Source organism: Peromyscus eremicus, chromosome 8a (genome assembly GCF_949786415.1).
Source record: "Peromyscus eremicus chromosome 8a, PerEre_H2_v1, whole genome shotgun sequence".
Lineage (NCBI taxonomy): Eukaryota > Metazoa > Chordata > Mammalia > Rodentia > Cricetidae > Peromyscus > Peromyscus eremicus.
In genome coordinates, this window is record NC_081423.1 from 87792679 (window position 1) to 87921194 (window position 128516).

At 48.6% G+C, this 128516-nt stretch overlaps 5 protein-coding genes, 3 long non-coding RNA genes and 1 pseudogene across 14 annotated transcripts; 6 read left to right on the forward strand and 3 right to left on the reverse strand.

The window, feature by feature from the left end:
• Positions 1 to 332: 332 nt before the first annotated feature.
• Positions 333 to 6780, reverse strand: LOC131917842 (uncharacterized). The gene is made up of 3 exons (XR_009380750.1): positions 6632 to 6780; positions 3471 to 3510; positions 333 to 657 (listed from the first exon to the last, which is right to left on the reverse strand). It is a non-coding gene; the product is annotated as an uncharacterized LOC131917842 (long non-coding RNA).
• Positions 6781 to 7090: 310 nt separating this feature from the next.
• LOC131917844 (uncharacterized) lies at positions 7091 to 12260 on the forward strand. 2 transcript variants are annotated; one of them, XR_009380756.1, is made up of 4 exons: positions 7091 to 7312; positions 8060 to 8169; positions 9074 to 9117; positions 12000 to 12260. It is a non-coding gene; the product is annotated as an uncharacterized LOC131917844 (long non-coding RNA). The 2 variants fall into 2 exon arrangements; XR_009380755.1 differs by lacking the exon at positions 7091 to 7312 and adding an exon at positions 7336 to 7427.
• Positions 11541 to 20633, reverse strand: LOC131917843 (uncharacterized). 4 transcript variants are annotated; one of them, XR_009380754.1, is made up of 6 exons: positions 19266 to 20633; positions 18255 to 18291; positions 17933 to 18095; positions 16049 to 16187; positions 12386 to 12942; positions 11541 to 12207 (listed from the first exon to the last, which is right to left on the reverse strand). It is a non-coding gene; the product is annotated as an uncharacterized LOC131917843 (long non-coding RNA). The 4 variants fall into 4 exon arrangements; XR_009380752.1 differs by having other exon boundaries at positions 17933 to 18291; XR_009380753.1 differs by lacking the exon at positions 19266 to 20633 and having other exon boundaries at positions 18255 to 19222.
• On the forward strand, positions 13567 to 33716 carry Ace (angiotensin I converting enzyme). Its single transcript, XM_059271956.1, has 25 exons — positions 13567 to 13854; positions 14516 to 14683; positions 15398 to 15491; positions 16058 to 16201; positions 16813 to 17004; positions 17533 to 17630; positions 17944 to 18116; positions 18477 to 18700; positions 18994 to 19138; positions 19410 to 19508; positions 19728 to 19850; positions 20203 to 20414; positions 21052 to 21188; positions 22036 to 22194; positions 22411 to 22498; positions 24502 to 24645; positions 24816 to 25007; positions 26983 to 27080; positions 27247 to 27419; positions 29582 to 29805; positions 30095 to 30239; positions 30520 to 30618; positions 32524 to 32646; positions 32971 to 33158; positions 33344 to 33716. The coding sequence occupies exons 1-25, from the start codon at positions 13582 to 13584 to the stop codon at positions 33574 to 33576; spliced, it is 3948 nt and encodes a 1315-aa protein (XP_059127939.1). The 5' UTR covers positions 13567 to 13581; the 3' UTR covers positions 33577 to 33716.
• Positions 33717 to 38872: 5156 nt separating this feature from the next.
• Positions 38873 to 52368, forward strand: LOC131917846 (angiotensin-converting enzyme-like protein Ace3). Its single transcript, XM_059271959.1, has 15 exons — positions 38873 to 39018; positions 39112 to 39248; positions 39617 to 39775; positions 40022 to 40109; positions 40231 to 40374; positions 41168 to 41359; positions 41441 to 41538; positions 41626 to 41798; positions 42127 to 42350; positions 42494 to 42638; positions 44554 to 44652; positions 44830 to 44952; positions 49425 to 49609; positions 50059 to 50441; positions 52027 to 52368. The coding sequence occupies exons 1-14, from the start codon at positions 38919 to 38921 to the stop codon at positions 50433 to 50435; spliced, it is 2244 nt and encodes a 747-aa protein (XP_059127942.1). The 5' UTR covers positions 38873 to 38918; the 3' UTR covers positions 50436 to 50441; positions 52027 to 52368.
• A 1071-nt stretch (positions 52369 to 53439) lies between these two features.
• On the forward strand, positions 53440 to 75095 carry Kcnh6 (potassium voltage-gated channel subfamily H member 6). Of its 3 annotated transcripts, XM_059269766.1 has the most exons (14): positions 53440 to 53515; positions 54199 to 54429; positions 59583 to 59744; positions 59831 to 60036; positions 62133 to 62558; positions 63997 to 64151; positions 64311 to 64396; positions 65256 to 65455; positions 65614 to 65866; positions 69368 to 69561; positions 71699 to 71783; positions 72362 to 72518; positions 73193 to 73373; positions 74340 to 75095. In XM_059269766.1, the coding sequence occupies exons 1-14, from the start codon at positions 53440 to 53442 to the stop codon at positions 74622 to 74624; spliced, it is 2697 nt and encodes an 898-aa protein (XP_059125749.1). In that variant the 3' UTR covers positions 74625 to 75095. The 3 variants fall into 3 exon arrangements, with proteins under 3 accessions (XP_059125749.1, XP_059125747.1, XP_059125748.1); XM_059269764.1 differs by having other exon boundaries at positions 63997 to 64396; positions 71699 to 71792; XM_059269765.1 differs by having other exon boundaries at positions 63997 to 64396.
• A 3051-nt stretch (positions 75096 to 78146) lies between these two features.
• Positions 78147 to 101492, forward strand: Dcaf7 (DDB1 and CUL4 associated factor 7). Its single transcript, XM_059271960.1, has 7 exons — positions 78147 to 78291; positions 87203 to 87361; positions 87976 to 88087; positions 88545 to 88663; positions 96851 to 97060; positions 99288 to 99405; positions 101047 to 101492. The coding sequence occupies exons 1-7, from the start codon at positions 78154 to 78156 to the stop codon at positions 101217 to 101219; spliced, it is 1029 nt and encodes a 342-aa protein (XP_059127943.1). The 5' UTR covers positions 78147 to 78153; the 3' UTR covers positions 101220 to 101492.
• LOC131916111 (protein archease-like) lies at positions 95778 to 96235 on the reverse strand (annotated as a pseudogene).
• Positions 101493 to 114345: 12853 nt separating the features above from the next.
• Positions 114346 to 120888, forward strand: LOC131916429 (translational activator of cytochrome c oxidase 1). Its single transcript, XM_059269767.1, has 5 exons — positions 114346 to 114907; positions 117141 to 117247; positions 118807 to 118934; positions 119443 to 119620; positions 119992 to 120888. The coding sequence occupies exons 1-5, from the start codon at positions 114643 to 114645 to the stop codon at positions 120190 to 120192; spliced, it is 879 nt and encodes a 292-aa protein (XP_059125750.1). The 5' UTR covers positions 114346 to 114642; the 3' UTR covers positions 120193 to 120888.
• Positions 120889 to 128516: the final 7628 nt, after the last annotated feature.

The following is a 128516-nucleotide window of genomic DNA, read 5'->3' on the forward strand; positions in this document are numbered from 1 at the left end:
AGCCTTGTCTATATATCAAGCTCCAGGACTACATAGAGAGACCCTGTTTCAAAAACCAAAAACGAAAAGGAAAGAATAAAAAACAAAGAAGGGAGGGAGGGAGGGAGGGAGGGAAGGAGGGAGAGAAACAGGCAGGCAAACGAAACCCAGCCAGCCAGGCACAGCTGTGGCTCACTTGTAATTCCATCACCAGAGGCAAAAACAGGAGGGCTCAGCTTCCAGTTAAGCACCATTGAGAAAAGACACCTGGTGTTGACCTCTGGCTTCCACATGCACACACCACACCACACCACGCCAACACACACACACAGTGGAAGGGTGGTGAACGATGAAGATTAGAAAAAAGATTTATTCAGTGTGGCCCCTCCAGTCTCTCCTGCAAGGTCTTCAGACAGAACGGTGCAGTGTGGAATCTTGTGAAGAGGTAAGCTCTGTCCTCTGGCTGGCACTAGGCTTCGGCCGATATGGGGCTCCCAGAGGACTCCAGTTCCTCAGGGACCACTGTTCAGTATCTGGCAGCCAAGGGAAGAGCAGAGGGGTGTCTTCTTAGGAAACCTTCATTCCTGCCAGTTTGTTATACTGGGTGCTGGGGTGAGGGTGGGCAGGGGGGAGGGTCCCACAGGACCAATAGGGAGCTGTCATCCTGTCCCTGTTCACCTAAGGACAACAGCAGAAGGAACTTTGACTTGCTAGAGGCAAAGCGGGAAGAAATAGGTTTAAGATTTACGATTAAACAGTAACAATACCCAATGCAATTTGCGAATAAACAGTAACAGAAAGAGTAGGAAACTTGGCTGGGCATGGGCACACACGTGCAACCCCAGGCAGGAAGACGGCCAACTTGAGGCCAGCCTATGCTGCCAACCAAACTCAACAAAGCAACAGTGTGATCCTCGGCACCATCTACGTGTAGACGGTGGACGTCCTCAAAGTTTGTGGGAAAGAGAAAGATCAGGGGGTGCCGCTGCTCTTGGAGACCCTGTCCCGCCATGCTGGGCTCCACCCCTGTACAGTCTCGTTCAACTAACACTCCAGTGCCTTAGTGGAAATACGTGAAGTGCTCAAACGCCAAGGGAGACAGGCTCGTCAAATTGTACTCCACATCCCTGCAGCACACAGCACCCTGGGTGGAGGAAGTCAATATTGGTAAACAGAGGAAGGAGGCTAGGCCAGCACAGGTCTAGCTTTATAGAAGGCCCTGGTAGCTGCTTCCTGGGCTCTTGGAGATGGCTGAATGCCTCCTAGCAAGTTCTCTGGAATGGATGTCTGACTATCAGCATGCAGAGAACAGGAAAAGGTCAAAGGCCCTTGTGGTTGTGGGAGACCAGAGCACAGGAGTCCGTGGCAGCTGCAGGGTGAGATACCTTAGTGCGGTCATTTCTCTTCCCAGCAAAGGCCCAGAGACCTGCCTCCCAAACCAGACCTCCCACTGCCTGTTTCCAAGCCCTCACCTAACCTGGTTTGAGCATGTTCCCTCTGTGAAGGGCACTCCTCTTCCTCTTCCTCCCTTCAACCTGGACTGTCTAGACAGACCCCCACTGACCAGCCTTAAGCGCACAGTTCTACTGGGCCACAGCCTCTGATCTCTGGTCCCCTGCTCTCCCTGCTCTGGAGATAAGGTGGGAAAATGATGTGTCCAGAGGGAGGACATCCAACACCCTCCTGAGCCTAGAAGCTCAGCCTGCCTTTCTTTCCAGCTAGTCTATCTATCACTCCCTGGTCCTTTCATGCAGAGTACTCCGTGACTCTTCTGTCATCCTCCTCCCCTCCCCCCTGCTCCCGCCCTCCCACCCCTACCCCCACCCCCACCACTCTGCCCCTGTCCACAACACTCTGTTGAAATGTGAGTCTCCCCTAGGTCACAACACTGATGGATTTCAAGCTCTCTAGGAACCACCTCAGGTCAACCCCAGCGGGGCTGTGCAGGTGAGGCCAGGCTGCTCTTGCTCAGGGCTGTCCCCCACTGTGTCGCCTGAACACAAGCACAGGGCCTGTGTTTCCTGGATCCCGCTGGAAACGTGCCAAGGAAGGAGTGAATGAAAGTGGGAGGTGGTTCCAAAGAAGACCAGGCCAGATTAGGCAAGAGAGGAAGGACAGACGTGAGTCACAGATTACTCATATGTTCCTGGCCCGAGAGGCCGAGATGCACCGGCACTGTTCGAAGCTATGGCAGAGCCAGGCTGCCTCCTGGGCTGGCAGGAAGATGCCCAGCTCCCTTCTGCTGCCTGGAAGTCTACAGACAGGCTGTGCTAGAGACGGGGCTGGACACACTGAACTGCTCCAGGGCTGTTCGGCAGCATGTCAACTTTCGAATTGTTTATTTTCCCGAGGCTTCTGGTTTGTTTTGATTTCTTTTAAGGAGCTGTCTATGTGATCCAGGACAGCCTTGAACCTATGGCAGTCCTCCTGCCTCAGCCTCCTGAACGCTGCTGGTATTATAGACGTGAGTCTGCACTCAACCTCTTTACTGTTTTTAATTTCTTTTACAAATTAGTATTACTATTGTGTGTATACACAGGTCAGAGGACATCTGTGGGAATTGGTTCTCTCCTTCCACCATGTGGTGCCCAAAGAGCTGCCAGGCTGTCAGGCTGGGCAGCAAGTGTTGCTGTTACCCACTGCACCCCCCTCTTTAGCATTTAAGTGTGCAGGGCACCATAAGAAATACATTCCTCTTTTTTTTTTTTTTTTTTCTTTTTTTGGTGTTTCAAGACAAGAGTTTCTCTGTGTAGTCCTGGCTGTTCTGGAACTCGATCTATAGCCCAGGCTGGCCTTAAACGTGAAGAGATCCATCTGCCTCTGCCTCCTGAGTGCTGGGATTGAAGGTATGCACCACCACTGTTCAGTTTGAGAAATACATTCTTGCCTGATGTGGTGTACCCCTTTAATCCCAGCATTCGGGAGGTAGGGGGATCTCTGTAAATTCGAGGCCAGCCTGGTCTATGTAGTGAGTTCTACATAGCCAGAGAGAAAGAAGAAACACATTCCTAGTGTAGTACAACCATCACCACCATCCGATCACAGGATTCTTCTCCAAGACTAAAACTCTACCTATTAAACACTAACTCAACCATTTTTAAAAGCAATGTCTTACTCATTAAGTTTATGTCTGACCTAAAACTGGAGGGAATACTCAAATAAGAGAGGAAAGGGATGTCTCAGAAGACAGGGCAGATACTCACACCACGGTGCTAGGACTGGGAGGAAGCAGGAACATTCTGAGTTCCACACACATGCCAAGGCTAGCCTGGGCTACCTGAGTCTCCATCTCAAAACAAGAGACAGAATTAGAGTCAAGCATGGTGGTATACTGCACTTAGTACTGTAATCCCAGCACTCTGGAGGCTGAAGCAGGAGAATCTGGAGCTGTAGGCCAGCCTGGGCCTCTAATGCAACCTCCCAGAAAGCATCATAAAGAAAAAGAAAGAAAAGAATTGCTTTGGAATGTAACTTGGTGGTAGAGTACCTACCTGCTTAGCATATACAAGGCCCTGGGCTCCATCCCCAGCACTGAAAAAAAAAAAATCAATCAATAATAATAATAATAATAATAATAATAATAATAATAATGAGTGAAGCAATAAGACTGAACCTGGCAGTCTTTGTGTGGTGAGGGAACTAGAAATGTTTATTTATTTGTGGTGTTGAGAATTAAATCCGGGCAAGAGATCTACCACTGAGTAATAGCTGCACACCAAACTAGTGATTCTTCACGTGAAAAAGACTTGAAGCTTTTCACCACCTGCAGGTTGTCACAGTGAGGCCAGGCTGCCCAGACACGGCTAACTTCCGACAGCACCAACACCATCCCAGAAGGGCTCTCTCCACGCTCGCTAGCCAGCACAGTGTAAGGGAGCAGGCCTGTGGCAGGGTGGGAATCACAGAGACAATAGACCCAGCCGGAGTTTCTCTTGAGGAAGAATGTAGAACAACTTTATGCAGATAAAGTACACAGCACATGGAGGGTGGGACTCCAGAGCTGCAGAGCCTGCCAGCCTGGGTGCTCGGGTCCCTGGCCATGTTCAGGTAGGGACAGGGCAGTTGGGTCCTGAGATATCTCTGGGAAAAAGCAAGGAGTGCTTCCTAGGGTTTTTCTTCTCCAAGCATCCCAACATTAAGAAATCTAATTACCACCCCCCACTGTAGATTTTTATTAAAGAACATTTTTTTCATACAATATATTTTGATTGTGTTTTCCCCTCCCCTAATTCCTCCCAGATCCTCCCCACACACCCAACTTTATGATCTTCCTCTCTCGGTTTAAAAAAACAAAACAAAACAAGAAATGCACATACACATACAAAAAGAAAGAGAAACACGAAAACGAAAATCAAAACAAGGAAAAGACCAATAAGACAAGAAAATGCAACACAAAGCAAAATGGAAACACAAAGTCAACAAAGACACCTCTGAGTTCCCTTTGTGTTGGCCGGCCACTCCCAGGCATGGGGCCTGCCCTGGTGTGTGGTAGAGCATTTGCCCAGTGGGCAGGAGGCCCTGGGGTGTTTGACCCCCAGTAAAACAAAAACAAACGAAAGAGAAAGAATTCACATAGCATGTGGAGGTAGGGGTGAGGTGTGTGTGGGTAGGGGTGGGGTGTGTGTGGGTAGGGGTGGAGGTATGGGTAGGGGTAGAGGTATGGGTAGGGGTGGAGGTATGGGTAGGGGTGGGGATGTGGATAGGGGTGGGGATGTGGGTAGGGGTGGGGATGTGGATAGGGGTGGGGATGTGGATAGGGGTGGGGATGTGGGTAGGGGTAGGGTGTGTGTGTGTGGGTAGGGGTGGGATGATGAAACTAGAAGGGAAGCATGAGAGTGGAAAAAATTATCTTAAGGCAGCGGTGGTGGTGGTGGTGGTGGTGGCGGTGGTGATGGTGGCGATGATGGTGGCAGCCGGTGGTAGCGGCATCAGCGGCAGCGGCGAGGGTACTGGGGTACTTGTGAGAGTGGAAGGGGCTGTGGAAGGTAGAGCAGACAGGCAGGGCAATGGGAAGGGGAAGTGTTAGGCTAGCACTCTAGTAAAACCCATTATGTTGAACGGTCTCTTTAAAAATCAATAGACTGGCTGGGCATGGTGGTGCACACCTCTAACCCCAGCACTTGGAACACAGAGGTAGGCAGATCTCTGTGAGTTCAAGACCAGCCTCGTCTACTTATTGAGCTCCAGGCCAGCTGGGGCTACATGCAATTAATTTAATCTAGTTAAACAGGCAAAAGAAACAAGCAGGAATACGTAAGAATAAGAAACACTAAGTTTGTGCTTCATAAACTTGACAGGATGTTTAGCCTCAGTAGCAACAAGAGAATAAATATCCCCTAAACGACAAGGAAAACCGGACAATGGCATCGGAGAGTGGTGTGGGACCCCCACCCTCCCTCCGCCTGCTGGATCGGGAATCCGTGGAATTAAGGCCCTGACGCAGGCCAGTCAGTTTGAGAGACAGGATGTGAAGCAGTGAAAACAAAGGGTTTTTTCAAAGGCCTGAGCAATGAGAGGAAAGGCAGCCCTCCCGGAGCCACTCAACAGAGCCCAGGGGCGCAAAGGGCTTTGGTGAAGAGAGGAGGCTTGTGGAGGGGCTGTGCATGGAGCTGGGTCCTGGTCGCCTGCGTCCTGTGTCTCCTAGGCCAGAGCTAGCAGTGGCTCGGAGTTTCAGATCACTTTACTGCCCGTCATGAGACTTAGTTAATGACACATAACATGCTGCTTATTGTGGAACTAAAAACTTGGGAGGGTATTACAAAAGTGATAGGTCCTGAGATGCTCTGAACTGTAGGAATCTAAACAAAGACTTAGGTAGGCTGGGTACACTGCTGTAATCCCAGCTCTGGAGAGGTCGAGGAAGGAAGATCACAAGTTCACGGTCAATTTGAGCCACACACACATCTATACCCTGTCTACTTGATAAATAGTGAGATTTTAGATTTCCTTTCGTACTTTTCTTTTAGACAGGGTTTCATACATCCCAGCATCCTAGATTGGCTTCCAACAGATTATACAGACAAAGACAACCTTGAACTCATGTTGTTGTATATTTCTTGTTTTGTATTTTTTTTTTTTTTTTTTTTTTTTGAGACAGGGTTTCTCTGTGTAGTCCTGGCTGTCCTGTCCTGAGCTCACACCATGCCAGCTATGAATACATAAAATTTAGCAATCCCTCCCCGCTGCCCCCCACCTCCCCCTCCTGCTAGGTAAGCGCTTTACCACTGGGCTTCATCCCCAGCATCAGTACCCCAAAGTGTGTTATGGTCTTATGTTTTTTTGAGACAGCGTCTCTCTAAATAGCCCTAGCTGTCCTGGAACTCACTGTGTAGACCAGGTTGGCTTTGAAATCACAGAGATCCACCTGCCTCTGCCTCCAGAGTGCTGGGACTAAAGATGTGTGCCACCGCGCCCAGCTTGTGTTTTGTTTTGGAGACGTGTCTCACTCTTGAGTCCAGGGAGACCTCAAACTGTGGCAATTCTGGCTTTGGCTCCCCAAGTGTTGGGATTACAGACATGAGTCACCATGTCCAGCCAGCAGTCTTTTGTTTTCTGAGCCCTGATATGTATCAGGTCCTTTTTTTTATATTATCAGATAATATCTCATGTGCGGATACAGCACATTGTGTTCTTTTATCCCCTGCCATTGTACCTTTGGCGCTACTCTGGCACCGGGAAGAGAAGCGTTCAGCGGCAGGTGAAATAGTTCAGCTTGGAAAAAAAGCTTCCCATACAAACGCAAGGACCGGAGTTTCATCCCGGGACCCCACATAAAGATGGCAGGAAAGAACCGACTCCACTACATACACACATGCGCACACGCATGCGCGCGCACGCGCACACATGGCACGATAGTGGGGGGGCACTCGAAATGAAGGTTGGGAAAGATGGTAGTGTGGTGTGTGTTAAATTTCTATCACGTTTCTTAGCTTTCATATGCATTACATGTCATGTACACACACCCCATTAGTTAGGCATCTGAAGCGTGAAAGCCTGTCCCCGCTCCTGACACATGCTATAGAGGTTTCAACCCGACGTCCCCAAAGGAGGCTCTTCTGCGCAGCCGCACTTGCCCCACCCCCTACTCCAGGCGGGCACAGGCGCGTGACCACCCGTCAGTGTCTGCCTCGGCGACTTTTGGCGCAGCATCCTCATCCCCACGCTGCTCCCGGCTCGGCGCTGCCAGACCATGTTCAGAAATGCCGGAGGAATCGGGGCATCCGGACGCGGGATCCAATGGCCCGCTGGCGCTGTCAGGACAAGCTGCTCTGTCTTTAGGCTAGAAGAGCACAATCGGACGCTTGTGACCTCAGTAACTGTATATGGTTTTGAGGTATTGGGAATATTGAGTAGGGGGCTCAACGCTAGAGTGCTCGCCTACTGTGCACGAGGTCCTAGGTTCGCTCCCCAACACTGCTTTCACCTAAACAACAACAAAACCCAAAATAGTGAGTTTTGTGACCTTAAGAGACTCCCAGATATAGGCCGGGCGGTGGTGGCACACGCCTTTAATCCCAGCACTCGGGAGGCAGAGCCAGGTGGATCTCTGTGAGTTCGAGGCCAGCCCTGGGCTACCAAGTGAGTCCCAGGAGAGGCACAAAGCTACACAGAGAAACCCTGTCTCGAAAAACCAAAAAAAAAAAAAAAAAAAAAAAAAAAAAAAGAGACTCCCAGATATCTGATCCCAGGGGAGGCAATTGGGCTAGATGAGGCCTTAAAATAAGACTCCTGGAGTGCTGGGATTAAAGGCACGTTCTACCATACCCAATTGGCTCAAATTTTCTAATCTGGGGACCCTAACCTCTGATCCACTGAGGCTAAACCCTGCCTTCCTTGGGATGAAGCCACTTTGCCTGTCCCTTCTAGCTGGCAATAGCCACCTTCCTCCCTACCACCTACTACAGAAACCAACCTTCAACCCAGTGCCCTGGAGGACCAGTTTCTTCTTCACTCCAATTTTTATGTTAAAGACACTAGTCTTCTCCCAGCTCACTATCATGCAGGGGAGGGCCATCCATGGATGCTTTTGACAACATTAATAATATTTTGGTGGTGTTTTGTTTTTCAATCCTGTGTCTAGGATTGCTGGCACATGCCAGAACACCCTCTCAACAGGATGGTTCTGTGAGGTGCTGTACAACTGATGAAGGACCTGCATCCATCTTCCCACAAGCCTGAAAGAAAGGACAGGTAAACGCTATCACCATCACTGCACACATGGGAAGCAGTGGTTGCTGGGCTAAGGTCCTAAGGTGTGTGTGTGAGCACGCGGTCCTGGCTTTTCCTACTCTGTCTGAGGCTGCTGCCTTACCCTTCTTTTAGGTGAGTGTTAGACTGTTTCCTCAAGGTTGGAGGTAGTCATTGCTATCCTGAATCACAGAGGCTGTGATCAGCCTCATCAGATGTTCACACAATTGTGCCCATTAGAGGTTAGCCTCATGGAAGGGGTTGGAACACTAAGAAGGCTCAGGAGGGCCCTCCCCTCCCAGGCATAGAAGTAGTTAATAACTGTTGACAGGAGACTGGTGCCGTAGCTACCCACAAGTTCTCCAAGGTCCTTTAAGTGCTCCCAAAACATCCACTGGCTCGTGAAACTGGACTCAGGTAGAATTGTTTCTTTGGTCTGTCTTTGTCCTTTCTCTCTGATGTGAAGAGGAATAAACTCCCCAAACAGTCACACAATAGTGCCCGTGTAAGGTGCAGCCACTGGCAGGGCATGGTGTTACACACCTATAGTACCAGCTGCTGTAGAGGTTAAGGAAGAATTGCAATTTGGAGGCCAGCATGGGCAATGTGGCAAGTTAGTCTGTCAGTCTACCTGCCTGCCTGCCAGATTATCTCTCTCTCAAAAAAACAAAACAAAACAAAACAAAAACAGCTGATATGGAATAAATTAGAAGGAGGGATCCATATGGGACAGGAAATCAAGGGCTACTCCCTGGTAGAGGCAGTACCTGAGCTGGGTCTTGAGGGGTGGCAGGTTTAAACAAAGAAAGAGGGAGTATGTATGCACTCTGTGAGTCAAAACCAATCACTAGTCAGATTTCTTGATGAGCACGTGATGCTATAATTAAACCTTTGGGCTTTGGTGTAGGAGGAGAATCCTGGAGATGGAACCCAGGGCCTTGCACATGGTAGGTAAGTGTTCCTTACCTACCCCACTCTGGGCATTTTTTCTTTAATTAACAGCTTACCAAGATAGAATTCACATATCATAAGATTTCCCCTCTTAAAGTATATAGAGTGGCTTTTCCATTTACAGAGTTGTGCGACCATTATTACCAATTTCAGCATGCTTTCATCATCCTAAAAGAAAATCTGCACCTTTTGGCAGCCATTCTGCCGTCCCCTGTCCCAGGCATGGAAACCATGAACCGGCTTTCTGCTCAGTGATTGCTTATTCTGGACGGCTCACGTACAGATTCCCATACAGTCTTGTGACTGGTTTTGTTTTGTTTTGTTTCGCTTAGCATAGTGTTTCAGGGTTTATTCATGTTGTAGCATGAATCAGCACTTCATTCCTTTCTTGGAGGAATGAATACTGCATCGTGTGAATACATTTTGATTATCCTTTCATTAATTGGCTGACATTGGGATTGTTTCCAATGTTTTGGTGTTATGAATAAAATATACTGCTGGTAACATTTCTGCACAACTTTTGTATGGGCAGTTTCCAATCCTTCCTGCTATCTATCTGTATCTGTGTGTGTGTGTGTGTGTGTGTGTGTGTGTGTGTTTCTCCACCCCATTTTACTATCTTTCCAACAGTATATAAGGATTGTAATTTTCTAATTTCTCTATATTCTTGCTAACATTTATATGTCTACTTTTACTGTTCTCTGTGTAGTCTAGCTTGAGGCTGGCCTCAATATCTCAATCTATCTGTCTTAGAAAAAAATAGGTTTTTTTCCCCCCTTGCATTTAGTTATCCTGGCATCCTCCTCAAAAACTCAATGGAGGGGCCTGGGAGATGGCTCAGTCAGAAAAGTGCTTGCCATGTAGGCAAGAGGAGCTGAATTTGGACCCTAGCACCTGTGTGGAAAGCTGGACATAGCAGCAGGAGCCCAGAGCTGGGAAGGCAGAGACAGGAAGATTCCTGGGCTTGCTGGCCAGCCGGTCTAGCCAAATGGAGCACTAGGTTCAGTGAGAGACCCTGTCTCAAAAGATAAGGTAGAGCTCAATTGAGAAACAGCAGACACTGACCACAGGCCTGCACGGCACACACCCTAACAGCTACATCTACATACACCACACACGCAAATCATTTGAACAGGGCTTGTTGCTCCTAAACTGTTTATATAAACAGTATGATTTATGCTGAAAACAGGCTTTCCTTCTCAGCTCCTGAGATCCAGTATTCACACACACACGCACACACATACACACATATGGCTTTGTTTTCAAACAGGGTCTATTTAGTCCTGGCTATCCTGGATCTCTCATCTCTCTATGATGATCAGACTAGTCTCAAACTCACAGGGATACTGCCTCTGCCTTCTCAGTGCTGGGATTAAAGGTGTGTACCATCATGCTCAAAAACAAAAAACAAAAAAATCAGTTGAACAGCTGAATAGTAGTTTGTACACACCTATTCTCCCAGCAGTTAGGGGATAGAGGGAGCAGAATTGCTCTTAGTTTGAAGCTGTACCTTACTGAAAAATCAAAGGCTAACCCCTGTTGTAAAAGAATATAGTCTTTTTTATAAGGAGCAAACATAACCAGGGTTGGTTGGCAAAATCACCCTGCATCTCCCTCAAATGACATTAAAATGGCTTATTGGGTTATGTTGCAAGACAGTGACAACAAAAGCAGTAGAAATAAGTGTAAGGTTTTATTTTTGAGTTCCCAATTCTATTCTTTTTTAATGTATAGGAGCTTATGTGTGTGCACCACATGCATGCAGTACCTACAGAGGCCAGAAGAGGGCATCAGACCCCCCCCCCCCCACAGAAGCTGGAGTTCCAGGCATTGGGAGCCACCCAGTGTGTGTGTGATGGGAACTTAGGTCCTCTGCATGGGCAGCAAGTGCTCCCAATCACGGAGCCATCTCTCTAGCCCCTCTACTATTGATTTTGTCACATTATTATTTTTTTTAAGAAGGGTCTCCCTATATAGTTCAAGATGGACTTGGAACTCATGTAGCCCAGGCTGACTTCCAACTTTTGGTTCTCCTACCTCCATTTCCCAAGTGCAGGGATTATAGGAGCATGAAACCAACACTTAGGTTTGTTGATGACATCTTTAGGGGCTAATTTTCATCTATCTGTGGTTACTAGTAACTGGGAAGAATCTAAAAGATGAGCGCTTGCCTGAACAAGCAGGCTGTACTTCCACAGGTGGGTCTTCGGGGCTCCTCACTGGCCCCACCCGGATCAAATCTTCCTGCTGGATTGGGAGCCTCCTCCGCAGTTTCAGTGGCAGCTGGGGAGGGAGCTGACAGTGGAGAACCTTCCCTCTTCCCTACCTCAAGGTTATCATAAATGGCAAATCACCCTACCTCAAGGTTATCATAAATGTCAAATTATACCATTCACACATTAAGAGTATAGAAACATCCAATATGCCAGACAAATGTAAGGTACATTTTTATTTCTCCTCTCCCTCATGAGTAAGACCCTAAAAATAGAGAAAGCTATTTTTAACTTTTACTTTTCAGGATATCAAGGTTGCAATGTCTGTATTACTGTAAGTTCCAAATTGGTGAGGTTTGGCTCTTCATAGATTACTCTTGTGGGTAGTGGAGCTTCCATCCGGAGGTGTGAACATGAACGCTGGTCACTCCTTCCCCACATCTCCATGCCTCCCTCTTTTGTAACAGGTATGTGCTAAGTTCTGGGAAAGCCACAGGGAATAAGGCAGACTGACCTCGTCTCAACCCTCCTGGAAAGTATGGTGTAGTGGTGGAAGCTGTGTTTCAACCAGCTCTTAATAAAATGTCACCCAGGGGGAGAAGGGGGTGATGACTCCAACCTATCCCTGATAACAGTAATTAACCTTTGCTTTTGTCATTTTTCTGTAAGGCAGAGCTACTCACTCCTGAACTCAGTCCCTAACTCAAGACTATAGACGATGTCACGCTGCCACCCAGCTGGGCCTGAGAATGAGCCAGCAGAGCGGACTGCCTGTTCTTCCACTCTCCTGGCCCGGGTACTCAGGAACTCTTCCGAGACAAGTTGGGTCCCAGCCCCACCCTGTCTTCCTCTCTCCTTCTTGCTTTCAGTTCCGTTTCTAACAGAAAAGAAAGAAGAGCTTCTGAGTACAGGCTCAGCCCCAGACTCTTACCTGTGTCTACCCAGCCTCCACTTCTGACTCCCATAGGCACCACCCTCAGAATCCCCTCCCAAGCCTCCTCCGGTTCAGGCTGCTTCCCCCAGAAGACAGCAGCTCACCGGTGGGATATACACACCTAGTTCTCACCAGGTGGCCCCTTGCTCGCCACTTTCTGTCTCCATCACTATCAGTCCTCTGGGGCCTCTCCTCTAGCATGTCACCTGACAGGCTGGCACAATCTCACCGAGTCTCCAGGTCACATCATCTCCTGTATGAATGCCATCACCCCATCTACCAGGGACAAAGGTCTTCCCACCTCTTTGGGGGCACAGCCCTGGTGCTGAGGGGTTAGCCTTCACAGCCTCCTAGTGCCTCGAGAGGATGTGATCCTCCTTCCCCCATGCTTGTCACTTTGAGGGACAGGTAGAGGAGACAAACGACTGGGAGTGTGGAGACCTGAGGTGACTTGAAGCCAATCTGTCTCTGGTAGTTTCTCCGTTTTTAAAAAGCAGGGGGGTTGTTATAATCTGTAAGGCATTTTGTAGCTCTCACATCGTGCAGCTGTGAAGTCTAGGGCTCTGTTGGGACAATGCATGATGGTTCTTGTGAGCTGAAATGCTGCCGACTGTCAGCTGTGTAGCCAAAGGGTAGGGGCAGGAGTGCCCGCGCTTGTGGCCCACTCTATGGCTCCCCCTGGTAGAACAGAACAGACCCTCAGATCTTCTGCTATTTCGAGACGTCCCTCACCCCAAGCCCAAGGTGAACTGGCTGCTGACATCTGCAGCACCGACCCAAGGCGCCTGTCTGGCACCCAGGCAAGCGACCCCTTTCTTCCAGGACCTGGCAACCTCAAGTCCATCATCCCCATGGCACCAGCCAGCCAGCCAGCCAGCTCTGCCTCTTTGTCACTCAAGAACCCGGAAAGGCTTGGAGGGTTAAGCCGGGAAGCCTTGAGAAGTCAGAGACGGCTGGGCCCTATAGCCTGAGAATACGCGGTGGCAGCCAGAGGGCACGGCTGGGTGGCAGCAGTGTGTTTGCAGGGACAGGGACCTCTTTCTAGCTTCCCCTGCAAGAGCCCGACCTAGCACCATCTCTCCACCCAGGCTGCTCCTGGACCCCTCCGGGTCTGGGCGCCCCTGCCCGGGGCCGGCTGGGGACTCCTGGGCCCCGCGTCGCTGGGCCCGCGTCGCTGGGGACTTTGGAGCCGAGGAGGAAGCGCGGAGGGGCGGGGAGGTGGGGGTGTGTCGGGAGGCGGCGGTGGCTGGGTTTTATAATCCGCAGGGCGGTCGCGGCGCGGGAGAAGGGGCAGCGCCGCACCGCGCGCACCGCGCTATGGGGGCCGCGTCCGGCCAGCGGGGACAGGGGCCGCCGTCGCCTCTCTTGCTGCTGTGGTGGCCGCGGCTGCTGCTGCTGCTGCTGCTTCTGCTGTCGCCCACGGCTGCGCTCGACCCTGAATTGCAGCCGGGCAACTTTCCCGCGGATGAGGCAGGGGCGCAGCTCTTCCTGGAGAGCTACAATTCGAGTGCCGAGCAGGTGATGTTCCAGAGCATGGCAGCCAGCTGGGCATACTACACCAACATCACCGAGGAGAATGAACGGCTCCAGGTGGGCGCCCGGGGCCCGGGCGGGGGCGGGGCACGGCAGGGCGCCCCGGCCAATCACAGGCCTGCGGTCAGCCGCCCGGGGCGGGCAGCAGGCACCAGGGGCCCCCCAGCCTCAGCCCTGAGCAGTGAGGTCCCTAGTAGTGGGTCCCCTGCCACCGGCCAGACACTCCCACCCTCCCTGTGCATCAGACAGGCGGTGATGCTCCTGTACGGGTTGGGCACGTGATCCATGCCAACACAGGAATGGAATGGAATGAAGCTGGCTCCTCCAAGGCCAAATCCTCCCAGCGCGCAGGCGTCCAGGGCTGGGGCAGCAGTGGTCGGCATATAGGGTGCCCTGCTCGGCTCCAGAGTCCTTGCCTTCTGGCAGCTGCCCAACCTCCTGTTGAGGTTCCTTTCCTGGCCTTCCACTCACTGTCTCCTTATTCTGGCCCCAATTTTCTCCTTCATTGTTCCCTTGAGTCAGATTCCCAGAGTTCCCAACCAGAGGGCTCAGGAGGAGGGGTGTGCGTCTGCAAGCTCATCTCCAGGACAGAATCTCTGCAGGACCAAGGGGTCGGGAAGCCCTTCACTTTCCTAGCTCTCTCAGTACCGTAGCCTCTCCTACATGGCCTCTGCCTGAGCAGGACCACTCTTTCCACCCACCCTCCTGGTGACCACAGGAGGAAGCAGAACTCATCAAGCAGGAGTTTGCAGAGGTCTGGGGCAAGAAGGCCAAGGAGCTGTATGACCCCATCTGGCAGAACTTCACTGACTCAAAGCTGCGAAGGGCCATTGAAACTATACGCACCCTAGGACCTGCCAACCTGCCCTTGGCCGGGCGGCAGCAGGTAGGCCTGAGGGTGGAAACTTGAGTGCCCCAAGTGCCCTATTGTGGGGGTTGGGAAAGCAGCCTGGCAGACAGGAAGGGCTGTAAGGAATCTGGAGGGAAACAAACGGCTGCTAGGAACACAGGTTTTCCCTCTAGATGTGTGATGTGACAGTTACTTTATATTATGACGTAGAAAGTCAAATTCACGAGCTGGAATGTAGTTGAATTACCAGACTGCTCGTCTAGCATGTGTGAGGCTTTATACCCAGAATTACATTACACATGCAAAGAGAGATGTTTCTCTTCTCTCTCTCTCTCTCTCTCTCTCACACACACACACACACACACACACACACACACACACACACACACACACACACAAAGTCACCAGTAAATTTCTCTCTAGACAGACTTGGTATATAGGCTTCATTAGAAAGGTTGGGAAGACAGACCGCACCAAGGCCAGAGAGTAGCAGGGATTCACCCTCACTGTGGGCAGGTACCAAGCTGGTGTTTGTCTCAGATCCCTGGATCTCTGGTCAGTTCCACTTGCAAAGGCTGCCTCCACAATTGCAGTGGCAATTGGAAGAGCCAAGAGTTGCTGAGTGACCTTGTCTGAGTCACATCCCCTCTCCAGGCCACTTTTTCCTCCCAGCCAAGGGAGGTGGGTGGGCAGATTAACTCCAGGGGCCAATGTTTGCTTACTAATAGTTCCTCAACTCCAAATTGGCAGTATAACTCCCTGCTAAACAACATGAGCAGAATCTACTCTACCAGCAAGGTCTGCTTCCCCAACAAGACTGCCACCTGCTGGTCCCTGGACCCAGGTACGGGGCCATCCCATCTCTGCAGGGGTTTCCTAGTCCTTCTGGGTCATCTACAGGATGCTGTTTGTCAGTAAATCAAAGGCGCTGGTCCCCCATTGGGGCTGGAATGTGCAGATGCACCCATGCTCCTGACCTACACTGCTTCTCTCTCTTGGCAGACTTACTTCACGAACCTTCTAGCTCCATCCCTCCACCACTAAGCTACCTCTCCTTTTAATGGGTCCCCTCACTTTCTCCAAAAGCCTCTCACAAAGTGTTGGGTCCCTGGGGGCTTCACCACAAGGTCAGCCATTCTATGCAATGAGCCATGGAGGGTCCACCTGTTCCAACTTCTAAATGTCCTTTCTGTGTCCACTACCTTAGACATTTTCCTGGGTGCAGGGTCCTGCCGGGTGCTTTCTTTGTATAGCCTCACCCCAGCAAGCCCAAAGGCTGTCCTTGGTCTGGGGATACTGTGGTATAGAAGAAGCTGGTGGGACTGGTGAAGACCAGTGTGCACCTCTGGTGAAGGCTGTTAGGGACTGGAATACAGACGTTTCCTAACTCACCCCGCTCACCTGTCTCAGAGCTCACCAACATTCTGGCTTCCTCACGAAGTTATGCCAAGCTGCTGTTTGCCTGGGAGAGCTGGCATGATGTTGTGGGCATCCCACTGAAACCCCTCTATGAAGACTTCACCGCCCTCAGCAACAAAGCCTACAAAGAAGACGGTGAGCTTATGTCTTCCACTCCGTGGTCAGCAAGCCTTTCTTTCCTCGATTATAAGACACTCTTGTCTGTTGTCCCAAGAGCCTCAAGTCCCTGAGCTAGATAAAGCAGCCAGTATGGTGGCTCCAGGGCTGACCCAAGGGGTCTCAGAGCTAGTGGGAATGGCATGAAATCTATAGCCAAAGTACCTTGCTGTCCTGTCCTTCTGCTGTTCCTGGTACCATTTGTGGCACTGCTCCCGGCCCTAAGACTCTCTGCACCTTTGTGCTCAGAGACCTATTTTGCTAGAGGTTAGAGTAGCCCCTGCTTAGAAATTATAGACCTTGATATGGTGACACAGGCCTGTAATCCCAGTACTTGAAAGGCTGAAGTAGGAGGGTGAGGAGTTTGAAGCCAGCCTGGGCTATAGAGGCCTAAAAGATGGAAGGGTGTCACACACAACTGTAATCCCAGAACTCAAGAGACTGGGGCAGGAGGATCTTGAGTTCAATCAAGGCCAATTTGAGCATCAATCTCAAGCCAATGCTTGGAGTCAGGAAGACAGCAGAGTTAAAACTAGGATGTGGAGGACCAAAGCCTTGGGCCTGACCTGCTCTCTCTCCCACTCTGTTAGGCTTCTCGGACACGGGAGCTTACTGGCGCTCCTTGTATGACTCCCCCTCCTTTGTGGAGACTCTGGAGCACATCTACCATCAACTAGAGCCCCTCTACCTGAACCTCCATGCCTACGTCCGCCGAGCACTGCATCGACGCTATGGGGACAAATATATCAACCTCAGGGGGCCTATTCCTGCTCATCTGCTGGGTAAGGCCCTGGACCTTGCTGCCTAGGGGAACTTGGGGTGCAGGAGGATGCCCAGCAGAGGGAAGATGGTTCGTCCTCATGATACCTCCAATGTGTGGAATGCCATGACCTCTGTTTCTTATGCAGAAGCCCCTGTGACTCAATGTCCCCAGCAGCCTTTGTGGGGACACCAAAGCTTAGGGTAGCCAGGAACTTAGAGCCAACAGAGAACTAGAATGGGGCGGAGCTAGGGGTCAAGCCAATGGCGTTGGCTGCGGGTTCAGGGAAGAGGCAGCCTACTTGCGGATCACACCCAAGGACACAACCTGGAAGCCTGGAAGCTTTGTGGCCCCTTGGCAAAGGATCCTAGCACATTCAGATATGACACCACTAACCAGTAACCAGTCCTGTGGAGCCTGGAGAAAGTCAGGCAAGCTGTCCTATGGTCCTAGGGGGTATAGGTGCTGGCACCCACCCAGGGTAACATATATGGGAAACTGGCATGGCTGGGCAGGAGCCCAAGTTGTCCCATTCGCTTCTTCCATTTAGGGGACATGTGGGCCCAGAGCTGGGACAACATGTATGACATGGTAGTGCCTTTCCCAGACAAACCCAACCTCGATGTCACCAGTACAATGGTGGAGAAGGTAAGCTCTGGAGTCAGGCTTCAGGTAAGGCAACGAGCCGGGGAGAAGGGTAGGAAGGGTCATGTGATAGGCGTGACCTCTCCCCTTTTCTACAACAGTCAACAGCGAGCGACCTTGGGTCTCGTCCTGTGGCAGAGTGATCTGCTGTGGTCAGTAGTGCCCTACCTCTGGGAAGTGAGGCCACTGAGCCTCAGGTATCTCTCCTGGGCCAGAAGCTACCCTGGGTGGAGATCACTGAGCCCTGCGCTCAAGGCAGTCCCAGGAGCTCCCACGTGGCTGGCCCCCCCAACCTGTTTCCCTACCTCCTGCCCAGGGCTGGAATGCTACACACATGTTCCGGGTAGCAGAGGAATTCTTCACCTCGCTGGGGCTCTCACCAATGCCTCCTGAGTTCTGGGCAGAGTCGATGCTGGAGAAGCCAAGTGATGGGCGGGAGGTGGTGTGCCATGCCTCAGCCTGGGACTTCTACAACAGGAAGGACTTCAGGTCTAGACCTGGGAAGAGGAGTGTGTGTGTGTGGGGGGGGGGGGGTCCAAGGAGGAGGCCGCTGTGACTCAGACCTGCCTCTGTGCTGGAGGACTGTTCTACTCCAGGGAGGTAGGGCACGTCATCCCATTAGCTCACCATCCCTGAAGCTTTGAGAAGCAATCAGCTGGGTACCCTGGAATGGAGGAGGGCCTGAGTGGTGGTAGGCCAGGCTAGGGTCAAAGTGTTGCTAGTGTCTAAAGTACTCCTCACCCCAGGACAGAGTCCTCCTTAACCCTATGTTCCTCCAGTCCCAGCCTCCCCAGTGCTCTGGCCCCTGCCCTCTCCTTCACCTTCGTCCTCATCCTACCCATGCTCCAGGATCAAGCAGTGCACACGGGTCACGATGGAGCAGCTGTCCACGGTGCACCATGAGATGGGCCACGTGCAGTACTACCTACAGTACAAGGACCTGACTCTCCCCCTGCGTAGAGGTGCCAACCCCGGCTTCCATGAGGCCATCGGGGACGTGCTGGCACTCTCCGTCTCCACTCCTGCACATCTGCACAAAATCGGCCTGCTGGACCACGGCGCCAATGACGTGGGTATGAGCTGGGGACAGGAGAGGATCCAGCCCGAGCCTTTCAAATTTTCTACCACAGCAGATCTCTACTGTCCCCCCATGCCACCTCGTCATTTTTAACTTGAGGCCCCAAATACACCCTGAGCTTAGCACTCACCCGGAGTCCTTGTCCACGCAGAGCTAAGGACTGGGGGCTCACCTCTGTCTGTCCAGCCTCACCTCCTTGCTGGATGGCCCTCCCCTCCCTCAGGTCCATTCTACCCTAGCTGGTCTCTTTCCTTCCCCTTCCTTCTCTGTCTTCCTGTTTCTGGACAGAAAGTGACATCAATTACTTGCTCAAGATGGCCCTAGAGAAAATTGCTTTCTTGCCCTTCGGCTACTTGGTGGACCAGTGGCGCTGGGGGGTCTTCAGTGGACATATCTCACCCTCCCGCTACAATTTCGACTGGTGGTATCTTAGGTGAGGAGAGAGATAGGAAAAGCCTAATCCAGGGCACCCCCACCTCCACCAGTCTTGTCTCCTCCTTTTTAACAATGTCTGCCCCCCCCCTTACCCACTGCCTCCTCCCTTCCTGCTGAGACCTTACCTCCAGGAAGTTTCCCCCATCTTCCAGGATGTAGAAGGGATGCTGTGGGAGGGGTGGGCTACGGGTGGAACCCGTACCTTTTCTGCAAATCTCAAGCAGCCTGTGCATCCCTAGAGCCTTAAGATTTTACACATCCCCTTCTAGAACCAAGTATCAGGGGATCTGCCCTCCAGTTGTCCGGAATGAAACCCATTTTGATGCTGGAGCCAAGTTTCATATCCCAAATGTGGCACCGTATATCAGGTACCAGGGCTGTGTGTTCCTCCCGCTCCATCATCCTTCAGGCCCAAGGGCTGAGAATTAGAATGACCCTTTCTCCTGGGCTGCGCTCAATTGTTTTTCCTTCTTCCTACTGCTAGCCCTTAGTCCAGCTGTCACCCTGCCGAACACAGGATAGAGCCTGAACAAGGGGCTTTTGTCTCGCTCTCCACAGTCCTCCTAGCACCTGCTCTGTCCCTACAGGTATTTTGTGAGCTTCATTCTACAGTTCCAGTTCCATCAAGCACTGTGCAAGGAGGCAGGCCACCAGGGCCCACTACACCAGTGTGACATCTACCAGTCTACCCAGGCTGGGGCCAAGCTCCGGTATGTGGCAGAAAGGGAAAAACAGCTCGAGGCTGAGGGGAGGCTGGCGAACAGTATTTCTGCAGGTAGCTGACTGTTCTGGTTGGAACAGCACAAAGCTATACTGCTCTGGAGTAACTCTTTCCTCTCCTCCCCCAGCTCTCTCCCTCCCTCTTCCCCCCTTCTCCTCTTTATATCAAATATTTATTGAGCTGGCCTTCAACTGCCATGGGGCCAGGCGAATGTCCCCTACCACTCTCACAGAGACCCTAGGCCTGGAGTTCTTTTACTGCTGGAGGACAGCCGGTCAGCAGCACTGTTGTGGACCCCAGCCTGTGTCCCCCACACCTATAGTGCTCACTCTCCTTGGCAGGCAGGTGCTGCAGGCTGGCGGCTCCAGGCCCTGGCAGGAGGTGCTGAAGGATATGGTGGGCTCAGATGCCCTGGATGCCCAGGCCCTGCTGGAGTACTTCCAACCAGTCAGTCAGTGGCTGCAGGAGCAGAATCAGCGGAATGGCGAAGTCCTAGGCTGGCCGGAGTATCAGTGGCGCCCACCGTTACCTGACCACTATCCAGAGAACATTGGTAAAGCCCTAAGTGAGGGTGGGCTGGGACCAAGAGGAGTCCTGGCCTCTGGGCCCAAACCTCAGGTTCCTGGTCAGTTCCTTCCAGCTGAGCCCTGGTATCCTTGGCCACAATGCCAGCCCACCCCTGGGCTCATCATCAGGGCCCTACAGCAAAGATGGGCATGTCTTTCTCCCAGCATCCTAGGGATGCTGTGCCCAAGCCTGAGGGCCCCTGGGGTCAGTCTTGCTGGCACATTGCTCTATGAGGTCACACTGCAGACTCAGCTCTTATTGGCCAGTGGTGGGGACTGCAGGGCTCTGCTCTCCTGCGGCCATGGGCCAAGGTTGGGCTACTCCAGGACTGCCCAGCTTCCTCTTTCTGCTGCTCTGCTACGGGAACCCCCTGCTGGTCCTCAGTCAGGTGGCCACTGAGCACGCGACAACCAGCCAGGGGATAACAAACCAGCCAACAACCCGAAGCCAGACAAGTCTCCAGACAACCATCCAGACAACCCAGAACCCAAGCGGGACTCTTGGAAAAGGGCAGGGCCACGAGGGGTCAAGCAGCCCGGGGACAACAGGAGGGACCTCCAGTGAAACCACACTTTGTGGCAAGGAAGGCAAGGCCTGTCTATTTTCCTCCTCACTTCCTACAGACCTAGTGACTGACGAAGAGGAAGCTAACAGGTTCGTGGAGGAGTATGACCGGACAGCCCAGGTGTTGTGGAACGAGTACGCAGAGGCCAACTGGCACTATAACACCAACATTACCCTAGAGGCCAGCAAGATCCTGGTAGGAACCACTTCCACCACCTCCAACATGTAGCATGTGCACAAACACAGCCACACTCACAGAACACACACACACACACACACACACAGCACCAAGCTGCCAAAATTGGTGAAAAGTCTGAACAGAATATTTAAAACACTCTATTTTGGATTTGGTGTCTTTGGATCCACATCTGAGAAAATTTCTCTAGTCTGATGCCATTCTTAGTCACCGTTCCCAGAGACTGAAATCCGTTGTCTGTAAATAAGTGATGACAGCAGCATCCCTCTTTAAAAGATTGACAGCCTGTTTGTCAGCACTGTGAGGGATCATTCCCCTGCACCCTGTTCCTTCCTCTGTGATCGAGTGTACATTATAGCACAGGAAGCCAGTTCTGGCCATGTGCTCTAACCCTAGCTCATAGGGTGCTAATGTTACTTGAAGATCCACTGTGTGCTGCCCATGGATCCTTAGTACCTCAACTTCTCTTCCTGCATACATCCTTAGGCAGTTATACACAGTGATATTCTTCCTACTTCAAAGATGCAACCCCTGAATGCTTGCGGGGGGGGGGGGGGTCTCCTATCTAATAGCACCCTGCCTTCATCCTAATGACATTTATGGAATGGCTGGTCCCCCTTTCCCTCCTCTATCAGGATATATATTGCTAGACTGCAGCTATCTGTTGAGAACATATACGTTACCCAGTACATTAGCAGATGACCCAGGCTAAAGAGGAGGGTATTCGGATAGGCAAAGGTATCGGCCTGATCAAACCACACTCCTCGACACTACCTTTATGGAACCTCCTACACAGAGGCCATGCCAAATCTCCTGAGCCTGTGACACCACCCCCTTGTGCCCTCAGCTTCAGAAAAACAAGAAAGTGGCCAACTATACCCTGAAATATGGTACCTTGGCCAAGAAGTTTGATGTGAACAACTTCCAGAACTCTACCACCAAGCGAATCATAAGGAAGGTTCAGAACATGGACCGGGCAGTGTTGCCTTCCAAGGAGCTAGAAGAGGTGTGTGTCCATGGGGAGCAGGGAGTGGAGACTGCTGGGAAGATCATGGGTCTGCCTCCATTGCTACTTTCTTGACATGGGCCATGTCCACACATCTCCAGAATTCCCATGACTGCAGCATTTTGGGGCACATGCTCCCTTGAGTCCCATCCATGGTGCCTGAGGCCAGAGCAAAATGGGGGGGGTACTTCACTACTCTTTTCTCCCCCCTTGCAGTACAACCAGATCCTGCTGGACATGGAGAAGACTTACAGCATAGCCGATGTTTGCTACTCAAATGGAACTTGTCTGACATTGGAGCCTGGTAAGAGTACCCCTGAAAGAGAGAGAGGTGGGGAGCTGGCTGGTAGGGAGGAGGATGCTGTCAAGGGAAGGAGGAGATGGGCTTCCCTAACTCACTTCCTCCAATGGGAGCCTGCACCTCATCAACATTTCCCTAATTCTCTGCCCCTCTAGGGTATCCCCCCTGCCCAGAACTCCCCAACGCTCCTTCCTTTCTGTGTGCCCCTCAGAACAGGAGAATCTCAAACATGTGTTTCAAAGGCTCGGGCCCCAAAAAGGAGAGCTACAGACCTTTGAGTCTGTGTCTCCACCTTCTGTGGCTTCCTTGGAAACCCCCCCCCCCCCACACACACACACACTGGGACATTGCTGAAAAAGAATCTGGGACCAGAGAGGATAAACCAACTCGAGAGTCCCACCGCCCTAGAAGCACTAAATGAGAACTCGGCCTCCTGTTCCCCGCTGATAGCATTCCCACACCATCCCTTCCTCCATGGCACCTTTCCGCCAGGCAGCCATGACCGGCTCATAATCACCTCTCACTGCTTATTTCTCTTCAGGCTGTCTCCTTAGAAAAGGCTCACTCTGACCCCTCCCCCAGGACCCACACACGTATCTCTTTCCAGGGTTGGTGAGCTAGAGTCATAAGCATTCTTTGTGAGCAATCGTTACCAGAAGTTGTTTCTTCCTGGCTCCAGCCTAGCTCCCATGTCAGAACAATGACAAATACAAGGGGAAATGGAAAATAAACAGGAGCAAGAAACAGTTCCAGGGCAGGGTCTGGCCCATAGGTAGTGGGTGTGGGTGCACGCAAAGAGGGAACATGTACGTGCTTCTGTGCATGTGTATGCACGTGCAAGCACAATTGGGACACGTGTGCATGTCTGGGTGTATATTTCTAAATATGGATATCAAAAAAAAAGTGTAGCATTTGGCATCCCTACCATCCAGGCCTTTGATCCAGGACTAGGCCATCTGGTCATAGACATGGTAATTAAAATAAAAAGCCCATGAAGACCAATGACTTTCATCATCAGAAAACAGACATAGAATTCTCAAAACAAATCTTTTTCAAAGAAAGCTAAATTAAATTTACCTTTTCTGTGACAAGCGTATATGACACAGAATGTTCCAGAATAGAGCCCAAGTTCAACAGTAAGAGTTTCAGATGCTCCAAGGCTCCTTTATCTAGGCCAAGGGCAGAGCAGGAGGAGAAGCCTCTGTTCCAAGACTGATGCCTGCAGTCTTGTGTGACCCTCACCCTGGCCTGAGAGGTGGATATCAGCTTTGTATTCTTACTGGGGTGTCTCACACAGAGTAGCCTCACAAGACCTAAAGCCAGGGTCCACCTTGCTAGGGGCAGCTCACATAGTTCTTGTACTCACACAATCCTTACAGCTATTGTTTATTCCTTTGAGTCCAGTGACGATTTGCAGAGGATGTTGTGGGTTGCCAGGGCCACAGCAATGAGAAGGCATAGCCCCTGCTTGGGGACAGACATTTCCAAGTCCCTGGGAAGGCCAGGGTTACTCCCTTGTTTGTAGATATGGAAAGAGACCTGCCCAAGGTAACTCTCATGAGAGGGACAGAACTTGAATTCAGGCCTGTGAAACTTCCCAAATCCTTTCTCCCAGAGAAGGGGAATTCATGGGAGAGCGTTTTGTTTTTGCTCCAGCCTGGCCACCTCCTGTGTGGGTACACAAGCATGTCATTAGGCTGCTTATAAGAAAGGAACAAGTAAATCCCTTTCAAAGTTATCAAACCCCTGCAAGTGTCTGAGGTTGTGTGTGTGTGTGTGTGTGTGTGTGTGTGTGTGTGTGTGCAGCACCTTATGAGCTCCTAGTGGCCACTGGCTCCCTCGCTCTCTCCTCTCTCACTAGACTTACTGCCTATACTGTCATTTCCAAGTGATCTTACTTACCAGCTTTATTCCAACTCTGAAATTCCGTGAGCAAGTTCCACCTATCAACAGATGAGAGGTGAGCCACAGACCGAGGCTCAAGCCATCCACCCCCTCCCTTCCAGATCTGACAAATGTGATGGCCACATCCCGGAAATATGAAGAACTGTTATGGGTGTGGAAGAGCTGGCGAGACAAAGTGGGGAGAGCCATCCTTCCCTTTTTCCCAAAGTATGTAGAACTCTCCAACAAGATCGCCCACCTCAATGGTGAGTTCCCAGTGCTGGTACCACTGGCTGTCTGTTCCCCAGTTCCCTCAAGCTCCTCAAAGAGACCCTCTGAGACCCTTAGGCTAGGGACAGGAAGGGCGCTAGAGGTGTCAGGGGTGTATTGAGTGAATGATTGCTGTTGGGAAAGCTTGGCTGTGTCTCCTGTGCAGGCCACGCTGATGGAGGGGCCTCATGGAGATCATTATATGAGTCTAAAAACTTGGAGCAAGACCTGGAACAACTCTACCAGGAGCTGCAGCCACTCTACCTGAACCTACATGCCTATGTGCGCCGTTCCCTGCACCGCCACTATGGGTCCCAGCACATCAACCTGAATGGCCCCATTCCCGCCCACCTGCTGGGTAAGGACACTGCTCCAACTTCAAGGAGGTGGACAGTGGACAATAGTAAGGGACAGGATAGTGCTGGCCACAGGGCAGAGAGCAGGCCAGAAGAGTGACGGGACTTGAAGCCTTGAGGGAGCATGGCCAAGGTTGGAGTGGAATGGGGTTGGAGGAACTTCCATGTTTAGTTACTACATGTTTTTATATTTTTCTTTTGTGGTACTAAGGATTGAACTCAGGGCCTTGTATGTGGCAGGCAAGTGCTCTACCCCTGAGCCACACTCCTCAGCTCTTCTGGTGCCATGTTTGCCACAGAGTCATGTTATGCAAGCATTTCACCATCTTTTTTTTTTTTTTTTTTTTGGTTTTTTTGAGACAGGGTTTCTCTGTGTAGTTTTGCGCCTTTCCTGGAACTCACTTGGCAGTCCAGGCTGGCCTCGAACTCACAGAGATCCACCTGGCTCTGCCTCCCAAGTGCTGGGATTAAAGGCGTGTGCCACCACCGCCCGGCTGCATTTCACCATCTTTTAAGGGTTAGACCACATTACCCATCATGCCTTGAGACAGCCAGATCCAGGAGTCTGGATGTGGGGTCTGAGGAAATTCCCTATGAGCCTTGAAAGATGTGAGATTTTGACAGATGCCAAGTCAGGGATGGGGTTGCAAGGAGAGAGGAGACAGGGTCTAGGTCAGGGTGTGACAGGAAGGTTCTAGGTCAGGGTGTGACAGGAAAGAGGGGCCCTGAGAGCTCAGATCCACTTCAACTTTGGGGCCCTTATTCTTCCAAGGCTTTAAATATTCAAATAGTCTTCGGTGCATGAAGGAGGGAGAGGAAGACAGAAGAGATGGAAAGGACGGGGTGGGGGGGGAAGTAGAGGCCACCAGTTTTCCGTCCCCATTGGGCCATCACTTTCCTGGTGGTGGTGTGATTAGCGAAGCCAGACAGAGCACATTTAGAGGTCATTTGGGAGACCCCCCAGAAGGTGGTCCTGCTGTGGGTCTGATTCTCATGCAGCTGGAGCATTGCTGCAGCCCAAGATCTAGTCCTCCTCCATTTCTCATTGGGATAGTCCAAAGAATAACTAAGTAGACATGAGCTCAGTGACCAAGAACAGGGAGTCCAGGAGGAAGCAGCGTGCTCCAGATGGCCAGGGATCCAGACTGGGGCTTAGAATTTCATCTCCAGTGATCAAAGAAGAGGGAATTCTTTAGGTATCCCCCCGCCCCAACACTCCTGTTCCTTTCTCGTCCCTCTGCCACTCTGACTCCCTCTGGAACATTCGGCCTCAGCTACGAAAGACTCCTGACGTTACATGGAGTTTTGAACCTTCTAGTCATTCTGAATGCCCCTCCTCTCTCCAGTCCTGGAGAACTGGGCTCTTAAGTGACCCTCAACTCTGGGACATTAGCCTCTCCCAAAGGAGGTGGTTGGTTCCTGTCAGAGTAACTAGTGACTTGCATAATGTCAACTGCAGAGAACACAGAAGAAACACTGTAAAGGTGGCTGGTCAAGAGTGTGACCTGATGGCATTTAAATCCAACCAAGTCTCTTAGGAGTTTGAGCCCTGTTTGGATTACTTAACTCTTAAGTTCCTCTGCTACGCAGTGCCAGGGAGCAGGCAGGATTACAAGTTGCTCCGTGTGCTTGGGGTGGCACTTAGGAAGTGGTGGTCATGTGGGTGTCGATGCTCCAGGGACTGTGGGTCTCCTGTGGATTCCATCACTGCTCATGGGCAGTGAAGACTCTGTTGATTCCTAATGACCAGCAAGGTTTGTGCCTGTAACCCATGTTGGAAATGACCTTGTGGGCTGGGTACGTAGGTAGGAGACAACGCACATCAAATGCCCAGCGCAGTTTGCAAACAGTTGATGCTCCAGAGATGCCACCTTGATTGACAGGACTGGGGTCGGCCCACCTCTCCCTATAGGATTTCTCTGAGCCTAAAAAGTCATGTGTTTCCTCTCTGCTGCCTTTTCCCCCACTTGCCTCCAGGGAACATGTGGGCGCAGACCTGGTCCAACATCTATGACTTGGTGGCACCCTTCCCTTCGGCCCCCAACTTGGATGCCACAGAGGCCATGATAAAGCAGGTCAGTGAAGCCAAGGCCATCCTCCATGGGCCTTCTGAGGGCACAAGGAAGGGCAGGCCCCAGATGGGAGGGCAGAAACCCTCTCCCTCCAGTGTGGCTCTCCCCTGCCATGGTTGTGTCTGTCAATCAGAGACCTCAGTTTGCAAAGAACTCTCTCTGCTTCCAGGGATGGACGCCCAGAAGGATATTTAAGGAAGCCGATGATTTTTTTACCTCTCTGGGGCTGCTACCTGTGTCCGCCGAGTTCTGGAACAAGTCAATGTTGGAGAAGCCAACCGATGGAAGGGAGGTAGTGTGCCATGCCTCAGCCTGGGACTTCTACAATGGCAAAGACTTCAGGTGTGTCTGGTTAGAACTGGGATGATCCATATCCTGAGCTACAGGGACAAGGGTATGAGCCAAGTCAAGGCTCTGTGGCTGTCCCCTCAACTGGAGCAAGACAGATGGAGACAGTTGGGATGAAGTGGAGGACTGAGAGTCCAGGAGGTGGGTTTGGTCCTAGTCATGAGAACCAGGTGGGGAAATTCTGCCTAAGAAACGAAAGCCAGAAGTGCTGGCCAGCTCTGTCAGTGGTCAGTGGGATGCTGAAGGTTGCAGACCTGACATAAGCTGTGTCCAACACACAACTTCTTTCGCATATTGCTGGCCCTTCCCATGGGTGCACCACTGTGACATAGGAAGACCCACTCTCACCGCTAACAGACAAGGCACTGTCCTTATCAAGTTGGGGCTACTTACCTACAGCTGTCTAACAGACTACTCCAAAAATCTAGTGACACAAAATGACCAGTTGATCCTCAAAGTTCCAGTTTAGACAGTGCATAGTGCAAGTGTCCTTACACCACAGTGACAGACATCTCAGTCAGAGTATTTCAGAACTTTAATTGGTCCAGCAAGATGTCTCAGCAAGTCTGGTGACATGAGTCTGGTCCTCCAAATTCACATGGTAGAGAGAGAGAGAATGGACTTTCAAAAAACATTGTCCTCCAATGGCCACAGGCACACCATGTCAGGTGCACATCACATGAATATGTAAACCCTTAAAATTTTAGTTAATTAATTGGCATAGGAGAGTGACTCCCAGGGCTTTGTACTTTCTAGGAATGCACTATGTCACTGAGTTACCCGCCTAGGCACAGCTGGGGTAATTTTAATGGCTCATCTGGAGCCCTTTATCCAGAACCTCATTTGGCTGTTGGCTGGAGTTCCTCAGTTTTTTCCCACGTGTAGTGTCAAGGGTGGGATGTTCAAGGTGGCCTTTCACACTGAGTAGCTGGTTAGGATGATTAGAGCAGCTTGGGGTTGATCAAGCATCTTTTTGTTACAAGCTGGCTTGGGTTCCTTCCTATTGTGACAGTCTCTGGCTGGCAGATATATTAAGCCAGGTTTCTCAATGGCTGAATTTAAAACTGGCACTGAGTCCTGTCTGCTGTGGATTCCTTCTACCTCAGCCATCCTCTTTTAGACAGGGTCTCACTATATAACTTAGGCTGACCTTGAGCTTGTGATCCTCCTGCCTCGGGCTACCAAGTGCAAGGATCACAGGCATTTTCAATCCTACATATCTGCCATATTCTATTGAAAAATCCCAAGGACAACCCAGATTAGAAGGAAGATAGAAATGACTATGTCTGGGAAGGGATGGAGATGCTGTTCCCAGCTGATGAAGCACCCATACAAGAGGCATAGACACAAACCCAGGAAACAAACGAGTTGGGGTTCATGGTGGGGCTTTGGGGGAACACTGCCTGGCCTTGGCCCTTCAAAGGCATGAGGGCTTGGAGCCGTAAGGCCCAGGTAGATTGACAAGTGGATCAGGGATCATAGATGTGAGAATTCCTGTGGGAATCCTTTTTTATGATGAGTCAGAGAAGGTAAGCAGAGCCCATCCTCAGTGGGTCAAGGATGTTTGGCAGCTCCTCCCCCTCCCCCCATGCATGAGAAAGAAATAGGAGGTCAACCTGCACTGAAAGACTGTTTAGATCCCAGGAGAAAGTTCCTGTCATTGGAACTGGCTTGTGGAAAAGGGTAAAGGCCACACAAAGAGGCAGAGCCTTCTGGCTTAGACGGCTCTGCAGCTGTGATTCAGTCCAGGCCATTCTTCAAGTGAATCTTCTTACTGGTTTTGGATTAAATGAGATGCAGCGTGGCCCAGCCCAGGTGTTCCCCAGGAAGCCCGAGTCCTGGAAGAAAGAGACAAGGACGTAGAAAGCACTGGGCACACATTCTACCAAGTACAGATGGAGCGTCTCTGCCTTTAGACCAAGTCAGAAAGCCATAGTCAGTGTGGATTGGAGTTACTCAGGAAAGTTAGGGGCAGAGGGATGGCTGCAATGACCTTTAGAGACTTCTGTCCCCCAGGCTACCTCTTGATTTCTCCTTCCCATCATGCCATGTTCCTTGCATCCCTGGGGAGAAGGTCTGCTTCATATGACGCATGCCCCATGGTCCCTTTGCTCCTTTGTCATTCTGACGCGAGTTCTCCCCACCCCTGTTCCTAGGATCAAGCAGTGTACCTCTGTGAACATGGAGGAGTTGGTGATTGCCCACCATGAAATGGGCCACATCCAATATTTCATGCAGTACAAAGACTTGCCTGTGGCCTTTCGGGAGGGTGCCAACCCTGGCTTCCATGAGGCTATTGGAGATGTGCTGGCTCTGTCAGTGTCTACCCCGAAACATCTCTACAGTCTCAACCTGCTCAGTAGTGAGGGCAGTGGCTACGGTAAGAGGGTAGAGGTGCTGGTGGGTGGGCTGGGGACCCAGAAGGGGTAACATACTTGGGAGGTGGGGGAAGAGGTGTCCCCGGGCAAAGATCTGAGATAGACCGGTAGAAAGGCAAGAGGCCCCAGCGGGATGAACCTGACAAGGTAACACACAGGTCATCCCAAGAGGCAAGTTTTAGGGATGGAGAAATTGAACACCTTGCTCCCCTCCCCTCCTCGGGCCTGAGCTGCTAGGCCCCCGACAAGAGGCCAGCATGGACCTGAGCCTGCATGCCCTTCCTTTGGCAGAGCATGACATCAACTTCCTAATGAAGATGGCCCTCGACAAGATCGCCTTCATCCCCTTCAGCTACCTCATCGACCAGTGGCGCTGGAGGGTCTTTGATGGAAGCATCACCAAGGAGAACTACAACCAAGAGTGGTGGAGCCTCAGGTTCTAGAACACTCTGGCGGGGGTGTGGATGGGAGTGGGTTTCTGAGAGTGTCTGCATGTGCTTGTGTGTCTGCAGATGAGCCAGTGAAGTGTATGTGTGTGTGCGTGCATGCACAAGCCATATTGCCCCCCCCCCCGGGTGGTTGTACACAGGAACACAGCATGCAGGAGGAGAGGGCATTCTGGTGCAGGGACGATTCTTCACTTAAAAAAAATGCCAACCCCCTCTCAAAGTGGTTCTCTTCAAACTCACCCTCTAACATATCTTCCCGTTTGACAGACTGAAGTATCAGGGTCTCTGCCCTCCAGTGCCCAGATCTCAAGGTGACTTTGACCCAGGGTCCAAGTTCCACGTTCCTGCAAATGTGCCGTACATCAGGTAAGAGCAAACGGAGCAGGGTGCACTGTCCATTCTATGCTCGAGCTCCCCATCAGACCAGCAGGGGCTGGCTCAGGACACACGGTGCCTGGGTCCACTCACCCGCTAGCAAAGCCATTTCTTTAAGTATTCCTTGGACAGCAACCAAGAGCTTATGCCAACCAAACGGTTAAAAACCAGAAACTTCACCAGAAGATTGGCTAATGGTTACAAGGCCTAGTCTGGGTAGGATCCTTGTTTGAAAACAGGTTTTACCCTGTAGCCCAAGCTGGCCTGGAGCCAACTGTGTAGTTCAGGCTGGCCTTAAACTCACAGCCATCCTCCTGTCTTGCCACCACGCCTACCACTGACAGGGCAGTTGACATCAACAGTGTTACTCGGCTGTATACCGACTTGGGTTCTGTGGATTGATTAGTTTTAAAACGTGATCCCTTTGCTGCAGCTGAACAAACTGCCTGGAACATCTGCTGAGTTATACCTGAAATAAGTCTGAAGCCCAGGGCAGGAGGCCAGCTTATGGAGGAGGCAAGGTGGTTAGAGACAAGTTAGTTGCCAGGTTTGGGGTCAGAGCTCATGTCCTTGAACAACATCCTCTGTCTCTATGGGTATCAGTTTTCTCACCTTGATCTCGACACGGATGGTCACAAGGGCTAACAGCTTAGCCACTGTCTACACAGAGCACGCTGGGGACCTGGTAGCTGTGGTCCTCCATTGTGAATTACTCTCTTAAGGGGATTGCATCAGCACTGGCCTGTGTGTCATGTGGCCATAGCATAAGGTAGGCAAGACAGCTCCTTTTCTTATGTTCTTATGGGGAGCCGGGATCCACAGAGCTCCTAAGAAGTTGTGATGGGTAGACCTCAGGACAGAGTTCCTGGTGCCCAGGCTACCTGGGAGCCAAGGCACAGAGGACAAAGAAGGCCTCTCAGGAAGGCTAAGCTTCTTATAGTTCTTGCCTCTAGGAATCTCTGGAAGCCAAGGGGAGGCAGGCCCTGATACTAGGACTAAAGTCAGTACCTAGTAGAATGGACAGAGTCTGGGACAAAAGACATCATCACTCTACTCAGACACACTCTGAGGCTGCTGAGGGCCAAGGAGCAAGAAGAGTTGTTGCTAGGTCCCATCAGGCTTGACCTAGAGAGTGCCCTAGTGAGAACCTTTAGGGGAGGTTCCCAATGGGGCCACCACCACCTGCCGGATCTCCTTCTGAGGTCCCAGCACTCACTCTTACCTTGAGATGGACCCTGTGACAGTGTCCCCGCTTAGCACAATTATCCAGGCAGGGATAATTGAACAAGGGGGACTTGGCTCTCCAGAAAAACCCATCTCACATTCTGGCCAGCAGCCTGGGCCTGAGCACTCTGAGGAAGTGCCAGGGGAACAAGTGGCATATGGCTTATGCCCAGGATCCAAAGGCAGAGCCTGTACCACAATGTTTAAAAACTAGAATTGGTGTGGTTGCCCAGACCTTAACTGGGATATTCCTACCAGGAAATCCCTGTGGCTTCAGATAAGACTGTGCCCAATGCCTTCCCTACCCAGAAGGCCCTGCCAGACCCACAGGTTCCACCCAGCAACCCCTGGCCTCTGCTCCAGGCACGGAAACTCCACAGCCTGCAACAGCTTCATAGGCTCTCTCATTAACCTCCGCCTGTACCTGTCCTTTGGATCCCCTTGGAGCAGGAATATAGGCAGCCTGAGGGTGGGAAGCGTCCATACAGGCACATCTGGGAAGAGCTCAGATGACCCTAAAGGCCAGAGTGACATCCTGACTGCATCCTGCCCTGCTCGGTCCCCCGTGACTGTCAGAAGGCTGGGTCTCACCGGCACCCACGCTCCGCTGTGTCTCTCCTCTACTCTGGGCATTTCACCTACACCGTGAGCCGTTTCCTCTCTCCACTCCAGGTACTTCATCAGCTTCATCATCCAGTTCCAGTTCCACGAGGCACTGTGCCGTGCAGCTGGGCACACAGGTCCCCTGCACAAGTGTGACATCTACCAATCCAAAGAAGCAGGAAAGCTCCTGGCGTGAGTGTCCTTGAACCCTCCTTCGACTCTTGGGCCCTGAGAAACCACTGAGCTATTCTGGGAGCATTTTCTGTTTGGTTTCTTGGGCAGAGAACAGCCAAGAAGAACCTGTTCCACCCTTGACATGTCACCTTCAGGAGGAAACTGGAGTCCCTGGGCCCTGAGACCTCCCCTCTCCATCCCTGCCTCAGCCCTACTCAGGCTCTCCCAATCCTAGAGGATCCTTTATGCTGGGAAAAGGGGGTATGGGGAAAGAATGCCAGACTGGGCAAGAGGATCCATGTGGTTTCTACTCAGGTTTCCTTTCTCTGCTTCTTCCCCCAGGGATACCATGAAGCTGGGCTACAGTAAGCCGTGGCCAGAAGCCATGAAGCTGATCACTGGCCAGCCTAACATGTCAGCCTCCGCCATGATGAACTACTTCAAGCCACTGACAGACTGGCTCATCACTGAGAACAGGAGACATGAAGAGACACTGGGCTGGCCTCAATACAACTGGACACCAGAAACGGGTACTACCACCCACCCCACCTCCAGCCCCAAGCCCAGCTCCCAGAGCTCACACAGGGCTGAACCCCATTCCTAGTTCAGACAGCCTCCAGTCTGACCTCAGAGCAAGGACAGGGACACCAGAACACAAGGTCCCGGCCTTCCTGTCGCCCTGCCCACCGCCCTGTCTCCTTGCTTCCTCGCTCAGCTCGTTCAGAAGGCCCCTTTCCAGAGTCTGGCCGCGTCAACTTCCTGGGCATGTACCTGGAGCCACAGCAGGCCCGTGTGGGCCAGTGGGTGCTGCTCTTCCTAGGCGTCACCCTGCTTGTGGCCACCTTGGGTCTCACCCACCGGCTCTTCAGCATCCGCCAACACCACGGCCTCCGCCGACCCCACCGTGGGCCCCAGTTTGGGTCTGAGGTGGAGCTCAGACACTCCTGAGGTGACCCTGCTGGCAAAGCCGGCAGCGGAGTGTCCCACGAGAAACTGGATGGGGGACATGGTGTGTGGGTGGAACACTCTCTAGCTGGGCCTTCCTCCTCCTGCCCTGTCCCCACCCACTCTCTGCCCCCAGTCCTAGCCCCCCCCCCCCCCCCCCGTTCTCTAGATCCCCAGCTTCTAACATGGAATTCCCCATCCAGTCTCTGTGACTACAATTAAAGGTCTTCCCCAACACCTGAGTCTATGTCCCTTGTGGGGAAAGTCAGGGGCAAGATGGGCTGCTTGCCTGTCTCCTGGCTGTCCAGCAGGCCCCTTTACCAATCGCCTCTTCTCAGTCTCTCTCAAAGCAGGAACCCAAATAACCCTAAGTGCTGTAGCCCCTATCCCCTACGACCTTTCCCACCAGCCCCTTCCTAACAGCCTAGGTGAGGTGGCCTAGGTCCTGCCACAGCAAGCAGTTACCATTGGGGTGGGGCGTCCCAAGAAGAAGCAGAGAAGACGCAGATGCCATGGGCTACCTCCTGCTTCGCATGTGGATGGGTATGGAGGGATTACCCTGTTCCCACACATCCTGTTCCATGGTGACCCCTGTGTGGATGTCTCAGGAGGAAGGTCTTGGATGCCTGGCTCACTGAACATGCAGAAACCTCACAGTCACTAAGACTCCTGCCACACCAGCTCTGCTGTCCACTTTGTGAGTGGACAGCCTGGGTTCCCCGATGGAGCCACACCACACAGGCACTGCCCAGGAGGAGGAGCAATAACCAGAGCAATAACCAGTGACCACACAAGTGTGTTCACTGCTGTAGGCCACCTGCTCGTCCCAGAATGCATGCCCTCACCCTAAGCCATCTTTTGGAAGGCCTACTTAGATTTTTGAGGGGTGTCATTTTGAGGAACTTTTTAAAAATAGTTTTTCTCTACATGTTTACGTAGGAAATTTGGAAAACTCTGAATAAAAGCCCATGATAGAAACATCAAGAAATTTAAACACTGTTGACACTTTGGGGTGCATGGTCCCAGCCTTTTCCCCCACTCAACACAACAACGTAAATAGGATACCAGTGTATTCTTGTATATTCCCCTCCTTTAACATAAATGCAACTACTTTTCAAGTTTTTAATTACCAAGTCTAGCTCTTGAACAAATGGAAATTGGTCAGATTTCTGGGACAGAATCTTGCCTTCCAGCCTGGTCCCACCTCTGTTAGGACCCTCAGCCCAAACTGTCTCTAGGCTTTGCTGATATTTTCACCCCCACAGGGTTCACGTTCACAACTCCAATTTCTGGCCCCCAATATCCTTAGCCTGGTTTTTACTGCTCAGTCTCTAGCGTGTGTGTGTGTGTGTGTGTGTGTGTGTGTGTGTGTGTGTGTGTGTGTGTGTAGGCCTCTCCTGTGCAGGATATGGAGTTGAGGAATTTTGGATTTGCAAGGAGGGTGGACGTTTACAATTCAGCAAGACAATGAAACTCATAAACACAGCCTCTAGATTGTTCCGGTCCCTATACCACAGACTTTAATTCCCCTCCCCACCCTCTTCCCGACCTGTGTTTTGTAATTTGTTTGCCAGACGAAGGTCATTGTCATGTAACCTCCTTTCCTATTTTTATAAACTACAGAGGTTCGTGCTGCCTTTCAGGGCTGTGGGCAACGTGAGGTCACCACACTGAGGGCAAAGAATTTCACCATGTGGTTACCCTGGCAAAGTCTTATCTCCTGGACACGTGTGTGCACGCAAGTGTGCGCACTCACACGCTCAAGCACCCAGTGTAGAGCTCAGAAGACAACTTACAGGAGTCTGTTCTCTCCTTCGGAAGGAACCTGTGGGCGGAACTCGAGGTTGTCAGGCTCGCGCAGCAAGAGCTTTACCCACCATGCCCCCTTGCCAGCTTTACCCACCATGCCCTCTTGCCAGCTTTACCCACCATGCCCTCTTGCCAGCTTTACCCACCATGCCCCCTTGCCAGCTTTACCCACCATGCCCCCTTGCCAGCTTTACCCACCATGCCCCCTTGCCAGCTTTACCCACCATGCCCCCTTGCCAGCTTTACCCACCATGCCCTCTTGCCAGAGCCCATCTTGTTTTTATTGTATGGAGGGCAGGGCATGTGCACATGCAGATACTATGGAGGGCAGGGCATGTGCACATGCAGATACTATGGAGGGCAGGGCATGTGCACATGCAGATACTATGGAGGGCAGGGCATGTGCACATGCAGATACCATGGAGCGCTCATGGAGGTCAGAGAACACCTAGCAGAAGCTGGTTCTTTCCTTCTACTGTGTGGGACCTGGAGAGCAGCTTGTCAGGCTTGGCACCTTTCCATCAGCCCTCCACTTTAGTTTTTGAGACAAAGTTTCTCACTGAACCAGGAGCTTGCCAGTTCCACTAACCTACTGGCCAGGAAGCCCGAGAACGCCTACTGTCGCTGCTCTTGCCAGACTGGACGTGTGATGCCACGCCCAGCTTTTATAGGGGACCTGGGGATTTGAACTCAGGTCCTTAGGCTCACACAGCAAGCACTTTCCCAACTGAGTCATCATCCTAGTCCCTCCCTCACACTTTTTGAAACATTATAGTTGTTTTGGACTTTTTGTGTCTTGAGACAGGAGTCTTGCTATGTAATCCAGACTGACCTCAGATTCTCAGCTCTCCTGCCTCAGCCTCCTGAGTACTGGGGTTATATGCATCTGCCAACATTCTCAAACATTACACGTGTTCAGACTCCTGTTTATGCTTCCTTGGGTGAGTGAGGAGGGGTGGAGTCCACCTGAAAGTTGGCAGAGAAAGAGGAGGTAGTGATCCTCCTGCCTCAGCATCCCGAGTACCGAATTATAGGTGTGAACCACCACACCAGGCCACCTGGCCAGCACATATTTTTCATGACTCATCCATGGGTTTTATTTTATTTTAAATTGCATTTATTTATTGGGGTTGCTTACCACAGCACACCTGGGGAGATCTGAGGACGACTTCAAGGTCTTTCCTTGGTGGGATCTGCTCCATTTCACTGTCTCTGTCATTGAGCATAAGCTCTGGAACCAGAGCATTTAGATTTGAGTCCGACTTCCATTATTTGCTGCTGTGTGTCTGTGAGCAAGGTCATAGCCCCTCTGCTTGTCTCCATCTGAAAATGGGGTGTTGATCAAAGTGCCTACCTCATGGGTTTGTTACAAGGACTGTGATGGTGAAAGTCCCCTCACGGTGTCCAGTACCTGGAAAGTTCTCTGTGGGGCTGGCCACAATTGACCTTAGATTTTCTCTTCTGAGAAGATTCTCTTCTGAGTCATCTATGTGAGCTGTAGAGGTAGCTCAGTCCATAGAGTGCCTGCCTAGCATTCACAAAGCTCTGAATGTAATCCCCAGCACCACATAAACCAGGATTGGCAGCATAGGAGAGAGGAGGAGGTTCAAGAGTTCAAGGCCATCCTCAGCTAGGAAAGTCCAAGGCCAGACTGGGCTCCAAGAGACCCTTCCTATAAAGGGGTTGTGGCTGGGAGGAAAGAAGGAAGGAAAAAGAAATCAAGCCTTCTGACTTTATAAAAGATGTCACATCTATACTGTAGGAGGTGACTGGCTGCTGGACCCAGGTACCAGTGTTGCAGCTTTGTGGCAGAGGCACTGTGACCTCCCCGACATGGCCAGGAGCTCCAGCACCTACTCACTTCTCCATTGTGTTCTTGGACTACTGTCTGAAGAGTCCCTTTTCTCCTTTTCTAGCTCAGCTCTGCATTTTGCATTTGCTGGGCATGGTGATAACACGCCTTGGCTTCCTGAATTCCCTCAGTTAAGGCAGAAACATTTTTAGTTCAAGACCAGCTTTAGGCTACAGAGCAAGACCCCGTCTCAACAATGCAAAAATGTATGCTTCTTTTAGACAGGGGTGTTGCCATTCACCATCATGCCTGGTGCCCCAAATCCTGTTTTAATGTCTCTATGCCTGAAGCAAGAAGGGCTTAACCAGTCCAGCCCTCTTTCCTCAGATTTTAAATGTTTTGACAACAATGGCGAATATTTGGGGGTGGAGTTATGTGGTCAGTTTCAGTGATCATGGTGTCAGCACATGTAAAAGGGGTGGGGGGTCCTGGGCTGAGGGTAAAGGAGACATATGGTGTAAGGAGTCTACAGGTACAGGGATGTGAATCCAAGAAAGAAACCCTAAAGTGCAATGGATTGGGCTGCCCTCCCCAATTCTATGCATCAGTGTACTTGGGAGTCACCAAGAGCTAGCAGGGAACAGAGTCTCATGGTTGGTTTGGAAACCAATCTCAGGTATTCATGGACATGGACCCTGAATGGAGGGGACCAGCCACACTTCTCCATACCCCACAGATGTAGCTAGAGTTTTTCTACCTGGCCCACAGTCAGGACAAATCTCTCTCACCTGCCAGTCCCACAGCCGCTCAGACCTGACCAAGTAAACACAGAGACTTATATTGGTTACAAACTGTATGGCCGTGGCAGGCTTCTTGCTAACTGTTCTTACAGCTTAAATTAATCCATTTCTATAAATCTATACCTTGCCACGTGACTCGTGGCTTATCGGCATCTTCACATGCTGTTTCTCATCATGGCGGCTGGCAGTGTCTCTCTGACTCAGCCTTCCACTTCCCAGCTTTATTCTCCTCCTTGTCCCGCCTATACTTCCTGCCTAGCCAACGGCCAATCAGTGTTTTATTGACCAATCAGCAGCACATTTGCCGTACAGAACATCCCACAGCACACAGAGTCCTGATGGCTTCTACTAAAGCGGGTACTGGGGGAAGAGAAAGGAGCCCTGGGGTTGATCACTTGTCTTCTGAGAGAAAAAGGCCAAAAATATAGGTCTAAGAGGCCAAATTAGAAGAACCTGGGAAGACAACTAGGTTTTCAGTCTAAAGACCCAAAAATGTAACTTCTGCCCATGTATTCACTCATTCATTCATCCATCCATCCATCCACCGTGTATCCATCTATCCATCCAACAACCCTCCCCATCCAACATCCCACTTACACAAGTGACCCCAGCCTATGAAGAGGGATGTCTCTTCAATCCCTAGCCAAAGCCCAGGGCTCCTCCAACCCAGGGAAAAGTGACCAAATAGAATAAGTTCTGGCTTAAAAGTCAAATTCTCCTTTAGATCTGCCACTAGTGAGCCACGTACACCAAGTCACATGACTTGACTCTTCTGGACCTCAAATGTTCCTCATCTGCATAATGGAGGCAGTTGCACAAGAAGCTGGGTGGGCAGTCTTTCTATTCTAACATTCCATGGTAGACCCTTTGGCCCCTGATGTCACAAATATGGAGCTGACTCGTGATTGGCCATTGCCTCTCCCAGCTCTGCTGTTCTCTTGGTCATGGGAACAAGATGGACTTGCCCTGGACCTCCCCTACTTGTGCTCCTCTATTGTGGACAGCTCTTGTCATGGCTCAGGACTGTGGGAGAGCCAAGCTTAGGTATGGCTGGGACCTGAAGGAGCATAGGACCAAATAAGAGGACTGGGAAGGGGCAGCCTCTTCCCCAGGCCCACATGACCCCCTTCCCTGCAGATGAGTTCTACAATGAAACTCAAGCAAAGATGTTCCTGCAGTTTTATGAACAAACAGCCCAAGTTGTGTTGAGCGAGTTCATGGAGGCCACTTGGAACTATGTCACCAATATCACCAGGCAAAATCGAGAGAACATGGTGTGGTACCATTTCCCCCTAGATCCTCCCTCCCCTTGATCTTCTTAGGGATTCTGGAGGTTGGGGATCATAGTTCCTGCCCTGTGTCCATCGTATGTGGAAAGAGGGACACTCCAAACCATACATCAAAGTGGGCTACTACCTTTCAGTGGCCTTGAATTTTCTTTACGTAAGAATTTCTGGATTCTCTGCCCTTGCAAGTTTTACCTCCTTGCTTTTAAGGACTTTGAGCATCCTCTCCCTTTTAGCAAATCTTCAATGATTCTGGACCCTTAAAGCGGGCTTTGAGGCTGTGGCCTCAGAATTCAGTGTGGGACCCGTACTGCATCCCCCAACCTGCACAATAAATATGATGACCTTCTTTCCAGCTGCAGAAGGAGGTGGAAAGGTCTCAGTTCATGTTGTACTTTGGTACCCGAGCCCGCTTGTTTAAGACAGACCAATTCCAGGACCCGGAAGTGAAGCGCATGCTGAGTAAGCTGCAGAACGTAGACAAGTCGGCCTTGCCCACGGAGGAGCTTCGGGAGGTGATAGACAGAGCCCCAGGCCTCCAAGCACACGCTTTCTGCACCCCAGGGGAGGGTGGGTCAGGTCTGCCTGGGAACCAAGAGTATCTGGGGCAGGAGGGGGTGTTGGTGGGTGGAACTAGAGCTTCTTCTAGAGGAGGAGGGGGGTACTTTAACCAGGTCTACCTCTCCTGGCTGGTGGGACTAGTGTTGGGAGTGGGCCCACAGGCATGGGCCTGCCCTGGGTGACACCTTCCCCCCCCCCAGTACAACAGACTTCTGACCTACATGGAGACAACATATAGTACAGCTGAAGTGTGCCTGAATGAGGGTCCCTGCTTGTCTCTGGAGCCTGGTGAGCAACCAAGCCCTGACCCTGACCTCAAAGGTGTTCTTTTGCTGAAGAAGCACCTAGGGTGGGTGAGAGTAAAGATCGGTGGGCATGGTGTCCTATGTGGCTCCTATTCTGGGCACAGACCTTGAAGAAATCATGGCTACCTCCAGGGACCAGAAGGAGCTCCTATGGGCCTGGCAGGGCTGGCGGGATGCCGTGGGTCGCCAGATTCGTCCTATCTTTGAGTACTATGTACAGCTCAGCAACGAGGCTGCACAATATAATGGTAAGCAGGCTGGGCATGATGTCTTAGGTCAATGCCCAGAAAAAGAAAGAAGCCAAATCTTCAGAGGGTACAGGCAACAGCAGAATGGGTGTGAATTGTGTGGGGGGAACATGAGCCTTGTAACTGGGTCCTGAAAATAAGATAGAGTCTACACTGTGGGCTGGGTGCTGGGGAGACACTGAGACTTTGTAAGTGAAAAGACAGATGTCTACCTTATGGACTTCCTCCTGGCAGTCTGATTGGGAGGTGAGCCTCATCCAGTACACACACATCTCTAATACCGCTTAATATGATGCCGTGAAGGAAGGGGCTGCTGAGTTAGAGGGGGAAGAGGAGAGCTTCAGATATATGGTCGGGTCTCTCTGACATTTACTCATGCTGGAAAGATGAATAGCGGACTGGCAGGAAGAAAGAAAGTATCCACACAGAGACCCTGCACCACAGAGGGAGGAAACCAGGGTTTTAGGAGATCAGAAAGAAACCCACATGACCACAGGGCTTTGGGTGACTTGGGGTTTGGGACATGGCCATAGGAAAGGATAAGACCTTACAAGGCATGACCAGGAGCTCCCACTGTGGGAGTCACTCAATGCTTTCTACCTCTGAATGAGTCTAGGGTGGGCAATGCCTTGGGAGGTTGTGTTCGCACCTAAGACCCCCGAGGAGCAAGAAGGTAGAAATGATTCCTTGGACCGTGTCTGGGTCTCCTCCTTGCCAGCTCATTGGATGCATGATGGTACAGTGAGCACTGGTGAGTCCAGTGGGCACTGCTGAGTTTCTTCTCCTATCTTAGGGTACGAAAACATGGGGGCTTTGTGGAGGTCCAAGTACGAGTCTGAGACCTTTGAGCAGGACCTGGAGCAGCTCTATGAGGAGCTGCAACCGCTCTACCTGAACCTGCATGCCTATGTGCGCCGCTCACTGTACCAATACTATGGGCCTGAGCTCATCAACCTGCGGGGGCCCATCCCTGCCCACCTCCTGGGTAAGGGCCAGACTGGTGGCCAAGGGAGACAGGCAGGAAGGCCACTCTTGCCTCTCCTTAGCCCCTTCACCCCCTTTCCAGGGAACATGTGGGCTCAGTCGTGGGAAAACATCCTAGACCTGGTCCTGCCCTACCCAAAAAAGCCACCGGAGGATATCACAAAGATCATGAAGAGTCAGGTCAGTGCTGAGCCTTTGGATGTCCCCATCCCACAATCCCTTTGGGCAAACAGGCTGACAGAACCATGGGACCTCTTTTCCCCACAGCACTGGAAGCCTGAAAAAATGTTTCATGAGGCTGACATCTTCTTTACCTCTATGGGACTACTCCCTGTCCCACCTGACTTCTGGATAAAATCAATGCTGGAGAGGCCAGTTGACGGGCGGGATGTGGAGTGCCATGCCTCATCCTGGAAATTCTACAGACCTGACGACGTCAGGTGTCTACAGCCAGCATAGTCTTCAGCCAGCACCCTGCTCTCATCCGTCTTCTGTTTCTCCAGTGGCCATGTAGCAAGGAGTGGGCAGGGGAGAGCAGGGCTAGGGAGAGGGGAATGAGATTCAGAAGCATGGTGAAGAAAAGCGGATGCAGGAAGGAGCAGACGTGATCACTGGGTGGATATAGGGTCTAGAGTGGGAAAACATGGCAGCCAAGGCCCTCTGGTCTCCAGCTTGATGGCCTCAGTGCCTTCATGAAGTTTGAATGAAGAAGCTTTGAGTGTCCCCAGGACATCCCCATGCTCCTTGACCCCTCCCCTTTAACCCTAGGGTAAAGAAGTGCACCGAGGTGACCATAGAAGACCTGCTCTCCATCTTCCACCAGATGGGCCATATCCAGTACTACTTGCAGTTCCAGAACCTCTCTATAATCTACCAAGAAGGGGCCAGCCCAGCCTTTGAAGAGGCTGTGGGCTCAGTGATCACCCTCTCGGCCTCTTCCCACAAGCACCTGATCACCAGAGGTCTGCTCGGACAACAGTACCTGGATGCAGGTGATGGGGATCAAAGGGATAACGGAAGGGCAGCCTGAGCCTGGGGCTTCGGCTAGGGAGAGGGGGACTAAAGCCCTCAGGGCAAGGCTGAAGAAAGGGAGGACCAAGAAGCTGTCTCCTGATTGCCCCAACCCCATCCCCAGAGGAGGAGGTCAACTACCTGTTGAGCATGGCCTTGGAGAAGATTGCCTTCATCCCGTTCAGCTACATGGTAGATGCGTTTCGTTGGAAGGTCTTTGATGGCACGATTACGAAGACCGTCTACAACCAGGAGTGGTGGAACTTCAGGTGGGGAAGGCAGATGCCTGGCGAGAGTGTGGGTGTTGATGTCCTGGGAAGCTGGAGAAGCCATGCCATGTGTGCTGTTTGCTGTCACCAGGCAAAAGCATACAGACTGAAATGCATAGAGCCAGCACCGTGCCCATGAGACCTCGTTCTGAATCTGGTGCCAACAGTGAGCAGGTCTTTTAACTTTCCTAGGCCTTTGTCTCATCTGTGAAATGGGGACCCTGGCAGTGGCTCTATCTGCTCTGTGTGTGACCAGGAGTCTCACACCATGAAATCATCTAGGCCTCTTTGAGAACAGAGCAGTAACTGGTGTGGTGGCACATACCTGTAATCCTAGCACCTGGGAGGTGGAGACAAGAGGGTCAGGAGGCAGGAGGAGAGGACAGGGTCTTGCAGGCATGGCCAGCAGCTCGTTGGCTACACAGCTGGTTGGAGGTCAGCCTGGACCACATGAGATTCTGTCTTCAAAAGACAAATGCAAAAAAAACAAAAAGCCCAGAATATAAAACAATGACCAACAAGCAGGCCTATGCTGCCTGCTCCCTCCACAGAAGGCCAGAAGGGATGGTAGAGGCCTGAGCACTTTGCTTGTTGGAAAGAGTTCCCATGAGAGAAAAGCAGTCTGTCACCTCACCATACATGCACGCTGGAGCCTGAGCATCTCCAGACTACAGAAAGCTCAGCAGCTGTCAAGCAGGTCAGTTGATTGGACAGAAAATGCCCATAACCAAGGCTTCTCCATGTCTATCAGGCATCAGATTACCAAGTCCAAGACTTCTGGACACACACGTGGCCTATACACAGCTCTGCACCAGGCCTTTGTGACCATTTAGATCTTTGCAACTGCCCTATTGGGTGCCCTGGCTCAATGTGCTTTCAGCAGCCAACACTCAGGGGCCATATCATGAGCCCAGGGTCACACCGTATTCTAGCACGTGACAGAGCTGACTGCCTGTGCCCTCCAAGTGTGGCCACGCCAACCATCAGGGCACCCAACAGGGGCCCCTTTTCCTCCTCTATCATGCATGCCCACCATCAACCAGCCAATGAAACCCAGGGGCAGAGTGAGGGCCGCCATTCCTTGGGTTGTAAAAAGAACCTTCAGGAAAGATGCCCCCAGTACTCTGTTGACTCCAGGGACTTAGAGGTACCAGTGAGCCAACAATACAGCAACGAACCTTCTCATAGGTATCTCCTCCCAGAGCTTGGCATTTCATCTGTTTCACAACAAAACTCAGATTCCCTCAGCTGTGTGGTCTCCCACAGTCACACAGCTCAGAGGCCCTGCATCAGAGCTCCAGGTGACTGGAGTCTGCCAGTGACTTACATCCTGTGTCCTGCAACCAGTTCCCTGGCCTTAAAACTTTGACTGATCTGTAAAATGGGAACAGTACTAATACTACAATAGCACAGGGACACTTCTGGGGACAGAGTTTCTTTGTATAGCCTTGGCTGTCCTGGAACTCGCTCTGTAGACCAGGCTGGCCTTGAACTCACAGAGTCCTGGAATTAAAGGCATGTGCCACCACACCTAGCTTTCTATTTTCTTCTTAGCACTGTTTAGATTAAATGACCTGTTACCGGTCTATAGTCTGACTCTCCATCATTAGGATGGATGTAAGCAAGGACCTGACCTCACTCAGTCCCTTGATGGCATCTCCAGAGACCAGGCCAGAGTTGAGTGAGAGGGAGTCCATATGAAGAGCAGCTGGCATGCTCAATCACTGCTAACCACTGTTACTGCAATTTCCAAATCTTGATTCCATGTGTTCACACTTGTCTAGTCAAGGAAAATGCACTGAATGGCCTCTGCTAGCCAGGCCCAGATTGACTGAACACACACGTGTTTCAAACAAGAAAAGGCCCTGAGAACCTTCCAGGATCCATGGCCACGCCCCTGTCTCTCTCCCACCAGGTTGAAGTACCAGGGCCTGTGCCCACCTATTCCTCGGTCAGAAGATGATTTTGACCCAGGGGCCAAGTTCCACATTCCTGCCAGCGTGCCCTATGTCCGGTAAAGGTCTGGGCCCTGTTGGCAGAGCTGGCTGGGATCTGGGAGACACGGGGGCTGGGTGGAGAAGTTCCAGAAAGTACAAAGATGGGCTCCTGTGACCACTCCATGCCCCAGCATGTCTGGGCTTCCCACACCCGGCCTCCCCTCCGCAATCTGCCCTCTCCTTCCTCTACCCAGGTACTTCCTTAGCCTAGTACTCCAGTTTCAACTTCATGAAGCACTGTGCAGGGCCGCAGGCCACGTGGGCCCTCTGCACCGGTGTGATATTTTTAACTCCAAGGTGGCCGGGAAGATGCTAGGGTGAGTGTACACCCCTCATTTTCCCTCAGTTCCCACTCTCTCCCTCCAAGCGAGCCTGGCTTCAGACTCTCCCTCCTCATGGTGCCACCTGGGCCCCCTAAGCAACTGCACTGAGCTGACATTCTGGTGGAAGTGCTTTCTCACACCCGACTGCAGTTCCCTACATTACTAACACAAGCTCGTTTTTTTAAAAAATTTATTTTATATCCCAACTGCAGCCTCCTCTCCCCTACTTTCCCTCCATCCCCCCAATCCACCCCTCCTCCGTATTCCCTCCGAAAGGGGCAGGCCTCCCAAGGGCATTAGCAAAGCCTGGCATATCGAGCTGCCATAAGACCAAGCACCTCCCCCTATATTCAGACTGGGAGCGGGTGGGCATGGGAACTGGAGGGATGGGGTGGGGCGTGGACAGAGGGGAGAGTGCTGAGAGAGATGACTGGAAAGGGGGCCTTTACAGAGTAGGGTTGAAGCCTGATGCAAGGGAAACTTTCATGAGTCTACAAAGATGGCCCCAGCTAAGACTCCTGGCAGCAGTGGATGTATAACCTGAACTGGCCGTCCCCTGTGGTCGGATTGGTGGCTCCGGTAGTCATCTGAGCCTTCATCTAGTGACTGATGGAGGCAGATACAAGCCTGGTTTTTGTACCCTGCTGTGATCAGAGACATGTTGAGCATGCACACACATTCACATGTGCAGTCAATCAACTTGTTTCCTATGGAAAGCTAGGGCCAGTGTCCTGCCTCAGCCTTTAGCCACCAGAATCCCCTTCCTCTACCCTTGTGAACATCTGGCCGTCCTCTCCTTTGGTCATTTGCCTTTCCTGACTCTTCCCCAAGATGCTCAGCTTGACCCCCAGGCCAACTGAAGTTATTTTTGCTCCAGCCTGGTGACACACTTCTGGCCAGCCTGTGGTCCACTCTAACCCTCCACTCCAGTCTTTTCTCCTGCATTTGGTGTCTAGCCCATTCCTTTCCAGATCTGTTGTTGTGGCCCTGGATTTTAGCCTTGACGCCAACTTGAAGGGTAGGTAGAGGACCTAAACTGAACACGCAAAGTGTTCTCTGTGATAGGTGGACATGGACTCTGGGTTCTTTTTTCATGTTTCACACGGGCAGCTCTTGACTTTGGAAGGTAGAAAATTGTCATTGACTGTTTACAGAGAAGTGACTTCATGGTGTGTTCATTCATTTAGCAAGAAGGAGGTTCATGCTTTGAATCCAGAACTGCTTGCAAAACACTTGCAATCAATGGATGGTTCATCTGTCCCCTGCTTCACCATGGACACTCCTGGTCTGAGAAGGGCCTGAATTCCAGGCTTGGACACCATTCTCTGGGCAGTGGCAGAGGAGAGGCTTCCAAGAAAGGAGGTGTCATCTCCATCAGTCTAGAGATACAGGCCCTGTTGACATCACATCAGGTCTTCCAGTTCCAAGATCAGCTCTCCATTCACTGAGTTGGGGCATCCACCCACTGGCCAGGTCCTTGCCCTCTTGACTGCTGCTGAATTTGGTCTGTTTATTTAACTGTTTAAGGTCACTTTGAGCTTTGTTTCTGCCTTCCAGAGGATTAGTGATGCATGACCTAATATCCCCAGCTTGGGTTTTAGATTTTTAGTTATGCTGGTTTTTTGAGACATGGTCTTGTAGTATAGACCAGGCTAGCCTCAAACTTGAGATCCTCCTGTACCTGCCTCCCTGGAGTGCTGGGATTATGGGTATGTACCACTATGTCTGACTTCCTTTATATTCATAATGAGTTTGTCTATGGCTTCTCCCTCCACTTTAGCAATCACTGGGCCACCTGGAGTAGAAGGACGGGTCCTCTGGGCTTTGTTTCTAGAGAAAGCCGGTGGCGGGACAGTCACCTTCTCTGTCAATCCTCCCCTCCTTTATACATAGGGAGAGGTACATATGTGTATGTATACAAGTGATAGCCTGAGTGGCTATCACTCCGTCTCTGATTTCTCTCTGGGCTCTTCACTCAACCTCTAGCTGCTTGTCCTGTTCATTCAGTATTTACTTACAACATGGCTGATTAGCCACCCTGTGTCCAGCAGGGGGCAATAGACCATGAAATAAATGAATCCTCTAGTATTAATGAGGAGGCTGAAGAGTAGAAAAGACTTTAGTGAATATGTCTAGGGTTAGGAAGTTCAGCCGTAAACAGAGAGATGCCTGTCCCCAGATGCAGACATGGAAGAAAAAGATGTGTTTTCTTCACATCAGCTCACTTCTAACTCTCCTTCATCCCACTTGCTTGGTGAGACATTTGACCTCAGTCATTCCCCCACTTCTCTCCTCCACCCCACCCAGTGTAAACAGGACTCTGTATTTGACTTAAGCCCAAAGCACGTGATACTGTTCATCAGTCCCCTGCTTCGCTGTCTGTAGCTAGAGTTTTCCAAGAAGACCCTGAATTCTAGGCTGAACGCCTTGTACACCATTCTCTGGGCAGTGGACAGATGAGAGCCTTCTAAGAAAGGGGGTGTCGCAAGCTTTGGGGGATGATTAACTAACAACAGAGTGGAATGCAGGAGAAGGAGGGGAGGGGAGGGGAGGAACTTTGGGAGTGAAGGGGGCAGGAAGCTGGAGTTATCAGGCCTGCATTGACAGCCACATAATATCCTCATGGGAGAAAGGACTCGTTTTGTAAAAGAAAAAGTTTATTCACAAAACAGCCAAGTGCGAAGAGTCTGAGACCCAAGTCCCAGCACACTGAGGATAGGGCATGGAGATAGTTATGGGTTCTGGTGAGGGGAAAGGTGACTGGAGGTTAAGAGAACATGAAACAGCTGAAGTCTGGAAGGTTTACTCAGGTTTCCCCAGGTTCACGAGGATGGGGTGGAACAGAAAAGAGGGAGATTCTTTCCCAGTCTTCTGCCTAGTAGCTTCCATGTGCTTCTGCTGTTCTGAACCCATCCTCCATGCAAGTACTGGGCGAGTTCTGGTGGGAATAGAGAGTGAAAGTGGACCTCGGATAGTTTCTTAAAGTCCCCCAGCTTTGATGGGCCTGGTATCATCTGTGGACTTACCGTTTTGGAGACTGAGGCAGTCCCAGAGCCAGTGCTCAGCCTTTTATTGACAGCTTGGAGCTGGACTCTGGTCACACCTCCCACAGCCTGTAGAGCTGTTGCTACACAGGCCGATTCTCAGGAGTCAACGCCGTTCTCTCAATTGTATGTGCTGACACAAGTTTGTACTCCTAGCATCCAAGAGGCTGTGGCAGGAGCATTTTGAGTGCAAAGCCACCCTGGGCTACATAGTGAGACCCCAGCCCACACCAGCTTTTTCCTTTACCCAGGATCTGAAAAACTTGAATCAGTTGGGAGTCATGATTTTTTTTTCCCCTTCTATTCTACTCTTAACAGCTCTGTACCTTTGTTCTCTAGTATTCGATCTTAACAGATTTTCCCTCGGTGATTTCCTTTCTTTTTCCTTTCTTCCTGTTTCTTTTCTTGAAATGCTGGGGAAATCAAACCCAGGGCCTCATACACGCTAGGCAAATGTGTCCCATAGTTTCTGCCAAATCTCTGCTGGCCTTCAGTTCCTACATCTGGCTCCAACTGTTTATGAAGTAATATGCACAAATCCGGCAAGTTACAAATTCCTCCATCAGCATGTGACGTGATACTAACTACAGTGAAGGGCATCGTGGGAGGTCATGTTACTGATGAGGAAATGAAGGCGGAGAGAGGTTAAATGCCTAGGGTTATAATGGTCTGTAAGTAGCATTGCTGGGTTTTGAACCTGGGTGCCCCATACAGTGACCTCTAACCTCCCATGTCGCACCTCTTTCCTCATCAGACTCTGGAACAACAGGTTGAGAAATAACTTCTGCCCAGTACTGTTGTTTGGCAAGGCCAGCGTAAAGAGACTGGAGCTCTGGCTTTGGCACCCTCTGCACCCTCCCATGGTGAATGCAGTGAGCCTGCCATCTGCCACCAAACCCTGGGTGTGCCTCAAGATAGCTGATATTTGTGCAGCCCTGCAGGTGTTACACAGAGAACCTCCCATGCTCCCAGCACTTGAATTCTCTCAGTCCTTCCCTGTGTGGCCAAGAAGGACCAACCGAAGGGCTGTTGCTACCTCAAATACATCAGGGTAAACAGAGGCTCAGACTGGCTGCCTGTTTGAGCTGAGAATAACATGCCCACAGTGACACTCACGCCCCAATCAGCAGCAACAGTTGGTGTTTTTGGCTTCCCAGAATGCTAGCAACCCTGTCCTGTTACTTCCACTTATGGAGATGAGAATGGAGCCTCAGATGAGTTATTTGTCCAAGGTCTCTCAGGAACAGAACTGAGAGATACACCCAGGTGAATCTTGCTTCCAAAAGGGTGATCGCATCTACTATGCTGAGCTTTGGGGTCCTGGCTGGCAAAGTTCAGGAATTAGAGTTGTGTATACCGAGGGGTCCCAGCAGCACCTGCTGATACTCCCACATGGCCTCACAACTAACTCCACTCCCGCAGGGATGTCCTGAAGCTGGGCTCCAGCCGGCCTTGGCAGGAGGTCCTAATGGAGATGACTGGAGAGCCCAGTATATCCACCGAGGCCATGTTGTCTTACTTCAAGCCACTGCTGACCTGGCTGGTGAATGAGAACGTGCAGCAGGGGGACATCCTCGGCTGGCCAGACTTCAGCTGTTCTTTTGAAGGTTGGGACAAAACTAACTTTGGCCCTAGTTCTAAGGCAGCTTGAGGCCCTGCTTTATCTTGTTCCGGGTCGATCCTAAACTCTAGTCAGTTTATGGCCTGGCGTGAGCCAGCACAGAAAGAGAGTTTGGTGACTCTCTTATGTGTACCAGGTCTGGGACAACCTCAGCCAGTTCCACCTCCACACAAATGGCTTTCCTTGCCAAGCTGGCCTCTGGTCAGTGAGCAGGAGCCCCCAAACTGGGGTCTGTGGGTTATGTCACCCCACCCACCTGTATCCTCTCTTCCTTCTTTTTTATGCTCCCTCACTGCAAGGCAATTCCCTCACCTGTGGCCTGAGGCTGAGAGAGAAGACAGTGGCCATCAGGTCCTTTCTGGCAACCACAGGAGACCCTAGGGCCCCTTCCTCAGGCTTTCTTGCTCTGTAAGACTCTTCTTTTTTTTTCCACAGAAAAAACCACAACCAGAAAAGTGTCATTCCTGGGTATGCAGCTGGTGCCTGACCGGGCACAGCTTGGCCAGTGGGTGCTGCTAAGCATTTGTTTGGTCATGCTTCTCTTCATCCTGGGGCTGGGCTGTAGGCTGCACTACTTGGAAAAACAGTCACTGGACAAGGATACTCTGATCCTCACCACCCTGCCTTACACCTACTTCCTGGGCATAGCCATGAAACCCCATCAGGCAGCCCAAAAGCAGTGGATCCTGCTGAGCCTCTGCTTCAGCCTTATTCTGTGCTCCATTGGCCTGCTCATTTGGATTCTCACACAACACCAGAGGAAGCCTCCATGGATGACAACTGAGTCACAGAGCTGGGAGTACCCATCATAGAGACTGGTGAGATTGGGAGAAAGGGCAGCAGGATGCCTGAGACAGGATGAAAGCTGGGAGGCTATGGTCTACAGGCACAGCGCCCAGCTGTAATCGGGTGCAGCTGTGGCAGATCTGTGACCATGTGTGACTGTGTTTGCAAAGCTACGAGGCAGGCACAGGTGACTGACCTTGTGTGATCCGTGTGTGTCCTGGGTTCCAGGCTGACCAGACTTTCCCACAGTGGCTGGAAAACAATGTTTTAGTAAGTCAGTGGCTGTGTCCCTTGGAAGCAGCCTCTACACCAAGTCATACCGAGCACTGATTTTCCACACATCCTGGTGTGTGTGTGTGTGTGTGTGTGTGTGTGTGTGTGTGTGTGTTTTCAGGAGCTTAGCTATGTGGCTTGGCTAGGACTGCAGGATTCAAGGAATCTCTAAAGAAAGATCCTGCTGCAGTCTGCTTATAAACTGCCCTTTAGCAGAACTAGGCATTCCTTTACGAATTGCTGATGCCCAGTTCCTGAGTCCTCTAGTACTCTAATGATCCTTTATTGTGCCTTTTCGGTCTGCATAATCCAGGCCCCAAAAAGGCTCTTTGTTTGACCACCTGAAATGCAAGTAACCTCACAAACTGCCCCATTGCTCTCCCCAGCCCAGCCCAGCCCTCACGAATGGAGACAGTGGGTAGCTGGGCACTGAGCCAGGCATGATTAATGATTGACTTCTTTAATATTTAAACAAAGCTCATCTCCAGTCACTCTGCTCCAGAGATAGCCTTGTTCAACACACACACACACCTGCTGCCTGGCCCGTTGCCCTGGAGAGAAAGAACAGGGGCAAACAACACCTTTCCAGGCTCGGTGGGGGAAGGGAGAACAGGAAGAAGACAGCCATGAGGAGGGTATTTGGGATTTGATATTCTAAGGATAATCTTGGGAAAGGGGGGAGGGGCCCTTGCCCCTGCCCTTTTCAACCCATTCTCCCCTGCCTCCTGATCACAGTGATACCTCACTCAATATTTGCAGGTAAGTTGGGGGCTGAAGCTCCAGGGACCCCTAGGAAGCCTGAGAGTCAATATCTGACAGAGAAATGGGGAGATCTGAGGGGAAATGGTTATAACCAGAAGCCACAGAGAAGAGGCACCTGCTGGCCCAAGCATGAGACCAGCTTTCCTTATAGTATATATCTGAAGTCAAAAGTCACAGGTTGAGGAGACTCAGTAGACTGGGATCCCTGATTCCTATCGCTGCCCAGAACTCTAGACCTCCTCCCCTTGTTCTTCCTAATCTAAAACACTTCCTACTCCAGCACCAGACTCTACAGCACCCTGTTTGATGTCTCTATCACACATTCTGTTATTTATTTATTTATTACTATAATGCCTTTATTGGTCCGCACTCTTAGCTGTTAGGTCCACAAGGCTTAACGTGCATCAGGAGTGCTCTGTGTAATGTCTGATCGGCACAGGCCCTGATTCACAATGGGGGCTGGGGAAATGTTTGAATGAATAAGCAAATGAATGGCTAGCTCGCTGCCCAGCTCCAGCCTCAGAGCTCAGCAACCCAAATACTGACTGTATGAGAGACACTGTCCCCACCTCTCTTCCGCAGCCAGCCTGCTCCCCACATTCAGGGACAGCCAAGACACCTCTGCCCCCCAGGAGGCCACGCCTAGCAGCCCTCCCATCTCTCAGCCACTGTGGCCGAGGTCCCCCACCAGGTATTGTGACTCTGTGTGGCACAGGCACATCCAGCCCAGGACTCCATGCCTCCCACCTGGACTACAGCAGAAGCCTCACTGAGCCTCCTTGGCCATCTACCCTCCCCCATCCACTTTGTAAAATTTATTTCTGCCAGAATATTTGCTTCAAATGTCTCTTCAAATTTCCTTCCGAACATCAAACTGCTCAAGAACTCAGCTGTCCGTCAATTAAATCTGGATGTTCAAATTAGCGTGGGAGGCTGTTTATCCGTTATTGTTCTGTTGTTTTCCTGCATTTTCACCTTTCCCATCACCTGGCTCAGCCCCTTTGCATTGACACCATCCTTGGGCCTTTGCCTAAGGTGCCAGCTCCACTTTGAAAGCTTGCTACTAAGACATGGCTCAAAATTGGTCTTGGGACCTTCTGTAAAGTTCCAAGTCCATCGAGGTGCTTAGTGAGTGATGGTCCTTCTTGCCTCCTGTCCAAAAAACCTTTTTCAATAAACTTTCTCTCATTCCAATTTGTGTCTTCTACTGTGCTCATTTTTAATCAGTACTCAGACACTTTTATCAGTGGTCACTTGCTAATAGGCAGTTCTAGATGTGTTCCTTCTTGAAGATCTGCCTGTGAGCAAAGAGCTCCGAGGCCTGTGAAGAAGATGCCGAATATAACATTTTTTGTACACCTTCATGTGTATCCTACCTCATCTTCCTAGACCTTCCTAGAACAGGCTCCGGCTGGATTTTCCACTAGATGTGCATGGACACTGGTAACCTACTGGAAGGCGTTTGTGGACAAGAAGCCTAAGTGTCCTGTTGCCACAGTCAGGTCCAGCAGTCAAACCCTGGAGATAACCTAACAACTTCTGCTCTTTCCTGCCTGGGAAACTGCCCTTCAGTACCAGAAGGGGTTCAAGGAGATGCTGAGGCCACTGGCCATTTGGACATGAGCAGAAGTTCTTCAGAGCATCCCAGGTTCAGGATCCCTGCCCCTCTCCCTAGGACGATTCAGAGCCCCTTCTGGATCAGAGAAGCTGTCCAGGTCCTGGACCCCGCCTTGCTGCTGTCTCTTGGCTTATTTCAGTACCACGACGCGGACAGCTCCCGGGCGGGCGCGAGCCTTGCGAGGGAGGAGGCGCGCTGAGCCCAGGGCGGGGGAGGACCAGTGAGGGCGGGGAGGGCAGACGCTGGAGGGCGGGCGGGGCCGACAGCCCTCCCTGGGGGCGGCGCCCACCCCAGCCCGGTGCCGCTGAGCCCCAGGACTGACGGAGACACCAGGAGCCAGGTCGCGGGTGACTCCCAGCAAGTGCTGCTACGGAAAGATGCCAGTCCGCAGGGGCCACGTCGCTCCCCAAAACACTTACCTGGACACCATCATCCGCAAGTTCGAGGGCCAGAGTAAGTGTGAGGTTCGGGGGTGTGGGGGACTATCTGCGTGCTGGTTGGATGGCAGGAGGGGCCAGACTCCGTACTAACTTCTGATGGGGTAAAAGGAAAAGGAGAGGATGGGAAGAGTTAGATTCTGAATACAAAATTTTTCGTTTTGACGTCCCCACCACCTCCTCCATACGTTCTCTGTCTGGGGCAGAATGCAGCTCTTATACCTCCCACAGCAGTTCTCTTGGTGTCTCGAACCCTGGCCTTCCCCACTTACCCCTCCAGACCATCCCCTAGAGGTTTGCTTGACTTCCTGCTTTTTACTCAGTGAGCAGGTCTGACTCCCCGTGTCACAGTCCTGCTTCCTGGTCCAGACTCCCTCCACCGTTCCAGGAGTCCTGGGGCCTTGCTCCCACCCTGCTGACCCCAGCAGTCCTGGTCTTTCCATGGCCCCCAGGCCTGATTCTGGCACCCTTACTCTCCTCTTCCCTGCCACTTTCATTCCCCTCTGTACTCCCAGAAGGAATAACCTTCCCCCAGAACTTTTGGTCCTCCCCCCTCTGACCTCCAGCTCCCCCATTCTGGCCCCTGTTTGCTCCTGCATATAACTCCTCTTCTCAGCAGCCATCAGTCCCTCTAGTCTTTCTCTCCAGCTACCCCGTTCTGGCCGCCAGGGTCTTGCTGCCTTCTGCCTCCCACTCCAGGTCGCAAGTTCCTGATCGCCAACGCGCAGATGGAGAACTGTGCCATCATCTACTGCAATGACGGCTTCTGTGAACTCTTCGGCTACTCCCGTGTGGAGGTGATGCAGCGACCCTGTACCTGTGACTTCCTCACGGGCCCTAACACCCCGAGCAGTGCTGTGTCTCGCTTGGCACAGGCCCTGCTCGGTGCTGAAGAGTGCAAGGTGGACATCCTCTACTACCGCAAGGACGGTGAGACAGAGTGGGACCAAGATCTCGGCGGGCCATCTTTCTCACCCGTCACAGAGTGGCCTGGGGGAAGGGTCTGAGCTGAGAGCCAAGGACAAACCCGATCCCCACTCTGGACCTGGGTTTTGTTAGTAGAGGGAGGTCATGAGCACTGGATGCCTTGTCTTCTAAGGGACTGAGACTGAGCTGAGCCAGCTATTGATACTGGTCTAGGACAGAGGTCCCATCTCTGCTTTACCTCCCCCATTTCCTGGCTATCCACTCTGTCACTGTCAGCCCCAGCTGTCAAGCAGCTGGGACGGAAATTAACCTTCCCTCATCTCTGTCTGCTCTGGGGATTAAGGGAGGAGCCAGCCCCCCAAGGCCTCTATGGCTAGTCCACGCATGGGTGCTGCTGGCTGGAAAAGAAGAATGGGCCTGGTTCACTGAAGTCCAGCTCTTTGGGAAGAGAGAGTCTTGGGTTTGCCTTAACCAGGTGATTTACCCAGATGGACTTAGTGCTGTTACTGCTGCCCAAGTCCTCAGAAAGCATGACATAAACACAAGCCAGGAGCTGAGGACCAAGAGATCAGCAGCCTTTGAGGCTCTCTCCCAGAGACGGGGTCCTGAGTGGATGAGGGTAGTGGAACTACAATCGGAAACTGGAAGTTTCTCAGGAAACACCGGTCTCCCCACCTGACTCTGGTTCTGCCCTGGAACTACCCGGGGCATGTTTTGCAAAACATACCTTCCCTGGAGAGAGGCTGACTCAGAGAGTGCAAGGTGAAGCCAGGCAGGTGTATCTGGGGAAAAAAAAAAATCTCCCAGTGGTTCTGATTTGCTGCCAATTTTTTTTTTTTTTTTTTGGTTTTTCGAGACAAGGTTTCTCTGTGTAGTTTTGCACCTTTCCTGGGACTCACTTGGTAGCCCAGGCTGGCCTCGAACTCACAGAGATCCGCCTGGCTCTGCCTCCCGAGTGCTGGGATTAAAGGCGTGCGCCACCACCGCCCGGCTTGCTGCTGCCAATTTTAAGAACCACTGGTTTAGATAACTCCCTTCCCACGGGTGTGGAAGGTCCTTTCTCAAGATCGCATTGTCAGGAACCTTCCCTTGGAGATGTTTATTCTGAGTAATCCCAAGAAAGAAAAGACCTCAACTCTCTCCATGCTTGAAGGCAGGAATATGGGGGAAAGAAACACCCAGAAGAGAGAAGCTGCGCCCTGGAAAAGAGCATGAGGGCCATCAGAGAGCACAAACAGGACAGGCACCTCTAGACTGGGAACATGCAGTGCTAAGAGCCCAAGTTCCAGAGGCTTGGTGCATGCATGACCGTGTGTGTGTGTGTGTGTGTGTGTGTGTGTGTGTGTGTGTGTGTGTGTTCGTGTGCGCGTGTTGCGTGTTGTGTGTGGTGTGTGTGTGTGTGTGTGTGTGTGTGTGTGTGTGTGTGTGTTTATGGGCTTCTCAGATCCTGGTCACCCCCCTAGCTGTCCCTTTTTGCTGCTAGCCAAGTGAGTAGCAGGTGGGAAGTGCTTCCACAGAGGCAGAGAACAGCAGGAGACTGTGAAGAATCTGGCTTAAGTGGGCTGTACTCACAGGGTTAACAAAGTCAGAATATTTTTAAAAGCTGTGACTTCACCTCTTCACATCACTGCAAGGAAGAGGTGACAGTCAGAGGAGTGAGAAGGGTCCCAGAGGAACAAGATGGGACTTCAGGAAGCAGAGGTGGCAATAGAGTAGGTCCATTCTGTTTCTTTCCTTGACCCCAGAGCTCTACCTGTACCCCAGAGAGTGAGGGACAATCATAGACTCCTGGGGAAGGGAGGTCAGGGCTTTCAGACCCTGTAGGTATCTGGAAAAAGATTGGAGTTAAAAGCCAAGACTTAGCCCCTGAGATCAAGATTCAGGTCTTCAGATGTCTGTCAAGGTACTTTAGTCTTAGAGATTGGCTCTGGGTAAAAAAGAGAAAATTACCCACATATGATGCTCCATAGTTCCAGCCTTCCCCATTTCCCCTCAGGCCTTCCTTGCCTTGTTATCTAAGCCTTTGACCACCTGGACCATCCTTAATTGGCTTGAAACCAAAAAGAGCCTGCATTGCCTTGTGGTGCCCAGATAATTTATGTTCGTTCACATTAACAGTCCACTCTGACCATGTGGCTCTTTTTTAAAAAGTCACATTCATACGCATTATACAATCCTGCTGAAAGGCATCCTAATGATGACTTCTTCTCTTTCTCCCAGCCCCAACCTCTGACAGCAGGAAGGTAGGAAGGGGTCCTGAACACATCTCTAGCTGGTTTATTTATGATTCCCCCCACTTTTTTTGAGACAAGGTTTTTCTGTGTAACCCTGGCTGTCCTTGAATTCACTCTGTAGCTCAAACTGACCTCACACTGAGAGATCCACCTGCCTCTGCCTCCCAAGTGCTGGTATCAAAGGCATGCACTACCATGCCCAGCTTCCTCTTTCCCTTTAGAAAGGTAATCTACTGAAAACTCAAGTCACAGTCTGTATCCACCGAGCTACAGTTGTGTGTCTGCTCTGGGGCAGGGTACTTGATAAAAATGACCCTGTCAGAGAACTCTAGAAATCAGGGCCTTTCCTCCATTTCCCTGTCAGGAAAGAGAAATCCTAACAGCTAAGGAAGGAAGGCTATGGCACAGCTAGAACTAATAATTGTCCAGCAGGAGGCACAGGCAGTACTCAGGTCCCTAACCCCTGCATCTGCCCTAATGGACATCTGTCAGAGGGTCTAGCTCTGTGTACCTTCACCAAGTCCTATCTAGACTCTCATGGGCCCAAACTAGAGTCCCTAGTCCCCAAGCTAGACTAGAGGAGACATGGAATTTCTCTAGTCTGTAGCTCCTAATAAGGAGGATAGGGCAAGAGTGAAGTCAGGGGATGTCCTCACTCTCCCCCTGTGTCTTCCACATGCTCACCCACAAATGCCAGAATGGGAAAGCCAGGATGATCAGCCACCCTCCTGGTAGCATCAGCTCACAGCATCAGCCCCAAAGGGCTCTCTGCCCACCCAGTACCAGGCAGGTGCACATACAGAGATTAGGGCAGGGCAAGGGGTGGGGCTTAGTGGGAAAGCGTTAGTCTTGCATGCATGAGGTTCTGGGTTTCAAACTCAGAACCCCAAAATGTAAAAGACAACAAGGAGGCTGTGTTGAAGAGAGGGTGAGGGTCAGGATGGGGAGGGGGAGGGATATGAGTTATGAGAAACAAGATAAACATAGCCAGGGGGTGAAGCCAGAGCGGAAGTGGGGTGTCCTAGGGGCCAGACAGACTCACTGATCTTGGTCAGAGAAGTATGTGCTGACAGAAGTCCTGGAAGGAAGAGACAGGCAGAGACTGGCTCTTCCTCCAGGGACAGAGCAAGGACGCTGGAACACTGCCATTCCTGAGCACAAACAAGGACAATTCACTCCCTCTCCCACTCATCCAGCTACTTGTGGGCTCTGAACCACAGGTACAAGAATAGCCAGATCAGGTTGTAGGTAGAGAAAGTGCCCTGACTTTTTCCCACTCTTCCTAGCCTCCCATCTACTACCAAAGGAGCTGGCATGGTGGGTGGAGCATGGAAAGCCACGCAAAGACCCTACTGGTACAAGGGTCCATTCAAAGACTCTGCATCGGTGGGGTACAGCCAAGTGAAGAGAGCCCTGGGAACTCCCAGAGGCAGAGAAAGTCTTGTGCACCTGCACTTCTGCCCAGGGCTGCCCTTCCCCACTTGGTTACTAGGCTGTAACCTAGTGCCAGAGAGACAGGAGTAGAGTGTGGCCTTAGGGACAGGAACATCACCATGCCCCACGCTGACCAGAACCACTGTAGCACTATGAGCCCAGAGTGGCTCAACAGGCAGGCAGTGTCTCTGGTGTGGATGTCTCCCCTGGGCCCAGGCAGCAGCTGGCAGCTGGCTGCCTGGTGCCGAGGAGTCCAGGAATCCGATCCGAGAGATCCCTTGCTCCCTGGAGGAAAAGTGGGAGGGAGGAATGGGGAGGCACAGCTGCACCCCAGGTTCAAAAGTGGGTGCTCATAAGGAGTCTGATGAAGAGTGGTTCCAGTGGTCCCCACAGTAGCAGGGTTCCTTTTAGACAGCTTGTACCCATTGTCCCCTCACGTTCACTCAAGCTTGCTCTCTCCGGTTAATCAACAATCCCTGGCCCAGGTGACACAGACCCAAACCTGCCCTCTGCAAAAGCAGCTTGGCTTTCTGATTTGCATGGTCACCTGAGCCTGCTGTCCCCGGGGAGCCTGCCTTTCGGAACTGACACCTAATATATATAGTACACGTAAGGGGTGTCCAGTCCCAGGCTGGACTCTGAGACAGGCAGCATTTTAACTCATATTGATCCACCTGCCCATGAGTCAATGGTGAGACTCTAGAGCAAGGAGAGAATAGAGGCATGTGATGCCAACAGCTGGATCTGGGACTCTACGATGTTCCGTTTCCACAATGCCTTTTCCCTCCCTCTTTAACCCCCCAGGTCACTGCCCTGTCTACTCCCTGGTCCCAGCCTCTGCCTGGGGGCGTCATTCTAGCTCTATCCTCAAAGATGAGACCCTTTCCTTTTTCCTAACCTCTTATCTGCTAAGAGACTAGGGGTCCTCACCCCGCGTCTCCTGCCAGCTCCGACAAATCGGTTTCTCAGAGCTCTCATTTGCCTCTACCAGGACCTCCTACGGCCTAATGTGACAGTTGGCTCCATGCCCAGCACTTGATGTGTTCCTAGCAAGTTCCTTCCAGCATCAGGGAAGCAGGCATCTTTGTGGGATGGCTATATGGGAGCTGAGCCCAGGGCCATCCAGAGCTGCAGGAGGAGCATGACATGCCCTCCCTCACCCCCCCCCCTTAATCCACCCCCATCTGCTCAATTTTAATTACCACAGAAGCAGACCTCAGGGCTAAGCCCTGAGCTGAGGGCTGAGCATGAACTGGACCTGATGCCATATTATCTCCTAATGAGCAGCTCTGCCCTGGGAAAGGGGGGGCGGGGCACCTGCTGGACAGCTTCACCCATCCTCTTCCAAATAGCTCTGGTCACTGTCCAGGCCTCTTCTTTCTAGTGGATATCCTTCATGTGACCTTCACTCAGGCCCTTCCTTAGGCGGGCCACTGCGGGAAGGGCCTCCTCAGTGACCATCCCTATCCCCAATAATGGGGTTCGCAGCCTCCAGTTTCCGCTGCCTGGTGGATGTGGTACCGGTGAAGAACGAGGACGGGGCCGTCATCATGTTTATCCTCAATTTTGAGGACCTGGCCCAGCTCCTGGCCAAGAGCAGCAGCCGAAGCCTGACCCAGCGCCTGTTGTCACATACCTTCCTGGGCTCTGGTGAGTATTATCAGGGGGCCACAGTGGTGAGAAAGTCAAGGCCACCACCCCAGCCCTAGCTGCTCTGACCCTGACCCTGATTTCAGAGGGCTCTCACAGCAGGCCGAGTGGACAGGGGCCTGGCCCAGGCAGGGGCAAGTACAGAACCGTCAGCCAGATCCCACAGTTTACACTCAACTTCGTGGAATTCAACCTGGAGAAGCACCGCTCGGGCTCCACCACAGAGATTGAGATCATCGCTCCCCACAAGGTGGTGGAGCGGACACAGAATGTCACTGAAAAGGTCACCCAGGTATGGGTCTACAGGGCAGGGGTGGTGGGCTGTGTCAGACCTCCAGGGTCCCTTCCCTTCCAAGGCCTTGGACCTCAGTTCTTCTAGCTAACTGTGAACAACATCCTGGGGATCCATCCCTAAATGCCCCTCCTGTGCAGCTTCTATTTGGTCAACCCAAGGCAAATGTCCCTTCCTAGATCCTCTGTTTCAGCTGACCCCACAGTCCCTTCTTAGGGGGCTTGTTGGCTTGATTCTTCCAGAGGGAATGAATAGAGCCCTGCTGGAGACTCAAGTAACCAGGATCCTGGCACTGACTCACTATGTGACCTTGGACAAAGGACACCCCTACCTTTGGGCCCCAGAGCTATCGTATGCAGGAAAGAGTTAGGCCAAATGGTCTCTGAGGACCCAGTGACATTAAGTAGTGCCAACTCAGGAGACAGAATGAGCTTTGTCAAGCCATAGAGAAGAGCTAGGCACAGATGAGCAAGGGACTGAAGAGGAGACAATTCTTTTCCTGCCCCTTCTCATCTGAAGCTCAGCCACTGCCAGAACCCAGGTATGGAGGAGACCATTTAGCCTCCCAGACAGGACTAAGAAAAAGCCTGGCAGAGAGGAGAGTTCTGACATCCCAGGGTGTGGCAACATGACCTGTCACCTTGCATCAGAGTTCCAGCTGCCAGGGATGGATGCTTTGGTGGGTCTTGGCTGAAAGTTCACATGGACCCAGAGCTGGCTAGGTGAAAAGACACAGGCCACTGAGCTGAGTAACCATGGGGCCAGGGCTGCATAAGGGGGTAGAGAAAAAAATGAAAAGAGAAGGTCCAAGCCCATGTGGGATTCCAAGTGGGTTCCTGGGAAAGAAAATGATGGGCAAAGGCTGAAAGCTGGACACAGCCAAACACTGTGGCTCCCACTGAGGCGTCTGGACGCCAGATCAGGACCACTTGAGTGGAAATCAGTCCTTAGATCGATTTCTTTCTCCCTGTGACCCGTCTACTAATGATCTTGTCTGCAAGATCAAACAAAGTCTTGCATAGCTGATTTCCTTAGAACAGAACTAACTGATGATGGAGGAGTCAGTGGTCAATCCCTCATCAATCCCAGCCCTTTGGAACAGTGTCAGAGTAGGATGACAGAGTAGGAATGACCTAGAAGCAAGGCAGGTACATCTTGTTTAACCACACCCCTATGCAGTTGGCTGTCCTGTCTTACACACGGGGGGAACAGGGGTGTCATAGGTTACAAGGCTTGCCCTAAGGCACAGATGAAATAAATAGCAGCCCTGGAATTTAGCATGGAGTGTCTGGCTTCAAAACATATGCCCTTCCTAATACCCCAGATGCCTTGTTTCACGCTAGGCAGCTGGGAGGAGCCTGGGGATTGTTTGCTTCTGTCCGTTGTTATAGTCTTGGAGGCAAGGGAACAAGAGTGAAAGGAAGCACCGTACAGATTGTAATGACTCCTGAGTGATATAGATGGAGCTCCGTGGAGCCCAGGGCCTGATGAGTGTCCAGACTGGCTGAACTCCAACCCAAATTTGGCTCTTTCCATGGGATGCTCTGAGAGTTGGCCCAGGGAGGACCCTCATTGGCCCTCAGGAGTGAAGACTCCTCTGGAAGTGACTTGTTCCCATCAAGAACCCCAAACTTGGCTGGGAAGTTAGCTCAGTGGCAGAACACTTGTCTTCCACGTGTAACAAGGTCCTGGGTTTAATCTTTAGCACTAAAACAAACAAACAAAACCAGTAGGCCTCCAAAGCCTGTTGAAGGCTAATAGTCTACCAAACTATCTCAATCTAGGCTCTTCCTTGGAACATAATCAAGATGGCGCTAGGTCTGACCCTGCTCACCCCCACAGGGCTGTTTCTGAGAAAGCTTGTGAGCTTCCTGGGGTCAACCATGTGCCAGAGCTGTATTCTCCTCCTCTATCCAACTTCCTCCTGACACACCTGTCCCTTTAGGAACCTGCTCCTTTGTGTGCCCATCCTTTGTCGCCCTGTTTTTCATGACCTTTGTGACTTACCCACAGCTTCCCCCCACCCAGACCTTCCCCATAGACCTGACTTATTAGTGCTGGCTGTCCCCACTGACCACCCATGGCTTCCATCCCAGGTCCTGTCCCTGGGCGCAGATGTGCTGCCGGAGTATAAGCTACAGGCACCCCGCATTCACCGAGGTACCATCCTACACTACAGTCCCTTCAAGGCCGTGTGGGACTGGCTTATCTTGCTTCTGGTCATCTATACAGCAGTCTTCACGCCCTACTCAGCCGCCTTTCTGCTCAGCAACCAGGACGAATCACAGCGTGGTACCTGTGGCTACACCTGCAGCCCACTCACCGTGGTGGACCTCATCGTGGACATCATGTTCGTTGTGGACATTGTCATCAACTTCCGGACCACTTATGTCAACAGCAATGATGAGGTGGTCAGCCACCCCCGACGGATCGCTGTCCACTACTTCAAGGGCTGGTTCCTCATTGACATGGTGGCTGCCATCCCTTTTGACCTGCTTATCTTCCGCACTGGTTCCGATGAGGTGAGCACACCTGATCCATGCCAGCAGCCATGCTGACCCCTCCCTGCCTCACAGCTGTGGGGCACATCGCTGATGCAGGCAGCAAATGGAAACAGAGGGGGCTCAGACATCCGCCATCTCCCAGCCCCAGAGAAAGACTAGCTATGCCTCCAGACCTAGGGACCATCCCTCTGCCCCTCTCTCTTAGCAAGCCCAATTAGAGGATTAGGCTGCCAGTTGGTCTAGAATTCTGCTCTCTGTGGATGGACACACTACAGTCCTACTCCTTATGCTACCTTGTGAGCCATTCTCGCCATAGAGTTAGAAAGGGGTACACAGGCTGCATCCCTGTGGATCCCTTCAGCCCTTCTTCTCTATGACCACTCTGCTTCCTGCAGGTAACATGGAGAGAACATTTTCATGCCATTCTGCCTTCTGAGTTCCAATCATTCTCCAATCACTCCTGCCTATCCAATAGGGGATATCAAGTATATCCTACCTCCCAAATCCCCGCATTGAACCATCCCTAAGTCCTCCCCTTTCTTCCCCACCCCGCTGCCCCTGCCTACACTGAGTAGTCTTCATCCCTACCTTTTCCCCAGGCTTTGTCCCCTCTACACAGCAGCCAGGGCAAGTCTCAGATCTCTCAGCCAACCCTGCCACACCTCCCTCAGAACCTTCTATGGCTCCCAATACCTTTGGAGTTAAAACCAAGATCTAGCCGGGTGGTGGTGGCCCACGCCTTTAATCCCAGCACTCTGGAGGCAGAGGCAGGCGGATCTCTGTGAGTTTGAGGCCAGCCTGGGCTACCAAGTGAGTTCCAGGAAAGGCGCAAAGCTACACATAGAAACTTTGTCTTGAAAAACCAAAAAAACAAAAACAAAAACAAAAAAAACAAGATCTTTCTGGATCCTCAGACCCAGTGAAGTGGCCACACATACCTTCCCAGACTCCTCTCTCACCGTCCTGTCACCTCCTGCTCCGAGTTTCAGGTGCAGGGTTATACTTGGTTTCCCATATGGGCCATACCACTTCATACCTCCATGCCTCTGTGGCCCTGTACCGAGCGTTACCCTCCCTCCTTCCTCCTCCCTTCTCCCTCCTCCGCCCTCCCTCCTCCCTTCTCCCTTCTCCCTCCTCCCTCCTCCCTCCTGTCTGTCTGGAGAACCAGCTTCATTCCCATGATGCACTCCTGCATCATCTCTGAGTCTCCCTTGACCTGCTCCTGCAGACTTGACCTCTCCTCCTTGCTCCCATTGAATTTCTCTCCTAGCAGCCTGAATGTTGTTCTATACTTTGGCTGAGAACGCCTTAAGGTTCTTAGCTTACATTCTTCTGCCCAGTGCCTGGTACTTTCCTGAGTATTTGTAGCATGACCATGTGATAACAGAGGCAAAAGAACAGATGTAAGCCTTGAATACACCTCTCCCTGACTTTCTCCACCTTTCCCTGCCTGCAGACCACCACCTTGATCGGGTTACTGAAGACCGCGCGCCTTCTGCGCCTGGTGCGTGTGGCTCGGAAGCTGGACCGATACTCTGAGTATGGGGCCGCTGTACTTTTCTTGCTCATGTGCACCTTTGCGCTCATCGCGCACTGGCTGGCCTGCATCTGGTACGCCATCGGCAACGTGGAGCGACCCTACTTGGAGCCCAAGATTGGCTGGCTGGACAGCTTGGGTGCACAGCTCGGCAAGCACTATAACGGCAGTGACCCCGCCTCAGGACCCTCTGTACAGGACAAGTACGTCACGGCCCTCTACTTCACCTTCAGCAGCCTCACCAGTGTGGGCTTCGGCAATGTGTCACCCAACACCAACTCTGAGAAGGTCTTCTCTATCTGCGTCATGCTCATTGGCTGTGAGTGTGACCTTGTCCTGTGCAGGGTACTACCCCTTGTGTGCAGCATGTAGATCTGTGTATGTGTGTGTACCACTCATATAGAGATTTGAGCAGCTGTTTAGACACTGCTCTAGGCCAAGTCATTGGCAGGGCACACTGTAAAATAAAGTATGGAGCCCTTGTTTAAAAATTACTTTTAAAAATGTGGGTGGTGACAGTTGAGAAGTAACCTAGGCTCTTAGCACAGGCTGTGTGCCATGAAGCTGGTCCTCCCAAGCACTCAGTTTCCAGAGGAGAAGCCAAAGGTCTTGACTTTGTCGGAGACCCATAGCTAGGAAGTCTCTAGCCCCAGAGTCTGCCCAGGGGTCAGCTGGGAAGCTGGGTGCTCACAGTCTTGGCACAGAGCTCCCTGCCTCCCAAAACACCTGATTTATGAACTCTAGAGGTGGTGTGGAAATTCACACATTAGGTTGCTATGTTCAAAGTATTTAGAAAAACAAAACAAGGAAATGGAAAGGCGGGGGGGGGGGGGTGGGTGGGGGGGAGGTGAAAATGGGAGGCCAAGAGTTTTCCAGGTATTATGTTTTTGCAACTCGAAGGAGAAAACAAATCTGAGGTTGGGGGAAAAAAATAATTTTCCCTAGTTCTTTCTTTGAAGAAGTCTGACCTCTGAGCCCGGAAGAGGCCAGACGGCACAAAGTAGGGTGAGAAGGGCAGGTAGCCCCCGGGGTCTTTGTCCCTTGTGTGCATTAGTGCTGTCCGTGGTGGCGCTTCTGCCGTCACCATGGACAAAGGGGGCCTTTCCCGGGGTCCTGCAAGGACTGGGAAGGCAGGGGCCGCTCCAGAGCCCCTCACTCACATCTCGCCCCGCCCCCAGCCCTTATGTACGCCAGCATCTTCGGCAACGTGTCGGCCATCATCCAGCGCCTGTACTCGGGCACTGCGCGCTACCACACGCAGATGCTGCGTGTCAAGGAGTTCATTCGCTTCCACCAGATCCCCAACCCGCTGCGGCAGCGCCTGGAAGAGTATTTCCAGCACGCCTGGTCCTACACAAACGGCATCGACATGAATGCGGTGAGCCCTGCGGCCCTCATGGGGAGTGGGTGGGCCACCGGCTGTGAGCCTGATGCAGGCTGCTCCCCACCCCCACCGCCCACACCACACCCCCGCACCGCACCACACCCACAGCCCCAGCTGCGCTCCGAGGGACTCGCCACGCCCCCCACCCACAGGTGCTGAAGGGCTTCCCTGAGTGCCTGCAGGCCGACATCTGCCTGCACCTGCACCGTGCGCTGCTGCAGCACTGCCCCGCCTTCCACGGTGCCAGCAAGGGGTGCCTGCGCGCTCTCGCGGTCAAGTTCAAGACCACGCACGCGCCGCCTGGGGACACACTGGTGCACCTGGGCGACGTGCTCTCCACGCTCTACTTCATCTCTCGAGGCTCCATCGAGATCCTGCGCGATGACGTGGTCGTGGCCATTCTAGGTGGGTCATGGGGGTTGACCTGGGCGTTGAGGCTGGAGAGGCCCAACCCAGACCGCCTTTTTCCTAATGAGTATCGTGGTACCTTTTACTGACCAATCGTGGGCCAGGACAACAACATGAGTAGCAGAGAGGTTTTTAAAAGTTGTTGTTGTTTTTTTTTCTTGTTGGTGTTATTGTTGTTTTGTTTTTTTAAAGATTTATTTATTTGTATTTTATGTACATTGGAGTTTTTCCTGCATATATGTCTGTGTGAAGGTATCAAATCCCCTGGAACTGGAGTTACAGACAGTTGTGAGCTGCCTTGCGGGTGCTGAGAATTGAACCCAGGTCCTCTGGAAGAGCAGCCCTTAAAGGTTTTTTTGTTTTGTTTTGTTTTGTTCAGTGGGCAGAAACACAGCAGCAGGTGGAGGTCACAGAACAAGTTGGCCCTTTCTGCTTCTTCTACCATGTGGGTTCAGGCACTCAAACTTAGGTTGTCAGGCTTGGCCACAAGCCCTTTAATTTACTGAGCTATCTTGCTGGCCCCAGAGAGTTTTATACCTAGCTTAAAGAATCCTTAACACAGCCCTTTGCCTGTCATGTGACCTTGGGCAAGTCTGTTGACTTTAAACACCTTAGGGTCCTCTATTTGCATCGTCCTTGTCCTTGGCTCCAGTCTCTGACTTATCTTGGTCTCCATGACCTGGTTCTCTTCCAGCCCCCTCTGGCCACTCCTGTCCATCACCCTGCCCTCAGTGGCTGGTCACCTAAGGCTAGCACTCGGCTCTCACCTCACTGCACAGCCTTGCCTGGGCCAGCCCCTTGTCCACAGCCTAGCCTGGGCCAGCCCCTTGTCCACAGCCTAGCCTGGACCAGCCCCTTGTCCACAGCCTAGCCTGGACCAGCCCCTTGTCCACAGCCTCGCCTGGGCCAGCCCCTTGTCCACAGCCTAGCCTGGGCCAGCCCCTTGCTCTCACAGCCTGAGCCACAAGACTCCTCAGAGCTGGGCCCCAGCCCCAATGTCTCCTTAGAGCAAAACAGGTGGACGTCTGGGAATGTGGCTCAGTTAGCCGAGAGCCTGCCTAGCATGTGTGAAGGCCTGGGTTTGATCTCCAGCACTACATTAATCAGGCATGGTGATACATGCCCAAAGCTAGTCTACGCTCTAAGAGACCCTGTCCAAAATAATAAAATAAAATAAAAATTTTAAAAATCCAGACCACGTGCAATAGATCCCAACCTGACCCCATTACTTTCTCTCAAAGACAGCCTCTTCAGTGTCCCCTGCCCTTCCATTGTCGGGGCTAAAGCTAACAACTGCAGGAATATCCTGACAGTTTCTGGTCCTCTACCCCCATCCAGTTTCCCTTGCTGATAGATCTGCTTTCTACACCAGCCTCCACTGGGTCTGGTCCTCCTGGGCAGGTGTGAGGAGCTCCGTCCTGAGGCCTTGCATTAGGTACATCCTTAGTTCTGCCTTCTGAAAGTCAACCGACACACATCTGCACGGATTCCTGCCCCACTCAGAACCCTTTGATAAGTCCCTATGGCCTGTGGACAAATGTAAACCCGGTTCCACCCAGTCAAGTCACTCTGTGAGTCCAGGCTCCCTACCCTGGGACTCCATGCTGCAGCTAGACAACTAATCTCATCACCCTGTGACTCCAGTGCCTCTGTTCACGCTGCCATTTTGTCTTCAGAGCCCACCCTGTGCCTGTCAGGCAGACCCAGGCATTCTCCAGGCTGGCCCACAGCATGGACTCCCCTGAGTCCTTTCCTTTCATCCAAGCAGTGTTACGAATGCCACCTGCATGGGAGGGATAATGAATATTAATAATTAAGAAGCTGGTCCAATTTGAGTTTCAGTGAGAGACAAGAAATCCTCTCATCTTGTCCCGAGTAGAAATAGACATTAGATCACAATTTTTCACGTGTTAAAAAAATGAGGGTTGGTATTACATTGCCCAGATATCAAGGTTCAGGGTTCCATATGTGACCCTGGCAAGTCCCTTCTTTCTCTCAGCCCCAGTCCCCTCCCTTCCATCCTGTTCTCTTGGTGGTACATGCCTAGCCTCCGTCTATCCCTCTGTCTGTGCTAAACTATTAGTGTCCCTTGTACAGTGCCATGAGGCTGAGGAGGCTGGGCTTTCCTGGGGGCAGTAGGAGTCAAAGAAACCATGGTCCATGGCACTTGTGACTCTGGTCTTTCTTCCCTCAGCCTTGACTATGCAGGGATGACCACATTCTGTTTCTTATGCCCAAATTCCCTTCCTTCTGGGGGCCTAGCCCCTGATTCTCTTGGGATTGTACCCCTTCTGAAAGCCCCTGGCCCCTTGTCCTAACAACGGTAGGCAGTATGATCCCCTCCCTCCTTCACGGTCCAGAGCTCTTGGTGGCATCCAGTTCTAAAACAGATGATTCTGTAACCTTGGCAACTTAAGTGCCTGCCTTTTAGGGACTTGGAGGGTTCCTAATAGGAGAGTCTCTTGCTCATGTTTTTTTTTTTTTTGTTTTTTGTTTTTTGGTTTTTTGGTTTTTTGGTTTTTTGGTTTTTCGAGACAGGGTTTCTCTGTGTAGCTTTGCGCCTTTCCTGGGACTCACTCGGTAGTCCAGGCTGGCCTCGAACTCACAGAACTCACAGAGATCCACCTGGCTCTGCCTCCCGAGTGCTGGGATTAAAGGCGTGCGCCACGACCGCCCGGCTCTTGCTCATGTTTATAACCCATTGCCAGCATAGCTCCTTGGCTCTGAAAGGACTTAGTGCTTGCGTCACATACCTTGACTATCTACCCTGTATCCACCCTGTGACCTCCATCTCTCCTTGTGCCTTGCATTGACCTAGCCTAGGGCCTCTTGCTTTGAGGGATACTTTCTCAAACACGGCCACCTCTGCCCCTGCAAACAGAGCAGTGGAGTAGGTGACATCATTATGCCCATTTGAAGGTAGAAGACAACACTCAAGTGCGGACGGGAGATGGCGTCCCAGGGTTGCCCTGCCAGGGCCACGCTGGTACCCTGCTTGTACAATGCAGAGTAAGAAGACAAAAACAGAAGCTCCAGGTCCTGCCCGGGGAGCTGGAAGCTTCCATCCTTGGGTCCTCTGTTGTCTGCTCCCTAGTGTCAGTGGCTCAAGGGAGCGAAAGGGAACTGAGCAAGGAACCTCTAGTGTCATTGACTGCCTCCTGTACCCTGGGCCAGAATGGGAACTGTGCTAAAGAGTATAAACAAAGTGAAAGGACATTCTGGTGGAAAGTGGTTCTGAGGGTAAGAAACAAAAAGAGAACCCATATTCTCAAGGCAAGAGCACTCTGAGGGGATCTGAGGCATCTGAGGCCCTCCTCATCCTCCTCTCCATCAAAGCCAGCCCATGCAGCCCTGTCCTCAGACCCCCTCAGCAACCGGGCCCCAGCTCTGTGGGATCTCCGAGGTGGGAGGTAGGAAGATCACAGTCAAGGGGCCCTGAGAGAAGGTCTTCGTAAGGGAGCCAGACCCTGGAGGGACCACCATCCTTCTGGCTGGCAGGGAAGAATGACATCTTTGGGGAGCCTGTTAGTCTCCATGCCAGGCCAGGCAAATCTAGTGCGGATGTGCGTGCCCTGACCTACTGTGACCTGCACAAGATCCATCGAGCAGACCTGCTGGAGGTGCTGGACATGTACCCTGCCTTTGCAGACACCTTCTGGAATAAGCTGGAGGTCACCTTCAACCTGCGGGACGTGAGTCTGGGCCTGTGGGCCGGGGTGGTGGAGGTTCACAGAGAGCTGGTTGTGGATAGCACCCAGGCAGCCTGCTAAGGAGTTGGCCTGCTGGCCTAAGGGACTCATGTGGCCACTGCCCCTTCCCTTCAACTCCTCCTGCATCCTTTGCTGGGATGCTTCTGTACCTACTATGACCAACATGGCACTAACTATGGTGATAGCTTCAATTTAATGAGCAGCCTTTGTGAGCTACGCACTGGGCTTCTTTTACGTTGTTTTATTGGGTCTTGTCCTTGCATGTGGATGGTCTTATCTCCGTTATCTAAATGAATAAGCTGAGGATCAGAGAGGGTAAGTTGATTGGCTAGAGCTGTGTGGCTAATAAATGGAAGAGCCAAAAATATGAATTCAAGTTGTCTGGCTTTGAAACCAGGCTTCCCATCACACGGCACTAACCTAAAAAAAAAAAAGATGGGACCTGACATCCAGAGGGCTCATGGTGCCAGGCATGGTGATACAGCCGTCTTTTAAGATTATCATTCAGCAATCCAAGAGAAATAAAGTGACATTCATTTAAAGAGCCCAAGAAGCCACGTGGGCATGCAAGAGAAATCCAATTTCTGGGGTATCTTAGAATTAGTATTGCTGTGATAAAATGCCGTGACCACAATTCAGTTGGGGAGGAAAGGGTTCATTTCATCTCACACTTTGTAGTCCATCATCCAGGAGAGTCGGGGCAGGAACCTAGAATCAGGAGCTGACGCAGAGGCACTGGGGGAACGCTGCTTACTGGCTTTCTCCCATGACTTTCTCAGTCTGCTTTCATATAGCACCCAGGGCCACCAGCCCAGGGGTGGCACTGCCCACAGAGAGCTGGGCTCTCACACATCAACCAGGATAACGCACCATTGGCTGGCCCAGGGGCCACTTTGGCAGGTGTCACATCCTCAGTTGGGGTTCCCTTTTCCCAAATGACTCTAGTTTGTGTCAAGTTGATGTAAAATTAGCCAGCGCATCCCGTTTGCCAAGGAGGGTGAGCCCTACAGACTCAATGGAAATGCAGAGGGGCCTTCCTGCAGGAAGAGTCTGAAATCAACTAGGAAGAAAGAGGGAGGACTGCCTGTCAGGGGTACACTGAGCCTTGGCACCTCCATTATTTCTTGACCACCATCCCCCAGCCTCAGGAGAAGGGCTCTCATGACCTAGGCCTGCCATACAGCTTCTAGAGCAGCAGGCCTTAACCTGTGGGTTGTGACTCCTCTGGGGACCAAATGACCCTTTCACAGGGGTCGCCTAAGACCATAAGAAAACACAGATATTTACATTATGATTCATATCACTAGCAAAATCACAGTTATGAAGTAGTAGCGAAAATAATTGTATGGTTGGGGTCACTACAACATAAGCGACTGAATTAAAGGGTCGCAGGGTTAGGAAGGTTGAGAAGCGCTGCTCTAGAGTGTGGTGCTAAGGTGGATTTTCTCATGTGGCTGTCCCTCCCCTGCGGTTCCCTCTGTGGCTCTGTTCTCTTCTTGAACTGCACAGGAGGCATCCAATAAGTACCCTGCTTGGTTGGCCTAGCTAGGGGGAGCCATCTGGTGGCCTTTGTGTCCAGTGGCTGAACACTAGGGCAGAAGGGATGTGGTCTCCATGGTCTTAGCTGCCCTGAGTCAACTGTAACCTCCAGAGGCCCTCAAGTCTCATGGTGCCTGAAAGGGGAAAGTCAGAAATGCTGCCATGGATACTACTAGACTGGGGATTCCAGACCCAGTCTTCACCAAAAGACAGTACTCACTGGCCCATGCTGAGGTGTGAGGTGTTGGGACGCTGGAGAGGAGGCAGCGGGGGAGGAGCCCTTCTGCTGTCTACCCTCAGGTCTTGCCATTCGTAGAACCTTCTCCAAAGACTTTTCCAGGGGACTCTACTTGGTCACCTGGTGTGAGGTCACCATCTGCAAACTTGTTTCCTTACCAGAGGCCCTCTTAGGAGAGAGCCTGCAGGAAGCTGCCTGGAGCTCCCGTGGTGAGCACAGACACCTGTCTCCACTTTTTCATCTAGCTCTAACAAGGGCCAGAACTAAGGACAGAGAGGAACAAAGAACGAGACCCTGTCCTAGCTTTGGTCCCTGTTACTTGTCGTTCTTGTTCCCTACAAGGCAGATGGGGGTCTCCAGTCATCACCCCAACAGGCCCCAGGCAACCAAGATTCCGAAGGCTTCTTCCTCAATGACATCAATGACAGTCAGTCAGGTGAGTCCAGACAGGCCCTGCCCAGGGCCTTGCCCAGCCTCCAGCCCCTCCTAGTACCCCTCTAGTCTGCCTCTCCTGGGTTTCTCAGCCACTCAGTGGTGGGGAGAGAGTCTTCCTTGGGCAAAGGGATAGAAGCCATTATCCCTCTTCCCAGCCCTGCTAACCCGTGTCCTCTGAGTCAGAGATGGAGAGCTCACTGGTTGCTGGGTGATGCTTTCGGGGCTGGGTACTAGCCCTGTGCCTGAGGTTCTCTATCAAGGTGCCGGGAGATCCCCACCCTTCCCCAGGCTGCAGCTCTATGAGCAATGAGACCAGGGCTAGAAATCCCCACCCTGACCACTCCGTTTAAGCTGAGCCACGCCTCCAACCCCTCCCAGGGATACACCCAGTTGGGTCCTGGAAGCCAGACTTCCATAAGAACAGGGCCTTGTGCTCAGGGCACCCAGGTAAGGAGAGCCGCTCCTCATACTGTATTCCCATGACAAGTAGGGGGAGCACTTGGGCTCTGATGAGAAGGAACAGGCCTGTGGAATCTGATGGAGCAAAGGTTGTCCCCTTCCCTCCTGAAGGTGCAGCCCCTTCCCTAAGCATCTCAGACGCATCTGGGCTTTGGCCTGAATTGCTACAGCAAATGCCCGCAAGTCCTCCAAACCCACATCAGGACCTGGATTGCTGGCCTCGAGAACTAGGCTGTAAGTTAGAGCAGCTCCAGGCCCAGATGAACAGGTGAGAACCTCCCTGGCTAGGGTGGGGCAGCTGCAAAGGATCTGGCTGGGTGTAGGCGCCGCCTCCTGGTAGCCTTGGGGCATCGCTGGGTACCTGGTTGGGTTTTAGAATGGCAGACACATTCAGCCTAAGTCTCTAATTCTATGTCACTAAGCATAATTCCCTGGATGGCTTCCTCCAGCAAACCCTAGTACATGCCAAGGAAGTGTCTTAGGGGAAGCAACACATTCACGTACAAGAACAAATTCCAGAGGTCCTGGGAAGGGGGTGTTTCTTGTGGATGGTGTAGTGAGGGCTGGAAGGCAAGGAAAGCAGCCCTGGATTCGAATTATGTAACTCACAAGGTAGAGGGTGAGCAAGCTCTGAGCTTAACAGCTTGGTGCCTCGGTTTGCCATATTGTAAAATGGCTGCAATTGGAATACCTACATCAAAGGATCATTAGGACTGAATGTGGTATGAACCATGCCTAGTCCCTGATGTCCTGAAAGACAAGGATGTGCTAAGGAGAATCTGGGCAAAGGCTGCGGACCCTAGTTGGGAAATCACTTCAGATGGGCCCCAGGCTGCCACTTCACTCAGTGGGAAGAGGTCAGGTCACAAAATTGAGAGGTTTCTTTGGGATTTGAGCTGCTCTCAGAGCCCTGACTTTGACCATGTCTGCTCTGTCTGGCAGACTGGAGTCCCGCATGTCCTCAGACCTCAGCCGCATCCTACAGCTACTTCAGCAGCCACAGGGCCACACCAGCTACATCCTGGGTGCCCCTGCCTCCAGTGACCTGGCCTTGTTTCCCGAAGCTTCAGTGACTCGGAGTCCAGAGCCCAGGCTTCTGCTGGGACATACGCCCCCTGCACAGGTGAGAGATGAGGGGATCCGCAGGGTTTCCCTGAAAGCAGCTGCGGGTTTCTCCCACCCTCCACCTCGGTGTGTCTGTGGCAGGATTAGACGCTGTATCTCCTGCTGCCCTGTTTATGATTTACATCACCTGATGGGGCAGCCTGGACAGGGTGCTGGCAGAGTTCTGACTGTGATCACAGACCCCACAGCTCAGATGGGGACAAGAACCTGAGGTTCCCCCATCTCCCTGAAGAGGATAGGTAGAGCTCTTGCTGGTTCCATCCCAGAGGTCAAAGTGGATCGGTATCCACTAGGGACTGGGGAGATGGCTCAGTTGGGAACGTGCTTGCCATGCAAGTATGAGGACCTGGGTTCGAACCCCACCACCCACCTAAAAAGATGGGCATGGTAGTAGTATATATTTGTAATTCCAAGGCTGGGGAGATAGACAAGTAGATCCCTAGGGTTCACTGGCCAGTCAGTCAAGCATAGTTGACAAGCCCCAGGTCCTGTAAGAAACCCTGTCACAAAAAACAAGGCAGATATCTCATGAGAAACAACACCTGAGATTGACCTCTGTGTACTTATATACTTATGCACTGCATACACAAAAATATTCACACACGCGGGGTAGGGGGGTGGGGTGGGAGGTGGTGCATGCCTTTAATCCCAGCACTCTGGAGGCAGAGCTAGGCAGATCTCTGTGAGTTCAAGGCCAGCCTGGTCTACAGAGAGAGATCTAGGACAGGCACAAAGCTGCACAGAGAAACCCTGTCTTGAAAAACCAAAAAAACAAACAAACAAGCAAACAAACAAAACAAAACAAAAACACTCATGCTCACTCATATATACACAATACTCATACACACACACACACCCCATACACACACATTCATGCACAAAATGAGGAAATATCTAGCCTGACCTGGAGGTGGGGTAGGGCTCCATACACAGTATACCTCCTTCTCTTTTGCCTCTCTCCCAGCCCCTAAGCTATGGTGACTTGGACAAACATATTCAGAAGCCCAGGAGTTTCTCCCCCAGGATGCGTCACTTGGCTGTGGCAATGGACAAAACTCTGGTACCATCCTCAGAACAGGAACAGCCTGAGGGGCACCTGTCACCTCTGGCCTCATCTCTGTGTCCCCTGGAAGTCCAGGGACTCATCAGTGGTCCCCGCTTTCCCTCCCTTCCTGAACACCTCAGCTCTGTTCCCAAGCAGCTGGAGTTCCAGAGACACGGTTCAGATCCTGGCTTCACAAGGAGTTAGGGCCATTGGACCCCAAGATAAAAGCCACCATAAGGGAATTGATATACAGTGAGGTGAGAGTTAAGCCTCTTGGGGGAGCCAGATGGCCCTCTGAGGGAACGCTGAAAACTATTTCCACAGAGAAACTACCAACTGTTGAGCCGGGTGAGGATGGCCTGAGCGAAGAGGCTCAGGACTTGACCCAACCCCTGGGGGTTCCATGTAACCAGCAAGCCAGGCAGAGGGTTACTTCACAGGGCCAGTGAAGAAGGGAGACGTTTCTAACATTGAGTCTTGCTTAGGGCTGCATGTGATCACCTCCCAGCTCAGAATCATCCTTTGCCTCAGAAGCCTAGAACCGAGGCCAGGGTTGACCAGCCCTTTCACCAAAAGCCTCTAACATGGCTGGAGTTAGAGGTATCCTCTGTGGTGAACCTGAAAGACGGAGCTCCAGTCCCCAGCTCCTCTACCGTTCAGAGTTCCATGACAACATCTGGGTCCCTTGGAGGCATGCAGTGTCACACAGCTAATAAAGTCTTGAACATTTCATGTTGGGCTAGATGTGTAACTTGTCTGAGTATTATCATGTCCATGCAGGTGTAAGTCCTTCTCACATGCAGCCTGTTGGAGACCTGAAGGTGGAACTGATCCAGGAGCTCCATAGCCCGAGGCTATCTCCAGATGAAGGAAACAGAGATATGGCCTACGTGTCCATGGAGAATCATGACAATAGTCATTTAGCTCTCTAGACAACCTCAGGGAGCAGGCATTACTGTCCTCACATCAGAGATCTTGGGTCGGTAGCAGAGAGACTTACCAGAGCATGGGTGGCCCTCTGGGCATGCCGGTATTGCTCTGCTTTCTGATCTGGTGATGGGCACATGGATCTGTTCAGGTTAGAAAAACATGTGCACTCCCATATGTAAATTATATTTCAATATAAAGTCAAGCTTAATATACTAGAAAAAGGAGAACATAATTCCAACCCAGACTATCGCACTTGAGAAACCTTTTAAAACAGCATTCCTTTTTTTCCTCTGCATATAATTCTAACTCCTACCTCCATTTCCCCCTCCTTTTGCAGTATCTATTTGATGCCTCAGAGTCTGTTAGTGATTAGATCAGCACATACTCACAAGTGTTTACACAAACTGAAACCTTCAAGTTAACTTTTTGTACCCTTAATAAGACTTTGACGCTAGTTCAAAACAACATATGGGGGCTAGAGAGATGGGTCGGTGGGTAAAATGCATGAGGACCTGAACTCCCCAAATCCTCATAAAAATCCCCGCAGTGCCGGGCGGTGGTGGCGCATGCCTTTAAGCCGAGCACTTGAGAGGCAGAGGCAGGTGGATCTCTGGGAGTTCAAGGCCATCCTGGTCTACAGAGGGAGTTCCAGGACAGGCTCCAAAACTACAGAGAAACCTTGTGTCAAAAAACAAAAAAACAGCCGGGCGGTGGTGGCACACGCCTTTAATCCCAGCACTCGGGAGGCAGAGCCAGGCGGATCTCTGTGAGTTCGAGGCCAGCCTGGTCTACAGAGTGAGTTTCAGGAAAGGCGCAAAGCTACACAGAGAAACCCTGTCTCGAAAAACAAAAAAAAAAAAAAAAAAAAAACCAAACAAACAAACAAACAAAACAAAACAAAACAAAAACCCAACAACAACAAAATCCCTGCTGTAATGGTATACACTTGTAATCCTGGCACTGAGACAGGAAGAGGGATCTGGCCAGCCAATCCTGGTGAAGTCCAGGACAATGAGAGGTTGTCTCAAAGGAGGTGGGTGGTGTTCCTGAAGAACAGCACCTGAGGTTGTCTTCTGGAACACACATGTGTACAGATGCACTCGCTTTGTACCTCCTCACACACCTGCACACAAAGTAAAGAAAAGTAGTTCGTGCCTGTAAACCCAGCACTTGGGAAGCTGAGGCAGAACAGCAGGCCAGGAGCCAGAACAACCAAACAAGATAATCCAACCATCCAGAAAAAAACAACCAACGCAATTGCAGACGCTAGCAAGTATCTCTCAATAATAATCTTAAATACAAATAGCCTGAACTCACCAACAAAGACTTAAAAACCAAGTTCCCACTATCTGTTGTTTCCAAAGGACGCACTTCACTGGCAAAGATACCTACAGACTAGTAGTTGAAGTCAGTCTGTCAAGCAAATGGTCACATTGCATCTATAGTCAGAAAGCCCACTCGGAGCTCGCTCCTTATGTCTGGAAGTCTAACTCATGGAATGGAATCACCCACAGTTAAGGTGAGTCTCCCCACCTCAATGAACCTAATCTAGTAGTCCCTCCCAAGCACTGAAACTTGTCTCCTAATCCATTCTAGAGTCTCTCAAGTCAGGAATATTAACCATCGCAGGACATTACAACAGAGGAGCATTAGGGAATACTTAGAAAGTTTATATTCCACCCCTAAAAAAATCTAGAAAAAAAACCATATATAATGATTCACCGTGGGTACCTGTACACATGTGGTACACTTACATATACCCAGGCACACACAAATACACATAAAAATATATTTTTTAATTGTGTTTTATTATACTGCCTAACAATTCCATACAACCCCTTTCAATATCGTTGAAAGCATTTAAATTTATAACGATGTATCTAGATCCAGGCTTTTCTGCATTTCAAACTCATGGCACATAGACATTTAAGGTTGGGTTTAGCAGAGTGAGGAAGGTAAGCAACTAATAGCCAGGTGCACTGAAAATCAATCCTAGAATTCGGGAGTCTTTCTAGTGTCTATAGGACAACGCAGGAAAGCCTGAATCAAGCTGGCCTGGCCCTGAACAGTTTAAGAGTGTCCGTCCGTCCGTCCGTAGGGCTGGAGAGGGTTCCCGTTTGGCACAGGCTGCGGTTTGCAGGGATTAGGGCGATGAAATAAACGCGGTAGGTACTCCATTAAGGTAGATTTGACACGTTACTCGCGACGGAGAGAGGCATTCAGAACAGCAGCAGCAGCAGCGAAAAAGTGACAGGCTTCACTCTTAAGACCCTTGGCCTAGACCTTGGAGGCGAGCCGAGGCGTACACTTGCCCCCAGGCCACCCACGCCCCTATCCACCCGCACTGCGCCGTTATCCGTCTGACTGACATCTTGGCTAGCCAATGATCTTTGGGACTTCAAAAGAGCCCGCCTCCGGGAGTTGGGCGGGGCGAACAAGCAGAATGACAAACATTTCCGCCAATAGTGAGGAGGGCGCGGGTGCTAAGGCTCTGTTGACCAATAAGAAGAAGGAACAGTTTGGAAAGGACGTATCCGGCAGCCAACGCTCGTCGTCGCTACGGGATCGCGTGGCTTCCGTTCCGAGAGGGCGGGCCGGCATCCCAAACGGAAGGTGGTAGTCGCTGCCGGAGCTTGTTTGAAACTGGTGGTCGGGCTCGGCGGAGTGTGTGTGTAGCAGAGGAGTCGCTGGAGGGCTAGGCCGTCCCGGAGCGCCCCGGCCCCGCCTCCTCTCGGACTCGCTGACCCAAGCCGGGCTCCTCGCCCGTCTCGTGCCCCAGCCCGCCGCCTCCCCAGCCGCCACCATGTCCCTGCACGGCAAACGGAAGGAGATCTACAAATATGAAGCGCCCTGGACTGTCTACGCCATGAACTGGAGCGTGCGGCCCGACAAGCGCTTTCGCCTGGCGCTGGGCAGCTTCGTGGAGGAGTACAACAACAAGGTGGGTCGTGCAGGGGCTCCGCTTCCAGCTGGCAGGGAATGCTCGAGGTGGGCGGTAGCCCCAGATCCGACAACTCTCTTGCGAACTTGCTTTTATTGCAAGGGGGTGGTTCCTCTGTGGCCCTGTTGTTGAGGGTGTCACACTCACTACCTTATTTAATTTTGACAGCCGGGGAAACGGAGGCATAGTGTTGTGACATGCCTGAGGCACATAATATTTTTGGTGGTAGTAGCAGGTTTCAAACCGGAGTTTAAATCCCCCTAAGCCGCGCGTCCTCTGTCCCTCCCGTTTCCCCCGCTTCTGCCGCAGTGCCTCTGTTGCTAGGCGGGGGGCGGGAGAGAGGCAGTGGAGGAAGATGCGGGCGCTTGGATTGGTGGTCGTGCATTCCTGGCCACGCGAGATTTCTGTTAGGGCTATTTATTGCAAGATCTTCCCCATCTCAGGTGTTTCTCATGGATACAGAGCCCTAATGCGAGGTTGTCATTGGTCATTGGTTTTGCTTCCCGATGTTCACCCTCCCCCCAGTCTTTCCTTGGAAACCTTGGTCTGTGGCATTATCCCGCCATTATTTCTGAATAGAGGAAGATGACATTTGACCTGTTCTTTTCGTGGGTCCTTTCTCGTTGGTTTGCAACATTGCTGGACATCCATCACTTCACCAAAACGCTGGTAGAAGGCGAGAGCTTTTAAGCTGGTACTTCGGGATATAGTTTTGAAAGTGTTGAGAAGGATTTTCTTTCCCCAATCTCTTAACTTCATTCTTTTCTTTTAATTTGAGTTAAAAGAAGAAAAAATAAAAGGAAAAGAATGACGGGGCTCAGAGCTCCTGAGAGCCTTGGTCAGTGGTGTTTAGAGCCAGTACTCTGGCTTACTCTTACGAGCATCAGAGTGGAGACACGTTAGAGGATGGTGGGAGGAGTGGAAGAAGCGGGTGGCCTAGGATTTAGCTAGACCACTGAAGCCCAGACCAAATTTGCATTGCATAGACCAGATTTTACTATTTCCAACCCACAGTGATAGAGGAAAGGGGTTCTGTTTTACGTGTGAAGGTTCAGATAAAAACATTTGAACATTTTAAGTTTGTATTAAGTATTTCAGGAGCTCATGTGTCTCTCTGGGTAAGGATCCCCATTTCTTTGGGGTCATCTTTGAGAAATGGATGAAAGGGATTGATGTCCACTGCCTAGACATCACACATACACCAACAGTTTACAGTCCCAGGGAGTGTGCCCTGATCTTCCTTTTCCTAAATGAGAACCGTATTTCTTTTCTCTGGTGACTCTTTCTCCCACAGTGGCAGAAAACCCGGGGCGGGGTTTCAGGGTCCAGGTCTGGGTAGTGTTAGTAAGGTTAAGACCACTACAACTATTATTTAAGAATTTGTGTAAGAAATAAATGTAAAATATGTCCATCAAATGACCGTAGTTTTTTTTCTCTCCCACACAAATTAAATTTTTTCCCTTTAAGTTCTTCCAGAGTCTTTTATCTAAGAGAGGAGACATTGAGTACCTGCAGAGGCCAGAAGAGGGTGTCACAGTCCCCCGGAGCTGGAGTTAACAGGCTGTTGTAAGCCACCTAATGTGAGTGCTGGGAACTGAACTCAGGTCTTCTGCACAAGCAGTGAGTGCTGTTATCTCCAGCACCTCATTTTAAAACTGTGAACATGTCCAGTGCCTCCTAAGGAGCAAATATGTAATAGAAAGTAACCCTCAAGCTGGGCCTGGTGGCTCTCACCTGTAATTCCAGCACTTGAAAGGTTGAGGCAGGAGAATTTTTTTAAGTTTGAGGCTAGCCTGGGCTACATAGTGAGCTCCCAACCATTTGAGTTACAGAGTTTTGTCTCAAACAAAAAAATAAAGTTCTCCTCAGAAGCATGCATCTTTACTTTCATTATTTCCGTGAATAATACACATTATATATTATTCATATCTTATGAGGTTATTATTTTTGAGACACAGCCTCATGTAGCCCAGGTAGGCTTTGAACTCCTTATCTACCTGCCTCTACCTCCCAAGTGCAGAAATTACCTGTGTATACCACCATGTCCAGCTACCTTGTAAGTTTTGCTTTTTAAAAGAAAAGTGCTGTATCTCCTTTTTTGTTTGTTACCACAAGCTTCTTGAAGAAAGAAAATCTGTCCATCCCAGGATACACAGTGCTCAGGTGGAACACAACAGTGGACATCTGTAAGTGTGGAATAAACGTCCATGTTATTCAAATCAGCCAACACTTGAAGTCATTAGATCACTGTCTTGGTTAGGGTTTCTATTGCTGTGAAGAGACACCATGACCATGGCAACTCTTATAAAGGAAAACATTTAATGGGGTGGCTTACAGTTCAGAGGTTCAGTCCATTATCATCATGGTGGGACATGGCAGCATGCAGGCAGATGTGGTGCTGGGAGAAGGAGCTGAGAGTTTTACATTTTGATATGCTGGCAACAGGAAGTGAACTGAGACACTGAGTGTGGCTTGAACATATATGAGCCCTCAAAGCTCTGCTCCATAGTGACACACTGCCTCCAACAAGGCCACACCTACTCCAAAGCCACACCTCCTAATAGTGCCACTCCATCGAGTTTATGGGGGCCAATTACAGTCAGACTACCACAATCACTTTCCCACAGCTGCTGATGTAACCAAAATTAGCTGTGCACAAGGCCCTGGGTTCAATCCCCAGCACAAGAACAAAAGTTTCCTAACTAAATCAGCTGACTCATTACCTCATTTTACACAGAAAGAAACTGAGGCAAGAGGACAACTTACCAAAAGCCACACAAACTGGGAAATGGAAGGATTAAGATTATCACATGGGGGGCTGAGGAGATGGCTCAGTGGTTTAGAGCTTTTGTTGCTCTTGCAGAGAACCTGGGGTAATTCCCAGCACCCGCATGGTGGCTCGTAACCAGTTCCAGGGGAACCAACAGGCATGCATGAGGTATATATACATACATACAGGTAAAACATTCATGCACATAAATAAATCTAATAAAAATTTTTGTTTAAAAGAGTACTACATGGCAAACACATACTTACACATAAAATTTAAAAAATTTCAATCTTTAAAAAGCTGGGCAGTTGATGGTGCATGCGTTTAATCTCAGCACTCGGGAGGCAGAAGCAGATGGAGCTCTGAGTTTGAGGCCAGCCTGGTCTACAGAGTGAGTTCCAGAACAGCCAGGGCTACACAGAGAAACCCTGTCTAAAAAAAAGATAATGAATAAATAAAATAAGAAGAAAAATGAGAAAAAAATAAACTAAGAGTGGTGACATGTGCCTGTGTTCCCAGTAGATTCCCAACTTCAAGGCCAGCCTGGGATACATAATAAGTTTTTTGTTTGTTTGTTTGTATTTTAAAGTGCCAACATTTTTTTTTCCCCCGTGAGTAAAAATGACCCTGCTTCATAGCTTTCCTCTCCAGGGCTTTGTTTCCCATGCTGGAGAAAGTGTTGTGAAGTGTGAAGGACTGCAGAAGGCCCTGAAGGTAGGAGATGGAACAGGCGTGACAGCACGGGACTGGAGAACAACACTGTCAACAGATGACAGTTGTCAGAATTCAGTTTTCCCAGCCTTCCCGAAGTATGTAAGGAAGAGCATTAGGATGCAGGATCTAGGAAGGGGATAAGGAGGGTGTCTATGGCTGTAGATGCCGAACTCAAAAGAGCTGTGGTTCCCAAAATAGGACTTTGTTGGACAAAGAAAAAGAAAATCAGTCTTTTGGGACAAGAGGAAGCACAGGTTGGCAAGTACTTGGGAGCTTGAAGCAAGGGAAGTATGAGGTCAAGGCTAGCCTGGGCTACAGAGCGAATTTAAGGCTAGCCTGGTCAACTTAGTGAGACCCTGTCCTAAAAGTTAAAAAGAGACCTGAGGATGTAGCTGAGTGGGTAGAGTTCTTGACTAGTATGTATGGTGATGACCTGGATTCAACCTCCTGTGCAGAAAAAAAGAAATTACATTGAAAAAGAATAGAATAGATGGTGGAAAAGGAGGCCTATGTATAGGCATCATTGGAGCTGAGCTCCCATCAAAAAAATGTGACGAAAAAGCCTCAGATCTGTAGTTAAAGAATTGAGGGAAAGAGTTGGCATGGTAAGTTCAGATGTTCAACCTCAGTAATACAATGCTGTAAAAATAAAGCACCATTTTTCCTGTCAGATTAGCAAGAAAGTTATTTTTATTTTTAATGTTTACAGAAGTGTGGGGATAGGCACTCATTTACTGTTAATAAAAGTATAAATGGAAACAACTTTTACATTCTCTTCTTTTTTAATTAATTTTTTCATTATCATTATAAAGAAGGTTTTGTTGTGACATTTGCATACATATCACTACATTTTGTTGTTATTTGTCCCTCCTACTTCCCTTCCCTGTCTCCCCTTTCTTTCTTACTGGTCTCCTCTTCTCCCCAAGTAACCCTCCCACTTCTGCTTTCATATCACATACTTTCCATTTCCCTCTCTCGCTCCCCTTCCTCCCTTTAGACCTCTTGTCTCATAGTCCCTTTTCTACTTTTGTATCATATGTACAGATGTGTGTATGTGTGTATATGTATGTCTATATAAATTTAAATGTAGGTATCACATATGGGAGAAAACATTATTTGTCTTTCTGAGTCTGATGTGTTTCTCCTAACATGATGATGATATTGGATTCCACCGATTTTCCTGCAAATATCATTTTTTTCTTACAGCTGAATAAAATTCCATTGTGTTTGCATTACATTTTCTTTATCCAGTCACCTGCTGATGGACCTCTAGGTTGATTCTGCATCTGCTGTTGTGAACAGCATGGCAGTAGTTATGGATGTGCAAGTATCTCTGTGTGTGCTGGCAGAGAATCCTTCTGGTACATACCCAGGAGTGGGTCATATGGTAATTCTATTTTTAGGGGTTTATTCTTCCCCCTTGTTCTCACTGTGTAGTCCAGCCTTGAACTAGGAGTGACTCTTCTGCCTCAGTTTCCCAAGTGCTAGAATTATGGATATGAGCCACCATGTCCAGTTTATTTTTTAGCTTTTTGGAGAACCTCCACATTGCTTTTCACAGTGGCTGCATCAGTTTACGTTCCCAGCAGCAGTGTGTAACGGTTCCGCTTTCTCCACACCCTGGCCAGTAGTTGTTGGCACTTCCTTTATGACAGCCTTTCTGATGGGGTGAGATGGAGTCTGTAAGCAGTTTTCATTTGTATATTCAAGTATTTGTAGGCCTTTTGTCATTTTTTACTTTGAGAACTGCCACTTGAATTGGTTTTCCCATTGGTTGATATGACTTAGGGGTTTTTGGTTTCAAGGAGTTCTTTATAGCCCCTGTCAGCTGTGTAGCAGGTAGAACAATTACACTTCTAGGAATCTATTCAATAAAAGCACACACACACACACACACAAAATTAAATAAGGATATTCATTGTTTATGGTAGTAAAACAATGGACTGTAACCAAAGTAAATGAACAGTTGAATAAATTGTGGTGTGTTTACCACAGTCTGCTGTAGAAGAAGAGATGGAACTATTTGTATTGACTTGAGAAGATATTCAAGTTGTGGAATAAATTATGTGGAACAAGTCTATGTTTTGGATTTGTTGTTTGTTTTTATAAAGAACCTACCACACACACCCCCAATGTATGCAAATACATGGAAAATAATTGGAAAGATATGCATCAACTAGTCATTGTAGAATGTAGTAAGAGTTTGCCAACATTAGTCAGCACAAGAAGTTCAGCACTGGAAAGTTCTTGCAGTGGTGTGGCTGTCAGCTCTCTTAAACTCCAAGGTGCTTAATTTTTTTTTTTTTTAAGAAACTGTGTGTGTCCATGCATTGGATGCCAAAGGTTATTGACAAGTGTCTTTCCCAGTTGCCCTTCATCTTATTTTTTGGGACAGGATCTTGAGCCTGGAGCTGGAGCTTGGATTCAGCTAGAATGGCTGACCAACAAGCCCTAAGGATCTTCCTGCCTCCACCTCTCCAGAGCTGAGATTACAGGTGTGCCCACACCAGACTTTTAATGTGGGTCCCTGGGAATTATACTCAGGTTCTCATGCTGGTGAGACAAGCAGTTTACTGACTGAGCCATATCTCCTACCCACAGATTTTTACCCTAAAACATATGAAGCTAGTTTGGTTCAATTCTGTCCTCACAGAGACTGATACTACTTTCATTTTTTTATTAGCATGATTTAAGGTTCTTTAATCTCAAGAAACAGGATAGTTTTTAGGGGTAGGAACTGGAGAGATGGCTTAGTGCTTAAAGGCACTGGCTGCTTTTGTAGAGGACCCAGATTTAATTCCCGGCACCCACATGGCAGTTCACAACCATCTGTAACTTTAGTGCCAGGGAATCTGATAGCCTCTTCTGGCCTCCTCGTGCACCATGCTTGTAAATGGTGCACAGACATACATACAGACAAAAATCCATACACGTAAGACTAAGGAGATCTAAGTGAAACTACATAAAACAGTAATGTCAGTGTCTCCTGAGGCACTATGGGATTAGCTGTCAAATGTGTGGTGTTGGTCAGTACTGAAAGATAAAGGACAAAGAACACTGTCAATGCTTCGTGGAGGAAGTAGGATCAAATGTTGAAGCTCGTACATTGGGAAAGGCAGTTACACACAATTATTCAGGTAGATATCATGACCATCTCAACTCTACAGTTTGGGACACAGGATTAACAATAGTAAGGGCCTGCAGCTACTGAATGGTAAGGAGAGTCCTGGCAGCCTGATACTCCTGATGTGTTAATATGAGGCAGGATTAGGGTTGATGGAAAGGGAGAAGGTGGAAAACGATGATTAGATGAGGAATGTGGAAGATAAGGTAGGTTAACATTGGGTTGCAGAGGGCCTTGAATGGTGGGTCTAGAGGACCTTAAAGTGGGAAATGTTCACAGATTGTGATATTTGAGGTTTGGGGAAATGTCTTATGATTTGAAAGGCAACTTTTGGAAGTGAGTGTAGACCCCCCTTTTTCCAGTTTCTCTTTAAGGTGTTATCTGCCTACCTATGGTTTTTTACTTAGACCTGGGAGGAAGACTGCTTAGATGCACTTTCTCCCCCATCCAGACCAAATTCCAGGATTGGAGAATTGCCTGTTAACAGTGATTGGCAGTGTATTGCCCTTGGCTTCACTTTTATTGCTCTGGAGTGACAGAACCCAGCACTCAGTCTTCTTTTGCATCCATACTCCTTATCTCCCCTACACATATATAGACCTTGCACATCTATGCCTAACTTCTAAAAAAAATCTGTTGATGACTAAGTGTATAGATACACATAGGAAAATCCTTACAAATGTACAAAAACCACTGATAACTAATGTACTAAGATTAATATACAAAATAAACTATTTTTATATAATAGCAAGAAACAGTTGAAAATGGAATTTTAAAACCATACTAGGTAGTTTAGGGGAAAAATACAAGTAAAACCTTAAAAGATACATATGCAGTAGCATACAATTACATAGAAATAAAGTTAATAAAAGAATTGAAGATCAGGGCTGGAGAGATGGCTCAGCGGTTAAGAGCACTCGCTCTTCTTCCAGAGGTCCTGAGTTCAATTCCCAGCAACCACATGGTTCACAACCATCTGTAATGAGATCTGGCGCCGCCTTCTGGCATGCATGCAGAACACTGTATACATAATAAATAAATAAATCTAAAAAAAAGTTGAAGATCTGCACATGCAAAACTTTAAAGCATTGCTGAACAAGCTAAAGATGACCTAAATAAATAAACTCAAGTTGGCAGTTCTTCCCAAACTGACCCATAGTTTCAAAGAACCTCATAGGCTTTTTGTACATTTTAAAGAGCTGCTCTTAAAAATTCATACACAAAGGCAATAGCATAGAAGAACAGAAATGGTATCAAAAGTATATCAAGAACTACAACTCAATGAGAAAACAACTCGACCCGAGAAAAAGTAGAGCAAACCCTCGGAAGGTGGAGACGCCATGAAACTCTGTCTCCAAACCCTTTGTTTCTTTGTTTTTTTCCCTGAGACAGAGTTTCTCTGTGTAGCTTTGGAGCCTGTCCTGGAACTTGCTCTGTAGACCAAGCTGGCCTCTGAACTCACAGAGATCTGCCTGCCTCTGCCTCCTGGGTGCTGAGATTAAAGGCATGTGCCACTATCCGGCTCAAATACCCCTTTTAAGTAAAGTGAAAATACTTTTTTTTTTTTTTTCCGAGACAGGGTTTCTTCTCTGTGTAGCTTTGCGCCTTTCCTGAAACTCACTCTGTAGACCAGGCTGGCCTCGAACTCACAGAGATCCGCCTGGCTCTGCCTCCCGAGTGCTGGGATTAAAGGCGTGCGCCACCACCGCCCGGCGAAAATACTTTTTACTACACTGTTATGCCAAATATGTGTAGTTAATTTGTTAAAACCCATAGAATGGAGCTGGGCATGGTGGCACATGCCTTTCATCTAGGCACTTGGGAGATAGAGGTGGAATTTCTGTGAGTTTGAGGCCATCCTGGTCTATGTAGGAAGACCTTGACTCAAGAAGCCAAAAGGGAGGCTGGGAATGTAGCTCAGTTGATGGAGTATTAGTCTAGCATCCATGAAGCCCTGGTTCAGTCCCCAGCACTTGATTAGATAGGGTATGAGTGTACATTCCTGTAATCCCAGCGCTTGGGAGGAGACGGGAAGATCAGATTGGGGGTGAGGTTAGTTCAGGATTTAGAGGCAGAAAACCTGTATTCAGATCTCTCTCTCTGTCTTTTCCTACCTTTGTAGTGTTGGCTGTGGTGTAGGGTCAGTCTAGGGTCCTGTCACTCTGATAACTTGACTGTGCACTTGAGCGTAGTACAGTGTTAAGACCTTGCCACTGACCAGGAATCTGATGTGTATGACTGATGTATTTGATGCTGCTGAAGAAAAACAAGTGCTCATGTGGTCCAATTTTGGTGTGCTGCAGGTTCAGCTTGTTGGTTTAGATGAAGAGAGTTCAGAGTTTATTTGCCGAAACACCTTTGACCACCCATACCCCACCACAAAACTCATGTGGATTCCTGACACAAAAGGCGTCTATCCAGACCTTCTGGCGACGAGTGGTGACTATCTCCGCGTGTGGAGGGTAAGCAGGTGCTTTATCAGCAGACAGCAGTGTGAGGTTCCAAAGAACGGACAGGTAGTACCGTTGCAGCATGGAGGAAACAAAGGAAATGATCTGAACTGATTTTGTTTTTAGCTCCGAAGGTTTTCTAGGAAATCTAGTACAGATGCCTGCCGCAGAGTCTTGCTGCTGGCCTCAGTGAACCTGGAAACTTGAGATTCATTTAACCTGGTGTGATGGGGACAGACTTCTTTCTGTGAGGCAGAGAACACTTGCGACCTCCTCCTCCAATGACAGTCCAGATATTTTTGAGTAAATACATCCAGGCTTTTCATTCTAATGTGTTCCGTGTGTGACTCTTCCCTTTTCAGCTGAGCTCAGCACAGGGGCATCCACTGTGCTTGGGAGTCTAGGGTCCAGCAGACAGGCTGTGTAGAGCTCCAGAAAGAGGCGTGGGTGAAAACCTAGAGAGCAGAACTAGAAGGGCAAGTTCTGAAAGAGGTCCCAATTCAGGAGTTCCTTTGGGTTTTAATCCCCCTATTATAAAAGTATTTTCTCCCTTGTCTTAGACTTACTAAGCAGGACTGTGTGTGTGTGTGTAGACAGGCTCATGTCTCAAATTATTGTCCCTTCAGGTTGGTGAGACCGAGACCAGGCTGGAGTGCTTGCTAAACAATAACAAGAACTCAGACTTCTGTGCTCCCCTGACCTCCTTTGACTGGAACGAGGTGGATCCTTATCTTTTAGGTGAGGGCTTTGATTTCCAATTTGAAGAAAATGAAGATACATTTCCTCAGATTTGGGCTGGGTCTGTTTTTATGGGGGTCAGGAGACTTTGAGGCACATATCTTGTCCTAAAATAGCCAAGGGTGAAATGGGCTAAATATGGAAAGTAGTCATTAATTTCTTATGGGGAATGCAGCTTCCCATGTGTGTCTATCACATCTCTCCAGCTAAAATCTAAAGTCTTGCCGTTGTGACGGTACACACCTCTAATACCAACTCTTGGGAGGGGCAGGCTGGATGATCTTGAGTTCAAGGTCAGCCTTAACTATATCAGGGTATTCTATTTAAAGAAATTCTCCCCACTCCACAAGAAACAAGTCAGTGCTGAGGACATGCTGTGGCCTCTTGTCCCCTGGGCCAAGCAGAGGGAGCGGGGAGTCACGTGGCACCTCCCCTCATCTTGCTCTGGTGTCTGCAGGTACCTCGAGCATTGACACTACCTGCACCATCTGGGGCCTGGAGACCGGGCAGGTGCTGGGACGAGTGAACCTCGTGTCTGGCCACGTGAAGACCCAGCTGATTGCCCATGACAAGGAGGTAATGATGGCTTCCTCTCCTCCTTTTCTGCAGGTGCTTTCTGTACCTGCGGGTGAGAGGTCGTCCTGTTCTCTCACTGTTTTGAAGGTTATGTAGATCATAATGTCGGCATGTGTCTTGTCTAAGTTGAAATTTAATGTGTTAAAACAGAAAACAACACTTACAATTGAATGCACCTTTTAAAAATGTCTTATTTATTACTATTATTATGAGAGAGAAAGTAAGTGTGTGTGCATGTGCAGGCACATGTGTACCACAGTGCATGTGTGGAGGCCAGAGAACAACTTCTGGGAGTCCTTTGTCCCCTTCTGCTCCAGGTTCCAAGGATTGAGCTCAGGTTGTCAGGCTTGCAGAGCAAGTCCTTTTACCCTGTGACTGAGCTACCTCACCAGTCCCAAGGCATCATTAAATGACACTAACAGCTTCATCTACAGTCTGTCATTTTCCTTTCATACTAGAGGTTGCTGGGGGTATTTTTTTTAATTAATTATTTGGGAATCTAACATGTGCCTCAATCACGCTCACCTCCTATTCTTCCCATGTCCACCTCCTTCTACCACGACACCCCCCACTCCCTGCCCCATAAAAAACAAAACACAAAAAAGTCCATTTCGTGTTGTCTATGCATTCCCTGGAGCATGGTTCAATTCCTAGTGGTCAGCCCCCCAGGGGAGGATGTGTCTTTCTCTGCCTGCATCCACCACCAAAAGCCATCAGCTGAGAGAGAGCCTTGTGGTGTCTGGAGTGGGCAGGGTTAGCTTTTCCACATCCACACCACCACCACCCATGCCTCAGCAGTGCTGTGGGCTGGTGGGGACAGGCCAGCGGTTAATAATTTTAGAGTAACACTTCTCTCTGACCATGATGGCTTCTTGGAGAAGGGGGGAAACAGGAAGAGGGGAATCTCATGACAGACGATCCTAATTAGCTGTTTTTCTCTAAAACCATTCTGTGAAAACTCTGGTATGTTTACTTAATCTTTTTACTTTCAGTCCTGTTTGGAGGCAAATATGTCTCATTGATATTTCTTCTGTGTTTATTGGAAGCTGAGGGGGTGTCCTGGTGATTTTGGGGGGAAGTAGGCATAACTCTGCTCTCACAGATATGCCTGTGTTCTTGTTTCCTTTTCTGCCCCTTTACCTGCACAGCGAATGGTATCGGTATTTGTATAAGAAAAAAGGGGTTGGGAATTTAGCTCAGTGGTAGAGCACTTGCCTAGCAAGCGCAAGGCACTGGGTTCGGTCCTCAGCTCTGAAAAAAGAAAAGAAAAAAAAAAAGAAAAAAGATGCCTTCAGGTCATCAACCATGTGCCAGGTTGCCATTCTGAGGGGTTGCTCTTTAGTGTTGCACTCCTGAGAGTAAGATCTGTAGGAAGGCACTGGGACTTGACTCCTCTAAGCTAAGAGTGTGCTCTGCAGAGATGACCACTAAAGGAACTTGTGGAAATGTCAAGTAGAAAGGCCTCTGTTCTCTGCTGGAGCCAACCCAAAGGAGGGAACTACTCAAAGTGTCTAGGAATAGAGCTCGGTGATGGAATGCTTGCCTAGCATCCATGAGGCCCTTGGTTCAGCCCCCATTATGGGGGAAGAGGATCTTGCAAGAGTAAACCTAAGTGATTTAAACCAAGAGAGTGCTTATGCAGTGAAGGAACTGAGAGGGTAGGAGCAAGGGGCTACCACTAACTACAGGCTGAAGGTTGTGGCTCCTAGAGTCTGGGTTTACCTGGCAGAGATGCTTCTGAACAGAGAGAGGAAGGATAAATACTCAGCTGCTGCTTGTGTCCCATCATCCAGTTTCCCACCTTGGATTTCTTTGGCTGAACCACCCAGAAGCAGCCAGCAAACCTGCGACCCAGCCAAACTTGGCCTATAGGAAACAGGTTTCATTCAGTACAAAGAGCAGGAGAGCCTGGCATGGATCAGAGCAAATGATAAACTAGAAAGGAGCCTGCGATGGCAGCTCTGCCTGAGGAAAAATCGGGGTGGGGGGGTGGTAGGGGGGTGTAATGACTGTCTAGTGGATGTAGCAGAGATGAGTTTAATACATTGAGAGTTACCACCTTCCCTCTTCCCTGATGAACTGTATAGGTGTGGCACTGATGAAGGAGCAGTTACTTAAGCTGAGAGAGCTTTGTGCTTTGAGCCATACTCCAGAACCAACAGGAAAACAGATGCCAAACACAAAACACACTTTTTAGGATCTTGGGTAGTAATGACAGCTGACATTGAGATGGAGGAATAAGTAGAATTTCTCACTAAAAATATCAGATCTGGAGCTGGAGAGATGGCTCAGCGGTTAAGAGCATTGATTGCTCTTCTAGAGAACCCAGATTCAATTCCAGCACGCACATGGCAGCTCACAACCATCTGTAACTATAGTTCCAGGGGATCCTATGCCCTCTTCTGGCCTCTATAGGCACTAGCCACTCATGTAGTGCACATATATACAAGCAGCCAAAACACTCATACAGATACAATAAAAATCTTTTTTAAAAAAATGTAGTTCCTCTAGACGCTCTGGATACTAAGGGACAAACACTGCTAATAGATGCCCATCTATTTCTGTTCAACATGCTAAGCCCCCTTTTCTCTAACCATGAAGAAATACTTCTCTATGGTAAAGATTAAGAGTAGATCACAAGGGCCAGATATACTGACACATGCCTGCACTCCTATCACTGAGTGGTAGATGCAGGATCAAGAGTTCTGGGTCATCTTCTGCTACATAGAAACTTTCATGCTAACCTGGGCTACATGAGACTCTGTTTTAAAACAATAGGAAAAGAGTGATTAAAAGGGGATCCTGCGTGTCTATAATTCTAGCACTTGGGAGGTAAAGATGGAACAGTCTAAAGTTTGATACCATCCTGGGCTACATAGCAAGGCCCTATCTTCTTAGGTATGGCACACTGAATAGACAGAGGTTTTGTCTAGTACTGTTCAGCTACATAAAGACCTCTATACCACAGCCCCTACCTCATAGCAAGTTCAAGGCCAACCTAGGCCACATGAGATTTTTTTTTTTCTTCCTTTTTTTTTCTTGTTTTCTCTAACTGGATGAATAGACTGGCTTTAATAAAAATTATAACAAGTTGGGACAGCCTTATCCTATCTGGCTAGACTAACAGCTTGTTTATTAAAACAATCAGAGTGACAAATCTTCAGTGTGCAGAAGATCAACCCACAGTATCTCCCTCTTTCTGTCTAATTAAAACGGAAGGTTTTAACTTTAACATAGTAAAATTACATACAACAAAACAGTTATCAAGTAAGAATTATAGTTATGATATCTAGTCTATTTGTATTTGACAAAATCAGAGAAAACATTTAATTATCCATCTTATCTTGGTGAATCTAAAGTTTCATATCTAATTTGCCCTTTATTATAATTAAGGGAAACTATAATTATAATTATCTAGTCTTTAACTCCGTCAAAGACCTGAGAAGTAAATAATATTACCTAAGTAAGCAAGAAGTGCAAGCAAGTGACTTCCAAAAAATGCAAGAAATAACAGAAACAGCTGGCTGCCTGGACAGTCACTCAAAGTTTCTCTGCGATGTTGGGGCATCCAACTTTGGCTTATAGGTCTAGAATATCTGACAGACCTTTTTTAGAAGCAGGAAAATTTGAAGGATTTTTTTACCCTGTCTTGGCAAAGTTCAGCAGTTGCTTTTCTTTGTGTCCTACTTGTCCAGACTGCATGGCGTACTTACTGTCAGCAGTCGAGGTAAGGGTGGTCTCTTGCCCAGTAGGTCAGTTTTGCCAAAAAGAAAACAAACTTCATATGTAGTGTCTTGGGTGCCCATCATCCTCTTGGGAGTAGATCAGTGCTGCCAGGAGCAGACATGTCTCACAGTCAAGAAAAGCCTTAGGTTACCAAAAAAAAAAAAAAAAAAAAAAAAGCCTTAGGTTATTAAAACATTTAAAATGCCATATTCTGTAGGTCTTTGAAGTGTTTGAAGATTATCTACCTAATAGAAATATATCTTTGTATACCTAGAAAACCTAACTAACATGACTATAAGTTTGACTATTATAGATGACTAAATATTAATCTATTTTTAATTATACATTACACTTTTAAATGAGCTGCATAAACACAATACCTTAAACAAGAGTAGAAATATATATGCAGTATAACAAAATTGACTTTAAATTTGTATCTATAAACTAAAATCCATAACAATGTAAAATATTTTGAGATTAACAGTTGTTTTTTGGATTAAAGTAGATTCAATAATCTACCCTTTTCCCCATCATTTCTATATCATATTCCCCTCTCTTCTTTAGAAAGAGATTGACTGACCAATAACAATTTATAATCAACCCTTTAAACAAAGATAAACATCCATAATCTGTTTTTTTGGAAATGTGGGCATAGTTCTCTAGACTACTTCCTGCTGATTGGGGGGTGCTGGTAATTTTTTTTGGGGATCCTGAAAAAATTTAGAATAAGTCTTAAGTCACAGCTGTAGTATTCTGTGAGGTTTGATCATCTTAGTCAACAGCCTTGAAGTTGTTTTGGATGCTGTATCATCTGGGCCATCATTTTTATTGTTGTCTGGTCCTCTTGTTCTGAAAATACATAAACTTTTAAGGGTAACATACATATCTGTATTAATACAAATATAAACTGTGTATTTTACATAAGGCAGTCAAAGATAATTTTTTGTTTTATGTCTGAGCAGGTAAAATACTTGTTACAGATCTTGTAGTTACTTTAGACTTATTTTTCCATGTCTGTAATTACGATTTCAGGGGGTCTTCCTCAATCAAACCTCATTTTCCTTAACCCAGAATGAATCCATAGCCTCTCATTTCCTGTGAAATAAAAACATATCCTCTCCCCCTAAGTGGCATAACTTTTGACTTGGATTTTGGAATCAAGAATTTTTAAAATATATAGGTTGGTTTAATCCAGCAGCTTTTATAATTAAATTTCTCAGAACAGTCAAAATTTTGGTTTTTTTGAGACAGGGTTTCTCTGTGTAGTTTTGGTGCCTGTCCTGGATCTTGCTCTATAGACCAGGCTGGCCTCGAACTCATAGAGATCTGCCTAGCTCTGCTTCCTGAGTGCTGGGATTAAAGGCGTGTGCCACTGCCACCTGGCTTAACAGTCAAAACTTTTAAAGATAATACAGTAATATACATAATACAGACTTTCTGTGCATTTTCCATTCTTACATGTCCCATTTTCTTTATATTACTTTACTCTCCCTTTTAAGGACTTTATTATTTTAAATCTAAGACTGTATATATTCTTTCTCTTCTCTCTCCCAAGCTACATATTTTTTTTTAAACATACTGTGACCTGTTTAGAGGCCTTTTTGTCTGAATCTGTTTTTACTGTGTATCTGTAATCTTTCTGTCTGCATGAGCAAAACCACATATCTGTCATGCAGCACTCGAAGCTCAAGTCTAAATGCAGCAGCTGAGGCCCTTTTGAGAGGTTATGGAAACCTGCCATGTCGCTTAGCTCATGGTGGTTGGTGGCCAGCTCCATTTCGCAGGCACTGAGGCCAGCATGAGAGACTAGGAAGCCCACTGTGGCTCCATTTCTGTGCGTTTAGAACCTTTTTTAAGATTTCTCAGGTTTTATGTGGATCTGTGTCCCATGTTGGGCGCCATATGTAAAGGTAGGCTTTTTTCTGTCCTGCCGTGTCCCACAGCTGCTTCCCAAATTATCACACAGAGGCTTATATTAATTATAAATGCTTGACTGATGGCCCAGGCTTATTACTAACTAGCTCTTACATTTAAATTAACTCATTTCTATTAATCTCTACATTACCACATGGCCTGTAGAGCCTTTGGCATCTTGCTTCTTGGGCAGCTGCCTTACATCTCTCCCAACTTCACCTCCTCTCTGTATCTCTATTTGGCTTTCCTGCTCAGCCTTATTTTCCTAGCTATAGGACAAATCAGCTTTTATTATCAACCAATGGGAACAGCATACACTCACAGCCTACAGAAGGGTCCTCCCACAGCAACACACTTTTAATCCCAGTACTCAGAAGGCAGACACTATGAGTTCAAGGCCAGCCTGGCCTATACAGTGAGACCTTGCCTTAAAAAAAAGAATTGCCGGGCAGTGGTAGCGCACGCCTTTAATCCCAGCACTCGGGAGGCAGAGGCAGGCGGATCTCTGTGAGTGCGAGGACAGCCTGGTATCCAAAGCGAGTTCCAGGAAAGGCGCAAAGCTACACAGAGAAACCCTGTCTCAAAAAACCAAAAAAAAGAAAAAAAGAAAAAAAAAAAGAATTAAATAAATAAATAAAATTTCCTTATAGGGCTGGGACTATAAACTCAGTAGTAGAGCAGTTGGCTACATGATGGAGCTTAATCCCAAACACTGAAAATAAATAAGAAATAAATAAGATCAAATATGTCCAGGGGGTATATATGTAAGGTACAGTGTCAGATATTTCTTTTAAGAAAATATGAGGTACTATTGCTGCTTAAAAAGGAAAGACAGAAAATCAGAGCTCTTCTAATCAAGCTTCTCGAGGGTTCTACTCAGATCTGACTAGAGCATAGGATAGCTCTGTCCCTTAGCAACCTAAAAAACATGACCTCAGTGTGCATATTCTCCCCGCCCTACACTTTCCTTTTTTCAGACAAGTCCGTGTTAAGTTGCCCAGGCTAGCTCCAAACTCGTTTTATAGCCAAAGCTGGCCTCAAACTCAGGAACCTGAGTATTGGGATCACAGACATATACTATCTATCATCCAGCTCAAATTATTTTGTTTGAAATTGGATTCAGTCCCAGTGGCTGCTTACATCACTGGGTATTCCCTTCTGAGACTATGCTGGAGTGCTTGCAATCCACTGGAAGGTGTAAGGTACCTACTGCTACTGCTGCAAATAACCAGGTACAAGACTGTTCCTCAGAAATTGCAGAATTCATTATTTAGGAATCATAGATAAGGTTTCACACTGGTTTTCCACTTCTGAAAGTCACACTTTAAATTCCCAGTTCTGTATTTCCATTTAGCAGAGACACTATAGAAAATAAATCATTGCATCTTCTCAAAATGAAAAAAATTCAATTCTTCAAGAGTTTTTCTCTTTCTTTCTTTCCTTTCTTATGCATTTATTTGTTTATTTAGGTATTTTAAATGTTGATGATCACAAAATATTCTGGTTTCTCTTCATTATAGACTTGCATTGCCGAGTATTGCTTTGACTTCTGTTCCCTGAGGGCGCTTGGACAGTGAAAATTCTTCTCACACAATTGACCATAACTTGAAATTTTTTTGAACAATATTAAGTACTTTCATTTCCCGGGTATGAAGTATACATCAGCACTGAACTTGTAAAGCCACTCATCCAAAAAGTGGAAGAACAGAGTCTGCAAGTCATCTCTTTGGGTTTCTACTTCTACTGTTTGGAGGGTTCCACAGTCCCTGTGTCTGTCATGTAACCATGGCCATGGCACCCTGTTCAGATGCTTCCTCCAGAGCATATCCCCATGTGTGTAACTGGACATTAGCCGTGGGATCCAGATAGTCATACTTTGGATTACTTGTCCTTGATTGCCTCTGTTCCTCCATCACACTGTATCTCTGACATGCTCGACTTCTTATTTTATTTTTCAAGATTTATTTCTTTTTATTTTTATGTGTATGGGTGTTTTGCCTACATGTATGTCCTTGCACCACATGTGTACACAGTACGAGGAGGCCAGAGTGAGTGTTAGATCCTCCAGAACTGTAGTTACAGACTACTTTTAGCTTAATCTGGGTCTTTTGCAAGAGCAACAAGTACTTTTAACCACCAAACCATCTCTCCAGCTCCCAGGTGCCCTTTTAAAAAACACAAAAACAGAAATCATAATTACCTTTTTCTTACAAGTGGATCTTAGGTCTAGGTTTTATAGCAGAACCAGCTTGGGAGAACCATGATGTAGTTTGTCATGAACCTGCATCTGATTGCATAGAATCATAGGTTCACACCCACCAAAGCCCAGAAAATAGCTGCCTTCAGACTTCGGGTTTGTAGGTTTAGTTTTATCCCAGGGTTTTAAGGGGAAGAGTGGAAGCCAGGCATGGGAAGAAGCCAGCCAGGACCTGTGGTAGCATGATCTTGACTCTCTGAGAAGCCACTAACTTACTTGTCATAAGCTGGGGTTCATAGGAACTGGGAAAAGGAGATGGCTGATGTAGACCTGAAGCTTCTTACCAACAGGTCTATGATATTGCGTTCAGCCGAGCCGGAGGGGGCAGGGACATGTTTGCCTCTGTGGGTGCGGATGGCTCTGTGAGGATGTTTGACCTCCGCCATCTGGAACACAGCACCATCATTTACGAAGACCCACAGCATCACCCACTGCTTCGCCTCTGCTGGAACAAGCAGGACCCTAACTACCTTGCCACCATGGCCATGGATGGAATGGAGGTAAGCCCCATTGGCCCTGTCCCTTGACTCCAGTCTGCCTAGTGTATTTACAAGAATAGCTCTGAGATGGTGGCAGTTTTGTGCCAGTAGATCTTCGGAAATACCTGGAAACGTTTTTGGTTGTCAGGAGTTAAGGAGGAAGCAGAGTGTTCTGGCATCAGGTAGGTAACGATCAGGGAGGTGGCTGCTAATCATCCTGCAATGTACAAATAGTCCCCAAGAGTTTCAGTCTACTCAGAACGACAAAAGGACCTAGACTGAGGAACCCAGTCAACACAAAGGACTGTGTTCTGCTTCTCCCTGCTTCTTTGGTGAAGCAGAGTTTCTGTAGCTTAGGCTAGCTTAGAACTTGCTGTGTATCCTAGACTAGCCACAAACTTGCTGCAATTGCACTGCTTTTGTGTTACGGATTTCTGATACAGTGGTGATGTAGCTTAGTGACAGAGTGCTTGTCTAGCATGCTCAAGGCCCTGAGTTCAATCCCCAGTACCAAAAGCAAAAAACAAACAAAACAAAACACACACACACACACACAAAAAAAAAAACCAACCAATAAACTTTCACTGGGTATGGTGGTGGCACACCTTTAATCCCAGCATTTAGGAGGCAGAGACAGACAGATCTCCGTGAGTTCAAGGCCAGCCTGGTCTACATAGAGTTCCAGGACAACAAGGGCTACATAGAAAAACCTTTTCTTTTTTTAAAAACAAATTAACAAATTCGGATAGAGTAAAGCTAAGACAAATAGAACAGTGATGGTGACTGCAGGGGACTCAGTGCAGGTACACAGAACCACAGTGACTGCAGGGGACTCAGTGCAGGTACACAGAACCACAGTGACTGCAGGGGACTCAGTGCAGGTACACAGAACCACCGTGACTCTGCAGGGGACTCAGTGCAGGTACACAGAACCACCGTGACTCTGCAGGGGACTCAGTGCAGGTACACAGAACCACCGTGACTCTGCAGGGGACTCAGTGCAGGTACACAGAACCACCGTGACTCTGCAGGGGACTCAGTGCAGGTACACAGAACCACAGTGACTGCAGGGGGACTCAGTGCAGGTACAATAATCACCATGAGTCCTCAGGCTCCCTTTTGTCCCTTGGTCAGGAGTCTCTTTGTGGAGGAACAGTGGTGGTTAATAAGGAGGCTAATCCTGAACAGAAACTTCATGGACGAGATAAGATCAAGTCCAGATCAAAGTGACAGGCATCGGGAGGACTTGCTAAAATGTGCAAATATGTCTCCTAACTTCAAAGTTGAAGAGTCCGAATATCCATCTGGTAATTTATCATGAATTAGTTATACAACTAATTCAAAAAATTCAAATAAACATTAATTTCATAATAAAAAAAGATGGGTTGGGGATTTAGCTCAGTGGTAGAGTGCTCGCCTAGCAAGCGCAAGGCCTTGGGTTCTGTCCTCAGCTTCGGGGGGGGGGGGGGGGGGGACAAGTACTATATAAATGACTAAAATTTAAACCAAGTCACAGTTACTGGGACTGAGTAAGAAAGTAGACCATCCCCCTTGGTGTTCTAGGCAGGCTCTCCAGCTGTTGCAAGCAGACATACAAACAAAAGCTCTTTGGTCTGCTAGGTTTTATGAGGGGTGGATTGTTGGTTGAGAGGATACAGTGGTTAACCTTGGTTTGGGTGAAGCTTGTGCCTTAGACTTCTTACATTCCAGATTCTACTTTGGTTAGGTGCTCATTCTCCCTAGCTGAGATACACAGATTTTCATTTAATTTTATTGATTGATTGGTTGGTTGGTTGATTGATTGAGGATTGATTGGTTTTTCGAGACAGGGTTTCTCTGTGGTGTTTTGGTGCCTGTCCTGGAATTCGCTCTCTAGACCAGGCTGGCCTTAAACTCACAGAGATCCGCCTGCCTCTGCCTCCTGAGTGCTGGGATTAAAGGCGTGCGCTGCCACCATCTTGTATTTTCCTATAGGCACTTAACCAAAGGTGTTTATGGACCATCCAAACTCACGTTGCCTGCTCCTGCTCCCCCTTCTCTGTTAGTCTAAAGCCCAGTGTCTCTCAGCACAGATGTGTTTGTTTCTTTGTTTCTTTCTTTCTCCATCTTTAGGAAATCCTGTCTTTAATATTCTTCAATTCCACAAATGAAAAGATTATGCTTAATATTTGTGTGTGTGATAGTGTATTTTGTTTGTTTGTTTTTCCTGCCACACTCTGCAATTACTGGCCCTTTTCTGTTTCTGCAGGTGGTAATTCTGGATGTTCGAGTTCCCTGCACACCTGTCGCCAGGCTGAACAACCACCGAGCATGTGTCAATGGCATTGCTTGGGCCCCACATTCATCCTGCCACATCTGCACCGCAGGTAACCATGGCAGCAGCAAGTGTCAGAGAGTGAAGATCCTGGCTCCCTAGGAGTGTGGTTCTTGCTGTTTCCAGGGCAGTTTTGTGAGATTGAAGCAGTCCGCATTCCAGATGCTCTTTTGTATTCAGTTGGTCTCAGAACACCTTTCCTTGACTAATGACGGTGTGTATCAGATACAGACCTGTAGGGGTAGGTACTAGTCCCCCGGGAGTCTGGGTTCTTAGAAGAAGAAGCACCCTCTTGACTGTGACAGGGTCTTTGGCACACCAGGAATTACCTCCCTTGGGCCTTGGTCTTCACCTTCACAAAGCCTTACCTAGTCAGTCATTTGACTTACAGTTCTCATTTGACTATTTTTCTCAAAGAGGGTACTTCTCAAAAAATGCTGCTTAATGCAAGTCTGTTATTAAAATGAAAACAATACAGAGCTGTAATAAGTCAAAAAGTTACAATTTGCTTTTTTGTTTTGTTTTGTTTTGTTTTCCGAGACAGGGTTTCTCTGTATAATAGCCCTGGCTGTCCTAGAATTCACTCTGTAGCCCAGGCTGGCCTTGAATTCACAGAGATCCGCCTGCCTCTGCCTCCCAAGTGCTGAGATTAAAGGCGTGCACCACCACCACCCAGCTTGAGGATAAGTTTTAAAAAAGATTTAATCGCGACCTTTAGAAGACAGTGAGCATAGCTCTAACAGACTGTAGTGTCTGGTTATTATCTCAAGAGAGAACACTGCTTGGAGGAATCAGGGTCTCATTCTCTAGTGCTGGCTGCCCTGTAACTTACTATGTAGACCCCAGACTGACTTCACACTCAGGGCAGTCCTGTTTCTGCTTCCAGAGTACTGTTTTTTTCCTTATTATTTTGTTTTATTTTTATTTACTTATTTTGTTGAGACAGGATCGCACTGTGTAGTACTGTCTGGCTGTAACTTGCTGTATTGATCAGGCTGAGCGTTCCAGTTGTCTCTGCCTCCCAAGTGCTAGGACTATACTCATGTGCCACTATGCCTAGCAAAACACGTTAGTTGGCAATGGTTGAGTTTTTTTTGTTTATTTGCTGATGGTGCTGGGATTGGACCAAGGATATTGACCATGATAGGCAGATACTTTACCACTGAGCTGTGTCCCCAGTCCCCTATTGTTGGGATCACAAGCACAGATGGAGTTTCTTTTAATGGTGCGTGTCTATTTAGCACTTTATGTCAATCATCTGTACAACTCATTGAAGTGTAAATATACAAAAAATGGGAAGCAGTCATCAGAGAAGCATCTTCATTCATGTAAGTATTTTTAGTGGCTGAAAATGACATCATATTTTGGGACCATTTCATCCCGTGCCCTCTCCTGATTCCTGAATCCAACGTCCTGATCTAATTCTCTAACCCTGGTGCAGTGGGTAGAGCTTCAGGACCAAGAATGTGGAGTCAGGACCTAGATTGGAGTCCTGACCTTGCCACTCACTGGCTACATGGCATGATGGGGCAAATCGTAATATTGCTAAATCTTGGTTTCCTCATCTCTAAAATAAAACCTCCCTCACAAAGTCTTGATGAGCAAATGTTTTGCAAATTGTGACTGACTCTCCAAATGCAAGATTGTTACCCCGTTGTCTGAGCTGAGACGTTCTTGCTTGCTTTTTCTCTAGCGGATGACCACCAGGCTCTCATCTGGGACATCCAGCAGATGCCTCGGGCCATCGAGGACCCAATCCTGGCCTACACAGCTGAGGGCGAGATCAACAATGTGCAGTGGGCCTCCACTCAGCCCGACTGGATCGCCATCTGCTACAACAACTGCCTGGAGATACTCCGTGTGTAGTCTCGGTGGCGCCTCACCTGCCGGGCCGGGCCTTGTGTGTTTCAGTCTCTGCCCCCTCCCTCCCCACGTAAGAAGAACATGTTTCCAGTGGCCAGTATGTCTCTTGTTGCTTTACACCCACTGTGTCCAGAAGCTGCTGTAGGAGTCCAGGCCAGTTGCCCCTGGCTGTCTGTGCAGGACTGTGTGCTGTGCGGTGCACCGCAGCCCAGGGCTGGGTTTCACGATTTCTCTGCTTTCCTCTTCTTTGCTTCTTCAATTAAACATTTCTGTATATCTGTTTGTCAGCTGTTGTGTTCATGAACAGTACAAGCACTGGCTCTGTCTGTGTCCATGTGCCCCATGTCTGTCTGTTTACTGCCCGAGGCAGTAGTCCATGTCTTGTCCCCATCCGTGTCTATGCTAGCACTTAAATGGGATCAAATGCCAATTTCAAATTGTCTTTCCTCCTGGTATCAGTGTCTTTTAACAAACCTCAACTTTGTATATTTATCTATCCAGCTAATTTTTTTATGAAAGGAATTTCATCTTCCTGGTTTCCTGGTTTTACAGTCCTCTCTCTTTGTACCTTCCTCTCCTCCCTCGGTGCCTGCAGTGGCTCCTGGACCCTAGACCCCAAGAGCAGTTTGCCTTCCTGCGTCACTGCCTGTGCGGCACACCCTGATGGGGATTCAAAACTGCATTGGTGCTCTCAAGGCTTCTGACTCACACCTCTTTCAGTCTGGGTCCTGAAGGCCTGACAGGCCAGGACAGACATAGGAAGCCTCTGTTCCACCCTCCAGTTCCTCTCTCGGCTTCACTAATGAGTACCCGGTGGAGCTGAAGTGAGCAGTTGACTAGGGGCCAGGCTGAGGGAGAACCATTCCAGGAAAGCTGAACTTCTGTTGTGTTTCCAATACCTGGTTTCAGAATCTATTTTTCCCTTTTAGAACTTGAATGATAGGCAGGAAAGATCTCTAAGCTAAGCTTCGGTATTTGTTTGCTGACTTTCCTCTGCCTGGTGGGATTCTGGTCCATCTCTGGATTGAGTGCCGTGAATGAGAGACTCCTGAGAGGTGCCATCTGTCCTGATCCTGAACAAGATCTTTAGATTGAGCTAGACAGGCAGTTCTCCTAAAGGATGGGCTAATCAGCTGTGGTGGTTCCAGGCTACCAAGTAAACGACTACAAAGGAATCCTAGGCCCCAGGGCCAGTCATCAAGAGTCTCTCCATCTGGGACACTTGCTTGCCCCCGAGTTTAGGTTCCGAGCAGTATTGGACTTTGTAGGCTGCAGTTGGCCATGCTGACCTCCAGGCCTCAGGTGTTTGTTTCCGTTACATGAATGGGTTCCATGGAGGGGACTTGGATGGTTCTGACTTTAGATGAGTCCCTGGCAGAGTTAGGGAGAATTTGCCTGGCTTATTTTCTGCTGAGCTGCCTGAAGGTTCCTTAGAGTCTCTGACGTGAGGAGAGTAGCAGGCCTGAAGGTTCCTTAGAGTCTCTGACGTGAGGAGAGTAGCAGGCCTGAAATTTAATGGTTTTGGCCACTTCGCTGTCATTGCTGGAGAAGTAAACGTTGACTCATTGTTCTGTGCACATGGACTCTCTGAGTCTTTGCTCACTTCCTACAGCTGCTGCAGCTGTATGCCAAAAGTCTTAGATCGCTTTACTACATAGGGGCTCGTCCCACAGGAAAGGCATTGTCAGTCAGGTGTTTCCCCTGGGCCTTCCTGATTTGTCATTCTGATTTCTGGTCTCTGGCTGGCTGGCTGCTTGAGATTAATGTTCCTGCGCTAGCATGTGCTTTGCTTGCCCTGCATCATTTATAGACAGAGAGCACAAATTGTGGTTACCTCTGCTTTTAGTGGTGTTTGCTAGCTAGTACAGAGTCCTGGAGGGTGGCAGCCTTGCTAATTCAGGTTGCTCCTGTAGGAGCCCCCAGTTTCTCCTGCGCCGAGTCTACAGTGAAAGTCAGGAGCGGTAGTAGGGCCTGCCGGGAAGGGCCTCTGTGTTCTGGGTGGGCTTTAACTTGGGCTGGATGATGGGGTTTGTCAACTGGAATTTGAAAACAGAGGTTTTAAAGTTAGTAGTAGTTATGAGAGTAGATTTGATTGAGATGGCTATGGGCTTTGGAAACAACCACATGATGATTTTTCCCCTGCTCTGAGGACGCTTGTCATCTTTCTTTAGCCTGCTTTCTCTGCCCTCCGTCCGGTCCAGGTAAGACTCCTGCCGTCTCCATCTTCAAATATGCACGCACCCACCGTTGCAGGGTGGTGCCAGCTCTTTCACCCTCCCTGTAGAGCATGGGTAGGTGGCCCTGTGGCCGAGGAAGAGATTTCTGTAGCCTTGAGATACAGAAAATCGCTTAGTCTGCCATCCTCCCAGAAGCACAGATGTATTAAAGTGTCAAAAGCCAGTCTGTTTAAATTTGCCAGTTCTTAGACTAACAGGGAGATGGGTCAGGACCTCCAGATCTGTTCTCCTCCAGGGGCTGTAGCTCCAGGCTCCGGCGTGGCTGAGTACTGTTTGGACTTGGCTTTGGCATGCTAAGCCAGGCTCTGGCCTGTGCTTTCTGTGGGAGGTTGCGTGCTCAGTCAGATTAGCAGAGAGCTGAACTGCTGAATGGGTCTGAGGCTTTCATAGGCTTGAGGCTTTTTCCCCACAGGAGATTGTATCTCTCTGGATGATAATTTTCTATCGAAATCGGAATTGGATCTCTGATAACTGGCTATAATTCAGGAAGAACAGGAAAAAAAATCAGAATCCTACAGTGTTTTGATGATTGTTACCGTTGAAATTTGGTATTTTAGGGTGTAGGAGAAAATGAGTTCTTGGGATCAAAGGAGGAAATACTAGAGAACACAGAGGGGCTGAGGGGAGGAGCATTGAGAATCTCTCTCTCATAGCTGTGAAGTGAGCCTGGACCTCCGCCAAGGCTGGCCTTCCAGTGCTGTTAATCAAACGTGTGTCACTGGGTAACTAGGAAGAGGGTGACAGCTAGGGGCCGAGAGCCCTTCCTACAGCAGGGCTGCTATAGGTGACATCTGGGGGTTAAATTCTAAGTGGGGGGGGGGGGTCCCATGACAGTACATGATGATACTGTTGCCAGTCTGTCCTTGAAACTTAGGATCCTCTTATTTCAGTCTCCTTGAGTGCTGGAATCACAGGCATGTGCCCCTGTCCCCAGCACCCATGGTTCTTCTTGTAGATCCCCCTCTTTCTTTATCTTCCCTTTGCCCTTTCATTTTTCATTGTGTGTGTGTGTGTGTGTGTGTGTGTGTGTGTGTGTGTGTGTGTGTGTGTTGATGGAGATCAAACGCAGGCCCTCACATGTGCTAGGCAAGTGTTCTACCACTGAACTGCACTCTAGCCTCTTCTCTTGTTTTTCTTTTCTCCTATTCCTTTCCACTGTAGAATGTTCTCCCTGATGTAGCCTGGGCCCTAGATTCCTAGACTGTAAGGACATGGAGGACTCTGGAGTTTACCAAACATGGCTGAGCAGTCCAGAACTGCCCCCTACTTTCCCATTTTGAAAATAGGGCAGTTCCTTTGATCCCCTGGCTTAAGATGGAGAGTACCCCTGCAGTAGAGGTCTCAAAGTGAGGTTTCCTTTAGAGCGGCGATGAGGGAGGTAGAGGGTGCTTAGCATTTAGGTTGATTTTCTGAGAGGAGAGCTGACCTGAGCAGTGTCACCATGAACCCTAACAGGCTTTCCAAGAATTGTCCTCTCTGCTCTGGGGAGGCTGCAGCTGAGTATCTCATGTCTCAGAGCTTGTTCACCTCACCCTGCTACATTCTCTCTTCCTCCCATACTGTCATTGCTGCGAATGGTCAGAGTCAAGCATGTGACATTATGGAATGAACAAGCTTCTTTGGGCTGCTATCTAGATGGCACTTTTTAAATAAGGAAACATGCAGGTTCTCCCAAAAGGCTTGAACTAACTTGTCAGCCAGAAACAATAAGCTAAGGGAAGTTTGAACTCCAGAAGAAGGATGTTGACAGTCTGTGTGACAGCCGGAAAATGTACAAGCAGCCACCTTTGGGACAACTCAGTGAAGCCGAACTGTGCTATGTGCTATTTGAAAGAAGTGTTCTCACTTGGCCTGAGTGGGATGTCCAATGTGTAAGGGAAACTGTTGACCTGAAGCTTTGAATCGCTTTAGTCAAATGAGTCACTTGCTTTGGTCCCGTGTGTTTATGACCCCTCGTCAGTGACTTTTCCTTGCCCCACCCTGTGTGTGACTTCTAGCATGATTGTATAAACCTCTATGTAGAAAATGGAGATTTCCTGTTCTACACAATGTTAAGCTCTAACTGGTCCGTTTCTGTGCCCTTTAGTCTCTGTGTGTGAACTTACTTTCTTAGATATTTAAACTTCCCTTCTAAAGCTTTTGTGGCATCACTCGTTCAGGTGGAGAGGAAGCTGCCCCTTTGCAGAACTGTACTGTAACCATGTCTCCTTTATAAATATTATTTTCACAGGGCTGATTGTATACAGGGCTTGTAATAAAATATTAACACTGTGCTGTGAATGAGCTTAGGATTCTCCACCGGAGGCGACTTGAAAAGCAGAGTGGAGTGTTCTTTCTGTGACTTTTCTTCTTCCTACGTACATTAAGTCTGTTCATTCTGTTTCAGCCTCCTGTATAAGAAGTACCGTATTTTCTGCCCATCATACTTTGTAATAAAACTTGAACATGTATAGATTGAATTTCTTCTTGTGGTGAATTCAGTTCTTCCCAGTTTGTTCTTGTGGTCATGTTTCAGAGGTACTGGAAGGACATTGGACTCCACCTCATTCAGCACAGTATTCTGATGGCTCAGCTCGTTACCTTGTGCCTCCTCTTTGTTCACCCAGTTCCTAGGCAACTAAGGAAACATGGACACTTACTCCAGGCTGAGGGCCGAGGGCCGAGACGCTCAGATTGCTTCTATTTTGTCAGAGGGCTATCCACACATTTGTAGTGTTCTGCAGTAATGGGGCCGTGTTTAGGAACCCTGAGGCCACTCCTGTCAGGGTAAGAGCCAGAGTGCCTCAGGAAAATGTCACAAGATGAAGGATGTCTGATTTGAGTTTTGAAGACTTAAGTAGGAGTTGTCTGGGAATAGGGAATGCCACTTAAGGCAGAGAATAGTCATATGCAAATTTATATAAATAAGAAAGTGTCAGATTCAGAGCATTACCAGTTAATGGATGTGTGGGAAGAATGGTGGGAGGCATGACTAGAGAGGAAGGCAGCAATCAGATCAGGGCGAGTCCTGTACTTTGCAAAACTTTTAGATCTTAACTCGTGTGAGAATTTGGAAAACAGAGGTTAATCAGGATCTGACTTGCTTTTTTAAATTTACTTTCTTGAGACAGGATCTCTGTAACTAGGGCAAGCCTTGTTACACAGATCCTGTCTTACTGTGTGGCCAAGAATAACTTAGAATTTTGTATCCACTTGCCTCTAAGGTGCTGGGATAACAGATGGGCACCACCACACCTAGTTTATGTAATGCTGGAGATCAAACCCAGGGACAGATATACGGGGTTCTCTAGAGAAAAAGAACTGATAGAATGAATACGATGAAAAGAGATTGATTAGACTGGCTCATACCCTAGGGCTGAGTAGTCCAGCAATAGCCATCTGCTCACTAGAGAAGCTGAAAACCCAGTACCATCTCAGTTCACAAGGCTGCCCACCTCCGCAGTCCTGTTCTGGCTCTGAAAGCCTGGAAGATTCCTGGAGAGCTTCTGTTGTTCAGTGTCAGGGCAGGATAGCAGCAATGGCAGAGTAGATGTGCTTGCCAGCCAAGAGGGAAGGTCGGCAGGCAGAGCAAGGCTCCTCCCTCCAACCTCCAGGCCTCTCAGAATCAGAGCTGCTTGGAAGAAGGTACCTTTCACACTGGGAGAAGGTCTTTCCTCCCTCATAACCTTTTCTAGAAATGTCCTCACAAAGTACGCCTGTTAGATGTTTCTAGACCAAATCAAGTGGATAACCAAGATAACTGTCACAGTAGGCTCTACCAACTGAACTATTTCCCCAGCACCACCCCCCTTTTTATTTATTTCTTTAGAGGCAGGGTCTATGTACTGATGTTTGGGATTGGTACTCAGTTATGTAGCCCAGGCTGACCTTGAACTGTCTCAGCCTCCGTGGCTACATTTGTGTACCACTGCACTTGTCTTGCATGTTAGAAAGATAAGCAATGAAGAAAGAGCCTCTGAGAGCATGAGTTTTCTTTTGCTTGTTTTTGTTTTTGCTTTTAAGACAGGATCTTATAACTCAGGTTGGCCTGAAACTCAAACTGTGTAGCCCAGACCAGCCTCAGGCTTGTGATAATCCTCCTACCTCAGGCTCCCAAGTGTTTATATTACATGTGAGCTCTCACACCCCCTCCCCATTTGTGAGAAAGACATGATTTCTGCCATATTTAGAAGGTTAACACTAGGAGAGTGAGATAGATCTCTTGAAATCTCAACAGGCTATGCTATTCTGTGCTGCCTGACTGTGGAGAGCTTGGTCATCCGCCCAGGGCAACTGCAAACCTTGTTTTGGTTTCTATGCTTATTTGTGATTGTTTTATTGATTCATTTTTGCTACTAGATAACATAAGCTTGGACTATGGGAGTAGCTCAGTTGGTAGAGTGCTTGCTTCTCATGCACAAAGCCCCAAGTTCAGTCCTCGGCACTGTATAAAACTGGGTGTAGTGGTGCACACCTGTAATCCCATCACTTGACAGGTGGAGGCAGGTAGGAGGATCAGAAGTTCAAGGTCATCCTTCACTGCATAGGGAGTTTGAGGCCAGCCTGGTGTAAAGCCCCTGTCTTGAGAAATAAAGGCTGCATTTTTAAGTTATAAAACCAGTGTGATGCCGGGCGGTGGTGGCACACACCTTTAATCCCAGCACTTGGGAGGCAGAGCCAGGCGGATCTCTGTGAGTTCGAGGCCAGCCTGGTCTCCAAAGCGAGTTCCAGGAAAGGCGCAAAGCTACAGAGAATCCCTGTCTCAAAAAAAAAAAAAACAAAAAAAACAAAACAGTGTGGCACTAGAGAAAAACCAGTTAGGAGCACTGGGAGTTCCCAGCACTCACATCAAGTAGCTTACAACAGTCTATGATTCCAGTTCCAGGGAATTCAGTGCAATCCTTTGGCTCCCATGAGTACCTGCACACAGAGACCCATACATAAACACATACACACATTTAAAAGGGAAGGAGGTTGGCTCACCTGTTCAAAGCACTTGCTGATCTTGCAGAGGACCTGGGTTTGGTTCCCAGCACCCACATGGTGGCTCACGACCACTTACAACTTCAGTTCCAGAGAATCTGACACTCTTCTCTGGCTTCTTCAGGCACAGACATGCATGTGATGCACATACGTAGATATAGGCAAGACACTCAAACACAAAAATACATTTTTAAAATCCGTTGGACTGGGTGGCTCACAGATGTAATACTAGCACCCAGGAGGCTGAGGCAAAAGATAAGTCTCAGCTAGATGAGTTTGAGGCCAGCCTGGGCTACATGAGACTCTTGTCTCAAAAAAAAAAAAAAAAGTCATGCTATAAATAAAAGCACATGAGAGGTGGGATATTCAACTTCAGTAGTCATGAAGTACAATTAAAACCATGGGATGCTGTGTATGGTGGTACATACCTTTAGTCCCAATACTCTGAAGGCAAAGACAGGCAGATTTGTGAGTTTGAAGTCAGCCTGGTCTACACAGTGAGTTCCAGGCTAGCCAGAGCTACAGAGGGAGACTGTCTCAAGACAACAATAAAAACAAAATTAAGCCCCACCGGGAAACAACACTTCACACTCCTAGAATGTCTATAGCTATAGACAAAAAGAAATACTTAGTGAGTATGTGGAGAAGCTGAACCCTCTGAACATTAAGGGTGAGAATGTAAACTGATGCAACTATTTTAAGTCTGGCTCTCCCTTAAAGGTTAAGCATGATTATGATATGACAGAAATTCCACTCCATGGCATATATGCAAGAGAAACAAAAATAGGGTCCTTAGCGGAATGACGCTGGCACACTCCTGTAATCCCAGCACTCGGGAGGCAGAGGCAGGCGGATCTGTGAGTTCGAAGCCTGCCTGATCTACAGAGTGAGTTTTGGGACAGCCAGGGCTACACAGAAAAACAATGAGAGAGAGAGAGAGAGAGAGAGAGAGAGAGAGAGAGAGAGAGGGAGGGAGGGAGGGAGGGAGGGAGGGAGGGAGGGAGGGAGGGAGGGAGGGAGGGAGGAACAGGGCTCATGGTATTCATAATACAAGGTAGAAACACACCTATCAGCTGAGGAATGTACAAGTAAAATGTTCATTCAATAGAATATTGTTTGGCAATAGAAGGAAATACTGATTAATGTTACAGTCAACTGAACCCTGAAAACATGCTGTTCTAGTTTTCTTTCTGTTGCTATGACAAACACCATGAGCAAAAACAACTTAGGATGGAGGAAGATTGATTTGGTTTACACTTCCAGGCCATGGTCCATCATTGAGGGAAATCAAGACAAGACCAAACGGGAGCTTGAAACAATCCACAGATGAATAGTGTACCTGTGCTCTTGTCTCTCTCTCCTGTGTGTGTGTGTGTGTGTGTAAAAGAGAGAGAGAGACTGAGACAGACTCATGCTTAGCTACTTTTATTTTTTTCCATTTTTTAAAAAAGTGTCTGAGTGCTGGGGAGATGGCTCAGGGCTTAAGAGTACTGGCTGCTCTTCCAGAGGACCCGGGTTCAATTCCCAGCACCCACATGGCAGATCATAACTGTCTGTAGTCCAGTTCCAAGTGATTTGACACCCTCACACAGACATAAGTGCAGCCCAAATGCCAAAGCATATAAAATAAAAATATATAAGCAAAAATAGTTTTTAAAAACGTGTCTGGGTGTTTTGCCTGAGTTTGTCTGTGTACCACTTGCATGCTGGTGGAGGCCAGAAGAGGGTATCAGATCCCCTAGGACTGGAGTCACAGATGGTCGTGAGCCATCACATGAGTGCTGAGAATAAAACCCAGGTGCTCTGGTTGAGCAGCCAGTGCTCTTAACTGCCGAGCCACCTCTCCAGCCCCTTAGCTACTAGCCTTCTTATGTAGCTCAGGACCACCTGCCTAGGGATGGTGCTGCCCGCAGTGGTCTGGACCGTCCTGTATAAACAAGATGCACACAGAGAGACATGTCCACATGCCAGTCTCATTTGGTAATTCCTCTTGGTAATTCCTCGGTTGAGGATGTCCTCTCACATGACTCTAGGCTATGTCAGTTTGACAAAGATAAGCAGGTGTCTTGGGTACTTTTCCTGCGAAGAGACATCATGACCTAGGTAACTTTAAAAGAAAGTGGGCCAGGCGGTGTTGGCGCACGCCTTTAATCACAGCACTTGGGAGGCAGAGGCAGGTGGATCTCTGTGAGTTCGAGGACAGCCTGGTCTCCAAAGCAAGTTCCAGGAAAGGTGCAAAGCTACACAGAGAAACCCTGTCTCGAAAAACCAAAAAAAAAAAAAAAATGTTTACTGATGCTCATGATTCTGGAGGGTTGGAGTCCATGATTATGGTGGCGGGCAGCATGTCAGCAAGCACTCGGCCACTGGAGCAGTGGTTAAGAGCTTACACCCATCCTGATCTGCAAATTGGAGGCAGAGAACCAACTGGAATGGTCTGGGCTTTTGAAAGCTCAAAGCCCACCCTTAGTGACACACCTCCCCCAACAAGGCCACCACTTAATCCTTCCCAAACATTCCACCAATAGGGGACCAAGCATCCAAGCATAAGAACCTATGGGGGCCATTCTCATTCAACCACCACACTAGGACACATGCTAAATGAAGGAAATCATTCACAAAGACCACATATTACATGCTCTCATTAATATGAAATGTTCAACAGAAGCAAGTGTAGGTTGTCTAGACCTGTGACAGTTGAGGGGGATGAGGAGCAACTGCAAAGGACACAGGGTTTCCTTCAGAGTGATAAAAGGGCAAGTTGTGGTGACGGCTACGCAGTGAATATACTAAAAATCATTGGACATTTTAAGTTGGCACCCTTTATTATGTAGAATCTGTCAATAAAGCTTATTTAAGGAAAAAGAAAAAAACTACCGAGTGTGGGAATTACAGTACTATGGTAGACATTAACATTTTGACAGGAAATAGGTAAGTGCTAAGCCAGCCAGATGTCTTAGCAGATAAAGGCTCCTGCCACCAAGCCTGACGACCTGAATTTGAACCAGGAACCACGTGATGGAAGGAGAGAACTTACTCCCACAAGTTGAACACACACGTGATTAATTTAAGAAAACCTAAGTGCGGAGGTATAGGGATGCATGATGGCTGGTGGGAACATAGGTTAGTGCATCTATTTTTTTTATTTTTTATTTTTTTTAATTTTTTAAAATTTGTATTTGTTTATTTATTTATTTATTTATTTATTTATTTATTTATTTTTGGTTTTTCGAGATAGGGTTTCTCTGTGTAGCTTTGTGCCTTTCCTGGAACTCACTTGGTAGCCCAGGCTGGCCTCGAATTCACAGAGATCCGCCTGCCTCTGCCTCCCGAGTACTGGGATTAAAGGTGTGCGCCACCATCGCCCGGCAGGTTAGCGCATCTAAATAGGGAGTCTGATGTTTGATGCCCAGCTAAATCTTTAAGGAAGAGCAAAATGTAGCCAGGTGAAATGGGACAAAAACAAGTCTGGGTTTAATACAGGACTTGAGAGAAGTTTCAGGAGTTTAATCCCTGTGACTTGCACAGCACAAGGAGGAAGGGGGCAGTCCATCTCTCAGGAGCTTGGATTATGAAATTTCGGAAAAATTCATGGGGGCCAGCAAGATGGCTCAGTGGGTATCTTGTCACCAAGCCTGGTGACCTGAGTTCAATCTCCAGAATCTAAATGGTGGAGAAAACATGTTATCCTCTGACCTTTAAATATGCACCGTAACACCCATATTCACACACACACACACACACACACACACACACACACACGCTCGCGAAGTAGATAAAATGTAATAAATTAAAATGTTATGTGCTGACTGGGAGCAGTGGCTCCTGACTGTAATTCCAGTACTCGAGAGGCTAAGGCAGGAGGATCACCATGAATTCAAAACTAGGCTTGGCCTGCAGAGTGAGCGCCTGGGAGATAGCTCATTGCCTAGCATGCTAGAAGACCTGGATTTCAGACCCAAGAACCTACTCCATGACAAGAACAGGTGAACTATATTGCAGTTAAGAATTTGAAGGAGAAATGGTTCAGCAGTTAAGAGCACTTGTAAGCCAGACGGTGGTGGCACATGCCCTTAATCCCAGCACTCGGGAGGCAGAGGCAGGCAGATATCTGTGAGTTAGAGCCTGCCTGGTCTACAGAGGGAGTTCCAGGACAACTAGGACTATTACACAGAGAAACCCTGTCTCAAAGAAAAAAATAAATAAATAAAATAAAATAAAATAAAATAAAATAAAATAAAAAGAGCACTTGTAAAACCCCACACACATAAAATATAAATAAGTTTTAAAGACTCAGTTAAAGATTTTTATGAGTGTTTGCCTGCATGTATGCCTGCAGCATGTGTGTGTAGAGCCTGCAGAGGTGCAGCGGACCTCCTGGGATGGGAGTTACAGAAGCTTGGGCCACCATATTGGTGGTGGGAATCACACCCAGGGCTCTGCAAAAGCAGCAAGCACTCTTAAATGCTGAACCATCTCTTCAGCCCCATGAGCTGAACCTTGGAAGCAAGGATTTCACCAGTGAGACAATGAAGACCACTCAAGAGAAACAAAAGTGGTCAAGAATTTGTACTCAATCTGTGCGTGGTGGCCGCTGGCTACTCTGGAACTAGGAAGACAAAAGCAGCCAACATAATGCCCTCCCATAGAGATGTAGCATCAGAACATGAGAATGGAAGATGAGCCGGCTAATTATGGACATACTTATGTAATAATATAAAATCTGTGCCCGTGCTCCCACCATCCTGCTCGCTTTTCTCAAGGCTATTGTATTCGGAAGGAAGCAGAAAGGAAAGGAACTTGTCCAAGGTTGCACAATGGCAGAAACGCAGTTTGAATCCATCCGGTCTAACTTTAGAGAGCAAAACTTCAACCTGCCTTCACGTTGTCCTGCTTTTCTAATGAGTGAAGCTTGGGACTTAATTCACCCTGGGGACCTCTTACAGAGATTCAGTAGCTGCTACTTTTTTTTCTTTATTCTTTATAGCGCCCCCTTTCTCTGGTTTTCTCTGTGAAGAGAGCAGGTGGAAGGGGCTGGAGAGAGAGCTCAACAGTGAAGGGTATTGGTACCTCTTCTGATGATCCAGAATCGACTTCCAGCAACCACATGGCAACTCACAATCATCTGTAACTCCAGTTCCAGGCTATCTTGATGTTTTCGTCTGGCCTCTACAGGCACCAGGCACACAGACATACATGCAGGCAAGACGACCATAAACATAAATTAAAAGTACTTACAATAGTTTTTTAAACAACAGATGGAAAACGAAGATAACAGTTTGACTCAAAGGCTGGTCTGATCTTTCATCCTTTCCCCCAAACCCTGTGATTCATCTGACTCTGTCCCCAAGCTATCTCCTTGGGTTTAGGAGCCAATCATGATTACAGCTGCCACTTACATACCTTTTTTATGCAAACTCCAGGGGGTTATGCTGTGTTTTCAACTCTCCAGTATGGGTTGGCAAAACAGACAATATCATCCTTGTTTATAGAAATAAAAATCTAAATCAGAAAGTCTTAAATGACTGGGCAAATCACTTCTCTGACTGATGGCTAGAATTCTTTTTAAAATAAATACATTATGGTTTTTTATTTTTATGTTTTTTTTTGTTTGTTTGTTTTGAGACAAGGTCTTGATGTCACGACCTCGCTTCCCAAGTGCTGGAATTACAGACATGGGCTACCACTCCCGGCATTTAGGACTGTTTCATTTGTTGCTTCCCTTTTTTTAATAAGCACCCTTGGCGGAGGTTTCTTTACCTGAAAAATGAACAGGTTGAACTATGCATTTCTTTTTGAACAACAAAACATTTGTTATTCTAGACTTGTTTAGAGTTAGGAAGGAAGATTAGTCACACGAATCTCTACTAATTCAATGGAACGAAATCTGGTGTCTCCAAGCAACCGGGAGCAATTGAGGTCTAGATCACTCCTGGCAAGGCAAGGTTCGAGCGAGTACGAAGAGGCGGCGGAACCGACTTTGCAGGCGCTGGGGACGTGTTTTGCAACGGACCAGGGACAGGAAGTGTACTGTGTCAATAAGGGTCTCCACGCCCGGCGGCGGCAGGGTCACTCACGGCTGGGCAGGTTAAGTGGGTCTGAGCCTTTGAGTTTCAGGAGACCCTCAGAAGCGGCCAGAACGTCCAGACCGGCTTGTTCCGGTAACAGGTTAGACAGGTTGACCTTGGCCGCTCCTCTTTGCACTTTGCCACCCCCGGTCGAGGCAGATGATGTCGTGGGCTGCTGCCAACCTGAGAGGGACAGCTGCCCGATGCTTTCGTGCGCGATGCCTCGGGTTCCGCGTGGGACCTTGGTGTGCCTCCCAGCAAGAAAACTGCGGTCCAGCTCCACACAGGACCCTGCGTGTCAGCGCGGCGGCCTCCGCGGGACACAATAAATGGTCTAAAGTCCGGCACATCAAGGGCCCCAAAGACTTGGAAAGGAGTCGAATCTTCTCTAAACTCATTCTCAGTATCCGCCTGGCGGTTAAAGGTGAGAACCTGAAGGTCCCCACTGCTGATCACTGAGACCCTTTTGGTGCCTAAGGCTTCACTTGCCTCCCTAAGCTGGACTAGGACCAATTACTTTCTTTGCGTTTTCCAGTTGCCATTGTTGACCTACCCGTAACTCTCAAAGCACCCACCTTCACTGTATATTCCCGTTTTCCTTTCCAAAAACCTTTTAGAGACCTGCCCTTAGGAAGATAGATATGACGCCATCAAAGTCTATAGGTAGATAGGTAAAATAGAAATAAACCATAAGAGTCAAGTCAGGGCTTGGATAGATGGCTCAGCCGTTGTTGCTCTTGCTGAGGACCTGTGTTTGGTTCCCAGCACACACGTGATCGCTAGCAACCACCTGAAACTCCAGTTCCAGGGCACTCAACATCCTCTTCTGGCTTCCGCGGGCACTGCATGCATCATGCATGCAGGTAAACACAAGCAAATCTTTTTTAAAACGTCAAGTATGTGTCTTTCTTGAAGGAATAAACCAAGCCTTCTGCCGCTGCTTTTACTAACACTGAAGGCTGTGGCAGGCATGCTGAGTCAAGTCATTTCTTGCCTAGACTTAATTTTTCCTCGGTAGAGCTCCTGAGACATTTTTTTGGAAGGTTGGTTTGGAACCATGTATCTGCTCAGTGGTGCAACTGTCTTTTTTCTTTCTTTTCATTTTCATTTCAGGCACTGGAAGGAGTAGGGGAAAACATCCTGTGAAAAGTGTGGGTCTGAGGTTAGGAAGGTGTGAATTCTGTCATTGGCTAGGTTGGTTCAAAGACCTTCAAGAAGTGAACTTCAATGTTCTGTAAAGCAAGGATAACACCCACCTTGAGGTGGCTTACAGCATACAGAAGGCATTACACTGATGTCAGTTTACCCCTACAACTTGTGCCTGACGCTTTCCTTGCCTAACAAAGTTTTGATTTAACCAACATGCTGTTTTCATGAGGGGGGGGGGGGATACTACAAAGAACGTCCAGCATAGCCTGAGCAGGAGTCCAATGTCATGTGAGCATTTCAGGGATTATGTGTTAATAGAGTAAGAGCAAGGGTATTCTTATGATTCAACCACTTCATCTGACAGAAGTGGAGTTTGCTGAAACCTAGCAAGATGATAACTGTCCCTGCAGGCATAGTGAATTAGGAACTTTATTTCCAGGCTGGGTATGTAGCTCTGTGGTAAAGCACATGGATAAGACCTTGGGCTCCATTTCTTGTATCCCTGACCAAAGAAACTTCTTTTCCAAAATAATTCTTCTTATTCTAATGGAATCACTAGATTAAGTATCTTTTGTTTGTTAGAGACAGAATCTCACTTTTTCCCCCCAAGACAGGGTTTCTCTGTATAACATCCCTGGTTGTCCTGGAACTCCATTTGTTGAGCAGGCTGGCCTCGAACACACAGAGATTCACCTGACTCTGCCTCCCAAGTGCTAGGGTTAAAGGCAAGCACCACCATGCCTGGCCAGAATCTCACTCTCAACTGAGACTGACCCAGAATTCATTATGTAGTTCAGGTTCCTGCCTAAGCCTACTGCATGCTGGGATTGCAAGTATATACCACTGTGCTTATCTAGATGAAATATTCTGTCTGCCGTGTGTGTGTGTGTGTGTGTGTGTGTGTGTGTGTGTGTGTGTGTGTTTGGTCTGTGTGGACATGCATACAGAGACCAGAGGACAACCTTGGGTGGTATTCCTCAGCCACTGTTCACCTTATTTATTTGTGTGTGAGTATGTGTGTGTTTGTATGTGTATATGTGCGTTTATGTGTGTGTGTGCCAGAGCACACACACGGGAGTCAGAGGTCAACTTTCTGGTGCTGGTTTGTGTGGATTCTAGGGATAGACCTCAGGTTGCCAGGCTTGTACAGAAGCACTTTTATCACCATCTCTCTGGCTTTGTTTTTTATTGTTTGATTTAGGGCTCTTACTGGCCTAGAGTTCACCAAATAGGCAGGCTGGCTGACCAGAGAGTCTCAGGATCTGTTTCTACCGCCCTGGTTCTGGGATTATAAGTTGGTGCTGGTATTTTCTTATATGTGAGATCTAGGGATCAAATTCAGATCCTTTGCTTGCAAGACAAGCACTTTGCACACTGAGCCGTCTTCATTAGATAACATATTCTAATGGAGAGTAATTTGCCATTGTTTTGGGCTTGGAGAGACTGGAAATCACTTCTTTCTCCATACTAGATGAGATGTCTTTGATCGTTTTTTTCCCTTTATCCAGAGGGAGGTCCCAACCCCGAGCACAACAGCAACCTGGCCAACATCTTAGAGGTGTGTCGGAGCAAGCATATGCCCAAGTCAACTATTGAGTCGGCGCTGAAAACAGAGGTGTGTCCTCAGTTTCATGTTGTTATTATTGAGCACAGCCCTCAGGGGTCCATGTTTGGAAAGCCACCGGAAATTCCTTAAATGATCAGAGAGAAGAGTAGGAACATGGTTGACATCCCAACCCAGAGACCTTTGGGGATTCTCTCTCCTTGACCTTTGGTTAGAGGAACATGACTGGGAATAGGCGATGTAGACAGTATGGAGACCCATAGAGGGCAGAGCTGCGTTGTCAAACTTGGAAAAGATAGGGAGAAGACAGGACAGGTAAGACTGGGAAAGCCCTAGACGTTAGGTTGGAGAAGGGCTTGTTATCTTCTCAGATGCTTATGTCTAAGGGAGAAAAGCCAGTAAGAAGAGGCAGTGGTACGGGTGGTGGTGGCAGCACTCAGGAGGCAGAGCTAGGTGGATCTCTGAGTTCGAGGCCAGCCTGGTCTACAGAGAAAGAGGCAGTGGTAATGGTGGAAGTGGGAAGGATGCTGGGCTCCAACACTTCCTCTGGAACAGGTAAGGATTTGAAGAGTTAATAATTTCTTTCTATTGTTTTCTTTTGAAAAAGGATCTTTTTGTGTAGCCCAGGCTAGTATGGAACTCATGATCCTCCTGCCTCAGCCTCACAAGTGCTGAGCCTACAAAAGTGTCTCATCACTCCCTAGAGTAATCATTGTAACAGCTGGCAGTTATTGGGTGCTGGTTCCTGACCAAGTCCCTTAATAAAAACTCTGCATGCATTTCTCACTGAATCCTGAAAGTGACCTAAAATGGACACTAAGGCACGGAAAAGTTTGGTGACTTGATTTAGGTCATGACTTGATTTAGGGCAGACCCAAATCAAGGCAGCCAGACCCCATAACTCAACAGGGAGCTTGAATTTCATTTGTGAAAGTGGATGGGAGGAGTCATCAGTTGAAAGCCTCTAGAAAGGTACAGGGCAAGGTGCTTAGAAAGAGTAGTGATGTGGACAGGGGATGAGGTCTAGGGAGTCTAGAGGAAATTGGCAACTAGTTGTGAAGTATTTGAATTTAGCTACAATGCTGAATTCAGTGGCTCCCATGACAAGTTCTACGTGATGTTTCTATAGCAGCACCCAGCAGCCCAGGGCTAGTGGCATTGAGAATTCCTAAGTAGGTGTGTGTGAGTGTATACGTACATACGTGTGTGTGTGTGTGTGTGTGTGTGTGTGTGTGTGTGTGTGTGTGTTTGTATGTGTATATTCTCACATGAAATGGATTACAGGAAGATGAATAAAGGTAGGAGTGACTGTGGGGTGGAGGTGGGATCTGGTTAGAAAAGGCTGGAGGCAGAGCTGGGAAGGCTGCTTGGGAACCAGGGGAAAACTCCCTTTCAGAAGGAATAGTACGTCCACTGATGTCAGAAGCTGATGCCATTGGCCTCCCTCCCCTGTCCGGAAGACAGAGACAAAAATAAAGACTTGAGGGCCCACGCTCAAGTAAGTCTTGAGAGGCCACACTTGGAGTCACTTCTTAGTGCCTGTGGTTTGGTGCTGGCATGGGGGCACTGGGACATTAGGAAACATGACAATGGATTTTTTTTAATTGCAGAAAAACAAGGGAGTTCATTTGCTGTACGAGGGTCGAGGGCCTGGTGGCTCTTCTCTGCTCATTGAGGCATTATCAAACAGTGGTCCCAAGTGCCATTTGGACATTAAATATATCATGAACAAGAATGGGTAAGTATGTGTATGTAGGGACAAAGGGGACAGAAACTTTAGGTTCCAATTCTATGAGATGCAAATGCCATTGTTCCTCAGCAGTATTTCAGGTTGCAAGCACGCTTCTTCCTTAGTGGAATCCAGTGTAATAACTGCTTTTCCCTTAATGTCTTCTGAACGAGATAGAATCCCATAGGTGTAGATGAGATCTTTTCCCCATCATTCCATCTGTAGCCATATGATGTTCTAGTCTTGAAACATTCCCCCAGGACAGGAGTTTTAATAGAATTGGAAATAATGAGCAAAGTTGTTTCCTGCAGACTCCAATAGATGCAGAAAATAGAAGATGGGGTGCTCTTGGACAGTTTCTTACCCAGCATCAACTGTGTCTTCTTCATGAAGAGAGTTTTGGGTGTCTCTGGGTGCTCCAGGGGCCAAATGGGTCAGGGGTAGTGTTAGAATGCAGCACTTTGTGGAGACTGAGCTTCCCAAATCATCCATGCATTGTCTCTTCCCTTTTCCATAGGGGAATGTTGGCTGAAGGAGCGCGTCATTTCTTTGACAAGAAAGGAGTGGTTGTGGTTGGAGTAGAGGACAGAGAGAAGAAAGCTGTGAACCTCGAGCGTGCCCTGGAACTGGCAATCGAAGCAGGAGCTGAGGATGTGAGAGAAACTGAGGATGAAGAAGAAAAGAACCTTTTTAAAGTGAGTATGGGGCCCGGTAAGATGGCTCAGCTTGCTTCCAAGCCTGACAAGCTGAAGCCTTTGTGTTTGGTGGGCTTCCAAGGGGTCTCCAATAGATACCTTAAGATATGCTTCTCTGGGCTTCTTCCTTCCTGTGTGTCAGTGTACAGGTAAAGCAAAGAATTCACAAATTGCCCAGTGTTATTAAGATAAGCTGGAGGCTAGGACCTATTCTTCTGAGTTGATGAGACTGGTTCTGAGCATTGGAAACTGTGAGCTTAAAGCCAATGATAATATAGTACAGCTTGCTCCACTCAGGACTTTGCAAAATGCTGCCTGGCGTGTACCATTCCTTCCTGGCTTCTCACCTCCTGACTTTCTTTTATCCCTAGTTTATTTGTGATGCCTCGTCACTGCATCAAGTTAGGAAGAAACTGGACTCCCTGGGCCTGTGTTCTGTATCCTGTTCCTTGGAGTTCATCCCCCACTCAAAGGTGCAGCTGGCTGACCCTGACCTGGAGCAGGCTGTTCACCTCATCCAGGCTCTCAGCAACCATGAGGACGTGGTTCATGTTTACGACAATATCGAATGACCAGACTGTGCCTGTCTCCAGGCTCTTTCCTAGGTTTCACGAACTTGTGCAGCAATCTCAGAGACTGAAACAGGTGGGCACCTATCAGAGACCTGATGCCATGGCTTACAGCCTTAAAAAAAGGGACTTTTAGCTTTGTTGGTATCACAGGGCCACCTGGGATACAAGGTGAGACTAGCCAGCTGGTCTGACTCTGATCCCAGATGACTGGCCCTTGTCAAGATTCTAAGTGTCTTGTACTACAGAGTGGAAATTGATCATCAATAATAACAGTAGTGATTGATTATTCTTGGATGTTGCATTGATGGTATAACTCTTGAGTTGTCCCCAGTTTGTGTCCAGTTTTTCGAACTTCTGGACTAATGTTCAGGCCCACATGCTTGTTTCTCTACTTTAATACTAAGATTGTCTTTTTTTCCCTTTTCTTTCCTTTTTACAGTAGAAATGTGGCTGTTCTCTGTGGTTGAATGGTGCCCTAATGAGCTAGCCTTTTCACTCACTCATGCAGCTAGTATTTCTTGAACATCTTTCTTTACAAGAATTGTGCTTTTCCAGAGACCAGGCTGTTCAGTTGATGCTTAGATCTTGCTCTAAGATGTAGGGCCTCAAAGGGAAAGACATGGGGCTGTACCCATGGAGCTGTCCCAGGGTAGTGTGGACTATGGGGCTGTACCCATGGAGCTGTCCCAGGGTAGTGTGGACTATGGGGCTGCTTTCTAATTGATATGTCATGTTATTTGATTTTACAACAAACCTATAAACTAGAACCAGGGTTTAGGGAGTAAAGCGTTTGCCATGCAAATGTGAGGACCCTAGAATGTGAGTTCAAATCCCCAGAAGTCTTGTAAAGGCTAGATACAGTAGTGTGTACGTAATCCCAGTGTTCCTATGGGAAGGTGGGGGCTAAGACAGGAGCATCCCCAGAAGCTTGTGAGCCAGCTAGCCTGATGTTCATAGCAGCAAAGAAGAGACCCTGTCTCAAACAAGTGGAAGCCGAACACTGACATCCTGTCTACACACATGCCATGGCACATGTGTGCCCACACTTACCCAAACATACTGGCACATCATATACACCCATGTACACATGTACACGCACAAAAAAGATTAAAATAATTATTTTATGTATAAATTATCTCACACCTAGGCTGGAGAGGTGGCTCTCATTTTTTTTCTGATCTCCTAGGGCACTCACATGTACATGGTATACACTCACATACACACATAAATAATAAAAAATGAAAATAAGTCTCATAAAAAAAACAAAATAAAACCCTCAAGTTATCTCATACCAAACAAAGGAGAATGGGCTTAATACATCTTATGTTGATAGTGCCTGTTTATAAAATAGCCCTGTTTTAGAAATGTTCAATATAAATTAAGTTGATGGAATGTGATCATTTCTAATCTGAGAAATCTGTATGAAGGAAGCTTGTTCTTAAAGGGAACTTGGCTACTCTTATGAGCAGGCCTCATCCTATCTAGAAGAATTTGTTAATATGGATTGTTGTGGAACCAGTTTTCCTACACCAGGCCCTGCGTGCTGTACTATACAGTAAGGTGCCTGTGAGGGTGGCTCTGCACTGACCCCTGGTGGTGCCCTTCTCGCTCCCACTGTTAACAAGGAAAAGGAGAAACGGACAGACTTGAACCTTTCCTGCTGTTTCTGGATCTAATTGAGACCATAACATATAAATAAAGATAGTCACAGCCATACAATGTAATGAAGAACAAGAAGTCACCAGGATTGTGAAGATACGTAGTAAAGGCATTTAAGAAGGGAAAAATTTAGTTTAGTGATAAATTCTGTCTGATTTTCATCAGTATAAAAGTGAATTTTATAACAAGAGCATCTGTGTTTCAGGGAAGAAAGCTTAGAGTTTTCCTTGCTATATTGTCTTTGAAATTCACATGGAGATCATGAAGGGGGTTTCCGGGAATTTCAGAGCAGTAATAAGAGTTTAGGAGTGGGCAGGCAAAAGGATGGCCCTTCCTGTTGCATAGTAAAGCCCCGACGTTCACTACAAAAAAGTGATCTCTCTCAGAATACTTTATATCACGCTGGAATGGCGACCCACACCTGTAACCCCAGCACTTAGAAGGCAGTGATGGGGGACTGCTGAGGGGTTAAGGCTCCTTGGTCCCCATATGGAGTTCCAGGCCAGCCGAGGCTACACAGTAAGACCTTGCCTCAACAAAACAAACAAAAGAATAATTTATATCGTAGTGTTTACAATATAATATTATAAAGATTCAAAATTACAAGTATGTTGGGCTGGGGGTAGCTTGTAGAGCATATGCTTAGCATGTGTGAGGTGTCTGAGTTCAATCTCTGGCACTAAAAAGAAGCATGTGTACTAGATATAGTACAACTCAAATTTTGAAATATTTATTTAACAATACTATGTCTGTTAGGTCTCTTTCTTTCTTTCTTTCTTTCTTTCTTTCTTTTTTTTTGCCTCCTTTGAAACAGGATCTCATATGATCTAGGTTAACCTCAAATTCGCTATGTGGCCAAAACTGGCTTTGAACTCTTGATCCTCCTCTCAAGAGCTTACATGAGGTTTGGTTTTTGTTGTTGTTTGTTTATTTATGGCTAGGAGGAAATATATGAGAATTTCAGAAATGGCAATCTTAGAGTTGTGATGTTGTCACTGATCTCTCTCTCTCTCTTTTTTTTTCTTTGTTTTATTTTGGGGTTTTATTTTAGTTAGTGAGACAGAGACTTATCCTGTAGCCCAGGCTGGCCTTAAGCTCACCATGTAGGCCTTGCACTCATGGCCATTCTCCTGTTTTACCCTCTCTAGTACTGAGATTACTGCAGGCATGAATGACCATACCTGCTATTATTACTGAGTTTCCCTTTCTATAATCATGCCATTATTTTTATCAGGAAATTTTTGTTTATTTGTTTTTCAGTGTTAGAGATCCAACCCAGGACCTCACACATCCGAGGCTGTACAGCTGAACTACATCCCTGGCCCAAGGGGAAATATGTGAAACCAGTAAACAAATAGGTGCTGGGTGTGGCCCTGTATAGCAGTTATTCCAACACTAGAGATGCTAAGCAGGAGGATCTGGAGTTTGAGGTTAGAAAATAAAACCAAAAACCAAAGCTAAAGCCCAAAACCAACATCCGACTCAGATTATTGCCTGACTAGCAGACAGACAACATCTGGAAGTCTGAGCATAAGAGGTTTTTTTTGTTTTGTTTTGTTTTGTTTTAAAACCAGGACTTGAACTTCCTGCCTCTGCCGCTGGAGTGCTGATTACAGGTGTGAGCCACCACCCCTGGCTCTGGCTCACCTTTATGTCTGAAAAATGGGGCTGGGATGACTTACATCGGCTTATCTTTGATTATTGTCTTAGTAATACAAAGTTATTCACTGCCTTGAAGCCACACTAGGGTTATGTTCAAGTGTTCTGATGAGCTGAAAGTATTTATGACAGGCTTTGTCTACAGCCCAACTTTGACTTATATGTGTGTGTGTTAGGATTGAGCTAAAGTCTTGCTAAGCAAAGGCTATAGAGATCACCAAGCTATATCTCTAGCCCTGTTTTTACTTTTTGAGACAGGGTATCACTAAGTTGCCCACACTGGCCTTGAACTTGTGATCCTGCTATCTCAGCCTCCTGAATGGATAGAATTATAGGCCTGTGCTAGCAAGCCTGTCTTACATTGACTCTTACAAGAAGTGCTGCTGTGGGGCTGTGGATGTATTCAGAGGATAGAGTATTTGCCTAGCCTGCACAAAGCCCCAGACGTGATGCCTAGCATCATGTAAGCTGGGCATGGGAGAGCACACCTATAATCTTAGCACTTGGGAGGGGAAAAAGCAGTGTTCTTGTGTATAACTGCTGCCCTTTCGCAAGAGGCTCTGGTGTACTCGGGATAGTGAAGGCTATGGTTCTAACCAACTATGGAAATTCTACAATGCTGTTAAGTTACTATTTTTAAAGTCTGTGCGTGCTCATGCACACACTAGGCAAAGGGCAACCTTCTCTGTCATCCTCAGGAACACCATCCACTTTGAGACAGGATCTCTCGTTTGCCTGGAGTTGAACAGTTAGGTTAGACTGGCTGGTGAGTGAGCTCCAGGGCTCCTCTTGTCAGCCTTCCCAGTGCTGAGGTTAAAGGCATGCCGCTATGGCCGCATTTGTGCATGGGTTCTGGTGACTAAACTCAGGTTCTTGCGCTTGCAAGGCAAGCACTTTGCCGACTGACCTTTCTCCCCAGCCCAAGTTATTTTTCTTTCAATTTTATAGCAAAGCAGACAATAAAGCTTCGAACTCCAAGTCTCAGACTCCTGGGTATTCTTTTGAATTCTTATGGACTCCTTTGGAGATGTTCTGTAAAAAGAGTTAATGGCCGAAGGGAATGCTGTGCTAAATACCAAACTAGTTTGGACTTCATTCTGTGTTCAGCCACTGAATAGGGTAGCACCCTTAACTTCTTTCTTGTATCTTTTGCTTATTTCAAAAAGGTTATTTTTATTTATTTTAAAATTTTATTTTACTCTGTGTGTGTGTGTGTGTGTGTGTGTGTGTGTGTGTGTGTGTGTGTGTGTACAATGTGTGTGGTGTCCATGGAGACCAGAAGAGAATATCATATTCCATAGAAGGAGTTACAGGCATTTGTGAGCCATGCCCAGTATGGGTGCTGGGAACCAAACTGTGGTCCTTCACAAGAGCAGCAAATACTCTTAACTGTGAAAATATCCGTCTATCTCTCCTACTTTTTTTTTTTTTTTAAGTTAGTAACTTAGAGTGGTGGTATATGCCTATAATCTGAGCACTGGGGAGACTGAAGCAGGAGGATCCCCTGATTGAAGCTGGCCTTGGCTAGGGAATAAATTCTGGCTCTGCCAGTCTTGAACAAAAACACCTCTTTATACATGACTCTTCCCTGTAAAGTGGAGTTGTTAATAGTGCCTAACTTATAGGGCTGCTTAACATGTTAAGCACTATTGCTTGGCGATAGTAAGTGTTCAGAGCTGGCTCAGTGGATGCAATGCAAATTCAAGGACCTGAGTTTAAATCCAGAACCCAGATGGAACCCTACGTGGTAGCTAGCGCCCACATCTGTAATCCCAGTGCTCCTATGGGGAATAGACAGGAGAATCCCTAGAAGCTTGTGCCCAGCTAGCCTGGAGTGCACAGCCATAAGCAACAAAGAGATCTTGCCTCAGTCAAGGTGGAACCCAAGGTCATCCTCTAATCTCTACACAAATGCATATGTATACACAAACTGCCCTCCCAGTACACGTATACACATATAAGGCAACACACCCCTGGCTTCCTCGGGCTCCTGAATTCATGCACATATTCCCCTCACCCCCACATACATACAAATGGTTAAAAATAATAAAAACAAATCTTTAAAAAATACAGTTACCCTTTGTACTTTATAATCTGGCTTCACCACCACCACCACCACCACCACCATGCACGTGCACACACATCACAGGGTATGTAGAATCTTTTTGGTATTTATAGAGGAAAGCTTTTTAGTCTTGTTTGTGGGCACATACTATTTTATTAATTACTATATCATAATTTGTTTAACCATTCTTTCCATCAGTGAGTATTTGGATGTCTACATAGAAAAGAGGCTACAATGGATTTTCTTTACTTTTGCTTATTTACAAACTACTGTTTGGGATAAGTTTATACCAGTATGATTTTAAAATGAATACTTTTTTTTTTGGACACAGGGTTTTTCTGTGTAATAGCCTTGGCTGTCCTGGAACTCACTTTGTAGACCAGGCTAGCCTTGAACTCACAGAGATCCACCTGTCTCTGCCTCCCAAGTGCTGGGATTAAAGGCATGCACCACTACCACATGGCTACTGTTTTTACTTAGAAGAAAATATTAATTTTTAAGACATCATGGTTGAAAGAATCTTCTATGAGGTATGCATATTATTCCTTGACACAGTAAACTAACTGGTTCAACAGGTCATCTAAAATGTACCCTGCTTTATCTCTGAATTAAAAGAATTTTCATAAATCAGATGACAGGTTTACTGGTATTTTTCTTTTGTAAATCAAATCCATTGATCTTTCCCCTAAAAGAATCCATTCATTGTTTTTATTGTTCCTTCCATGTCCCATTGTCACCATGGTCTTGACAGAAAAGAATGAAAGTGTGCAGCTAGTATGTAATTGGGCTGCCAGATAGGGCCAGCACTTTCTTAGGCCCTGGCACTGGGAGTGAGTGTGGCTCAGATACCCAGAGGCCAGCCAGTATAAAACTAGGAGACAGCCTCTAAAAGGCATGAAGAGAAGGGAGAGAGCAACCACAGAGGGAAGATAAAATACATAACTAAGCGTAATTGTGGAAATTACATTCAATTACTAGTGTCCCCATTTGACATTCAACACACACACACACACACACACTTGGCTGTTTTGAGACAGAGTCATGCTATGTTATATGGTCCTGAGGAATGGACTTAGGGGCTGGCCTTCAGCTCGAGGCAATCTTCCTGCCTTTGCTTCCTGCGGGCTAGGACTACAGGCAAATGTGCATCACTACACCCAGCAGGTATTTTGAATATACTATTAAAGACAGTAGGCATGCCAATTTGAATGACAGCTGCTTTCTTGCTCACTTGTTACCCTCACCCAAGTGCTAGGGGAGCAAACCCAGGGTTTTGCACATGCTGGGTGAGCTCTTTACCACTGACCTACACCCCCCACCAGACAGCTTCTGTTTCTCTGCTTATTTTGCAAAGTGCAGTTACATTAGAACAGAATAAGTGCTGGGATGAAGAGTCCCAGGTGCTCTGGGAGCATATCAAAGGCCTTAGCCCTGTTTGAGAGATAAGGAAGGCTTCCTCAAGGAGTGACGGAGAACTGTGGACTTAATTGTCCCCTGAAGGAATGAGAGTGGGGGCAGAAACAGAGAACATTCAATACAGAGAACACAGTTCACATAGGACTATGTGGGGAGGGGGTGGATAGATTGAAAAGCTGAGATTTATTTGAGGAAGTATTTATTGGTATGTGTGTATGCCTGAACGTATGTATGTGTCTGACATGCATGCATGATGCCTGTGGAGTTTAGACAAGGTCCTATCCCCTGGAGCTGGACTTACAGGCAGTTGTGAGCTGACCAGTGTGGGTGCTGGTGACTGAACCTGGCTTCTCTTGAAGAGCAGCAAGCACTCTTTACTACTGAGCCATCTCTCCAGCCCCTATTTGATTCATCTTAAAACTGATGGGATAAGTTTGTAAATAGGGTTTGCTAGCGTGACGTGTCTGAAAGATCGCTCTGTGGTGTGAACACACTTTAAGTAAGAGATTTTGATGGTTTGATCTGGGCTAGTGGGGCTAGGATGGAAGAGAGGCAGATGGATTGGAGACCTGGTTAAGATTGATGGCTGGGGAAGGAAAATGGAGAAAAGGTCACTGAAAACTCAGTGTCTTCCTTGGGGGAACTGAAGAAGGGAGGAAATATGGCCCAATGGAGGAAAGTTACCTGTAGAATTTGAGGTGTCTGTAGGATACTCAAGAATGATGCCTCTGGGGCTTGAAACAAAGACCTGCCTGAGCAGGAATCCTCAGCACAAGGTAACTGCAGCATGGAAATGTTTGACTTTGGTGGCTAAGGGGCAGACAGTGGAAATGAGATTTGCAAAGAAGGCATCTGGAGGAAAAGATGGAAGGAAGAAGCTCATCTAGCTCAGTTACTAGAGACATTAATTGAGATTACGTGCCTGGCATCTAGGAAATGGCTGATGTTTTTCTCCATTTTTCCTCACCAGAAAAAAAAAAAGAATTATTCTAATTAAGAAACTTCAGTAAATTGGGGACTTAATCAAGTGAGAATATGAGACTTGAAAGTTTGCTGAAGAAAAACAAGTTGGGCACAGTGGCACAAGCCTTTAACCCAGCACTCAGGAGGCAGAGGCAGGCGGATCTCTGTGAGTTTCAGACCAGACTAGATCAGCATGGCAGTTCCAGGACACCCTAAGTTAACAAAGAAAGACTTTGTCTCAAACAATAACAACAAACGGGGGGGGGGGGGAAGCTAATCAAACATTGTGGGGGGTGGAGTGGGGATGAAGATAAAGGGGATTGTCCCAAACACTAAAGAGATTTGACACTCCAGGCAAAGCCACCACCTAAGGTAAGGGTTTCTAGATGACAGCTGAAAATGGCATCTGAAGAAGACTATTCTGGAATCTGAAATACATAACTAGAATAGTGTCCAGAGAAAGGGAACCCACATTAATTGGGGGTAGAGTTGGAACCTAAAAACTGGGTGTATAAATTGTTGAAACAATGGGAGTTGGAGAAATTAATCACAATGCTCTTTT

Coding starts and splice junctions, on each gene's coding strand:
- LOC131916429 (XM_059269767.1), top strand. CDS start 114,643: ATGATGTCGTGGGCTGCTGCCAACCTGAGAGGGACAGCTGCCCGATGC. Junction 114,908..117,140: donor TATCCGCCTGGCGGTTAAAG/GTGAGAACCTGA, acceptor CCCTTTATCCAG/AGGGAGGTCCCAACCCCGAG. Junction 117,248..118,806: donor AGTCGGCGCTGAAAACAGAG/GTGTGTCCTCAG, acceptor TTTTAATTGCAG/AAAAACAAGGGAGTTCATTT.
- Ace (XM_059271956.1), top strand. CDS start 13,582: ATGGGGGCCGCGTCCGGCCAGCGGGGACAGGGGCCGCCGTCGCCTCTC. Junction 19,509..19,727: donor AATGTGGCACCGTATATCAG/GTACCAGGGCTG, acceptor CTGTCCCTACAG/GTATTTTGTGAGCTTCATTC. Junction 19,851..20,202: donor CAGGCTGGGGCCAAGCTCCG/GTATGTGGCAGA, acceptor TCTCCTTGGCAG/GCAGGTGCTGCAGGCTGGCG.
- Dcaf7 (XM_059271960.1), top strand. CDS start 78,154: ATGTCCCTGCACGGCAAACGGAAGGAGATCTACAAATATGAAGCGCCC. Junction 88,088..88,544: donor GGTGGATCCTTATCTTTTAG/GTGAGGGCTTTG, acceptor TGGTGTCTGCAG/GTACCTCGAGCATTGACACT. Junction 97,061..99,287: donor TGGCCATGGATGGAATGGAG/GTAAGCCCCATT, acceptor CTGTTTCTGCAG/GTGGTAATTCTGGATGTTCG.
- Kcnh6 (XM_059269764.1), top strand. CDS start 53,440: ATGCCAGTCCGCAGGGGCCACGTCGCTCCCCAAAACACTTACCTGGAC. Junction 59,745..59,830: donor ACATACCTTCCTGGGCTCTG/GTGAGTATTATC, acceptor CCCTGATTTCAG/AGGGCTCTCACAGCAGGCCG. Junction 65,867..69,367: donor CGTGGTCGTGGCCATTCTAG/GTGGGTCATGGG, acceptor TCTGGCTGGCAG/GGAAGAATGACATCTTTGGG.
- LOC131917846 (XM_059271959.1), top strand. CDS start 38,919: ATGGGAACAAGATGGACTTGCCCTGGACCTCCCCTACTTGTGCTCCTC. Junction 42,351..42,493: donor ACAACAGTACCTGGATGCAG/GTGATGGGGATC, acceptor CCCCATCCCCAG/AGGAGGAGGTCAACTACCTG. Junction 49,610..50,058: donor CTTCAGCTGTTCTTTTGAAG/GTTGGGACAAAA, acceptor TTTTTTCCACAG/AAAAAACCACAACCAGAAAA.